The sequence below is a fragment of the Mus musculus genome, chromosome 7, assembly GCF_000001635.26.
Source record: "Mus musculus strain C57BL/6J chromosome 7, GRCm38.p6 C57BL/6J".
Taxonomy (NCBI): domain Eukaryota; kingdom Metazoa; phylum Chordata; class Mammalia; order Rodentia; family Muridae; genus Mus; species Mus musculus.
The window spans coordinates 24,846,391-24,983,390 of NC_000073.6; the positions used below are offsets into that span (position 1 = coordinate 24,846,391).

At 51.3% G+C, this 137,000-nt stretch overlaps 8 protein-coding genes, 3 long non-coding RNA genes, 1 other non-coding gene and 2 pseudogenes across 44 annotated transcripts in view; 7 read left to right on the forward strand and 7 right to left on the reverse strand.

The window, feature by feature from the left end:
* Positions 1–7,434: 7,434 nt before the first annotated feature.
* Positions 7,435–8,395, forward strand: Gm38965. Its single transcript, XR_881895.3, has 3 exons — positions 7,435–7,682; positions 7,854–7,925; positions 8,360–8,395. It is a non-coding gene; the product is annotated as a predicted gene, 38965 (long non-coding RNA).
* On the forward strand, positions 14,506–15,083 carry Gm18207 (predicted gene, 18207; annotated as a pseudogene).
* On the forward strand, positions 15,813–16,288 carry Gm9844 (predicted pseudogene 9844; annotated as a pseudogene).
* Lypd4 (Ly6/Plaur domain containing 4) lies at positions 18,227–23,534 on the reverse strand. Of its 2 annotated transcripts, none has more exons than XM_011250517.3 (5): positions 23,099–23,534; positions 20,838–21,024; positions 20,297–20,440; positions 18,784–19,110; positions 18,227–18,503 (listed from the first exon to the last, which is right to left on the reverse strand). In XM_011250517.3, the coding sequence occupies exons 2-5, from the start codon at positions 20,902–20,904 to the stop codon at positions 18,301–18,303; spliced, it is 741 nt and encodes a 246-aa protein (XP_011248819.1). In that variant the 5' UTR covers positions 20,905–21,024; positions 23,099–23,534; the 3' UTR covers positions 18,227–18,300. The 2 variants fall into 2 exon arrangements, with proteins under 2 accessions (XP_011248819.1, NP_877586.1); NM_182785.3 differs by having other exon boundaries at positions 18,230–18,503; positions 23,139–23,301.
* On the forward strand, positions 23,427–31,265 carry Dmrtc2 (doublesex and mab-3 related transcription factor like family C2). Of its 4 annotated transcripts, none has more exons than XM_006540359.4 (9): positions 23,427–23,573; positions 26,088–26,315; positions 26,390–26,544; positions 27,532–27,608; positions 27,808–27,988; positions 28,517–28,643; positions 29,358–29,418; positions 29,559–29,733; positions 30,763–31,265. In XM_006540359.4, the coding sequence occupies exons 2-9, from the start codon at positions 26,092–26,094 to the stop codon at positions 30,873–30,875; spliced, it is 1,113 nt and encodes a 370-aa protein (XP_006540422.1). In that variant the 5' UTR covers positions 23,427–23,573; positions 26,088–26,091; the 3' UTR covers positions 30,876–31,265. The 4 variants fall into 4 exon arrangements, with proteins under 4 accessions (XP_006540422.1, NP_082008.1, XP_006540421.1 ...); NM_027732.2 differs by lacking the exon at positions 23,427–23,573 and adding an exon at positions 23,667–23,782 and having other exon boundaries at positions 30,763–31,261; XM_006540358.3 differs by lacking the exon at positions 23,427–23,573 and adding an exon at positions 23,789–24,020.
* On the reverse strand, positions 28,374–30,297 carry Gm38966. The gene is made up of 3 exons (XR_003946614.1): positions 29,917–30,297; positions 29,278–29,446; positions 28,374–28,920 (listed from the first exon to the last, which is right to left on the reverse strand). It is a non-coding gene; the product is annotated as a predicted gene, 38966 (long non-coding RNA).
* A 6,936-nt stretch (positions 31,266–38,201) lies between the features above and the next one.
* Positions 38,202–43,421, forward strand: Rps19 (ribosomal protein S19). 9 transcript variants are annotated; one of them, NR_153408.1, is made up of 7 exons: positions 38,202–38,277; positions 38,746–38,816; positions 39,062–39,162; positions 39,717–39,797; positions 41,892–42,075; positions 42,517–42,571; positions 43,351–43,421. NR_153408.1 is itself a non-coding variant. In NM_001360119.1 (6 exons), exons 2-6 carry the CDS (start codon positions 38,746–38,748, stop codon positions 43,375–43,377), a joined length of 438 nt encoding a protein of 145 aa, NP_001347048.1. In that variant the 5' UTR covers positions 38,202–38,277; the 3' UTR covers positions 43,378–43,421. The 9 variants fall into 9 exon arrangements, 7 of the variants coding, with proteins under 7 accessions (NP_001347048.1, NP_001347057.1, NP_001347054.1 ...); NM_001360119.1 differs by lacking the exon at positions 39,717–39,797; NM_001360128.1 differs by lacking the exon at positions 39,717–39,797 and having other exon boundaries at positions 41,892–41,932.
* Positions 43,422–51,106: 7,685 nt separating this feature from the next.
* On the forward strand, positions 51,107–55,468 carry Cd79a (CD79A antigen (immunoglobulin-associated alpha)). The gene is made up of 5 exons (NM_007655.4): positions 51,107–51,198; positions 52,705–52,998; positions 53,197–53,315; positions 54,843–54,911; positions 55,041–55,468. Exons 1-5 carry the CDS (start codon positions 51,132–51,134, stop codon positions 55,152–55,154), a joined length of 663 nt encoding a protein of 220 aa, NP_031681.2. The 5' UTR covers positions 51,107–51,131; the 3' UTR covers positions 55,155–55,468.
* Positions 55,469–56,595: 1,127 nt separating this feature from the next.
* On the forward strand, positions 56,596–80,204 carry Arhgef1 (Rho guanine nucleotide exchange factor (GEF) 1). Of its 11 annotated transcripts, none has more exons than NM_001130150.1 (31): positions 56,596–56,738; positions 61,326–61,367; positions 61,464–61,544; positions 61,921–62,034; positions 65,667–65,765; positions 65,920–65,962; positions 66,165–66,411; positions 66,750–66,779; positions 67,009–67,108; positions 67,230–67,326; positions 69,628–69,663; positions 70,414–70,551; positions 71,505–71,610; positions 72,130–72,141; positions 72,794–72,961; positions 73,241–73,386; positions 75,481–75,627; positions 75,935–76,017; positions 76,151–76,276; positions 76,417–76,531; positions 76,620–76,720; positions 76,974–77,051; positions 77,269–77,344; positions 77,413–77,580; positions 78,406–78,493; positions 78,586–78,672; positions 78,862–78,929; positions 79,011–79,097; positions 79,394–79,557; positions 79,634–79,733; positions 79,850–80,202. In NM_001130150.1, exons 2-31 carry the CDS (start codon positions 61,344–61,346, stop codon positions 79,858–79,860), a joined length of 2,940 nt encoding a protein of 979 aa, NP_001123622.1. In that variant the 5' UTR covers positions 56,596–56,738; positions 61,326–61,343; the 3' UTR covers positions 79,861–80,202. The 11 variants fall into 11 exon arrangements, 10 of the variants coding, with proteins under 10 accessions (NP_001123622.1, NP_001123623.1, NP_001123625.1 ...); XM_017322003.1 differs by lacking the exon at positions 56,596–56,738 and adding an exon at positions 57,044–57,465 and having other exon boundaries at positions 70,411–70,551; positions 79,850–80,204; XM_030242173.1 differs by lacking the exon at positions 56,596–56,738 and adding an exon at positions 57,603–58,107 and having other exon boundaries at positions 79,850–80,204.
* A 361-nt stretch (positions 80,205–80,565) lies between these two features.
* On the reverse strand, positions 80,566–98,381 carry Erfl (ETS repressor factor like). 8 transcript variants are annotated; one of them, XM_030242447.1, is made up of 6 exons: positions 97,754–97,920; positions 85,178–85,257; positions 82,744–82,978; positions 82,313–82,508; positions 82,097–82,214; positions 80,566–81,497 (listed from the first exon to the last, which is right to left on the reverse strand). In XM_030242447.1, exons 2-6 carry the CDS (start codon positions 85,242–85,244, stop codon positions 81,055–81,057), a joined length of 1,059 nt encoding a protein of 352 aa, XP_030098307.1. In that variant the 5' UTR covers positions 85,245–85,257; positions 97,754–97,920; the 3' UTR covers positions 80,566–81,054. The 8 variants fall into 8 exon arrangements, with proteins under 8 accessions (XP_030098307.1, XP_030098305.1, XP_030098306.1 ...); XM_030242445.1 differs by lacking the exon at positions 97,754–97,920 and adding an exon at positions 96,598–97,720; XM_030242446.1 differs by lacking the exon at positions 97,754–97,920 and adding an exon at positions 90,867–91,244.
* Positions 98,382–107,133: 8,752 nt separating this feature from the next.
* Gm36809 (predicted gene, 36809) lies at positions 107,134–108,086 on the reverse strand. The gene is made up of 2 exons (NR_168692.1): positions 107,748–108,086; positions 107,134–107,205 (listed from the first exon to the last, which is right to left on the reverse strand). It is a non-coding gene; the product is annotated as a predicted gene, 36809 (long non-coding RNA).
* A 15,273-nt stretch (positions 108,087–123,359) lies between these two features.
* Rabac1 (Rab acceptor 1 (prenylated)) lies at positions 123,360–126,338 on the reverse strand. The gene is made up of 5 exons (NM_010261.2): positions 126,137–126,338; positions 125,712–125,924; positions 125,371–125,468; positions 123,697–123,798; positions 123,360–123,619 (listed from the first exon to the last, which is right to left on the reverse strand). The coding sequence occupies exons 1-5, from the start codon at positions 126,190–126,192 to the stop codon at positions 123,531–123,533; spliced, it is 558 nt and encodes a 185-aa protein (NP_034391.1). The 5' UTR covers positions 126,193–126,338; the 3' UTR covers positions 123,360–123,530.
* Positions 123,620–123,685, reverse strand: Mir7046 (microRNA 7046). The gene has a single exon (NR_106013.1). It is a non-coding gene; the product is annotated as a microRNA 7046 (primary transcript).
* Positions 126,339–131,776: 5,438 nt separating the features above from the next.
* Atp1a3 (ATPase, Na+/K+ transporting, alpha 3 polypeptide) overlaps positions 131,777–137,000 on the reverse strand; it is a 27,911-nt gene continuing 22,687 nt past the window's right edge. For 2 of the 4 annotated variants that reach the window (NM_001290469.1, NM_001374627.1), the window contains exons 17-23: positions 135,352–135,506; positions 135,129–135,252; positions 134,161–134,306; positions 133,620–133,750; positions 132,905–133,006; positions 132,524–132,615; positions 131,777–132,186 (exon numbers count right to left, since the gene is read on the reverse strand). In NM_001290469.1, the coding sequence (NP_001277398.1) occupies positions 132,158–132,186; positions 132,524–132,615; positions 132,905–133,006; positions 133,620–133,750; positions 134,161–134,306; positions 135,129–135,252; positions 135,352–135,506 (779 nt within the window). In that variant the 3' untranslated portion in view covers positions 131,777–132,157. Of the gene's footprint in view, positions 132,187–132,208; positions 132,616–132,904; positions 133,007–133,619; positions 133,751–134,160; positions 134,307–135,128; positions 135,253–135,351; positions 135,507–137,000 lie in introns of those variants that run through there. The other 2 variants (XM_011250519.3, XM_011250518.3) reach the window with 1 other exon arrangement.

Consider the following 137,000-nt stretch of genomic DNA (forward strand, 5'->3'; position numbering starts at 1 on the left):
CTATGGCATACCATATGTTGTCTGCATTTCAGAGGCAATTTCCTGTGTTTTTGTTGGAGTCTGCCAAAAGACCCTCACTCACAAAGACCAGAGAGACAGAGATCGCTGCAAACTGCAAGAGGGTTTTTTTTTTAATTGATCCAACGCCTTGCCCCCACCTCCACCCCCAGCACACAGGCAAGAGGAAAGACCCCGAACAAACAAAGAACACACTTTTTATAGCTTGTAAAGGACAGGTTTAGGCAACAGGTCTAGCTGGCTTATTCTAATTGGTGTAGCAAGTAACCCTTTCAGGCATTGGTTGATTTGCATAGGGTGACTACCTTTGGCCTAGTCCCTCACTCTGCCTGCCTTTATGGGTTTTCTCAGCATTGTTTAGTCGGTCAGCTTCCTTATCTGGCTCTGCACCTGGCCTGCTAGTATAGTTTGGAAAGTTCCTTCAGAGGGGGAAGGGGCTGGGTGGTCTTGAATTTATTTTGGATTCTACATTTTCACTTAAGATGTGATTGTTTTATTGGTAAAATGGTGGTGTCAAGTTTTTTTAAAGCAAAGAGGGGAAATTAGATATAGGGGCAGTGAGGCTCAGTGAGTGGGCCTTGTTGCCAAGCATAACTAAGCATGATAGCCTGAGCTTGATCTCTAATCCCTGCTTGGTGGAAGAAGAGAGCCATCTTCCTTCCATAAATTGTCCTCTGACTTTCACATTTGCACACGTGTGTGCAACTTTAATTTTTTTAAAGCCTATTTTTAATGACAGCTCTTAAACACTTTAACCTCCCTTCTAGCCCATCAGCCCACCAGAGGTAGTGGGAAAGAAAGGATATGGAGGACGTGGATCTGTTTAGAAGGTGGGTTTTCTAGCAAATTCCATCTGTGTTGTCAGGAAATCAGTAGCTCAGTTCACAGATTGACAGTGGCAACTTGATCCATTCATAAACATGTCACATATATACCAGCAGTCCAGTTCAATAGTGTCAGGATAGCAGTAGTGATGGTACAACCCAACGGGATCAGCCGGGCCTCAGCAGAATTGGCACCAGGCAGCAGGAGGGACCAGGAGGGACTCCAGGAGAAGTTCTGGGCTGTGTATCTCTCAGCGAAGTCAAGATCAGAGAAGATGAGAAACCAGCAAGCGTTGTACAGCTAGCTCTACCAGCAAGCCTGGCTCAGCCTACATCACTGTTCGTTGAGTTTTATTTATACCTTCCAAACATCAAATGTCCTGTATGGGTCTTGTCACAGCATGTATGTCTGTCTCAGCATGTGTGTCTGTCTCAGCTGATATCACTCTGCCAATCAGTCCAAGTCCAAGGAAGAGACAAGACAGATCATATACATCCTATCATAGCATATCAAGAAGTTTTTTGGTGTGTTTTTCTCTATGGAGTCCCGACAAATGTAGTTCAACATAAGGCGGACCAATACATGTCTTTAGCAAAGAATCCTTCATCGCGTGTCCTTTTACATGTTTATTTTACCTTTCAGCTGTGTCTTCACGTGTTTGTCCCAACAAAACACCATCTAACACAACTGACTTTTCAAAGGGCCCTTAAGTTTCCACTTCACCTGTGTGAATAGCTAAAATGGCCTGAGTTTCCTTTCTCTTGCTGTGATAAAGAGTCTGACCAAAAGCAGCTTGGGGAGGAAAAGGTTATTTGGCTTCCATATTCCAATCACAATCTTTAAAGGGAGGCCAAGGCAGGAACCAAAGCTGTGTCCACAAAGACTGCGGTGGTTTGGAGACATTGGGATGTTACAGGTTCACAGACTAATTAGCTTATTCTGAGCTAGTTTGCGGCCCTTGTCCCTGCCTTCTCCCATCAGGCTGACCCTGGCTACCCTCGAGTCTCCAGCTCTGCCTCTCTTCATTGTGCATGCATCCCTCTGCTTCTCTTTCTCTCCATCACTCACGTGCTCACCCTAGTGATACCAGGGTCTCTAGGTGTCTGGGGTCATCTCAGGAGTTCTATACCATGATGCCAGTCTGGGGTCATCTGGTGCATGCTCCCCACCCATATAGTTTAAAATCACCTTGATTTATGACTTCATTCTGATACTGTGAAACTGTTTCTGCTTTGACTCTGAACCTGGGATAATGTAGTTATATGTTCCTGGGCTGTGATTACCCATAATGTTTTACTCCAGAATAAAAGCCATCTTTTATTCTCTTTGAAGTGAGCATTGTGGCCTTTTTGTGAAGACACTGGAGGCCACATGTATAAAGCCCTGGCTTTGACACACAACACCTTGTAAAACTAACTGGGTATGGAGGTACATGCCTGTAACCCCAGCACTCAGGAGGGTAGATGCAAGAAGATGGGAGTTCAAAAACAGTCTCAGTTAGAGTCAGTTTAAGACCAGCCTGGTCTACTACACACCACTCTGCCTCAAAAGACAAATGTTGTCCCTATTTTTTTAGGTCTTCCTTGCTGTCTCTTAAACCATACTGCTGATTTCCTTAGACAGGTGAGCATTGCTCGTTACGAATCTGGGAGATGACACTCGATGAGGAAAGACATTTGGGGTGCTGGTCAGGTGACCTGATTTCCATCTTGCACCCCACAGGTTGAAAAAAAGAGAATCAACCACCAAGAGTTGTCTTCTGACCTCCCAGTATGCAAAACACACACACACAAATAATAACAAGTACAATAATAACAATTTTTAGCAGAGTGTGGTGGTGCACACCTTTAATCCCAACACTTGGGAGGCAGAGGCAAGCAGATTTCTCTGAGTTCCAAGACAGCCTGGTCTATACAGAGAAACCCTGTCTCAAAAAGTCAATAATAATAATTTTTTTAGAACTATTGAATTGGATATGACGGTACATGCTTACATTCCCAGTACTCAAAAGGCGGAAGCAGGGGGATTGCTACAAGTTTGATAAGAGGCCAGCCTGTTCTGCATGGTGAATTCCAGTTCTGCCAAGGCTACACAGAGTAACAACCCAAACTCCTAAAAAACAACCACTGAACAACACATTTAAAATATATATAGTATATATAAAAATAACATATAAGCCGGGCGGTGGTGGTACACGCCCTTAATCCCAGCACTTGGAAAGCAGAGGCAGGTGGATTTCTGAGCTCGAGGCCAGCCTGGTCTACAGTGTGAGTTCCAGGACAGCCAGGGCTACACAGAGAAACCCTGTCTTGAAAAATCAATCAATCAATCAATCAATCAATCAATCAATAAAACATCTAAACCAATCTCGAGCTACATAATCAAAGCTTGCGACCAGCATCTCACCTGAACACTTAATGTACTTATTACAGTGCTGTGGTAATAAAAACTGGCGTCACATACAGGCTGGAGGGATGGCTGAGTCCTGCTGTTTGCGGCTCACATAGAAGACCTGAGTTTGACTCCTGGCACCCACAAGGTGACTCACAATTATCCATAACCCCAGGTCACATAGGTCCAACAGGCACGCAGTGCTAGTTATACATGCATGCAAGTGAAACATTTATACACATAGTGTAAAATAAATACTTTCCATTCTTTAAAAAAATAATCCAGGTGGTGCACACCTTTAATTCCAGCACTTGAAAGGTAGAGGCAGGTGGATCTCTAAGTTTGGGGACAGCCTGGTCTACAGAGTGAGTTCCAAGATAGCCACACACAGAGAAAACTTGTCTCAAAAAGCAAACAAACAAACAAGATTCACATACAGACGAAAGAAATACAACTAAGTCAATAAGTGAATAAAACTCTGGTCATATGACCTTTGACACGTGTTTGTCACTTGTCAAATTCGTGAGGGAAAACAGGTTTTCCAGAAAACACAGTTTCTGGAAACTGCTCTCTTACAGAGCAATGAGCCTAGTAGAAGCATAAACACCCCACACCTACGCATACCATGCAAGCCAAAGGCATACTTGTGAGATCAGAAGAGAGACAGGAGGGACTGAAGAAGACATGCTGCAGAGGCACACAGCCCCCGCAGGCAATGCTCATCGCGTTTGCATGAGTCCTGGCTGCATCTGTGAGCAGGCACCTCACTGTGGAAAGTCTCTGCACGGTCACAGCTGCCTCTCCTATTGGCTTTTGGAAATGAGACTCCAGCTGTTTCTGTAAGATCACAAGTCACAAGACTCCAGCTCTAGGTGACTAGAGGCTAACTACTGACATGTGGACATTTCTGCCTTTTCTTTCTAGCCCATTTTTCTTTAAATCCTCTTAGAATAAAACATAGAGAAAAATCTTCTACGCAAATATTTGCCAAGCATTCTTAATAAATGACCCAAACACATGGACAACAAAAAGAAAATTAATGATTCATATTTTATAAAGATTTAAAATATTGCCAGGCAGTGGGGATGCACACCTTGAATCCCAGCTATAACAATGGATATTTTCATGACAGCAAAAAACTATCAGTGGGTTACAAGAAAATATTGAATATATAAAAGAAGTTTAATGTATACATAGTATACAAAGAACTAGGCAACTCCAGGTTAAAGAGATGGCTCAGTGGCTGTGAGCATTGGCCGCTCTTCCAGATGGCCCACGCCCCATTCCCAGCACCCACATCCTCACAACCACATGCAGTGTCACGTATCTGGGATTTCAGCTCTCCTCTGGCAAGATAAGAGACAAGAAAAATCCTCTAAAAGCACACGGGGCAGGCTAACCCCAAGTACACAGCACAGCAGCAAAAAAATGCAAGAGTGATTGCCTCAATGTGGGAGGGGAGAATGACTCAGCAGAGCTGTCCTCTGACCTCCACACCACGTGCAGGGGGGAGGGTGGGGGGAGGGGGAGGGAGAGAGGGAGAGAGAGAGAGAGAAAAGAAGGAACAAAGAAAGAAGCAAAGACAAAGAAACAAATGTTTTAAAGCTAATAAACCCGGAAGCACACTGCTTGGTGAGATAAGTCCGAAACAAAATGGAATTCATTACATCATTTGTTATTTATTATATATATATGTTATTGCACACAATAAAATATCCAGACTCTGTAAGTTCAAAGCTAGAAAGCAGATTCCAGGTTTGCAGGGTCATCAGTCTTACGGGTTACTGGATGCAAGAAGCTTGCTATGGTGACAGTAAATTCTGGAAATAATAATGATAGAGGTGCAACCTTCTAACGTAATTAATACTATTGATGAGTATGTTTAAGTGGGTCTAACTACATTTCACATGATGCGTATTTTAGAGCCGCTTTGAAGTCTTTAGAGGAGATATATTTCTGTAAAATACCCACACTGGGGCTGGAGAGATGGCTGAGTGTTTACGAACACTGACAGCTCTTCCAAAGATTCTGAGTTCAAATCCCAGCAACCACATGGTGGTTCACAACCATCAGTAATGAGATCTGACACCCTCTTCTGGTGTGTCTGAAGACAGCTACAGTGTACTTACATAGAATAATAAATCTTCAGGCCGGAGCGAGAGGGGCCAACCAGAGTAAGCAACTTTCATTCCCAGCAATCACATGATGGCTCACAACCATCAGTACAGCCACAGTATACCAGAGAGAGAGAGAGAGAGAGAGAGAGAGAGAGAGAGAGAGAGAGACATGATTGATAGATAGATGATAGATAGATAGATAGATAGATAGATAGATAGATAGATAGATAGATAGATCGATCTTTTAAAAACTCACCCACACTGCTCAGATAATCTGCAGACTGCCAGTGATAGTCCAAGTCTCTGACAGCTAACTGCAGATGCCAGCCCCAGGTTGGGGTCTTTTCCCTTAAGTCTCATGAAACATGTCCCCAGACTGTCCTTTGAAAGGTACAAGTCCTCTGGCCATTCATCTTCTGGGCACACTGCTCTCCCAACTCTAGACCACACTCAAGGACAACACTGTCCTTTCTCTACACTCCTGGCAGCCTTGGTACCCAGGACTCAGGATGACAAGCCCTTCTGTCAGATCTCACCTTTGCCGAGGTTGGGAAAACACTCAGAATTGGAAGCTGGGCAGTGTTCCTGCTACAATGCATGGCTCCTTCTGGACACATGTCTCCTCATTACCTCCAGCAGATGAAACACAAACACACACACACACACACACACACACACACACACACACACGAGTGCGCGTGCACACATGAGATAGAAAGAGGGAGAGAGAGTCAGAAGCAGAGAGACAGAGGCAGACAGAGACACAGAGATATAGAGAGACAGACAGACATATACAGACACAGAGAGAGAGAGAGAGAGTAAGACAGACAGACAGACAGACGCAGACACAGACAGAGGCAGAGACTACAGTAATTGAAAGCCCTGAAACATGAACGTGGTCTTGGTTGAGGGGTGAAGAGGAAGCCGCAGCCCAGTTTTCACTCCCAGCCCATCAGGCTGTGATGGTGCCTCTGAGTGCCTGCTCTACCTGCCCCTCCCTCTGCCCTGGTCCTTGTTCTGTCAGTGGACCATGTGCTCCCCACCACCTTCAAGCGTTGTCCGCAGAAAAAGAGTTACCAAGGAAGAGGATCAAGTTGCTCCAGAAAACCAGAGGGGACATGAGCAGACCTGAGCCACAGCTCATACATAGAACATATGGGGGGGGGGGGGGGGAATGTCCCTGAACTTTCTCTAAACAGAGGAGCCATGACCACCCAACGTCTCCCCATCAGACTCCTCCCTTCCCATGTGAGTCACCTCCTCCTACACTGGACACAGAGCTCCTTCTGAGACAAGTGCTGCTAAGAGTCTGTTCCGGATGATAGGCCAGGAGACCCAGAGGACACACCCTCAAACACTAGCCAATCAGCTGGTGCCATATGGCCCCCAGAGCCATCTCTGTCAACTTCTTGCTAGGAGGAAGTTCCAGCATCCCAGGGCATTTGATTACACTGAGAAGCCTAGGTTGTTGGGATTCAGACCCCAAACCGCTGAGGTGCATAGTGAAAATACCAAAGGGGACCTGGCCTCCAGATTCTCCCAGCATCCCTCAGTCCCTACCTGGCACACTTCACCCTCTACCCTGAACTTTCTAGCCCAGGGGCTGGGCTTCCCCTCCCTCCAGAAGCTCCTCCACATGTAATCTAGACATTTTGGTCTCCACCCCTGTATGTGTGTGTGTGTGTGTGTGTGTGTGTTTTCTCTCCCTTTGTGCTCTTTCTCTTCTCCCTCCCCATGGTGACTTACTTCTCTGGCCTCCTTTCTTGGACCAGTGAACCCATGTGAGAGCAGCTTCCCAATAAACCTGCCTTTATACACTCTAATCTGGCTTGAAGTGCCTCATTTTGCAGATGGAGAAAAAAAACTTATCATAGGTAACTGGGTGAATTTCTGTCTCCCAGAAAGAAGCATGCCTCTAGATCCTGGAACCCTCTGTGTGTTGCTGACTGGTTCGAGGCCACACTAGGGTGCCCCTGTCCTTTCAAGGGGACAGGGTTTTCCATCAGCCTTACTTCTCAGGTGTCGTCCTGCTGCCTAGAAATTCACAAAGGAGTAAGGGGACCGGACAGAAGAAAGGACAGAGAAGGGAGGGAAAAGGAAGTGAGTGTGCCAGACCCCGCCCCCAGCCCATATGACCCTGGGGGTTGCTCCTGCCTGGAAAGAGGCTCAGCTCAGAGACTGTAGAGCAGCGGTGCTGACAGGAGAGCAGAGGGCCTGTGCAGCAGCTGAAGCCCTTCTCCACAGAGGAGGAACAGAGCCAGCAGCAGAGACCTCGCAGCTCCTCTCAGCCCCTTCACTGGCCCATCCTCCTATGTGAGAGCCTGCTCGCAGGTGAGTGGTCACCCCTACGAGTGGGCCAAGGAGGAAAGCTCGATAGTGGCTAGACCCTCCCTATCGATCAGCAGCCCTAGGACCTGCCCACAGGCCAGTGTGGTAGAGGCAAGTTCTCAGGTGACGCTCCCTCCTCCCAGGAATGTCAAGACCTCACTTTTAAATTTCCAGAATCTCCTTGCCACTGCTCAAGTCCCTACGGAACAAGCGAGGCCCAGTGCTGCTGAAGGATCGGTCGCTCCTGTACGTTTTCATAATGTGTCATAGAATCTTCAAGGCTTTCTCTGGTACAAGTGGGAAGGACAATGGTCAGCCATCACACGGCCAGGGTCTGCATGCAATGGGAAAGAGGCAATATACCTGGAGGGATCCCTGGTACCCTGGAACATTACCCAAGGAGGACACGGGATGCTACACCCTACTAACTTTAAGCTGGAGTTCTTAGAAATGAAGATAGTGACTCTCCACGACCTCCAGATGCTGTGTGAGACTAACCCACTTCACTCACACACACACACACACACACACACACACACACACACACACACACACACACACGATGGTCAAGTGTGGACAGTGGCTATTGCCCCCATGCATTATGTGGCACTATTAGAGGGTGTGGCCTTGTTGGAGTGGGTGTGTCACTGTGGGTGTGGGCTTTAATATCCTCATTCTAGCTTCCTGGAAGTCAGTATTCTCCTAGCACTCTTCAGATGAAGATGTAGAACTCTCAGCTCTGCCTACATCATGCCTGCCTGGATGCTGCCATGCTTCCACCTTGATAATGGACTGAACCTCTGAACCTGTAAGGCAGCCCCAATTAAATGTTGTCCTTATAAGAGTTGCCTGGACCTGGGGATCCATCCCATAATCAGCCTCCAAACGCTGACACCATTGCATACACTAGCAAGATTTTGCTGAAAGGACCCTGAAATAGCTGTCTCTTGGGAGGCTATGCCGGGGCCTAGCAAACACAGAAGTGGATGCTCACAGTCAGCTATTGGATGGGCCCCCAAAGGAGGAGCTAGAGAAAGTACCCAAGGAGCTAAAGGGTCTGCAACCCTATAGGTAGAACAACATTATGAACTAACCAGTACCCCGGAGCTCATGTCTCTAGCTGCATATGTATCAGAAGGTGGCCTAGTCGGTCATCATTGGAAAGAGAGGCCCATTGGACATGCAAACTTTATATGCCTCAGTACAGTGGAACGCCAGGGCCAAGAAATGGGAGTGGGTGGCTAGGGGAGTGGGGGGGGAGGGCATGGGGGACTTTTGGGATAGCATTGGAAATGTAAAGGAAGAAAATACCTAATTTAAAAAAAAAAGAGTTGCCTGGGTTATGATGTCTGTTCACAGCAATGGAAACCCTAAGACACAGGCCTACCTGGCTGTTGCTAGGTAATTGTTGGGCAGTGTATAGAAGGAATGCCAACACCAGGCATGTACATTATATGCAGACATATGCAAGCAAAACACACACATAAAACAAAAATAAGTAAATAAAAAACAGAGAGAGAGGCAGACAGACAGACAAGCAATAAGACAGGACATCTTCAGAACTTGGTGAGAATGTGTTCAAAACCAAAAGCCAGCCAGGCGAAGGTGGTGCACTCCTTTAGCCCCAGCACTTGGGAGGCAGAGGCAGGTAGATCTCTAAGTTCAACACCAGCCAGGTCTACAGAACAAGTTCCAGGACAGCCAGGACTACTTGGAGAAGCCCTATCTCAAAAAAACAAAACAAAATAAAGCCAAAGGCCATGGTACCATGGTCTCATGCTTCTGATCTTGAGCAAAACATTCAACTTCTTGAACCTTGATTTCTTTATCCATACGTTATAACCCAAAACCTATGTATTAAAGTGGTCAGTCTATCGATCACACAGAACCTCACCCCCCATACACTCCGTTGTGTGCTATTGGGTGGAGCAGACCCGGGCAGGATTCCAGTGTATCGCTTGCCAATTTGCATCTTTATTTAAGCATCAGAGTCAAAGGCTGCACAGTGGCGTGGCACCACCTCTCTTTCTCTGCAACATCCCATGGTGTCTGGTACACAGAAGACTCAAATAATAATAATAATAATAATAATAATAATAATAATAATAATAATTTCCATTCATTAGTAATGATCCCCAGGCTGATTATACACAGAATCTGACCTCTAGGACTCTCATAAGCTACAAAAGTGGAAACAAGAGGCAAAGAGCCCAGAAGAAACGTGATGAAATATGTCACAGGCTATGCCTGGACAACTGGAGATTTTAGGATTTTTTAAAAATTATTTATTTATTTCATGTATGTGAGTACACTGTAGCTGTCTTCAGACACACCAGAAGAGGGCATCGGATCCCTTTACAGATGGTAATGAGCCACTGTATGGTTGCTGGGAATTGAACTCAGGACCTTTGGAAGAGCAGTCAGTGCTCTAAACTGCTGCGCCATCTCACCAGCCTGGATTTTAGGATTTTAAATCAGGAAAAGATGCCACTGCCAACAGCAGCAGAGAGCAGAGGACCTCAGTGATTGTTTCCCCAACTCTGGCTGGGCTCCTCCCGTGAAGGCCCCTTGTGGTGTCCCTAGAGCTGACCTGGCCCTTCTTCCTCTTTTTCTTCTTGCAGCAGAAGAAACCTCTCCAGTCCTCTTGTTGGGCTCCTTGTGACTGGGATCCTAGTCTGCCTGACTCTGGCAGCCACCGTGGTCTATTTCTTGTTCCTCACAAAGACTGGCTTCTCCCTGACACGATCCCACCCTGGGTAGCCAGATCAGGAGGAAAGAAAACCCATTGTCTAATCCTGGTCCTGCCCCCTTCCCCACGCCTGGCTTCCCAAGAATATATCCCACTCATCCCACCAGAGCCTCTCTCAGGAACTGCTGACTGGGACAGCTTCCTCAGAGATAATTAAGGCACACCAAGGGACCCCCTGCTGGCCTCTGTCCTGTGCTCCACACAGCTTGCCTGAGAACGAGTGCTCAGCCTTGGGGTCTGTCTGACCCAATGAGGGGTTGCAGTACCAGGGCCTAGCTGACATCACTAAAGAGGCCTAACTGGTGGGGCCAGCGCCTCCCAGAGCTGCAGCATTATCCTGCAGTGTGAGATGCAAGTGCCAGGTACCAGTCCTGACAGCAAGCCCAGGATTGCTAGTTATGTCTTTTTCCAAGACAGGAGGCCAGGCAGCAGGACACTCACAAATCCTGCCTGAGCAGAGGGTCTGCTTAAAGTACAGCCACCGAATTCAAGGAGAACTGAGATGCAGGAAGTTCCGCCCAGGATCTTCCCCCATGTGTCTGGCCCCTCCTTTCCTTTCAGGGTCTGGATCATTCCAACTGGTCAAATGTAAATGGCTGATCTTTTCCTAAATGAGTCCTCAGCCTTTCCCTTCGTCTTAGGTCAGTGTTCCTCTGGCCCTGTGCTTGCTGGTCCTCTGGTCCAGCAAAGAAGAGTATTCTGGAGGGATCCACTTCCCTCCCCTCTCCTGGGATCTCTTCCCATCATAAAAACTGATAGAGAGAAGAGGTCTCCATGCCTCTCTTGGATATAGAGTCCTTCCTTAGCACACCCACCCCATGTCTGCCTTGAAAGCTGGGACTTTCCTGACTGTATGGGTGACCTTCACCTTTCCCAGGGCCAGCATCCATCATGACCACAGACCAATGTCCCCTTTGTCCACTCCTAGTGAGTTCCACTTGACCCCACACCTGTCCCACACTGTCTACTATAGCAGCCTAGCCCCCTGGGAATACAGTATCTCCCTGGAGCTTCAAAGGGGTGTCTCATAAACAGCACATGGGACCCCAAGTGCCAGATCAGCCCAGACCTACCAGATGCAAGCCATGGTCACCTCTTCAACCTCACCTGCTCATTTGAGCCTGAAAATTGCTGGATGGTTTCTAGAAGACGGTCTATCTCTCCTGATGCTCTTGTTCCTGAAGGATAAGTTAGTCCTCTTCATGGCCTCCCTTAAATCTTGTCTCTGCCTCCAGGACTTGGGCTCTCAGACAGCCCTGCCTCCCTGGTAAGCCTTTCTCCTTCTCTTCACAAAGGCTTGAATCAGGGCAGTATCTCTCCCATTACAATAGACCCACCTCCCCAAAATGCCAAGAGATGTTTATCCTAGCCCTTCTAGAATTAGGCTGCTCTTTAATGGGCAGTGCACCACCCTCACCCTGTCCTGAGGTTCCCCATCCATCTGAGAGGACTGAGATGGCTACCAGAATCTAACAGTTAAGAATGGTGGAGGATCAGCCAGGGGTCTGTAGCAGTGAATTAGTTCAGCCATTTTGGCTCCCGACAGGTCAGATGCACACACTGCACCCAACCAAGACCTGTCTGGATTTGCAAATGAATCACACACACACACACACACACACACACACACACACACACACACACACACACAAGTGCGCACGTGCGCCAGCTAATTTTGATATGCCTTGACTAGCTCGATGATTGGGCACTTCTAAACCTCCCCAAAGCTAGTTAACACTCTCCTCCAGTATTCCTGAAATAACATCTTTTAAAATCTATATTTCATCTCTGTTACCCCAGACCCAGTCCACTTTCCCAGATTCTTAAATGCTGGGGGGCCTGTACGTTTCATCTTTCTGCTTCCCCATCATGGTGATTCTCTATCGATCCCCTCTCCCTTGCCTTTGAAATCTAAAAGTCCTGCCCGGTCTCCCTGCCCAGCCAGGGAGCTGGGCACATCCAGGGCATCGCCCTGATGTGTGTGACAGCTGGTGCTCCGGAAGCTGCTCTTTCAAGGGAAATGGGGAAAGTAGGCACAGGGAAGAAGGACAGTCTGGCCTGTCAGAGACCAGAATCTTCCAAGTTCAAGCTACTGCCTGTTCAGGTGATGTCTCAATCTTGCTGACCCTAGGTCCCTGACACTGGCTCCAGAGCAGATGTTCCTATATACAAGATGAATGAAGGAGAGGCAGGCCAGCTTGGTCTACAGAGTTAGTTCCAGGACAGCCAGGGCTGTACAGAAAAACCCTGTCTCAACAACAACAACAACAACAACAGAACAGCACTCTTTTGACTGGTGGTGGCATAATCAGAGGTGGAGGGGCTGGGTACAAGGCCCCTGAACACAAAGAGGACATGGCAAATGGCAATGAGCAGCCTGAGCCCAGAAGGTGCTAGGTGCTTCTCTGAGAAGGACACGGGACCCAAAAGCCTCTTTACTTTTCTACAGAAATCACTCAGACCTGATGCAGACATTTACGGCTGGATAAACCGCACAACAGATGTGGCCTCTTTGTGGCCTCTAGAAACAGCTGCCTATGAGACAAAGGAGAGTACACTTAGCATCCAGACAGTGGCAACAGGACAGAGATGAAGCCTGCGTGTGCTCAGTGTCTCTGCTCCCGAGACTCAGTGTTATCTCAGCCCCACAGCCATGGGAACCTTTCATCAATATGGTCCCCAGCACTTAACCATGCAACCACACCTATCATCCAGCCTGGAGCCTCCCCTCAGCCCAGCAGCCTGCTCTCTGAATCCCAGCTGAACCCCTTAGGAAATTGAACCAGACTTATGATTAGGTAAATAAATGCAGTGAATTGTTATTTGCTATTAAAAGAAAACAAAAGGCATGGCAGCACATGCCTGTGGTCTCAGTCCTCAGGAGGCTGTGACAAGAGAACTTCTGTGAGTTTGAGGCCAGCCCGAGATTCATAGCAAGTATTAGACCAGCCAGAGGTATATAGCAAGACCTTGTCTCATTGAAAAAAGAAAGAAACAAAGAAAAAAAGCAAACATGAGGAGATGGCCCAGTGGGTACCAGCACTTGACTAGCAAGCACGAGGACCTAAGCTCAAAACCCCAGCACCCACGTTAAACCCAAGCAGGGTCCTGTGCACCTGTGATGCCAGCATTGGAGAAGGAGATGGAGGGTCCCAAGACTTGGGACCAGCCAGCCTAGCCACACCTAGTGTCTTAGTTAGGCGTTTACTGCTGTGAACAGACACCGTGACCAAGGCAAGGCAACTCTTGTAAAGAGCATCGTTTAATTGGGGCTGAATCTTCAGAGCTTCAGTCCATTATCATCAAGGTGCGAGCATGGCAGGGGTCAGGCAGACATGGGGCTGGAGGAACTGAGAGTTCCATGCCTTGTTCCAAAGGCAGCTAGGAGAGGACTGGCTTCATAGCAGTCAGGACTAGGGTCTTAAAGCCCATGCCCACAGTGGTACACCTACTCCAACAAGACCACACCTAATAGTGCTACTCCCTGGGCCAAGCATACACAAACCATCACATCTAGGTTTAGAGATACCCTGTCTCAAGGGACTAAAGCAGAGAATTAAAGGACATCCCACATCATCCTTTGGTGTTTGCATGTATATAGATACACAGACCCACACAAATCCAAGTATACAACACACATGCACACAAACACGCCACACAGACTCTCAACAAAAGAAATAACCTATTGGTGCATGCTACAACATCATACATTATCCTATACAAAAGAACCCATTCACACAACAAAACCTAATGCTATGATTTAATTATATATGTTCAGTATCTCCACTATAGGGGGATATGCAGACAGGCAAATGGGATAATGGTGTCCCAGGGCTGTGGAGATTTGGGAACCTTGGAGAGTAACTACTAATAAATGCAGAGTTTCTTTTAGGGTTGATTAAAAGTGTTTTAACTGTGCACTCCTGTAGATATATTAATCACCAGTCAGACGTTTGAAATAGATTACTTCTATGAAGTATAACCAAGTAATATCGTTAAGTTTAAAAAGCATAAGAAAATGCTAATGGGCTCAAAGCCAGGGCAGGTAGAGGGACTGGTTGATTGGACCCGCTGACCATTGCCACCAAGTGTGCCAAGTGTCAAAAGTGTGGCACACCACCAAGAAGGGCAAGAACGGGCACAAGTTCTGTCTCTATTGTAAACACTCCCTGGAGACCACACTGAGGAAAATGAGGAGCCCTCTGCCACATGCCCTGCTATGCCATTCTGTTTGACATGACTATCAGAGGTGCCAGTATCCATCTCTATGAGATGCCTCTGACCTAGGGCTTTCAGATCATCCCAGTGCTCCAAAGGAAGGATGAGGAGGCCAGCAGTACACACACACACACACACACACACACACACACACACACACACACAGAGTCCCAACAAAACCTCCAGTCTCTCTGTGTTCACCAGAGAGCCCAACATGTGTCCTCGATGCACCCAAATGGTGTGCGCTTCACCATTTTTCTGAGGTGACCTGGACAAGGACCAGCCCCAGCCCCACCTGGGCCATGAGTGCTGCTCCAAGACTCTGACCCCAGTGGGAGCCAGCCCCACTGCCAGAGCCCAGTTATAGAATACTCTTTGGACTGGAGGGAGTGGGCAGTCATGTCTATGACAAGGACCCTGAAGGCACAAGGTTACCTACTTGGCTGTAAGGACTTCTACCCAATCCTGCCTCAGTGTGTTGCTACAAGCCCCGGACCTGAATGGTATAGGAAGCCTCCTGGGTGGTCTCCGGAGGAGCCCAGAATTCCAGCCTTGTTGTGCAATGTGTCACCTAAGCATGTCTTATGTTACCTACTGCTCCTCCCCATTTGTCTCTGTGTGTCTCCATGGTCCCATGTGCCCTGTGTCCCTGTGAACAATATTCTCTGTATCCCATGTCTTCATGTCCCTGATGGCTCTCTGAAGTGGCTGCCTTGCTCCATTCTTCTTATCTATGCCTGCCTGCCTGCCAGCATTATTTATTTACACTGTTTGCCAGTAATGGTCTTAAGCTCACAATGTTCGCAGGGTGATGGCACCCCTGCCACGAGCCCTCTATTGCCTCCCGCACTGCTTTATCCCTTGTGTGGCTCACAGCTGCCAAGGCTTTTGCTATCAATAAATGGTTTGGCCTAAGGTTTAAAAAACATAAAGAAGGAAAAAAGGAAGGAAGGGAAGGAGGAAGGGAGGAGAGGAAAAGAAGGAGGAAGGGGGAGGGAAGAAGGGGAAGAGAGGGAGAGAGAGAAAGAGAGGGAAAGAGAGAGACAGAGACAGAGAGAGACAGAGAGAGACAGAGACAGAAAAAAAATGTTCACAAATAGAACTGCCTTGAGAATTTTCCCCTATGTACACTCCTTTTTATATTTTACCATCAAGGGCATGATTAGGTCTCTTGCTGCAGCAACGAGAGTGGGAGCACCTGGAGCGCGAGCTCGGAAGGAGAATCCACGAGTTGTAAGAAAATGGCAGACAAGCCGGACATGGGGGAAATCGCCAGCTTTGATAAGGCCAAGCTGAAGAAAACCGAGACGCAGGAGAAGAACACTCTGCCGACCAAAGAGACCATTGAACAGGAAAAGAGGAGTGAAATCTCCTAAAAGCCTAGGAAGATTTCCCCACCCCACCCCACCCCGCCCCATCATCTCCAAGACCCCCTCATGATGTGGAGGAAGAGCCACCTGCAAGATGGACGCGAGCCACAAGCTGCACTGTGAAACCCGGGCACTCCGAGCCGATGCCACCGGCCCGCGGGTCTCTGAAGGGGACCCCTCCACTAATCGGACTGCCAAATTTCACCGGTTTGCCCTGGGATATTATAGAAAATTATTTGTATGATTGATGAAAATAAAAACACCTTGTGGCAAAAAAAAAAAAAAAAAAAAGGGCATGATTAAACTCCTGGGCATTTCATCATGTCAACTTCCATTCTTCCTTCTGAGTCCCTGTTTTCTTCCATCACCATTTGGAGAGTTCCTTTAACCACCCTCAAGGACAGCAAGTTCTTAGTTTTCCTTTGTAGGTCACACTCATCATCTTTGCCCCCAGAGCATCTGCAGAAGTCAGGTAAGGGAGGAGAAATGGCTTTGCTCAAGGTTTTGGAGGGAATGCTCCATGGTCTCTTGGCCCCGTGTGCTCATGATCATCGCGGTGGCAGGGCCATGAAGTAGCAGAACCTCTCTCAGCTCATGGAAGTCAGGAAACAGAAAGGAAGAAGAAACCATGGACAAAACACCCTCAAAGACCAGTGCTAATCCACACCTTCCAGCAAGGCCTCACTTCCTGAAGTCACCACAACCTGCCAAAATAATGTCACCAAGTAGGGGCCAAGTATTCAATGAGTGAACGTGTCAGGGACAGATCCTATCTAAACTATACCACCCTTCCTCAGAAAAGGAAGTGTGTGTGTGTGTGTGTGTGTGTGTGTGTGTGTGTGTGTGTGTGTGTGTGAGGTGTGTGTGTGTGTGTGTGTGTGTGAGGTGTGTGTGTGTGTGTGTGTGTGTGTGTGAGGTGTGTGTGTGTGTGTGTGAGGTGTGTGTGTGTGTGAGGTGTGTGTGTGTGTGTGTGTGTGTGTGTGAGGTGTGTGTGTGTGTGTGTGTGTGTGTGTGTGAGGTGTGTGTGTGAGGTGTGTGTGTGTGTGTGAGGTGTGTGTGTGTGTGTGTGTGTGTGTGTGAGGTGTGTGTGTGTGTGTGTGTGTGTGTGTGTGTGTGAGGTGTGTGTGTGAGGTGTGTGTGTGTGTGTGTGTGTGTGTGTGAGGTGTGTGTGTGAGGTGTGTGTGTGTGTGTGTGTGTGTGTGAGGTGTGTGTGTGTGTGTGTGTGTGTGTGTGTGTGTGTGTGTGTGAGGTGTGTGTGTGTGTGTGTGTGTGTGTGTGAGGTGTGTGTGTGTGTGTGTGTGTGTGTGAGGTGTGTGTGTGTGTGTGTGTGTGTGTGAGGTGTGTGTGTGTGTGAGGTGTGTGTGTGTGTGTGTGTGTGAGGTGTGTGTGTGTGTGTGTGTGTGTGTGTGAGGTGTGTGTGTGTGTGTGTGTGTGTGTGTGTGTGTGAGGTGTGTGTGTGTGTGTGTGTGTGTGTGTGTGTGAGGTGTGTGTGTGTGTGTGTGTGTGTGTGAGGTGTGTGTGTGTGTGTGTGAGGTGTGTGTGTGTGTGTGTGTGTGTGTGTGCATGTATGTGTTTCTGCCTTATTTTTTTAGTTCTGTGCATCAAATAACACAAACATACATAAAGTGTTGTGAGATTCCACTGGAAAGAAACATGTCCATCTAACTGCAGGAACTGAGAGGGGCCTAGGAAATTACACAGTGAGAGACCGATTGACTTGTCTGAGTCAGAACTGCCTTAAATCCCCAGCTCAAGGGGAAAGAAAGAGAGGGAAGGAGAAAAAGGAAAGCTGTGTGGGGTGGAGCTAGAGCCAGAGGAAGGAAGAAGACTCAGAGAGCTGAAGAAGAAAAGGAAGAGAGAGGAAAGATGGTAGCTAGCTGGTCAAAGTGGTGATTTTCCAAAGAAGGGGGCGGGGCCTAGATGAGAAGGACTGATCAGCAAGCAGCCTCCCTGCCTTCCCTCCCTTCCAAAGCATCTCTCTAGACCCGAGTTCCACAAGACCGAGCTCTGAGGACAGTGTGCCTTTCTCCTTCCACGCTGCCAGCCCTTACACTGCTTTCTTCCCCCCGACTCTTGTCCCCTCAGTACTGGCTTCTGAGCAGAAAACAGCAGCGACCTAGGAACCCAGCTTTCTTGGATTCTTTTGCTCCTCTGCTCCACTCCCTGTACATTCAGGGCCCCTCTGCACTCTCACAGACCACAGGACAGAGCAGGAGGAGAAATCCGAGGCTTTATTTGATTATGCAAGGGGAGGGTCTGATATTTTTCCAGTCCTGCTGGGTGGTCAATCTCTGAGGAGTATAAGAAGGCATAAGAGAACACTCCAAGAGATACCTTGACTGCAGTGCCCTGCACTGACAGCCTCGGACTTATCTAGGACATTGATGACCTCAGTCACTCGGATGCTCCCAATGTGCTGAAAATCTGCTAAAAGCTTGTGTGAGTCACGAGCACAGCCCATGATGAGGAAGGTGGTATTGAGATTCCCTACAAGGAAGGAAAAGAAGGATCAGGGATGGATAGCTTCAAGAATCAAGAGTCCTGCTCTCTTCCCAGAGGCCAGCCCTTCACCAACCAGGACACCTGCTCTCCCACCAGAGATTTGGATTCCAGGAACCATACCTGGTCTGACTTGGAACTTATGTGTCTAGCCTCCTGTACTCCAATCTTACCTCCTGATCTCACCAGTCTCCAGGGTGGAACAAAGGCCCTGGAGACTGTGCACTGCCCACAGACAGTCACTTGACAAACGTTCATCTGCTCTCACCTGCTTGAAATTTTAAGGTGGAACTGTAACATGAGGAAGCAGCAAAGGGGCAATTCTCTGTGGTGACAAAGCTTGGAAGACATTCCTGGTCGTGCTTGCCCACGCAGCTTGGACAGCTTTTGGCAGAAGGTAGTGTGGACATGGGTTGACTGGCCTTGAGTCTCACAAAAGGCTCCAGGTTGGTTAGGTTGTTGCAGAGATAGGACCTGCAGACGCGGCTGTAGGAGGCAATGGACACTCCGGGCGGAGACACGAGGTAGGAGATTTGTGGAGGGTAAGAAAAGGCGGAGCTGCAGCCTTTGAAACTCAGGACTCCCTTACTGGTCCCTGAGGAGCAGAAGAGCGAGAGGTTACTGCCGCTGACCCAGCCCCACTCAGGCTGCTCCCCTTCCTAGCCCCTATTTTCCCTGAACTCCCCAGGTCCCAAGGCCAGCTTCCATCTTCCCGTATCTGCAGACTGTGCTGTATGGGGTTGTGAAGCCAGGCCATTCTGCCTTCTGGTCTTTGCTGCTCTTGCTCCTGTGTCTGCTTTGTCCTTCCCTCTTCCACAGGTTGTCCCTGCCCCCCAGGGACCTGTCCACTTCCATCCTACATGACAATTATCTGAGACCTACCCCGTTCTTGCCAGTAATCCCTAGTCCTCACTCTCCCCCACTTACTGTCCTCCTAAGCAGTCACTCTTAAGTAACTGATGTCCCCTTTGACTTGGTGTGCCATTGAGACACATAAAGTGTTTCACAGTCACACATTTTTATTGTGTGCGTGTGGTAATGTTACTATCTAAAATGATCAGCACTATGCTTTTATGATCAATTTGTACACGTTTGTGTGTATAATCTCTCTGTGTGTAGTCCCAGTGTGTATATATAATCCCAGTGTGTGTGTAGATAATCCCAGTGTGTATGTGTGTGTGTGTGTACAATCCCAGTGTGTGTGTAGATAATCCCAGTGTGTATGTGTGTGTGTGTACAATCCCAGTGTGTGTGTAGATAATTCCAATATATGCATGTTTATAGTCCCAATGTGAGTATGTGTGTGTGTATAATCCCAGTGTGTGTATAATCCCAATGTGTGTGTGTGTGTGTGTGTGTGTGTGTGTGTGTGTGTGTGTGTGTGTGTATAAACCCAACATCTGTGTGTATAATCCCAATATAGGGGGCTGGAGAGATGGCTCAGTGGTTAAGAGCACCGACTGCTCTTCCAAAGGTCCTGAGTTCAAATCCCAGCAACCACATGGTGGCACACAACCACCCCTAATGAGATCTGACGCCCTCTTCTGGGGTGTCTGAAGACATCTACAGTGTACTTACATATAATAAATAAATAAATCTTTTTAAAAAATTAAAAAAAATAATTCCAATATATGTGTGTTATAATCCCACTGTATATTTGTGTGTGTGTGTGTGTGTGTGTGTGTGTGTGTGTGTGTGTGTGTGTGTGTGTGTAATCCTAGTCCTAGGTGTTGGGACTAAGAAGGCAGGCAGGAGAGCAGGAGAATGAACAGAAGGATCACCCGTCTCGATGAACACTACGGTCTCCTCGCAGCCCTCTCTCTGATTGCACACCATGCTCCTCAACAGAAGCCACTTCCAGTTATGCAAGGACACGGCTCTGAAGGCTGATGCTGTCGCCTCATAGCACAGAAGAGCTTCAGTACCTAAAGACACAATATTCTTCCAGTCATCTGTCTCCCACACCACCTTCTCTTTTTGTGTGTTGGTTCTTTAGGGTTTGACAGGGTGGGGGGGAGGTTGTTTTCTATTTTTATTTTTGTTTTTGTTTTTGTTTTTTCAAGACAGGGTTTCTCTGTGCTCCCCTGGATGTCCTGGAACTTATTCTATAGACCAGGCTGGCCTCGAACTCAGAGAACCACCTGCCTCTGCCTCCCAAGTGCTGGGACCAATGACCCATCATGGCTTTCCACGTCACCATCTTAACCTCAGCACACAGAAAGCCTGAGCCCTGAGGGGAGCAGATATTCAGCCTGCTTTCCACCAGAACATAGCACAGCCTCCCATGTGTGGCCTTATAGCACCCAGCCCTGCAGGACATACAAGGCAGTAAAGAGATGGCTTCTAAGAGGTACAGCAGCTGCAGAGATCTCCAGGCCTGCAGTATCATGGTTCCGTGTCAGGGTCCTGGATGTGACACGTCACTCTGGAGCCAGTTTCAGATGGAATCTCAAGTTTGGCTCTTGTCAATCCCTGAATCCTCTGTCCACTTCCCTGTGGGTCACTGTTTCTAAGGAAGAAAATTGACTGTGTCAGCTGCTGTAGTATGGGCTCCCTTGAGACCTTCAATGACACAGGTTTCCCATCTCTGTGGTCTCCCCTTCCTCTTCATACCCAGCATCATCTGCTTTCCAAAGGACACCTCTCATCACTCTCCTGCCTAGGTCCTCCCCCTGGCCATGGTGCTGATCCAAAGACCCACCATTACACAGGCTGTTCTCCAGCCAAACCCAATGAAATCAGAACAGCAAATTGAGAATTAGCACTTTAATGTGAACCAAGCATGGTAGATCACACTTGCACACCTGCAGCCCCAGCACACAGGAGGCTGACCTACATTTAAGGCCAGCCAGACCAAACGAACAAATTCACTGCATCAGGCCCTGTCTCAAATATAAAAAGCCCGGGAGAGAGTAGATACAGACATATTTTTAAATCCCCTCTTTTGAGTAAGGAAATTAAAGTATTTGGAACTGAAGAAAATAACAACCATAATACACATCACTCGCGGACAAAGATGCAGATAAAATCTGCAGGAAACTAAATATGGTCTAGTTACAGTATTACGCCATCGATTTCATGATAATATAACATGATGGTATATGCCTATAACCCCAACACTTGTAAGGGGGAGACTGGAGAACCAGAAGCTAAAGATCACCTTGAACTCCATAACACGTTCAAGGCTAGCCCAGCCTTCCCTGTGTCAAACATAAACAAAACAACAAAAACTACACAAAACATACAATCGTATTCAAAGCAAATTGCATAAGAAAATATGTATTACTTTAAACTGACAAAACGAAGGCTCTTCTATACATCACCAAGAAAAAGAGAGGGAAGTTCGGCTAAGCCCATGAAGAAACAAACTATCCTCTCAAAGAGTCAAGACTGGGCTTTTGAGGAGGTGCTCAAGTCTAACCATAGCCTGGGAAATGCAATTATCTTGCGAACTGTATCATTATACAACTCACAGGCTGACAGCAATCAGTGAGCTGGAAAGGGGCGACTGTTGGCAGACTTGAGGTAATAAAGACACTTCTGTACACTGTTGTTTGTGGAGTGATTGAGGGAAGAGTGGATGGGACCCCTGGGAAAAGAGGAATTGGGAGTTCCCAGCAGTGCCTGAAGCCTAGTGCAGGGAGAAGTTTTACAATAGTCAAATTCGGTTTATAAATACCCACTAGATAACTATAATAAAAATCTTCACCCTCCAATACATGAGGAGACATCGTTGTGTGATGTGACAGGTAAGAGGTTCACCCCTCTTAAAACTAAGGGAGTGCACAACCTGCAGGGAGGCACACACCACAGAACAGCACACCACAGAAGCAATTGATGTACACATGCAGCCGCCGGGCAGTGGTGGCAAAGGCCTTTAGTTCCAGCACTCCGGAGTCAGGGGCAGGTGAAACTTTTAGTTTGAGGCCAGCCTGATTAGTGGCCCAGCGATTAAGAGCACTGATTGCTCTTCCAGAAGTCCCAGGTTCAATTCCCAGCACCTACACAAAGAGCTCACAACTTTCTTTAACTCCAGTTCCAGGGATCCAACAGCTCACACCAAAGCACATGAAATAGTAACAATTTTTAAAAAGTATAGATGTACACATGCACGTGGGTTAACCACGAAAAGCACAGTGCTGTCATTAAATAAGACATGACCACATCCACAAAATTCTCGTGTATTCAAGACGCTATACATCTCTAGAGGTCACACACAAAATCAGAAGACACACAACTAACCACCTTAGGACGACTGCCTACGGGAATGGAGATGCACAGGATGGCGAAATAATTGAAACCGCGTGGGAGGGGCTACAACGTTGCCAGGCTCAGCGCTCTCCAAGCTAAACCAAACTTGTAATCTCCAAGTCCGAGTTCAATTAGCTGGGAAATCTCGGGCACTTTGTCAATCTCTTCTTCATTCACAAAAAAAAACAAAAAACGTAGGGCTATTCATCCCTCCGGGTCATTGTGAATAATAATAAGATTATTCAGACGAGTACCAGAAGGCCAACCGCTTAAGCGTTCACTTCTTTTGAGCTCCCTCCTCCCGATGTAAACTCAGCCTCTGTTCAACCCACCATTAAGCAATCCCAACACCCCAGGCTGGGCAGAAAGCACCTTTCCAGCTCCAGGACACATCCTCTGTATAGCAGTAGTCCAGCTGGAAGTCACTTCTGCCACCTTCTTTAGCCAGGAATGCCACAGACACCCGGGTGCTGTAACCCAGATGTGCGTGGCAAAAGGCAGGCTAAAAAGCCTGCCCTAAACACCAGGCATGGAGGGGGAGCCGAAGGAGGCCTAAGCGCGGAGCCCAGGTTATGCGCAGGCGCAAGCGCAGTGGGTCTGAGTCAACGCCTCAGGACCACGGTTCCTGCGGTGGGGGGGCAGGGTGGGGCAGGGCCAGCCTCGCTCTGGCTGAGGTCATTCGACGCCCCATTGGCTGCCTGCTTGCAAAGTGAAGAACAGTCTGGTGAGGTAAAGGAGGAAGGCAACGTGTGTGAGACTCAACTCGACGCGCTATTGGCTGGCGTGATTGTTGCCGCGGAGAAGCGGGTAGGCAAGAAAGGGGCGGGCCATCGGGGGACGATTGCAAACCCTATTGGCTGCGCGGCGCCGCCGAAGCGCTGTGCTTGGAGCTCATTGGTCCTTGTGTGAAGGAGCGAGCGGGAAAAGCCGCTCGAGCCGGCCGTTCCTCTTCGCCACTGTGTCGCCCTTTTCTCTGGGCCTTCTCCTGGCTGACTGTGATTCGGCTCGAGGCTGTGGTAACCACCCGCTGGCGGCATGAACATCATACCGCCCCTCCTTGCCCCGCCTCTCCTGAGCTGGGTCCCCACCATGGCCTCCCCTTGTTGCCCCCTCGCGCTGCTCAGCTCTACCCCCCACCCCCACCTCCTGAGCGCGGTCCTCGTGCCCAGCCCCCTCCCTGGGACCCTGGGGCGGGAGGGGCCGCAGGCCCAGCGTTTGGGGGTGATGGATGACTGCTGGAAGGGGGGCACCCAAGTAATGCTTGCTTGGGAAGGGGCAGTGCATGCTATTAACACGGGGTATAGGGGCGTAAGCGCCTCAGGCTGCAGTGGCTACATGGATTGTCAAGACGCCCATGCAGCTGGGTACAAGAAAGTGGCGTCCTGAGAACACCTTTGGCCTACATCAGGACTCCGCACTTAGCAGGGACTCAGTAGCCATTTGGGAAGGGGGATCTTTGTTTGTTTGTTTGTTTGTTTGTTTGTTTTGTATCTATGACAGGGTCTCATGTAGCCCAAAAACTACTGATCCTCCTGCCTCTACCCCACAAACCTGTACTCTTAAGAGTCTGCCACCACACTCAGTCAGGTTTTGTTGTTGTTGATTTGGGAGGGGGGATCGAGACAGGGTTTCTCTGTGTAGCCCTGGCCGTCCTGGAACTCACTCTGTAGACCAGGCTGGCCTCGAACTCAGAAATCCGCCTGCCTCTGCCTCCCAAGTGCTGGGATTAAAGGCGTGCGCCACCACTGCCCGGCTTTCTTTTCTTTTCTTTTCTTTTCTTTTCTTTTCTTTTCTTTTCTTTTCTTTTCTTTTCTTTCTTTCTTTTTTTTTTTTTTTGTAAAGATAGTCAATTGCCCAAACTGGCCTAGAACTCACAACAATATCCCTGCCTTACACTCCTGTCGGGATTACAGATCTCAGCTAGCATGCGTGGTTTAGTAAATATTTGTTAAACTAATGGAGTCTGAATAAAATATCTAGCAAGCAGGTGGTATAGGCCAATAATGTAATCTCAGTTTTCCAGGAGGCTGAGGGAGGAGGATAGCAAGTTCAAGGCCATCCGGGACCACTTAGCAAGACCTTGTCTCAAAAAAAAAAAAAAGTGGGGAGGCTAGGGAGACTAGGGAGGTAGCTCAGTGAGGAGCATTTGGCTAGCATGTGTTTATAAGGCTTTAGGTTCAATGTCCATTTTTTAAAAGGCAAATCCCCTCGTGAAAATGGGATAGAAAATCACTCTTTCTTTTTAAATATTTATTATAGTATAAATAACAGACACACCAGAAGAGGGCATCGGACTCTATTACAGATGGTTGTGAGCCACCATGTGGCTGCTGGGAATTGAACTCAGGACCTCTGGAAGAACAGCCAGTGCTCTTAACCACAGAGCCATCTCTCCAGCCCTATAGAAAATCTCTTGGGGATAATATTGTTACTATAGAGTACAAAAACAAAAGCCGGACTTTGGTGACAGACACCTTTAACCCAGAAGCAGAGCAGATGAATGTCTACCAGTTTGAGTCCAACCAGGTCTTCATAGAACATTCCAGGCCAGCCAGGGATACATACACACATAATAGTGAGATCTTGTCTCCAAAAGTAATTAATTTTTTAAAAAAATCAAGGGGGCTCAGTGGATAAAGCAGCACCTTGACCACATCTGTGAGTACCTGAGCTCAGACCCCCACATTAAAAGGTGGGTGCAGTGACGTCTGTCTGTGATCCCACTAGGGGTGAGGAGCTGAAACAGGTGGATCTCTGAAGCTCATCGGCCAGCCAGTCTAGCTAAACTGGAGAGCAGTGGAGGAGACACATCTAACGTCGGCCACTAGGCTCCTCCAGTAATGCTTACACGCTGTTAAAGCACACACCCCCCCCCAGAGTCACAGTGAGAGCAGAGAAAGAGTGGATTGAATCGGATAGCTCACGTGGGACTTAGAACTGAGGGGCCACATAACAATGTTTGTAAGGACCGGATAGTGCAAGGAGATGATGACAGCTGCTGAAGAGGATGCCTGAAAGCCCTGTTTGTAGACCAGAGTGTGAGCGTGCTTGAGGGCTCTGGGAGGGTGAGCGTATATATACCCGAGCATGGCAAAGCGTGCAGGTGAGCAAAAGTGAAGGATCTTAGTGTCGAATGAATACTTAAGAAAGAAAAGAGGGTCGATGAGAAAGGTTGTGGAGTGAAGAGAAGAGAAGCCAAGATGAAAGCTGGGTCCTGAGTGGGCCCAGATGGATGGCCACAGATGTGGCTTCACAAAAGCAGAAGGGCTGGGTAGGACAGAGCCAATGTAACTGTCCCGACCCACCACTCCTGCCCCTTAGATCCATGGACCCCAGTGAAACGGCTGCTCTCCACCACTGTTCTGCTGACTCTTCCCCAGCCGACGAGGCCAGAGTGCCCCAGAGTACAGAGCTTATTCCCAGGAGACCAGTCAGTCGCTCTCCAACCTGTGCCCGCTGTCGCAACCATGGGGTCACAGCCCATCTCAAGGGACACAAGCGCCTCTGCCTCTTTCAGGCTTGCGAGTGTCACAAATGTGTCCTCATCCTGTGAGTTTACGGTTCAGGGGGAGGGGGACTCTCCTCCAAAAGGCTGACTTGGACTAGCAACACCCCTCTCTTAGGGAACGTCGGAGGGTCATGGCTGCCCAAGTGGCCTTGCGCAGGCAGCAGGAGGCACAGCTGAAAAGGCACCTGGCTCAGGGACTGATGAAAGGGGCAACCCCTCTGAAAGCTCCCCTCCGTGTCAAGAAGGGAGCCATTCGGCCAGGGATCCCTTGTGAGTGTCTCTGGTTAGGAGTGGGACAGGGATCTGGATGCAGGAGGATAAGGGCAAGCAAGCATCACTGTCCTGAAACGAAATTAGTACCAACTTGGGCCCAGTGTTTCTGTTCTCTTTCTCTGAGCCTCACATTCTCCAACTATAAATGTGTTCAAGAGCTGGGCAGGGGTGATGAAAGCCTTTACTCTTACCACTCAGGAGGCAGAGGCAGGCAGATCTCTGAGTTTAAGGCCAGACTGGTCTAAAATCCCAGCTTCAGGACAGCCAGGGCTACACAGAGAAACACTGTCTTGAAAAACAAAACAAAATGTGCTCAAGGGGACTGGAGAGATGGGCCATCAGTCAAGAGTGCTGTCTCACAAGGTAGCTCACAACCACATCACTCTAAGCACTGCAGACATGTGGTGCACAGACATACATATATGGAGGCAAAACACTCATACACATGAATAAGCAAAAGCTCACCTTAAAATGTAGGCAAGGGACACAGTGACAGCTGAAGAGAGAAAATGAGAGGGGAGGGCAACAGTGAGTGGGTCCGGGTAGAGGTACTTGCTGTGCAAACCTAGTGACCTGAGCTTGATCCTCGGAGCCTACAGAAAGAAGGGCAGAACTGACTCCCCACAGTTGCCCTTGGCCTCCATGTGCACACCATGGCGCCCAAACACAGTAATACATGTTTTTAAAGAAAGAGAAGAGTAGGGTGTGGTGGGCATGTCCATAATCCCAGCTCTGCAGACAGAAGGTGAACTGGAAGCCAACCAAGCTAGACCCCTGTCTGGAGGAGGGCTACACAGGAGAAGCAAACATCAGAACAGGCCTGGCTGTGGTAGTATGTGGACGCAGAAGCAGGAGTCCAAAACCAGCCTGGGCCTCATGAACAAAAGAATAAAGAAGCCAGAGTGAGATGAGACCTTAGCTGAAATTGGAGTAGGAAAGGAGTCAGGAAATGGGCTCACTGGATCTCTCCCTGGTTCCTCACAGCTGGAAAAGAGAACATAGCACCCCAGCCTCAGAGTCCCCATGGAGCAGTCCCACTGGTACTGACACCCCCTGGGAAGGTAAGAGACCTGAGTCTGAGAGAGTGGCTCCTAGCCTGGCTCTAGCCCCAACTGTTTCCTCTGTGCTCCCTGGGTTCCAGCTGCAGCCCTGACTTGCAATGTGGGTGAACTAAAAAGGGACTTAAGAGCCGCCCACAGTTGCATGTCCCACCCTCATCCCAGAGCATGCTCACTTCAGCCTTGCCCTCTACCCTTGCAGGAGAACTATGGGCCACTGCTGCTCAGCCGCCCCCCGGAAGCCTTGCCTTTGCCCTGGACTCCAGTGCCTCCTGGGCCTTGGGGCCCTGGACACTGGCTGCCCCCAGGCCTCTCAATGCCACCTCCAGTGGTATGCCGCTTGCTGTGCCAAGAACCTGCTGTCCCTCTACATCCTTTTCCTGGTAAGAAGTTAACTGACCTGGCCACCAACCGGGGAGCATGCAGGAGCTGTACCTAGACCCCTACACATGTGTAGCAAATATGCAGCTTGGTTTTCATGTGGGTTCCCTAACAAGTGGAGTGGGGGTTGTCTCTGACTCTGCTGCCTGCTATTGAATCCCCTTCCCTCTACTTAGACTACCTGGTGGGCCTCAGTGAGAGAGGATGTGCATAGACCTGCTGGGACTAGACACCCGAGGATATGGAGGGTACCCAAGGGGACTCACCTTCTCTGAGAAGAAAAAGAGGGGACAATGGGGGAAAGAGTTTGTAAGGGTGGGACTGGAAGTAAGGAGGGAGGGTGCTGTGATCAGGATGTAAAATGAATTTTAAAAACACAAAGACGATAATTCACCTTTTATTCAACAGATATTTGAATGCTAAGTTGCCACTGTACCAGAAAGGGGAGAGAAAAGAGACATGGGTGGGTGAAGCGAGCACAGTCGTGTGACCCTGAGCCCTGTACATGCTGTGTTCTTTTGTCTCCTTAGGCTTTGACCCTGGCACCTCTCTCCGGCTGCCCACTCATGGGACCCTCCCGACCTGCCCAGGATCTCGCTCAGTACTGACGGCTCCACTTTCTGGGGAGCCCCAAGGACCCCCTAACCTGCCTCACACGTAAGTAGGAACACAAAAGGAAATGTGTTCATTTTGAGTTTATCTTTGTACTGCAGACCTTAACAGCTAATATAGAAGGAAAAGTTTCAGGCCACGTGTGCTGGTGCACACCTGTAATCCTGGAGCTTGGCAGGTAGAGCCAGCAGGTCAGGGCTTCCGATTCATCTCTAGGAAGGGTAGCAGGCAGGCAGGCAGGCAGGCAGGCAGGCAGGCAGGCAGGCGTCTTCTGTTTGATAACTGAGGCTTTGCTGAGACTGTGCACCTCTCAGAGCCTGTTCTAAATATCAGTAATTCCTAGATGAAACTCATCTCGGGTCATTATAATAATTAACAACACCTAACACTGGCCTGATCTTGAACAAGCAGTTCATGCTTCTGAAACAGGTACAATAGGGTAGGGTTGTCTGGTGACATGGAAAGCCACGGTGGTAAGGCACAGGTATAGACCAGAGGCCATTAGAGCAGCTGGTGGGACAGACAGCAGTTCCAGTCCCACTGGTCATCCTTTCTGCTTCTGAGACACTACCATCAGTGACTCCCTCCCTATAACCGTCACAGTAGCCTCAGAGGGGACACTCACAGAGATTCTCATTTTATAGAAAGTGAAATGGCCAAGATAGAGAACAAGACTTACCCAAGTCCACAAAGTTCTCCAGTTCCCAGATCAGAATGTCCACCACTGCCTGTGTGTGTCTCTCTCTCTCCTTTTTCCAGATGTTCAACTCTGATACTCCAGTCCTGTGGCACCCCAGACTCTCTTCTGCTACAGCCACAGGTCTGGGGGAGAAGTGGCATCCAGGAGCCTGGGAGGAAGTTGAATTTGTAGAAGGGAAACATGGGGATTAAAGGAAGGAAGTACTTACAGGTTGGAGGGGAGTGAGATTCCCAGTGTGCTCCTCTCCCTGTCCTTTGCAGGCCCCTGGAGCCTCCTGCCTGGCCTGGACATCTGGCCCCTCGGAGCGGCAGCTGCAGCGGGAGGCAGCTGAGGCCCTTGTAGGTCTGAAAGACTCATCCCAGGCTCCCCGCCTGACCCCATCTGTCCCCCCTAACCCTGCCTGGATCTCTCTGCTCCACCCCTGTGGCCCACCAGGTAACCTTCCTGAGAAGAGAGAATGAGATAAGTTTGGTTGGGAAATGGTAGCCATTAGAACAAGCAGGGACTAACCAAAAATGGGACAGATACTAGTTGAATTCCCTCAGGTCAGGGCCCCAGAGTTTCTCAGCCAGGCCTCTGAGACTGCAGTTGAACGTTGTTCTGAGAGTCACTACTTACCAGTTTTGTTCTGAATGACAAATGTCCAGTGCCTTGACTTCAGGAAAATGAGTCCCTGGGAAGGAGGAGACTTTCAGGGGCTGGCATATAATAAAACACTGCAGAGGCTGGACTCCAGACCCCAGCTTCCTGCTCAAGCCTGGAAGGGAGTGAAGTGACCAGGGTCTAGGCTAGGGGGACTGATAACTGTTTTCCAGGAGCTTCTATTCTGGCTGGGGAGCCTGGAAAGCCTCACAAGGCTCAGTGGCAAGACTAGAAGACATGTGAGGAAGGAGAGCTCAGTGGGGCAGAGATGAAGGCTGAGAAGGCCCTGTCCGATGCTGTCCTGGTCTAGAGCAGTAGTTCTCAACCTGTGGGGCCAAAACCCCTTTGGGGATCAAATGATCCTTTCACAGGGGTCACCTAAGACCATGGGGAAAACAGATTTGCATCACAATTCATAACAGTAGTAAAATTACAAGTTATGAAATAGTAACATTTTTATGGTGGGGGGGGGGCACCACAACATGAGGAACTGTATTAAAGGGTTGCAGCATTGGGAAGGTTGAGAACCACCGCCCTAGAGGATCTGCTGGACCCAGGAGAGGTGAGGCTGGAAGGCTTCTGATTATAGATGTGGCATGCGCGTCTGGAACAGCAGCTGTACAAAGGGGATCTGGGGAACGGTCTGAGCTAGACAGAGCATGGTAGCTTTGGTGGAGGGACTAGAGAAAGCAAGACTGGAGGCAGGCACACCAGCAGAGAGTAAGAACACAGCAGGGTGGGTTAGGTCAGTGGGATACTGGAGGAGTGAGGGGTCAGTGGACTGGATTTGACCTGGACCTGACCCTTCCTGTGTGCCTTCAGCTCCTCCTGGGGGAAGAGGATTCCAGCCTGTTGGCCCACCTCTCCGACCCAGTCCAGGTTCCTCTGTCTCTCTGCACATTGGGCGTCTGGGATCTATCTCCCTCCTCAGCTAGACAGCAGAGGTGGAGGCTACCTCACTGGGACAAAGAGACGACAAACTGCAGGCACTGCATATTTGGTATTTTATTTATGGTTTTGCATGGGATTTAATGTAATGCAAGCTTCAGCTTTTTTTTTTATATAAGCTTTCAGGTTCCTTTTTTAGTGTGGGTATTTTCTTGACTGAGGGTGGCTATTCTTGTAGCCCGTTTAAATACTAAGTCCCCCAATAAAGGCAGTTGGGCAGTTTAAGATGACCCATATCTAAATACATTTTTTCATGAGTTTATGCTCTCTATATGCCTATGTTCTTATGTCTGTCTCTGAATGTGAAAATACAAGAATATGTTCACTTTGTATGTAGGTTTCTGTAAGCAAGAAATAAACCTTTGCCATCTAAGCCATCGAGAGTTGATTATCATTGTGACCTAGTCTATCCTGACTGACAGAAAGGACTGTCTCTTGAGAACTTACACAAAGCTGGGCATGTTGGCTCACTCCTATCACATGCTCTGTACCTGGTATAACCTGTTTTCTGCTATCCAGAGAGCCACAAATTAAAATGCCTACACTGGTGTCAAGTAAACCATCTAAAGAAGTAAAGATGGCCAGATGGGGGCTGGGAAACAGATTGCATGCCTTACCTCCGAGCAGCCTTCTTTAACCTGCTCGATTACTCCAGGAAGAAACATAGGCTCAGTGTTGCCACATCCTCTAATTTTTTTTCAAGAGAAATTGGGAAACTGGGTTTCTGTTTAGAACATCTTATAATAATTTTCAAACATTGGTACAGCCTTCTTTAAATGTTTTATTGACCAAAAAACATAGCTTCAGGTCAACTTTGGCCAATAGTACACTAATTTGATTCTAATCTAACATAACATTTTCCAGATGGGAAATCTAGAGCCAGTCAGGACAAGAACAACGAAGTTAGTTTTTAACAGGAGTTTTTCCTAACTAAGAGGGTTCAATGTGTTTTTTTAAAAGTCTGTTAGAGGGTCTGGTGCTGTAGTGCAGTGGCACAGTGCTTGCCTGGAATGCTGGGGCCCTAAATTCAATACTCAGCATGTCACACAAAGTATAAACCAGAAAATACAGGCTCAATCAAGGATTAGAGAGAATATTTTCCATTTGTTGAGTACCAACAGCCGCAACAGCAGCTCTGTATGCAATCTATGCTAAAAGAGAGAAAGTGGTTAGCCCAAAAGTTCATGGAAATTTTCTAGAAACCAATCAGAAAGATTCTTTCTTGCTGTCAAGCCTTCTAAAAGCATGGAATAAAAGAGTTGAGGCTACAGGGAACACATCAGGCAGAAAGAAGCACTTCTCACAAACGTCTCTCCCTTTTCCTGCCAAGGTTGTTATATAATGGTTTCGGTTGGTGTTCTATTGCTGTGATAAACATCATGACCAAAGCAACTTAGAGAGGAGAGGGTCTATTTGACTGACACGTCCCACCCACAGTCAGTCACTGGAGGGAGTCAGGGCAGGAGCTCAAGGCAAAACCCTAGAAGTAATAGGAACTAGTGCAGAGGCGTTAGAGGGCCACTGCTTCCTGACTTGTTCATCGTGATTTTCCCAGCCTGCTTCCTTACACAATTTAGAACTACCTGCCCAAGGTTGCTATCAACACAGTAGGCTGGACTCTCCTACTTCAATCATTATCAAGAAATTACTCCACACACATGCCTGCAGGCCAGCCTCGTGAGAACATCTCCTGAATTGAGGGCTTCTGCCCAGCTTGTGTCAAGTTGAGAAACGAACCAGTACAGTCGATCCTTTGCCAGCTTCACACACACATTTACACACACATATATTCACACATTCACATACATACACACATATACCATAAATACACACATGACTATTTAACAATTTCATTTCTTGCTTATCCCCAAGATCTCATGTTAATATTAGTATCACAACATAAAACACAGTCCGTTTGTGTATGTGTGTGTGGATTTGGTGGGGGGGGGGTTCAGGGTTTCTCTGTGTAGTCCTGGCTGTCCTAGAACTCAATCTGTAGACCAGGCTGACTTTGAACTCAGAGATTCACCTGCCTCTGCCTCCTAAATGCTGGGATTAAAGATATGCAATACCCCATAGACTCACAGTGCAACTTTTTAAAAAGCTTTACTTTTTTTCTTATTTATTGCGAGGGCCTTTTGCTTGCATGTATGTCTGTGTACTGTGTGCATGCAGTGCCTACCAAGGCCAGAAAAGGGTATCAGCCCCTCTGGAATTGGAATTAGGACCTAATGGCTGCTAGGAATTGAACCCAAGTCCTCTGGAATTGCAGCCCATGTGCTTGACCACTGTACTATCTCTCCAGGATTAATTGGTTGGTTTTGAGATGGGGTCTAACTCTAACCCATTTAGAACCCATTTCAATTCATTTTGTAAGCCAAGTTAGCCTCAAACTCAGGACACTCTTCCTACCCCCAACTTACTGAGTGCTGAATTACAAAGAGCCACCAGGCCCAGCTAATAATGGAATGTTTGTTATGCTCCTGTGCTGTTGTTGTGCAAGTCCTCTTTAAGTCACTGCACAAAGGACTCCTGGTGAGTTAATACAATCCTGGGAAGACCAGAAGAGCCCATCCTCCCCTGTGGGTGGGGGGACTCAGAGCTCAGCAACAGACCTGATAACTGACGGTTTTCCTGTCATTACCTGTGCCTGTCCCTCTTTTCACTCAAGAGGATGAGCATCCAAAGACACCTTGTTCTCTTAACTCAAGGCCTTGAGAAGGCGAGCTATTCCTACAGCCCCGCAGATGGCAGAATAACGGACCTGCAGCTCTCATCCGCGGACACTGCAAGAGACAAAAAGACTAAAGCCAGCCTCATGCCTTCAGTCCCTCCCTGTGATAACTTAGATATACGATTGCCCTTTAATAGACCTGCCTAAGCTGGCTAGCAGTGCCCTGGTCTTCCGGTGACAGATGACTGAGCCCACACAGGCATAGGGCAGGGAAGCACTGCAAACTCAACTCAGCTAAGACTGCTGCTTGGGGCTAATGAAGGGTCCCCAGTGTGTGAAGGTCACACAGCCAAAAAGGATAACAGAAAAAGGTATAAGAAAGGGAAGTGAGTGGACAGCTGCGAGAAGGCTCTGAGAAGAAAGCCCTGCCACTAAGCCCACCCTGAGCTCCAGCCCCAGAACCTACTGAGGTAGAAGGCCAACTGCATGTTACCCTCTGACTTGCACACTGCTGCATGCATCCCGCCCACCCATCAGCTAGTTAAGAGAAAGGTTTATGTTAGTGTAAAGCAGCAGTTAGCTGCGGTGCATAGCTTTTAAATAAATGACAGGGGAGGAAGCAGAGAGGAGGACTTCTCACTTTTATGGGACCCTCCTCGTCTCCGAGCCAGACCTAGCAAGGCTTTCCACACCATTAACTAGCCAAGTCATTTTCAAATCATGTGGACCCCCAAAGGGTGCCTGAGGGAGTGTGGTAAAGGCGCAGAGGTCAGCTTTGAGAACAGGGAGGAATTTAACTTTGTATGGTGCCACAAGCTTCTAATCCTAACACTCCCCAGTTCTGGGAGGAAGCAGGTGAACCCCTATAACTTCAAGGTCTATACAGAGAGTTCTATACTGTATACAGTTCTGGTCTATACAGGGTTACAATAGAGACTCTACCCCAAACTGGGCACAGTGGCGCATGCACACACACACACACACACACACACACACACACACACACACACTGCTCTGGCTTCCACACTGACACCTCTCTGAGTGGATCCCTTCATCTGATGCTGGGGAGCCCTGAGGCCTCTTGAAGCCAGTGGACTGTGAACACTGCTTTCCCGACTGGCCACTTCCCTGTGGCTGCCACCAAAGAGCAGGAAAGGATGGCGCCTGATCTGAGTGTTGAGCTGCTAAGCTTCTGCCTTGATGCTCTACAGAAAAAACCAATAAGTTTCCAACCGTGAAGTGCCCTCCTTGCCCCTCCCCACAACAACCCAAGTTTTGTTTCAAGAGTACATATTACATTCTGTCCTTTGAAAAATCCACATTCTGGTCACTCCAGCCCTACAGGAACGTGGCCCACTTCTGACCACACTTGGAGTCCAGGCAGAAAAATGACCTCCTAACACCTATTCCATCCAGGCTACGCTCAACTCCTGTCCTGACTCTTGTAGGCTCACACTTACCCATCTCCTTGGATAGCTAGCCGTGCAACGCTATGTTCATGCTCTGTAGAGAGTGACGGTACCCTATGTAGACCCTCACGAGGTCCGGAGCTTTTCCCCAAAGCAAGATCTGTCCTTTTATCCAACTTGGTACCTGTGTTAAGCTCTTTAGGCCTTTATGTTCCTTAGAGGTACCAGTTTGATCACTCTAAGCCAGGCTAGTGTCAAGCTGTGTCCCCAACCCCCAGAATAATTGTTCAAAGAGGACAGGCCTATTGTGCAGTGTCTCTCTGGGGGACTCCGAGTAAATGATGAGCGACCTCATTCTCTACAGCGCCTTGGGAACGGTGTTCCTACTCAGTCTACTCAGGTCCAGCCACTGTAATATCAGCTTCCTGCCTCAAGCCATTCTTTTTAATTCTGCTTACTTTTAGTTTTACAAAAAAGTAGTGTTTCGGCCAGGCGTGGTGGCACACGCCTTTAATCCCAGCACTCAGGTGGCAGAGGCAGGTGGATTTCTGAGTTCAAGGCCAGCCTGGCCTACAGAGTGAGTTTCAGGACAGCCAGGGCTACACAGAGAAACCCTGTCTTAAGACAAAACAAGAAGAAGAGAAGGAAGAGGAGGAAAAGGAGGAGGAAGAAGAGGAGGAAACAAGGTCATAACATTTCCAGGAAAATGAACAGAACTAGAAACGATTATGTTAAATGAAATTGGCCAGACTGAAAAAGACAAAAAGTGTGTGTACAGAACCTAGATTTAAAATCATGCTTTTGTACTTACATGGGGGAGAGGGATCATGAAGTTAGAAAGTGGGGTCATAAAATGGGAGGAAGAGATCTTAAGGGAGGTGGGAAGTAGAGCAGTGGAATCTAGGAACAGAAATAGAAGGGACTCACTAGCTGGAGGAAGGGAACCAGCAGGAGCGTCAAGGGGACATGAGCGGGCACAGTGTAAAAAGACACACATGCGTGAAAATACCATGGTGGAACCCACTGCTGTGTGTGCTGACCTGGAAAGTAATGGGGAAAAAAAAGGTTTCTTCATATTAACTCCTCGAATAGCGTCTCTATCGACCTTACACCAAAGTCATGCATCTACCACAGGATTCATCCCCATTGACACAACATGTGTCATGTGTCACCATGACCAAATGCCAGATAGAAACAACCCAAGGATTTATTCATTTGTCTCAGTTTGGAAAGGGACTGGTTTATTGCCACATGGCCCCATGTCCTTGAGCAAATCACTGTCATGCTGGGTGTGTCCTGCTGAGGAGCTAGGACTACCACACAGATAAGAGACCCCAGGCAAGAGAAGAAGAGTTCCCAGTTCTAACCATTCCTCCAGCTAAGCCCATCTTCCACCTCCCACAGCCTCTCACCAGCAGCATCCTATTTGTGAATCCATTGATTCTGTCAGCGTCCTCACACTCACAGACATCCCCAGAAGTGCACTTTACTGGTCGCATACATGGTTTTTGTATTGGTGCTGTTCTGGTTTGGCTGCCTTAGAACTCATTATGTAAACCAATCTGACCTCGAATTTGCTGTAATCCTCCTGCCTGTGTCTCCTGAGTGTTAGGACCGTAGGTGTGCATCACTATGCCCAGGCCATTTAAGTGTTTAAGGTTTTTTTAAATTTACTTTTGTGTGTATGTGTCTGCATATGTACATACATGAGTGCACGTGCCCGAGGAAGCCAGAAGAGGACATGTCATCCTCTGGAGATGAAAGTACAAGCTACTGTGACCCTCCAGTGTAGGTGTTTGGAACTGAAGTCAGATTTTCTGAAATTGCTGAGCCATCTGTCTCTCCGGCCCCTCAAACTGGCTTAACTTTTCACTTATGTATTGATAATTCATTTCTTTTTAATATTTTTTTCTAATTTTAAGTCTTAGTATGTGTATAAAGAGGGTGCGATATGTGAACATACACCCTTCTCTGAGACGCACCTGTGGCAGTCAGAGGACAAAACTCTGTAGTTAGTTCTTATACCGTGATGGGTTCAAAGAATCGTATCAGGTCAATCAGGCTCGTATGGGAGAACTTCTACCTAGTGAGCGAACCATCACAATGCCCCTCGTTTCTTTTTTTTTTTTGGGGGGGGGGGGGTCGAGACAGGGTTTCTCTGTGTAGCCCTGACTGTCCTGGAACTCACTCTGTAGACCAGGCTGGCCTCGAACTCAGAAATCCGCCTGCCTCTGCCTCCTGAGTGCTGGGATTAAAGGCGTGCGCCACCACGCCCGGCCCCTCCTCTCTTTTCTATCTTAAATAATATTTGTCTGGATGCAACACAACCTCAAATATTTTATGCGCTGCGCTGCGGGGTGGGAGTGGGAGGTACTGAGAGCCTGGCGTAGTGACACACTCCCGTAGCATTAAGCTGGGGGATCATGAGTTCAAAGCCAGCCTTAGATAAAAAGTCCCAGGCCAGTCTTGGCTAAATAAATTAATGATAATCCTGTCTCAAAACAACAAACGATAGGCAGGTAGGTGGGTGGGTAGGTACAGATATAATAAAGTTGCACAGGTCAGCTTGGATGACTCAGAAGAGGCAAACGAGGAGACTAACGGTCTGAACAACCAGACTCCGGCACTAGATGGCGGAGCTGAACCTCCACCAAGGGCCCGCCTCTACCCCTTTGTCCCCGCCCTAATCTCCTCCCCGCTCCCAACGCCTTCTTTCCTCTCCGCGAGCGTCAATGGAGCTGAAGCAACTTCCGCCCAAAGAAGGGTGGGGCTTCCGTGTATCTCTTGGTCTCGCGAATGCTAATGCTAGCACAAAAGGTGGTGGTGGCCACATGTCATAGTGCCTTTTCCCTGGATTGCCTGTCACGGTTCCGCCCGTAACTATTCCCATTTCCGGCCAGGAAGCAGGGTCTTGCGCTGAATCCCGCCTTCCTTTCGTGCGCGCTCAACTTCGCCCGCACTTCCGCCCTCAAAAGTTTCCGCCTCCTTGTTCCCGCCAGACACACAAGGCTCAAATGAAGGCCGACTCCCCCAGCTCGCTCCGGTCACGCCCAAGGAAACGGAAAGAGGAACCAGATCCCTTATCCTCCTCCCGAGTCCCTTCTCTTGGCTTCTCCACCCCTTCCTCTTACAGACCCGCCCATTTTGGGTGGAGATGAAGCCATATTCGCCCTCAGAAAGGCGGAGCCCTCTGGTTTAGCCGCTCTCGCGAGCACTCCGAAATCTCGCGAGACTCGACGCCCGACTTGTGCGCCCGGGAAACCCCGTCGTTCCCTTTCCCCTGGCTGGCAGCGCGGAGGCCGCACGGTGAGTGAGGGCTCTGGGTCGCGGCTGTGCGCGGGGCCACGGGGCCGGGCTTTCTGGCCCCAAGAGCTCGTGCCGGGACCGCGGGAAGCCCGGCGCGGGGTCGCTCCGCCCTCTGGAGCCGCGGCCACGTGCGAGCGGCAGGCCCGGACATGCCTGATCGCCGCAATCCGGGAGCCCGGAGGGTTAGGTGGGCAGCGGAGGGGTGAGTGGGACGCCCGGAACGTGGGCTTGAGGGAGCGGGGTGTGGAGGGCTCTCCCACGCGGTCACCACGCCGCGGTGCTGCGATCCGCGTGGCGTGTGCACCCGGCAACTCTGTTGGACCTGCAGGAGCCGAGTTGCAGGGACATGAGGCTGGGTGGATGCTGAGGCTTTGGGGTGGACTGGCGACGAGCAGGGTTGGTGTTGACCTGGACCCACGTCAGGGGTTTGCACCAAGCCTGACCTCGGCATGCTTGTCCCTTCCTCAGATGCCCGGAGTTACTGTAAAAGACGTTAACCAGCAGGAGTTCGTCAGAGCTCTGGCAGCCTTCCTCAAAAAGTAAGTGTTTGTTGGAACTGAGGCCTGACCCCTGTGCGCTGTGACCCCAATGTGTCATTAATCCCTCTGGCCACTTGCTGGGGGTCTTTTCTGAATTGGGCCTACGGTGACCATGCTTCCTTTTTAACCTGTTCGTTCTTGCTTTTTTTTTCCCCCAACCTTGTTAACTTGCTAAAGGTTAGTAGATCTGAAGTCATCTTTGGAAATTTTTGAAGTGTGCTTTTTCTCAATTCTCTTGGTTCTAGGTCCGGGAAGCTGAAAGTCCCCGAATGGGTGGACACAGTCAAGCTGGCCAAACATAAAGAGCTTGCCCCATATGATGAGAACTGGTTCTACACACGAGCTGGTAAGAACTGAGGCTTTGGCTGGGAGTGGGAACCTGGGCGACCCCAGGCAGGGACCCTGTCTTCCCCTCCCATCTACACCAGGAGACAGACCTCATTATTGAATAGCTGTAGCTTTAAACTAGAAAGGAAATCTGAGGGCAAATGAGTGTCCATATTTTGCTTACTTGAGAGTCTTAACAGCTTTCTGTGTCCACGGTTATAGCATTTAGATTTGAACAACTGTCAACTCCTGTTTGGTTGAGTGGTCGGGAGTGCCACTCCTGTTATAAAGGAAACTTACAGATCTGGTGCCCAAAGAAAACTTTGGGGTGCCCCTCTGGTCTCTCTGGATCCTGCCTGGGTGCTTTGTGCATCCTGTTGTCTCTAGTCTTTAGGGGAGCAGGATTCTTTCTGCTGGGTAGTGCCAGGGTTGCAGTTCATGGCCAGGCCTTTGCTAGGGGGGGGCCCTGCCTGAGAATTCCCCTGGTCGTGGGAAGTAAGTTCCTCTTCGCTTAAGACCGTGAAGCAGTTTATAAGTTAATATTAAATGTCCACGGGATCCACTTTGTTTCAGGCTTTGGCATGGGCACAGGGACCACCATGACTCAACACAGCCTCTGAAAACCAAAAGGTCAATTCCACAGTGTGGGAAAAGGTCGGTGCTTCCACCTGCCAGCACGTTTTTAAGGAGGGTGATGTAGGGAAGGGTGGTGAGGCCTAGCTGAGGTGTGCACCTCACACCCCCTCTTGGAAGCAAGCGTGCAGTGGTGTTGACAGTGCTTCAGGTGGTAGGTTAGGGCGGCTGTGGAGTTGCGAGAGGAAGACTGTTGGGTTTCTCTGGGTAGAGTGGTGTACTTGCTGTGGACAGGGTTGGTTGTCTAGTTTCCACAGCTGCTGTGGGGGGAGGCTGCCATATCCAGGGCCCGCCAGACACTGAGCTGTGTCCCAAGCAGGATGGGGTTAGCAAGAAATGGAATCGAGCCAGGTGCCTTTTGCCTTTGATTCCAGCACTTCTGGAGCAGAAGCAGTTTGGGGCCAGACCTGCTGGTGTGAGCTTGTATTCCCAGAATTTGAGAGACCAAGGCAATGCTGAGGGGGCTGGGCTGAGCTACAGGAAGACCCCAGCATTCTGGGGTCTAATGGGTTCCTGTCTGGTTTGATCAAAAAGCTCAGGCTCTTACCAAATTGTAGCCGTTTGTCATAACACTGAAAAGGGGGGTACAGAGGTGGCATTACTTTCTTCGAAGATAGGCTAGTTCTGTTCAAAGTTAGTTTTCAGACTATGTTTGTAGTTTTGTCTGGATAATGAGCTGGCTTGTTCTGTCACTTGCTTTTGGGGCTGGAGTGCAGTGGGGAAACAGGCTCATGTTTTAGGTCCTGAGAAAAGGCTCCATGGGCCTCCTGTGTTAGGACCAGGGGGCTTGTTGGGAGAGTGACATTTGTAGGGGACCACTTCCGTTGGAGAACCAAAGGGAGGGTGAGTTAGGGCTGGGAGAATAGATTTTTCCACAGAAGTTTAACATGAAGGCATTGGGGAGGGAAACATACAAGGTTTTTCATCCCACACTTAAAGACGGGGTGGTCAGGGTGGGGTCCCCACCCTGCTCTTAGCACAAGTTTCTTCTGTTGTTGTTAGGCTGCAGTGCTTCATGAAACCTTGGTCTTCGCAAGTAAGTTCAAATCCAAGGTGCCAGCCCCTCCTGAGCAGCAATTCTGGGGCTTTATCTAAAGTTGTGCCTTTAAAATGTGCCAGAGCCAGGTCTTGTTGAAGAGGAGAATAAAAAGAAATAGGCTGTCTTGCTGCTTACAGCCTCTAAATAGTTCTTTATTCAGTCAAAAGGAGTGCACACAAGCTCTGGAATGGCAGGCCCATGCCTTGTAATTAGTTGGCAGGTGGTTTCCCACGAGATGATTTTTATGTGGTGCTGGAAAGGACGGCTAGAATCCCCATTGCAGAAGCTTTTAGCCTTGTTGTGATTCCCTCCGTTTGTCCGCTGTGCTTGCAGTTGGCTAGTTCTTTGGTGATGTGCTGAGATTCAAGCACCCACTGTGTCCAGGCAGCCTAGTGAGACCAAGGTTCCCCACCCTGAGGAAGAGCAGAGAGGTATAGAGCATTTGAGTGGGCCTTTAAGATTGGGGTTGTTGGTGATGTCACCTTGCAAAAAGGTTGGAAATGGCTGTTAATCCTGACACTGATACGGGCTGTGGGTTTTTTAAAAATTAAAGCAAAATGAACAGAGACAAGCTGTGGGGGCAATGTCTTGGGTGCCAGTCCAATGCTAAATGGAACCTGGGCAGTAGTAGATGAGCTGAGTCTGTCACAGGGCTGTTCATCCCTAAAATGAAGTTGCCTGGGGCCCCAGTACCATGCGGCTCTTGGCTACTGTGTAGCTTGCAGATGTGAAGAATGCATGGCACGGCTTCAGCTCAGTGCCTTGGGTTTTCCTGACGCTGGTTTGATAGGCCAGAAGAGTGCCCACAGGACAATAATCCTTGCTCGACCCATGGTTGAGGCAAGGCACATTACAAGTTTTGAGGTGCCCACCACAGAAAGTGCCTGCATCAGGCACATGGGTATGGCCACACTTGATGAGGCTTATCTAGAACATGGGGCCAGTCTTGGTGAGGGGCAAAGATCCAGGGGTGTCAAACACCAGTTTTGGTACATGGTCTCAGTTACACAGTTGTCTAATTTCACACAGTGAAGGACAAGCAGGTGACCTCAGGCTCCCTCTTGCCCCACCCACAGCTTCCACAGCACGGCACCTGTACCTCCGAGGTGGTGCTGGGGTTGGTTCCATGACCAAGATCTATGGAGGACGGCAGAGAAACGGTGTCAGACCCAGCCATTTCAGCAGAGGCTCTAAGAGTGTGGCCCGCCGGGTCCTCCAAGCCCTGGAGGGGCTGAAAATGGTGGAAAAGGACCAAGATGGGTATGCAGGGTTGTGGCTGGGCCAGGGGTAGTCTTTGCCTGCTGGTGGCATGTGGTGGGGTTGTTGGACCTCCCTATAAATGAAGGTATGGGGCCTTCAGAAAGCAAAAGGGAGGGCCTCACCCAGACCTCTCTGGCTGACTTGCTCTGACTCTGGGAAGGTAATTTAGCGACTGTCTGCTTTCATTAGCCTACTCGTTAACTTTTCCCAATTGATTTTTTCGGGGCTTTTGATCTAATGCTTGCACAAACGACACCCCGTCAACTCCCAAGGGTCTCCCTCTCCTGCCCCGGGCTCGTTAGGATGTGGCTGGCCACAAGTGGGACTTGGCAAACACAGTGCAGTTCCATCACTTGGTACTTTGTTTGTGCACCACCCCTGGGGGGGTGGGCTGTACTCATCCAGGGTTTGTTTTGTTTTGTTTTGTTTTTCTTTGTACAGGGGCCGCAAGCTGACGCCTCAGGGACAGAGAGACCTGGACAGGATCGCTGGACAGGTGAGAGGTGCACGTTATGCGTCTGTTGAAACAGAGCGGGGGGGGGGGGGGGCTGGAGGCCACACTGGGAAGGGGTTAAAAATAAGGTATACTAGCCAGGCGGTGGTGGCGCACGCCTTTAATCCCAGCACGCAGGAGGCAGAGGCAGGCGGATTTCTGGAGGTCAGCCTGGTCTGCAGAGTGAGTGCCAGGACTATACAGAGAAACCGTGTCTTGGGAAAAAATTAAAAAAAATAAGATATACTATAATTGCTGGAGACTGGGTGCCCAATGTGGTATGAGGCTTCTATAAACTTAGACCTGTAGTCCCGTACAGATACTTGGTGTTAGGGCTTCTAGCCACTCTTCCTCCTTAGTACCAGGCACCAGGTTTACACAGCTTGGGATGGGGTAGAGATGTGGCAGACAGGTTCAGGCCCAGACTTTGTAGAGTGACTTCCTTCCTACCACATTCCATGTAAAGTGATGCTCACCCTGAACAGCAGTGGTGTAAAGAGGAGCCCTGGGATCTGACAGGCACTCCGTGCCTAATTTTCTCTCTACAAGAGACTCTACCACCTAAGGGTCTTGGAAGGCTTTAGCCCTTAACTTGGAGTCTTAGTAAAAAGAGCCTGACCCCAAACATTGGCAAACCCATCCCCTCAGGACAAAGGGCAGAAGCTTGAGCCCTGTGTATAATTTACAGAGTCAGAAGTGTCTGCAACAGTGGGGCTGAGGGCATGGATGCAGTGAGCTATGACAAACCTTGACCCCGCCCTGATCTTTCTGTCTTCCCACAGGTGGCAGCTGCCAACAAGAAGCATTAGAACAAAGGATGCTGGGTTAATAAATTGCCTCATTCATAATCCTGGTCTGGATCTGGTTTTGGTTTTCAAAACGATTTCCATGGGTGTCCTTAGCTATCATCCTGCTGAGGCTGGCCTTAAACTTAGATCACCTCGCCTTTGCAGCCACCATCCAGCTCTGGTCTGGGTCTCTTGGCTTCATTTAGGAGTAGAGGAATTGTGATTGTCCTCAAGACACCAGTGGAGCTGTGGCATTAGTGTTAGGGCAAGGCTGTGCATCTGTGGTGGTAATTGAGAAAAAACTGTATAGTTGAAAGTGACCTCCCCAGTCAGTCAGTCCCTGTGCTAAAGATGGAGCCATTCCTCCATGCTGTGTGTAGCCCCAAGTGCGGTTGAGCAGATTTAACCAAGTAAGCTGTATCGAGTGTGCTGGGCCTCTGAGCAGAAGTCTAACCCAGCTCAGTTGGTCATGGACGCATCCCAGGTGCTAGATGTTCCCTGTCAGTTCCTTATTTCTCCAAGCTAACAGGTTGATGCCAGGTAAAACTGGCTCCCAGAAGAGCCCTTGTTAAGTCCTTGCTGGAAGTGGCTGTTGACTCTTATACATGAGATCTGTGCAGCCTCTCCCAGTGTGAAGTGCATGCCAAGCAGTTTGCAGATGTTTTCCATGCCCAGCAATCCTCTGAAGTGTTGAATTGAAGCATTTGAAGAGAAGTCACATAGTGATTTGCTGAATGCTCTAAGGCTTTGAGAATCACATGGCCACGCGGTCAACCTTGGGCACCTACAATTCCCTCTAGCATGAGTACATTCTGCTCAGCTGAGCCATGACTGGATAAACTACCTGGCCGAGTAGGCATAGCTGCAGCTTCACTCTTCGGCCACTAGGTGGCAGCTGCTAGCCACTGCTGAACAAGTTAAATTCCAGCTCCTAGTTCGTTGGGAACTGGGGGTGCTCAAGATAGCTGTCCTGTGTGAGCAGGCCCCTACCACAACATTGGGGCCTGTAGTACAGAAGGGGAACGAATCTTCAGGAACTGCCAACTGCATTTAGTGGTACACCAAGCTCATGGAAGGGGGTTCATACCTACATAGGCTCAGCTGAACTGAAGAATCATGTAATTGCTGCAATTAAGATTTTATGTATGGGAGTACGCTAGCTGTACAGATGGTTGGGAACCTTCGTGTGGTTGTTGAGGGTTGAATTTTTAGGACCTGCTCGATTTGGTCCAGCCCAAAGATAGGCACACTGGCTGACAAACTGGAAGAGGGCGTCAGATCTCATGGGTGATTGTGAGCCACCATGTAGCTGCTGGGATTTGAACTCAGAACCTTCAAAATGCTCTTACCCACTGAACCATCTTAACAGCCCAGTTGCAGTGTTAATTACTGTGTAGCCTAGAATGGCCTGGAACCCCTGCCTCCACCTTCAGAGTATTGGGTTTACAATCAACCACCAAGTGTAGCCACTTGCCCTATTTTATTTATTTTTGAGACAGGGTTTCTCTATAGCTCTTGCTGTCCTGGAACTCCCTTTGTAGACCAGACTGACCTCGAACTCAGAAATCTGCCTGCCTCCCAAGTGCTGGGATTAAAGGTGTACGCCATCATGGACTTGTTTATGAATTATGAAACATTCCAGGCATGCAAAACAGTATTCAAAACAGCCTTGCAAAAGCTCTCCACCCATGGCTGGGAAAATGGCTCCAGGGTTTAAGAATACTTGCTGCTCTTCCAGAGGACCTGAATTTAGTTCCTAGCATTCATGTCAGGTGACTCTGCTGTAACTCCAGATCTAGGGAATGAAATGCCTCTGGCCTCAGACACTTCACTCAGGTGCACATACCCATGTGCAGGCCCACACACCTATACACAATTAAAAGTAACAGTAAATCTTTAAAATGCCCAGCCTAAGGAGTAACAGGGGAGTCAGGGATGGCAGAATACACCCACAATACTGGGAAGCAAAGAAGAGAATCACAAGTTTGAGGACAGCCTGGTCTACATAGGGAGATCCAGGCCAGCCAGAGCTCTGTCAAAAGACAAACAGGAAAAAAGTGTTATACAAAGAAAATCAGTTGTAACTCAGTAGCAGATCTCTTGTCTGGCACAGGAGGAGCCCAGAGTTCCACAGAAGCAAACATAAAAAGGAATAAACACACACAAAACCACTGCAAAGTCAAAATTAGGGCCTGGGGAGATGGCTCAGCTGTTAAGAACACCTGCCACAATGGGCAGTGGTAGCACACACCTTTAATCCCAGCCCTCAGAGGCAGGCGGATCTCTGAATTTAAGACCAGCCTAGTCTACCAAGTGAGTTCCAGGACAGCCAGGACTACACAGAAACAATGTCTCAAAAAACCAAAACATAAAAACCCACCTGCTGTTCTTCCAGAGGTCCCTGGTACTATTCTCTTCATCTATATGGCCTCTGAGTCCAGGGGGATCTGACAGCATACACGCAGGCAAAACACCCATGCACATTAAATGAAAATGAAACTTTGTGTTTGTTTTGTTCTGTTTGAGACAGGGTTTCTCTGCGTAGCTGTGGGGCTGTCCTGGAATTCACTCTGTACACTAGGCTGCCCTCAAATTCTGCCTGCCTCTGCTGGATTTAAAGGCACACATTACCTTCCAGCATTTTTTTTTTTTTTTTTTGGCTTTTCTTTTTAAAGGTGGGTGAATCCAGCTGTGTCCTTCTCCAGCCCCACCCAGTCCTCTTCCTCAGGAGGTAAGCATGATGTGGTGTGCACATTCATCTCTACCTTTGTCCCCAAACAGCATACAGTGACATTTTTTTGCCTTTGAAAAACAAGTCAACTGCCAGGCATGGTGGCACACCCACCTTTAATCCCAGCACTCAGAAGGCAGAGGCAGGCAGATCTCTATGAGTTCAAGGCCAGCCTGGTGGTCTTCACAGTGAGTTCCAGGACAGTCAGGGCTACACTGAGAACCCATCTCGAAAAACACAAAACAGAAGAGAAAACTAAGTCAACTGCATCATCTACACCAGTTTTTTTCTCCTCCCCATTTCTCCACTGACTTCCTCCCTGCTCGGTGGCTTTCAGCTAGCCTCTCTACAAAGGCTGGCTTTCCTCTTACAAACGTACCTTGGAATTCCTTTGCCATTTTCCCTACCAAAAGTATCGTGTAGTTTTTGTTTTCTTCATGATTCAGCTGCCCCCCTAAAGCCTCTTTCGAATTTTTTTATTTTTATTTGGGGGAGATGCTTTGTGTATGTGTGTGTGTGCACTACATGTGTGCATGTGCCCATGTACCTTTGGGAGTCAGACTGTCTGAAACTGGAGTTACAGACAGTTGTAACCCACTACAGGTGAGTTCGGGGCGTAAACCCCTGTCTTCTACAAGAACAGTGCATGCTCTTAACATGCTCTTAACATCTCTCTAGCCCCTATTTGGGGGGTTGTTCTGTCTGTCTGTTTGTTTGTCTAACTGTCTGTGTCAGGGTCTTGTTGTATAGCTCTGGCTATCCTGGAATTCATGACAGTTCTCCTGCCTCTACCTCCCTTTTGCTGTTTTGATTTGATTTGGTTTGGGGGTATTTGTATTGTTTTGTTTTGTTTTGTTTTGTTTTTTGTTTTTGTCTGAGGCCAAGTCTGCAGAACAGGCTGACTTGGAACTTGCCTTTATCCTGTCTCAAACTCTGGAATTATAGGTATATGCCAATACACCTAATTTAATAAATGTATTTTTGTCCTGTCTTTACATATGTGAAAATCACCTAACTACTTACAGTATCTCAAAAGCTCATTTCCCATTCAGACCTCATTTCAGACTCTTGTTAGTTAACATTTTTAATTTATTTATGTTCTGTGTATGGTTGCTTTGTCTACATATGTCTGTGCACCATGCATAGGCCCGGTGCCCACAGAGGCAAGAAAAGGACCTGGAATTAGCTGGAAGCTGCCCTATGGGTGCTGGTGGTCAAACACAGGTCGTCTGGAGATTACAGGAGCAGGCCACCACACCCACCTGATGTTTTCTTTTTACTCACTCTTGTGTGCACACACATCTGTGTGCTTGCCCTTGCCAGTATAGAGAACATGTGGAGGCTGAAGGCTGACTGCAAATGTCTTCCCCACTCTCCTCACCCATCCCCTTTCTTGTTTTTGTTTTGTTTTTCCAGACAGGATTTTTCTGTGTTGCCTTGGCTGTTCGGGAACTCATTCTGAGGACCACCAGGCTGGTCTTAAACTCACAGAGATTCACCTGCCTCTCCCTCCTGAATGCTGATGCTGGGATAAAAGGTGTGCACTACTATCTGGCTTTAAAGAAATGTTTACGAATGCTTTTAGTTTGTTTTGTTTTGTTTTTTAGATTTATTTAGTATTTATATGTATGTTTGTGAACCACCATGTGAATGATAAAGACTTAAACCTAGTTCCTCATCAAGAAAAACAATACAGAGACAAAGTTTGGAGCTGAGATACAGAGACAAAGTTTGGAGCTGAGACAAAAGGATGGACCATCTAGAGACTGCCATACCTGGGGATCCATCCCATAATCAGCCTCCAAACGTTGACACCATTGCATACACCTTTTCAGCAAGATTTTGCTGAAAGGACCCTGATATAGCTGTCTCTTGTGAGACTATTCTTGGGCCTAGCAAACACAGAAGTGGATGCCCATAGTCATTTATAGGATGGATCACAGGGCCCCTAACGGAGGAGCTAGAGAAAGTACCCAAGGAGCTAAAGGGATCTGCAACCCTATAGGTGGAACAACAATATGAACTAACCAGTACCCCCCAGAGCTCATGACTCTAGCTGCATATGTATCAGAAGATGGCCTAGTCAGCCATCAGTGGAAAGAGAGGCCCATTGGTCTTGCAAATTTTATATGCCTAAGTACAGGGGAATGCCAGGGCCAAGAAGTGAGAGTGGGGGGAAGGGCATGGGGGACTTTTGGGATAGCATTGGAAATGTAAATGAAGAAAATACCTAATTTAAAAAAAAAAAAAAAAAAACAAGTGGCAGGGCGGTGGTGGCACATGCCTTTAATCCCAGCCCTTGGGGAGGCAAAGGCAGGCAGATTTCTGAGTTTGAGGCCAGCCTGGTCTACAGAGTAAGTTCCAGGACAGCCAGGAGTATACAGAGAAACCCTGTCTTGAAAAACTAAAAGAAAGAAAGAAAGAAAGAAAGAAAGAAAGAAAGAAAGAAAGACAAGTGGTCTTAACCACTGAGCCATCCAACCCCTCATCTTTTTGTTTGTTTGGTTGGTTGGTTGTTTTTTTGGCTTCTTGTGAAGTCATAACTTCCAGTTCTTTGGAAACATCAAATGATGTTTTGCTGGTGCACACAGGTGAAAGGATATTTGGATATAGTAAACACATGGAAGGACCTGTGATGATGTTATATAAATATGACCCCCAGACTGTGGAAGATGAGCACTGAGCCTTGGTTTGGTTTGCTCCACCTGGTTATTCTTCCCTAATGACATGCATGCATGGATTGATTCGCTTTACATAGTGCTGTTGAGCTCCACTTATGGAAAACACCGATATTGAGAAAAACTTGCCCAAGAACTACTCGTGAGGTTCCTGCCTCTGGAGTGCTAGGACTAAAATCACGTATCACCACTGCCCAGCTAATTCCTCACCTTTGAAAGAAAACAAAAAAACAGGCTCTCCTCACTGGACCCAGAGCTCAATATACTGGCCAGACTGGCTGGCCTGTGAGCCAACTTGCTGTTTCCACTGCCTTGCCGTAGGCCAGTGGGTGAACCCGGTGGTTTCTACAGGATTAAACTATGGCTGCCTGGTGTCTGCTTGCTGAGAAGGACTGGACTGCAGCTGCTGGTTCGTGTCTGGTGTCTGCAGCTGCTGAGCTGTATTTGGTGTTTGCTAAGGGACTGAACTGCTGACAAAGAAAATGGACCTCACCTCCAAAGAACAATTGCTGAGCAGGTCCACTTCCCCCACATCCTAATAACTTTTCTCTTCCACTACCACTATTGGTGGTGGGCTAGAAGAGAGATTGACCCGTATTAAAAGTAGGTTGCATTAGGAGGCAGAGGCAGGTGAATTTCTGAGTTCCAGGCTAGCCTGGTCTACAGAGTGAGTTCCAGGACAGCCAAGGCTACACAGTGAAACCCTGTCTCGAAAAACCAAAAAAAAAAAAAAAAAAAAAAAAAAAAAGTAGGTTGCAAAAAATTTATGCCTACATTTTTGAGACAGGGTTTTTCTTGTGTAGCCCTGGCTGTCTTGGAACTCACTCTATAAACCAAGCTAACCTCAAACTCAGAGATTTGCCTGTTTCTGCCTCTGGAGTTCTAGGACTAAAATCATGTATCACCACTGCCCAGCTAATTCCTCACCTTTGAAAGAAAACAAAAAACAGGCTCTCCTCACTGGACCCAGAGCTCAATATACTGGCCAGACTGGCTGGCCTGTGAGCTCACTGTTGTCCTCTCCCCTTGCTCCATAGTCTGACAGTTTCTTATGTAGCCCCGGCTAGCCTCTTGATTCATTACTCTGAGCCTCCCAAAATCTGGAATCAGAGTCATGAGCCATCACCGCACATCAGCCACATACACTGTACAGCACTGGGCAAGTGACCTCTCCCCCCTCACTGAGCCTCAGTTTCCTGTCAAGTGGAGGGTGGTCTCTGCCCTATTGAGAGGAGGACATAAAAGAACTTCAAGACGAGGGTGTCATTCAGCAGCAGAGCAGTCACCTAGAACGCGTGAGGCCCCAGATGTCGTCTCTTACACTGCAAGACAAAATTTGCTAGGCATGGCGGAGCGCATCTGTAACCACGGCACTCAGAAGAAGGCAGAGCCAAGAGCATCAGGACATCAAGAGCATCCTCAGAGGGGGGGGGGGGGGGGTTGGGGGGGGAATGATTGACTCAGTAGTCAGGAGCACAGGCTGCTCTTGCAGAGAACCAGGGTTTAATTCCCAGCACCGACATGGCGACTTATAACTCCATCTCCTAGGGGTCTGTAGCCCTCTTCCGTCCTCCACAAGTACCAGGCACACATACATGCGGTACATGTGCATACTATGTAAGCAAACACTCATATACATTAAATAAAGCTTCATCAGGCCGGGCGGTGGTGACGCACGCCTTTAATCCCAGCACTTGGGAGTCAGAGGCAGGCAGATTTCTGTGTTCGAGGCCAGCCTGGTCTACAGAATGAGTTCCAGGACAGCCAGGGCTACACAGAGAAACCCTGTCTCGAAAAACAAAAACAAAACAAACAAACAAAAGCTCCATCAGTTAAAAATAATCAAACAAAGGTGGCAATAAACAAAGGACTGTTGTCACCTGCATAGTGGATACAAGGCCAACCCGTGCTATATGAAACCCTGTTTCAAAAAAATAAAAGAAAGAGAGAGAAAAGGTGGTGGGTTAGAAAGAAAGAGGCAGATAGGAGTGATAAGTTTTGCCCGATGTTAGTGAGCGCAGAAGCCAAAGTTGAGAGTAGCCGCTGTGGACCTGCCTGCAGCAGGTACCCAGAACCATGGCTCGCCAGGATCCTTTCTCAGGGATCAGTGGTGATGAACCAGGCCTTGAACCACCCTCTCCCCGACCCCACGCACTAGAGAGAGACTCAAGGGAATTGTGGCCAGCCCAGGTGCAGGGCAGTTCCTCTCCACTCAGAGCCCACACATATGGCAAATAAAGGGCCAGGAGTAAGGGCCACTGGAGCCCATCTCCGGCACGGCTGAACAGGAAGTGAGGCGGAGTTTGGAGTGGAATCTGGTACCTCAAGGCTACGGCCACCCAAACTAACCGACTCACTGGGAGACGATGCCAGGGGGTCTAGAAGCCCTCAGAGCCCTGCCTCTCCTCCTCTTCTTGTCATACGCCTGTTTGGGTAATGTGGCCAAAGGGAAGGTGCGGGTGGGGCGGGGGTGTTGCGGCTGACAGGAGAGGTGCAGAGTGGAGTCAGAAATGGCCAGGCAGGGTGATGCATAACGTGGCATCTCTTAAAGTAACGCCAGAACTCTAGGAAACTGAGGAAGGAGGAACACTGCATTTGAGGCCAGCCTGGGCTACATAATGAGTTCTATCTAGGCCAACCTGGGCAAGTTACTGATTAAAACTGTCTCAAAAAGAAAAGGAGTGTGGGGAGGGAATCAGGGAAAGCCGTCTGTAGCTAGCCACAGGCTTGAGTAAGTCCACTGTTAGGACCAACACTACCTTGCCCCACGACACACGACCTTAGCTCCACAGGTCAGAATGAGAACTGAGGTAAGTGTTGACTGAACACCACACCAGTGGAGGTGTAGCAATGGGTGTCGGTGAGGGAACGGGTTTTATTTGTTTGTTTGTTTGTTTGTTTGTTTGTTTGTTTTTTCCTCTGCCTTACATCTGGAGGGCAGGCTTGCCATGTGACCACATAGACCCAGGTTTGCAGTGGAGGTCTTAGGAGCAGGGACTGGGGCCCTGCTCTCTGTGTCTTAAGCCTGTGTGACCAGGAACTGGCTGGGGCTCTTTCCCCTCCCTTTCTTTCTTCCTCACTTCCGACCTTCTTCTTTTCTGTCATGTCCACAAAAGGGAGCTACAAGCCAGTGTGGAGCTGGGGAGGCTGAGAACAGGGTGGGGGGTGGGGGGCGCGGTTCAAGATAAATACAAGAGCAGACACCATAGCCACCAGTCCACCCTCGGCTCTTAGCCTCCTCCGATGCCCCAGACAGAACTCAGTCCCAGTGCCTAGGTTAATACTGGTTTCTCTGTTTTGTTTTGTTTTTCGAGACAGGGCTTCTGTGTGCAACTGGAACTCACTCTGTTAGACCAGGCAGGCCTCAAACTCCCAGAGATCTGCCTGACTCTCTCTCCTGAGTGCTGGGATTAAAGGCATGTACCACTACTGCCTGGCAGGTCGCCACATTTAAATTACAGAGATGAGAAACAGCCTAGGCACAAAAAAACAAAAAAACAAACAAACAAACAAAAAAAACAAAAACAAAAAAAAAAACAAGCCAAGCGCAGTAAAGGAGAGATTCAGGAAGGTGGGAATTGGGCTCTACTATCTTTTCCAATAGCCTGGTTACTGCTGAGCTGAGCCCCACCGCTGCATCTAAGGTTCTGCCCCACCTTCACCCCCTCCCCGTGGGGGTTCCTAAGAGTTGTAAGGAATGGGGACCAATGGGATGGTTTTCATGAAAGAGTCCCTGGGCTGTTTGGGGAACATCAAAATACAAAGGGGAAAGGGAAGAAAGAGGCCATAGGGTGTGCCCCCCCCCAAGTCTCCCATCATCTTTTTCTAGGTACCATTACCATTGGTACGGCTCCACTCCTGATGTGAAGGGGTCTGGGCTAGAGCAATCATCTCCATCTCCAGGCTCTGACCCATCTGTCTCCTCTCCTCTCTCCACAGGTCCCGGATGCCAGGCCCTGCGGGTAGAAGGGGGTCCACCATCCCTGACGGTGAACTTGGGCGAGGAGGCCCGCCTCACCTGTGAAAACAATGGCAGGAACCCTAATATCACATGGTGGTTCAGCCTTCAGTCTAACATCACATGGCCCCCAGTGCCACTGGGTCCTGGCCAGGGTACCACAGGCCAGCTGTTCTTCCCCGAAGTAAACAAGAACCACAGGGGCTTGTACTGGTGCCAAGTGATAGAAAACAACATATTAAAACGCTCCTGTGGTACTTACCTCCGCGTGCGCAGTGAGTAGGGAGGGCGCTGGCCTCCTTGCGTTCCCTGCTCCCTCTTTCTTCCAAAACATTAGGAGCAGAGCTAGCTCCTCCCTCCTGGACCTGCCACCAGCCACAGAGATGGTGGCTTCAGGGCTCCCTGACCTCGCAAGGGTCAGGGCTGGGAGAAGAAGGGACACCAGAATGCTGAGCAGCACCCTGTCTTCACAGATCCAGTCCCTAGGCCCTTCCTGGACATGGGGGAAGGTACCAAGAACCGCATCATCACAGCAGAAGGGATCATCTTGCTGTTCTGTGCAGTGGTGCCAGGGACGCTGCTGCTATTCAGGGTGAGTCTCCCCCAAGTGACACCCCTCAAGTCATCTTGGCTTACCTGGGCCTGGACTGTGACTCCCAGTGTCCAGCTGGTCCTCTGAATTCCAAGGTTTGTCCTTCCAAGTTTGGGAGGCTGGGAATAACCACCAAAAGGATTCCCAGGGGGGTCAGCGTGTCCCCACGGCCCTCATAGAAACCCTCTCACTTCTGGCCCGCCAACGGGAGTCCCCTGCAAATGCAGCCAAGACAAGGGAAGAAGGTGTGTCCTCCCAGAGCCCCTGCGTCTCCTTAGGCCAGAAGACAACATTTTTCACCCACATTGGGGCTTCATTATGTAGCCCTGGCTGGCCTTGAACTCACAGAGATCTGCCTATTTCTGCCTCCCAAGTGCTGCTGGGATTAAAGGGCCACCATGCCTGCCCTTCTTCCTTTCTTTAACTTTTTCTTTTCCCCACCACCTAACCCCCCAAGACTGGGTCTCTCTGTGTAGCCCTGGCTGTCCTAGATATAAGGCTGGCCTCAGACTCACAGAGATCCACCTGCCTCTGCCTCCTGAGTGCTGGGATTACAGTTGTGCACCCCTATCGCCCTGCACTTTATTTATGTCTTAGTGTGTACGTGGGCATGTTGAGTGTGGAGGTCGAAGAACAACTTTCAGGAGTTGATTCTTTCCTCCCACTGTGGGATTCCGCACACCAAATTCATATCCTCAGGTTTGCATGGCAATACACTTACCAGCTTGAGCTATCATCTGGACTTTCTTTGCTTTCAGTTTTTATTTTACTTTATTTTATTTTATTTTTTTAAAGCTAGATATTAGTCTAGGCTAGCCTCAAACTTGCTATATCACCATGGCTGGCCTGATTCCTCTTTACCTTCCAAGCACTGAAATTACAGGCAGGTGGCACCACCAGTTTTATTTTTGTTTGTTTTAATTTTTGTTTTGTGTTTTGTTTTGTTTTTGTGGGGAGGGTTAGACAGCATTTTGCTATGTAATTCAGGCTGGGCTAGAACTCACTCTATAGATCATATTGGTCTGGAATTCCCAATCCTCCTGCCTCAGTTTGCCAAGCACTGGAATTACAGATGTCCAGCACCACTCACTCCCTGCTCGCCGTTCTGCTTGTCATTGAGGAGCAGTAGAGAGCTAGCATGGTGGTGCACAGCTTTGACCCTAGCAGCACTCAGGAGGCAGAGGCAGGCGGATCTCTCGGGAGCCAAGGCCAGCCTGGTCCACGTACTGAGTTCCCAGGTAGTTCTTGCTAGATAGAGATCCTCAGAGCATCAGTGGAGTGGCAGGGAGGTGCAGCAGTCCACTTGAGACAGGGAGATTGCTTAAAGTTTGAGGCCCATAAAAAGAAAGAGAGGAGAGGGGCAGAGACTAGAATCTGCCAAGATCCTGATGGTGGGATCTGCCTTGATGGTGGGGAGCACAGTATCCCTCACTCTTTCTGATAAAGCACTTGCTAGTAGGAGACAGTCTAAAAACCCTTCACCTCCCTCCTTGCTAAACGTCGCTTCTACTTCATCCCCTTCTGTAGAAACGGTGGCAAAATGAGAAGTTTGGGGTGGACATGCCAGATGACTATGAAGATGAAAATCTCTATGAGGTAAGCACTGTTTGCAGCAGGCGTCGGGTGCATGGGGTGTGGTGTCTGCCTTGAGTCTCACCCTGGAGTTGACTGGACGCTGGGGCTCCAGCTGTCAGGGTACTGATGTCTCCTCTCTGACCCCTGCAGGGCCTGAACCTTGATGACTGTTCTATGTATGAGGACATCTCCAGGGGACTCCAGGGCACCTACCAGGATGTGGGCAACCTCCACATTGGAGATGCCCAGCTGGAAAAGCCATGACTGACATGTCCCACCCTTCCCTGCCTGCCATATGTCTGACTCCAGCATCCCTGCCTCCCCACTCTTCCCCTGGAGTCCCCCCTTCCCAGTGCTTGCTCCAGCCACTCGAGTGGCCTACCCTTGCCTCCAGGCTGCCCCACCCTATTCTCCCACCTAATCTTGTCCTTCCCCAAGTCCAGCTCCCTCTCTAGTGGGTAATGAGCCCTTAATCGCTGCCTCTAGGGGAGCTGATTACAGCAGCCTCGTTAGTGTCACCCCCCCTCCTCCCAGATCTGTCATGGCCACTTAAGTGATAATAAATCCTTCCCAAAGCAGCCCTTGGCAGGAGTCATGGATCTCATGTAGACTGCTCCTCAACACTGCCAGGGAACCAGGAGCAGAAAACCCAAGTCCCCTCCCCCCTCAGACCCAGGATTCTAGGTTCAAGTTCTCACCTGACCACTTCTGAGATCTGGGACCAGACAGTTCTTGCTGTCTGTCTTCCCCAACCCCCTCCCCCCAAAATAACAGGAAGTCTCTTGGGGAAGTCCCCACCCCAATTGAAATGCTGGTTTATCTCCCTTATAGGGCCTCACCCTCCTCATGTCCCAAAGCAAGGGGGAACCAGCCCGGGTGTTACCAAATTTTTACCTATATTTAAACTCTGAGAACACAAGATATTATTTTCTGGAGTGGGGCCTAATTCCCTCATGGGTTCACTTGCATAAGGCAGATTTGGAGAGTTTCTGTCAAGAACCGGGGGGAGGGGGATGACAGAGAGAGCTAGAGTGGTGTGACAGTCATTGGGATGGGAAGAGCAGACTCAGGTTGTTAAAAGACAGGAGGCCAAGAGGAGACTCAGTGGGATCCCCAGAGACAAGGATGCAGAGATAAATAGCCAAAGGAAGAAGCAGACACAAACTGGCTGGCCTGATAATAACAGTTGAGGAAAGGACAAAGCCTGAAATCTCAGAGCATGAGAGAGACAGCCAACAGCAAGAAATGGGCCCAGCGTGATCAAGGCACAGAGGAGCTGCAGCAGGGAGAAGCAACAGAGGCCAGAAAGCAAGGAGTGCCTGGATGGGCCCCTGACCTTGTGGGCAGGAAGGCCTTCGAGCTTCGAAAAAGAGATCAGGGTGGTGGCGCGCACCTTTAGCTTTAATCTCTCTACTCCAGAAGCAGAGACACCTGAGTTCGAATCCAGCCCGCCTTACACAACAAGTTCGAGGCCAGCCAGGGCTACATAGGGAGCCCTTGTCGCAAACTAAGAGAAAGAGAGAGTAAGGGCCAGGGCAGGAGCTGGGCAACAGCAGGGAGGGCGGCGGAGGCGGACAAAGGCGAAGGGGAGCCGGGCGGGGCCGGGTGGGGACGCGCCCGCGGGGAAAGGAGGAGCCGCGCGGGCGGCGAGAAGGGGAAGGAAGCCGAGGTGCCGGGCGGGCACGGGGCGCGGGCAGGAAGCGGGGAGGGGCGGCGGGCGGGGGCTCCGGAAAAACGCCCCGACTTCCTGCCCGCCAGAGCCAGGAAGCCGGAGTCGGGACACCGGGCCCGGGATCCCCGAGCCCGACCTCGGGCGCCTCGCCGGTCACCTCCCCGCGCGGACACCAGGTACACTGTCCCTGGCCCCGCCCGGCCTCCTCCTCCAGCCGCCGCAGGGAGGAGCAGGGAGGGGACCGGGCGCGGAGGGCCTCCCAGGGTGCGCCCAGTGAACCTGCAGCCGCCTTTCTCTGGCCTCGGTTTTCTCATCTGTCAAAGAGAGCAAAGAGAAAACCCGGCGCGTTGGCGCCCGCCTGTCATCCCAGGAGTTGGGAAGCAGAGACAGGAGGATTGCCATGAGTTCGAGGTTAGCTTGGGCGACCTAGCATGAACCTGCCTCAAAAGAAAAAAAAAAAAAAAAACAAAACAAAACAGAGAGAGAGAGAGAGAGAGAGAGAGAGCACTTGTCGAGAGCACAAGTAGGTAGAGATCCAGGCTCCCAGCGAAGAACGATAACACTCATTTATCAGCAGGGAAACTGAGGCCCAGGGAGTCGGACTGCCTTGTCGTAGGGACAGAGCATCTGGGACTTGAACTCAAAGCTGTTTCCTGTAAAGAGCTGTCCCTGCGATCATGGATGCTTGATTAGAGCTCCCTAAAATAAACAAATATCTCTGCAGTACATTTTAAAGCCGAGACTTACAGAGCGTTAAACACGTCTCAGAAAGCTTTTTTCCTTACCCTCTCTGTGGTATTAATTATACTCTGGGAGATGGCTGTAGGGGAGAGAACCGGAAACATATCCTCATTGAACAGATGGGAAGACTGAGGCCTAAAGGGAAGTCATTGCATTTTGCAGGTTAGTCTATCAGAAGAAAATATATGCTCGAGCGCATGAGTGTTTTATGCTTTTGTTTGTGTGTGTGTGTGTGTGTGTGTGTGTGTGTGTGTGTCTATCTATGTGAGGGGGTTCTGTTTTTGTTTTGTTTTTTCTTTCCAATTACAGCGGGAGGAGTTGACAGTGGTGACAGAGGGTATACAAGCATTTGGAATTTAATAGGTCCGAGTTGGGGAGGTAGAGCTCATGTGAGGTCCCGATAGGTGCTTAGGACCTGAGCGACTTGAAGTTTCTCCGAGATTGAGCCCTAACCAGGCAATGGAACCATGCACCACTCCTGCTAAGGGGGCGGGGCCCAGGAGAGTGACAGGGGCAGTCGAAATACGGAAACAAGGGTCCTCCAAGGCAGACCAGAGCGGCCCTATCGGGCCAGCGTGGCGCCGTGTATTGCGATACCCGCCGGCAGGAGGAGTGGAGTTGCCGAGGCCGGAGAGCGGTAGGAGGCGGGCTAGAGCGGCCGGAGGGAGGAGTGGAGCTGGACGCAAAGGCGGCCTCTGGCTCGGCTAGAGCGACTCTGCGGCACGGGTGGGGGAACCTGGAGCTCGAGCGCGGAGGCTTCGGTTCCTGAGGCTGCAGTGGCTTGCTTCTCTTCCCATCCGACAGGTGAGATAGGCAGCCCTTGGTTGCCGTGAAACCTGACCCCACACGTCTTCCCTGCCACCCACACCACCACCGCTGCAGAATTAGTGAGCGCCTGTTGTAGATCAGCCACGTCCCACGTAAGATTTAGGGCTCGTGAAGACCCGCCACGTTACATAGGTCAATAAGAGCTCACATACCTTCCAGGTTTCAGGAAGCCTTTCACGGAGACCTGGCTTTTAACATAAGCATAGGCTTCTCATAGATCAAGGCAGGGCCCTACAGAACCCACCACACACCACTATCGAGGTCCCATAAACCATTAGTTTTCCCTTTAGAATCACCATCTCTCTGGATTCTTGAGGCCCACTATATGTCAAATAGAATGTGGGGTTGTATACATTCCAGGGCCCTCGTAGTTTTTTTCAAGGCTCCCAGAAGTTCTTGGAGACCTAAATAATCCAGTCCAAAGGCTTGTTGAATGTGAGCCCTTAGGACCCAGGCGCCTTTATGTGTTTACTTCTTCAGGACCCCCCCACACACACACACACACATACACACACACACACACACACACACACACACACACACACACTGCATAGACCTAAACCTGCCCTGACTTCCCCTGTCCACCCCACCTCCAGAGCCTCAAGTGCAAAATGCTCCCTCTGCCGGACAGTAGTGGACTTTGTCAGTTGCTTCATTTTGCCAGCTTTACCTATGTCTACTTTTCAAATCCTCTTTGAGCCCAGGTTTCTGGAGCTGCTGGGTCCATCCTGGGTGTCTGCAGAAGTCACGGCAGCCACATGACCTTTCCAGGCACCATCAGACCTGATGTATCTCAGAATAGATGCACATTTTAGTATTCCAAGGTCAAAGTGTGTGTGTGTGTGTGTGTGTGTGTGTGTGTGTAGCAGTGTTGTGTGCTGAATGTTTAAACTGTGGAACCAGACTGCCTGAACCTGAATCCTGGCTCTGACTCTCATAAGCCATGCCTCAATTTCCCCCTCCTGTAAATCAGCAATAAGAATAATAGTGACACCCTCCTCTCCTAAAACAAACCAAAATAATGCTGGCCTCATTGGGTCAGTAAGAGGATTAAATTCATTAACATCTGTAGACAGACCCTGAACCCTGCATAGAAACTAAGCCTGTGTGTGCTGTCTTTGCTGTGTCTGACACATACTGAGAACACGTGAGTGTCAGCCATTGTTCCTTATTACTGTGATGGGGAGTGTGGAGGCAATGCATGTGAACTGTGAACAAGAGAGTCAGGGTCTTCTGGTGACAATTTGTTAAAATTTCGTACCTCCCTTGGCTTCTCTTTTCTTGGGGGGGGGAGTTAATAAAGATTTAAGCGTGAGAGTTACGGGGGCCACTCTGAATGATGTGTACAGGCCAGTATGGTGGCACACGCCTTTGATCCCAGCATTGGGAAGGAGGAGACAAGTGACTCTCTTGATTCAAGGCTGGCCTGCTCTGCAGAGTTCCAGGATAGTCAGGGCTACACAGATAAACCCTGTCTCCTGTCTAAGAAAGAGAGAGAGAGAGAGAGAGAGAGAGAGAGAGAGAGAGAGAGAATAGAAGGAAGGAAGGACAAACAAGCATTCTGTCATTGAGCTACATCCCCAAGCCCTCCTTGGCTCCTTTGGGGTCTGTCAGGTGAGTATATTTCCTGCTAACTGAGATGAGCATGGGAGTTCCTGGTCTGTGATCATGGCTTCTAACCTAGAAGGTCTGGCTGGCTGGAAAGGGTGGTTTTTGAAGGCATCTTGTTTCTCAGGGGATGAGTGCTTGTAGTTGGGGAGGTATTGCAGTTGATGGGACTAGACAGAGTGCTTCTCTCCAATAATACTAGAACTCAAGAGACCAAGACAGGGGGATGCCCGCAAGCTTGAGGCCAGTCTACAGAGTGAGATCCTGTCTAGAAAAAAGAAAAGCAAAAACTGAGCTGATATACCCAGAACAGTTCTTACGCACTAGATGGGCTTGTTTCTCATAAGCTGACTTTGTTGGCAAGTGTATTTATTAAACGCTCACCAGTGTTCACATCTTGACATTAGCTGAGCTTTTATGGTGGACAGATCCAGCTTCTGAGGAAGAGTACAAATGATGCCTGCTTGGTGGAACCCCCGGCCATGACTTCTGGACACTACAGAAAGCATCTTTGGCAGAAATCAGAATCATAGCAACGGTTCATTGAGTGCTAGGGAGGAGGCTCCTGGAAGAGGGAGAAGGGCGGGTCTCGGGCAGCCAGAGTTATAAATAGCTTTGGGGTGTGGGGACCCGCCCCCTACTGGTCCACCCCACACTCTTTCCACCATTCCTTCCCTCCTGACACTGATCCACACAGCATTAGTCAGACTAATTAGGGTCTGGAAGATGCTGATGAAAAGGGAGAGTAGAGGGAAGATGGGATGGGGAGAGAGGATAGAGATGCAGTGTGGAGCTGGACCGAACCAACACCAGCTGTGGAAGGACAGCTGTCCTGGGGTGGGGGAGGAGAGATAGGGAGGCAGAGGAGGGGCCAGCAGAGGTGATAGGAAGGATGAGGTAGGTCTGGGAGGAGAGGTGGAGTCCCGGATTCATATTGAAGGGGAGCAGCATGCCCCTGAGGGCAGGCTGCTGAGCCCCACCTCCTCCATCATCTTTCAGGGACCAAAGCTGGGAACTGTAGGGAACCATGGGGCCCAAGAGCTCAGTGTGTCTGACAGAGAGGGACTCGGTTTTGTTTTCTCGTGTAGAGGGCGTTGGAGGTTGGGGGTTCACCATTGACATTTCCTGTCACAGGAAATGGGGCTGGTGGGTTCAGAGGCAACATCCTGGCCCAGGCCCGCCACAGATCACAGTGTATCACCTTCCCCTACTCTTCCTACCTTCTCCTAAGGGCTGTGCTTTTAATTTTGCTTGTGCCAAAGTCCCTCCCCCTTGAGGGCTAGCCAGCCTTCTGGGTCCCTGGTCCTTCCTTCTTTAGTGACCCAAATTAGTGGTTTTACCCACAGCCACCCAGCCCACCCATGGACCCATGCTCCTGGCCTCCAGCACACGCCCACCCCGCTTGGTCTCTCCGCCTCAGCTGGGCTGAGAAGAGCTCTTTGTCGCCACACAGAGGCTCCATTGAGCTTAGGAGGCTGGGGGGTGGGGGTGTTTACTCACCTTCCGCACCTGGGCCAGGAATCTGTGAGTAACTGCCCAGCCTCGGGCACTTCCTCCCCACCCCTAACTGCTCCTCCTCTCCGCAGCCCGGCGGAGTCCTGGAGATGGGAGAAGTCGCCGGAGGGGCGGTGAGTGCGGGGAGAAGATCTGAGCCAAGGTGAGGGAGGTCTGGTGCTCTGTGAGGTAGGGAGCCCTGTGAATTGAAACCATGTGTCCCCTTGCAGGCCCCAGGGCCTCCCCGGTCTGGCCTGGTGTCCATCATCATCGGGGCGGAGGATGAGGATTTTGAGAACGAGCTGGAGGCGGTAAGCAGGGTGGGGTGGGAGAGTGTCCACCAAGGACCCAGTTCTCCGTCCTGGGATGTGTCCTCCCTGCTCACATTATCATCTCTCACCCCATGTGTAACTGTCTACAGTAGTCCCACCCATCTCACTCTAACCCCAGTTTATCACCACCCCTCCCCCATTTGACTCACATCCCTTCTCAGGACCGGCTCAGGAACATCAAGTCTTATCCCTTCTTCCCAACTTCTTGTCCTTACTGTCTGGGTTGTAGCATAGGCCCATCCACCCCCATTTCCCTGTCGTGAAACCATTGAGAGGTGCAAGAAACTGGGTAGGGCAAGCCTTGGATGTCCCTTCTTTCCCCTTGGCACTCAGCTCCCTTGTCCCCACCCTCCAGAACTCAGAAGATCAAAACAGCCAGTTCCAGAGCCTAGAGCAAGTGAAGCGCCGCCCTGCCCACCTCATGGCCCTCCTGCAGCATGTGGCCCTGCAGTTCGAGCCAGGACCACTGGTGAGGATGGGGCGGTGGGGCAGAGCAGGAATGAGGCTGGGCAACTAAGAGGTCTGGAAAGTCCAGAACACAGCATGAGTTATCGAAATAGGGCCCCAGACAAGATGGGAAAAGCAGGCATATGATCTAGACAGGTTTGCAGATGCCCGGTGAGCCGCAGTAAGCAGGGATCCCAGGCCTGAGTGCTTACAGCAGAACCCAGCATCCTGACAGATGCCATGTCCTGCCCTTTTCAAGCATCTCCAGCTGGTAACGCTGACCTTGGCAGTGGGGAGGGTTGGGGGGTGGCAGCAAGACCATCTCAGCAGGTGTCACCAGTCCTGCATCAAGGAGTTGGTTCCCTTAGCCATCTAGACTTAGAGAACACCTCAGACCTTGATCCAAATACCCAGACAAACTCCATGTGGTTGCTAACCTAGAAACGTCCTGAGCCTGCCGTGATAATACACACCTGTGATCCTAAGCACATTAGACACTGAGGCAGGAGGATAGCCACACCTTCATAGTCAGCTAAGGCTGCTACATGGCAAGACTGGACCTCAAACAAAAGAAACTTCCAGGGCCAGGCAGGAGACACTGGGGAGACACAGATAAAGAACTGTGTGGTCCAGAAACCCCAGTCCCTGATTTAGCAAGAAGCCACCGTACTGGCTGGGAGTGGGGGGCTGTGTAGGTAGGTGCGTGGGAGCATGGACGGTTAGGCCTCTTCCTAAGAAGACTGGATACCACCCAGCACAAGCTACTTGGCAAGGGATGTCCGAGGGTCTTGCACTACATGAAAATGCACGCAGAATCCCCCCCAACCAAAACTAGGAGACTAACAGAAATCACAGGCAGGGACACCCGGGGTGAAGAAAGACGGACACAGGAGGGCTGGGGATGTAACTCAGGTGGTAGGAAGTATGCCTATCGAGTACAGAGGCCTGGGTTAGAGCCTGGCATTGCATAAAGCAAGCATAGTGATGCAGGCTGGTGATCCCAGCACTCGGCAGAAGAGGAGGATCCTCGGCTACTTAGCAACTTTAAGGCCAGCCTGGGCTACATGAGACCTTGTCTCAAGAAAAAGGCATGAAATGAAACGCTAGGACTAGTTGTCCTGACACCAGGCTTTAGAAACTAGTGGAAAATTGATGCAGTCTCTCCATCTACGTTCTTGGAAAAAGCAGCCATCCCTCCTGGGTACACAGAGGCTGTCCTTGCCTAGGCGTTGGAGCTCAGGAGTTTCCTATCCTAGCCCTACTTAACTCAAGGACTGGGAAGTGCTCTGTTTGACCCAATGGCTTCTGGCTGGGAGGAGTTGCTCTTATGCAGCTTCCTCACCCATCAGAGTATGGGGCAAGAATGGAAAGAGCAGACATAGATGTGTCAACCAGTAAATGTAAAATGTTCTGCTGCCAGTCAGTGGTGGCTTGTGCCGTTAGTCCCAGCACTCAGGAGGCAGAGGCAGGCGGATCTCTGACTTTGTAAGGCCAGCCTGGTCTACAGAGGAATTCCAGACAACTATAGCTACACAGAGAAGTCCTGTCTCAAGAAACCAAAGACAAAAAAAAAAAAAAAAAAAAAAAAAGGTCTGCCTGCACAGGAGTATCCCCAAGCACCACCAGAAATGACATGTCACTTGCCAGGCAGCAGCATTTCCAGTGTCACCCACCAAAGACTGGCACACAGGCAACTTCAGGAGATGGCCTGGCAAGAATGAGTGGACCCCACTTGTCCACCCGTCTACTGTCTGTCCCTCACCGCCCTGCACCCTAGGCAGATTGCCAGAGACAGCTGCCTACATTTGAGCCTGGCTTTACCATGTGACATTGAGCAGGGATGTTTATTCATTGTTGGTATTGGGGATTGAACTCAGGGCCTTAGCTATGTGAGGCAAGCACTCTGCCACTGCCTCCCAAGCCCTTGTTATTTTTATCGTGTGTGATGTGGTGTATGTGTGTTCATTTGGGTATGTGCATGTATGTGTACATATGCATTGTATGTAGAAGCCAGGGGCCAACATCAAGATTCCTTGATCTCTTTCCACCATATTTTCTCTCTCCTTTTAAAATTTTATTCCATGTATTTGTTTGTTTGAGACAGGGTCTCTCTGTTATGTAGCCTGGTCTCATAGTGAGCTGCCTGCTTCTGACTCCCAAGTGTTAGAATTAAAGTCACGCACCACTAACCCCCAGCTCTGTCTAAAACTATTCTTATTAAATACGAACATGTGTGTGGGTGCCTGTGTGTGGATACATCCATGGCATAGCACTAGTATGGAGATGGTAGGACAGCCTCTAAGAGGTCATAGGACAGCCTCTAGGAGTCTCTCCTCCCACCATGGAATTCCCAGGGATTGAACTCCAGTTGTCAGGCCTGGTAGTAGGCAGAGCTAAGCCATATCTCTGGTCCCACCTTACTTTTGAGACAGGGTCTCCTGACCAGGGAGCTCATCTGATTGAGATTGGCAAGGCTGCGGAGCATGAGCTCTGGGAACTGCCCCCAAGGTCTAAAGGCACAGGCTGTCAGGCTTGGTTTGTACATCAGAGCTGGAGATGCAACGATGCTCAGGATTCATAGCCTGTGCTTCCCTTCTGAGTTAGCCCTGTAACCCATACTCTGGTCTTTCTTTCTTTATTTCTTTTTTTTTTTAAGATTTATTTATTTATTATATGTAAGTACATTGTAGCTGTCTTCAGACACTCCAGAAGAGGGAGTCAGATCTTGTTACGGATGGTTGTGAGCCACCATGTGGTTGCTGGGATTTGAACTCCGGACCTTCGGAAGAGTAGTCAGGTGCTCTTACCCACTGAGCCATCTCACCAGCCCTACTCTCGTCTTTCTAGAGAGGGTCTTATACAGAGCCATGAACTTGAAATGGTCCTCCTGCTTCTGCTTCCGAGCAAGCGTTGGGAGGTGCCAGCAGTACTGGCTTTACCTTGTATTTTGAGATAAGGTTTCTCTAAGTTGCCCAGGGCTGCCCTTGAACCTTCGATCCTTTGACCATGAAGCTTAAGCTGTTTTCTCTCTTTCCTTTTGGTGGTATTTTGGTTTTTTTTTTTTTTTTTGTGACACAGATTTTGAACTCCTCCCTGGTCTTCCTGCCTGAAGTCCCCAGGGATGGATGTGCAGGCCGGTGCCAAGGCACTGAGCTTTGAACTCCCAATTCCACACCGTTGTTTTTAGAAACAGGCAGGATCTCGTATAGCCTAGCCTGGCCCCACACTCACAAGTGTTCAAGGATGACCTTGAACTCCTGATCCTCCTGCTTCTGCCTGGAAAGTGAGGGGACCATAGTCATGCACCACTATACCTGGGTTCAAGGTTCCCACCGGCAAAATGGTGATAATGGTGGTCTCAGTGATGGGGCAGGTTCCTAAATAACCTCTGGTGGGCCCCAGATCCTCAGAATAGCTAGTAGAGATAGGTAGTAGTAAGAATTGGAAAGGAATAAGAAAGTATTCATAGCAATGACCCTGGAGAGTCTCAGGAGACCACCTGGACAGCTGGGCTAGAAGTCAGAGTGGGCTTCACCGAAGAAGGCATGTCTGCACCCCACAGGCATACAGTGGTCACAAAGCTGCTTAGGCTATCCAAAGAGGGAGTGTGGTGGTTGGGGCCGGGAGAAAGAGTCCCGCTCTGTGTGTCCCCAGCTCTGCTGCCTGCATGCAGACATGCTGAGCTCTCTGGGCCCCAAAGAAGCCAAGAAGGCCTTCCTTGACTTCTATCACAGTTTCCTGGAGAAGACTGCGGTGAGATACCTCCCAGCTGCCCCTGTCCCTCTCCCAGTGTCTATCTGTGGTGGTGCCTGCCAATGTGGGGCCTCTTCAGTGTCTTCCCTCAGACCCTTCTCACCAAGGTCTCCTGAGATACATCTGCCACCTTACTCCTTTCTCCCCTGAGCAGGTTCTACGGGTGCCGGTCCCTCCCAGTGTCGCTTTTGAACTTGGTAAGAAGAGGAGGGGTCTGAGGATAAGAGAGGCTTTCTGACCCTGGAGACTCATGGGATGGAAGCCATGATTCAGTCATTCATTCTTGGTGGTGGCAGCACAGGGAAATATTAGAATCCATGGGTGGGGACCATGATCCAAGTAGGTTGGGAGCCAGGACCCCTGGAATGTGGCCCCTAGCCCTTGCATGCATGTCTGTAGATCGTACTCGACCTGATCTGATCTCTGAGGATGTCCAGAGGCGGTTCATACAAGAGGTGGTGCAGAGCCAGCAGGCAGCCGTGAGCCGTCAGCTAGAGGACTTCCGCTCCAAGCGGCTCATGGGCATGACGCCCTGGGAGCAGGAACTGAGCCTGCTGGAGCCCTGGATTGGGAAAGACCGAGGCAACTATGAGGCCCGGGAGCGGCATGTTGCGGAGCGGCTGCTGTCCCACCTGGAGGAGACCCAGTAAGTGGGCACTGAGATTCCAGTTCCAGTGTGGGTCTGCCTCGGTGTCAGTCTTAGTGTCTGTATTCTTGCCTCATCCAGAGTTCTACTTGGACCTACTTGGACCATGGTCCCACTGTCAGCCTAACTCTTAGAACTCTGGGGTTCCATTGAAGTTTCTGGGTCTTGTCCATGGTCATGTGTTTGGGTCTAGCGCTTGTGTCCTCTGGAATGGACCTTCCGAGGTCACTTTCCCTTCTGCTTACCCTGCTTACTGAAGAGATGGCAGCCCAGAAGTGATCCTCCGTGGACAGGGAAGCCAGGTTTTGTGATTTCATTGTAAATTTCTTTCTTTGCAGGCATACCATCTCTACAGATGAAGAGAAAAGGTGACAGCTGTGGGGAGTGTCGTGAAAAAAAAGGCATGGTCTGGACCAGAGGGAGGCCATGGCGTCTCTGGGGTGGCACCCTCGCTCCTGGCTTTGGGAGCCACCCCTCTCCTCTAACCACAGGAAATGCTTGAGGGGTTGTGGGGGACTGTGTCTTTGTCATTGTGGACATAGTGTGCTCCTGTGTGTCTGCCCCGGGGACCCTTACCTCACTGTCTTCTCCCCTTAGTGCTGCTGTGGTCACTGCCATCAGCCTGTATATGCGCCACCTTGGAGTCCGGACCAAGAGTGGGGACAAGAAGTCGGGAAGGAACTTCTTCCGGAAAAAGGTGCTGAGGTCAAGTCTGGCCCTGTCCTTTCTAAGAATCTTCCTGGGTGCCAGCCAGCAGTCACTTTCTGCTTTGTGTCATTTTGGAAGCCATAGTCTTCCTTTTCATCATCTCCCCACAGGTGATGGGGAATCGGAGGTCAGACGAACCCCCAAAGACAAAGAAAGGGCTGAGCAGTATCCTAGATCCTGCACGTTGGAACCGGGGAGAGCCATCCGGTAAGAGGGCTACTGGCCCCACCCTTGCCCACCCCGTTCATCCCAGGCCAAGCTCACTGTCCCACTTTTTTTTTTTTTTAATTTTATTTTATTTTTATTAGGTATTTTCCTCGTTTACATTTTCTTTTTTTTTTTTAAAGATTTATTTATTTATTATATGTAAGTACACTGTAGCTGTCTTCAGACACTCCAGAAGAGGGCGTCAGATCTTGTTACAGATGGTTGTGAGCCACCATGTGGTTGCTGGGATTTGAACTCCTGACCTTCGGAAGAGCAGTCGGGTGCTCTTACCCACTGAGCCATCTCACCAGCCCCCTCGTTTACATTTTCAATGCTATCCCAAAAGTCCGCCATACCCACCCCCCCAATCCACTACCCACCCACTCCCCCGTTTTGGCCCTGGGGTTCCCCTGTACTGGGGCATATACAGTTTGCAAGTCCAATGGGCCTCTCTTTGCAGTGATGGCCGACTAGGCCATCTTTTGATACGTATGCAGCTAGAGTCAAGAGCTCCGGGGTATTGGTTAGTTCATAATGTTGTTCCACCTATAGGGTTGCAGTTCCCTTTAGCTCCTTGGGTAATTTCTCTAGCTCCGTGTTTGCTAGGCCCCGGCATAGTCTCACAAGAGACAGCTATATCTGGGTCCTTTCAGCAAAATCTTGCTAGTGTATGCAATAGTGTCAGCGTTTGGGAGCTGATTATGGGATGGATCCCTGCATATGGCAATCACTAGATGGTCCATCCTTTTGTCACAGCTCCAAATTTTGTCTCTGTAACTCCTTCAATGGGTGTTTTGTTCCCATTTCTTTTTTTTTTTTTTTAAAGATTTATTTATTTATTATATGTAAGTACACTGTAGCTGTCTTCAGACACTCCAGAAGAGGGCGTCAGATCTTGTTACAGATGGTTGTGAGCCACCATGTGGTTGCTGGGATTTGAACTCCTGACCTTCGGAAGAGCAGTCGGGTGCTCTTACCCACTGAGCCATCTCACCAGCCCCCTCGTTTACATTTTCAATGCTATCCCAAAAGTCCGCCATACCCACCCCCCCAATCCACTACCCACCCACTCCCCCGTTTTGGCCCTGGGGTTCCCCTGTACTGGGGCATATACAGTTTGCAAGTCCAATGGGCCTCTCTTTGCAGTGATGGCCGACTAGGCCATCTTTTGATACGTATGCAGCTAGAGTCAAGAGCTCCGGGGTATTGGTTAGTTCATAATGTTGTTCCACCTATAGGGTTGCAGTTCCCTTTAGCTCCTTGGGTAATTTCTCTAGCTCCGTGTTTGCTAGGCCCCGGCATAGTCTCACAAGAGACAGCTATATCTGGGTCCTTTCAGCAAAATCTTGCTAGTGTATGCAATAGTGTCAGCGTTTGGGAGCTGATTATGGGATGGATCCCTGCATATGGCAATCACTAGATGGTCCATCCTTTTGTCACAGCTCCAAATTTTGTCTCTGTAACTCCTTCAATGGGTGTTTTGTTCCCATTTCTTTTTTTTTTTTTTAAAGATTTATTTATTTATTATATGTAAGTACACTGTAGCTGTCTTCAGACACTCCAGAAGAGGGCATCAGATTTCGTTATGGATGGTTGTGAGCCACCATGTGGTTGCTGGGATTTGAACTCGGGACCTTCAGAAGAGCAGTCAGCACTCTTAACCACTGAGCCATCTCGCCAGCCCCTTGTTCCCATTTCTAAGAAGGGGCAAAGTGTCCACACTTTGGTCTTCGTTCTTCTTGAATTTCATGTGTTTAGCAAATTGTATCTTATATCTTTGGTATCCTAAGTTTCTGGGCTAATATCCACTTATCAGTGAGTACATATTGTGCGAGTTCCTTTGTGTTTAGGTTACCTCACTCAGGATGATGCCCTCCAGGTTTATCCATTTGCCTAGGAATTTCATAAATTCATTTTTTTAATAGCTGAGTAGTATTCCATTGTGTAAATGTACCACATTTTTTGTATCCATTCCTCTGTTCAGGGGCATCTGGGTTCTTTCCAGCTTCTGGCTATTATAAATAAGGCTGCTATGAACATAGTGGAGCATGTGTCCTTATTACCGGTTGGGACATCTTCTGGATATATGCCCAGGAGAGGTATTGCGGGATCCTCCGGTAGTACTATGTCCAATTTTCTGAGGAACCGCCAGACTGATTTCCAGAGTGGTTGTACAAGCTTGCAATCCCACCAACAATGGAGGAGTGTTCCTCTTTCTCTACATCCTCGCCAGCATCTGCTGTCACCTGAATTTTTGATCTTAGCCATTCTGACTGGATCACTGTCCCACTTTTGTTTCAGCTCCAGATTGTCGACATCTAAAGGTCGAGGCTGATGGTAATGAACCTGTAGTTAAGGTGTCCATCCAGGGCTGAGGGAGGAGGGCTGGGGTCTGGAGCCCTGGGTCTGAGGGAGGAGGGCTGGGGTCTGGACCCTTGGGTCTGAGGGAGGAGGACTGGGGTCTGGAGCCCTGAGTCTGAGGGAGGAGGGCTGGGGCCTGGATCCCTGGGTCTGAGGGAGGAGGGCTGGGGTCTGGAGCTCTGAGTCTGAGGGAGGAGGCCTGGGGTCTGGAGCCCTGGGTCTGAGGGAGGAGGGCTGGGGTCTGGAGCTCTGAGTCTGAGGGAGGAGGCCTGGGGTCTGGAGCCCTGAGTCTGAGGGAGGAGGGCTGGGGTCTGGAGCTCTGAGTCTGAGGGAGGAGGGCTGGGGCCTGGAGCCCTGGGTCTGAGGGAGGAGGGCTGGGGTCTGGAGCCCTGAGTCTGAGGGAGGAGGGCTGGGGTCTGGAGCTCTGAGTCTGAGGGAGGAGGGCTGGGGCCTGGAGCCCTGGGTCTGAGGGAGGAGAGCTGGGGTCTGGATCCCTAGATCTGAGGGAGGAGGGCTGGCATGTGGACTCCTGGGTCTGAGGGAGGAGGGCTGGGTCTGAGGAAGAAGTAGAGAGTATGTAGAGAACTGAGCATGGGAGGAGGGGGTCTCTGGTGTGGAAGACAGCCAAGAGCACAGTGTCATAGTTCTCCTGGATGCAGTAGCAGATGGGACTAGATGCCTCTGTTTATTTCCCCTTTTCATTCTTCCTTGCCGTCTTTCCAGCAGAGAAGCCAGGCCCTGCAGACCGGAAGGGAGGCCTGGGTATGTCTTCTCGGGACAGGACTGTTGGGACTCCTGGACAGGACAACCCAGGAGTCTCCCTGCACCCTCTGTCTACAGACAGCGTCGACTCCCGGGAACCAGGTAAGCGATTCTGAGTCGGGACAGGAGAACCACGAGCCCCACAGCCCTACTTGGATGAAAGCCCCTGTCCCTTTGAGATCTCTCCTTTGTTCTCCGCTTCTTTTCCAGCTTCTGGTCAGGGGTAGTAATTGCCCGCTGCCTTAGTTTACCCTTTGGGCTCTGACCTCTGTGTTGGTGTCATGTCTCCTTATCCCTGGTCTAGGTTTCTTGTGTTGTTGTCATTTGGGGCTTTGGTTCTGGCACTGGGGGTTGGAACTCTCCTCTTCACACATGGCAGGGGAGCTCTCTGCCACCAAGCTACACCCCTAACCCCCACTGCTGGACTCTAGGCCAGAGCCGTACTGATGAGCTGTGTCCCTCCTGACCAGCTGTTTCCAACAGTCCCTGGGGTTCATTTCCTGGAATCTCAGTGAGGAATGTCCTCATGACACTCTTGTGTCATCTTGAATGGTGAACCCCAAAGCCCTATGAGTTTACTCTGTCTTCCCACAGCTCCAGGGCTTTCATCTTAGCCCTTAGGTCCCAGACGCTCTTGTAACCTGGGTTCAGATCTCTCCTGCAGCTTACTTGTGCTGTGTTATGGAAGCCACTTCCCTCTCTGGGTTCACTTACCTTTCAGTGGGTCTGTCCGTTTCCCTTAAGGCTTTGTGGACAGAGGACTGACGGCTTCCAGTCCCCTCCTGCCTGGGGTGGGAGGACGCTGTAGTTCTGTGACGACGCCCCCTCCTTCTGGTGCTAGCCCCGCTGCAGTGTTCTGAGGTCTGACCGAGTTTCTGTCCTCTCACACTGAATACTGCATGAGTAGGTGGTTAATGGCCAGGCACTGAGTGTCTTCTAGCCCTCCCTCAGTGCACAGGTCAGGGAGACTGAGACAACTACAGGGCAGAACTCCATCCACATCAGAGGCCTTCCAAGCAGCTCTCTTCTTCCCACCCACACCCCTCTATCCATAGGCGTGGATACCCCGCAGGAGCCAGGGGATACACCCCCACAGGGCCCTACCAGCCTGGAGCCCCTGGCGCCCCCAGAGAGCACAGAGGACAATGGCGAGACTGAGAGGTGTCTGCTGCGGTGCTGGGAGGGCCTGGGCAGGGCAGGGCAGGGCAGCATAGAGGGCCCAGGGAGGGTGCTTGGGATTGCTGCTGCAGTCTGCACCCGCCTGTCCCAGTCATCTCTGCTGCCGGACCTCCCTCTTCTGCCTGTCTCTGGGCTTCTTCCATCCTTGCCTTTCCCTCCTCCCCTCCTCCTCCCTCTTCTCTTTACCCTCTGTTTCCGGCCTTCTCTGGCCAGGTTCTCCTGGGCTCCACCTCGGTCCTATTCAGCTTCCTTCCTCTCGTTCCCACCATCTCCCTCTTCTCAGTAAGCTCTGCCTCCCTCATGGCCCTGCTCTTGGTGTCCCTTGCCCTCTCTGTGCTCCAAGCTGCAGTGTCCTGGGGGCCTTGTCCCCCTCACAGTTGGGGGGCAGGTTCTGCCCCCTGCCCGTCCTTGTGCTGCTGCTTCGGGGAACCCTTGGTGGGTGTGGGGAGCTGGGCTGGGCACACCTGGTCCACCTCTGACCCTGTTGCCCTCTCTCCCCAGAAGGTGGAAGAGGTGGGTGCCTGGGCCCTGGGTGGGGGGAGGGCCAGCCCTCCCCCATCTCTCCCAGCCCCTCCCCCTCCCCATGGCCACCTCCTCCCCTTCACCCCCTGTGAGGGGAGGGGTGGGTAGGTACGTCACCCTCCCGATTGAGCTAAGTATGGAAATCCTTTCTCCTTGTCCCTTTCCCTGACCCCAGCCTCAGGGAAGGGAGGGGGCTGGTCCTGTGGGCCACAGTGGGTTTTGATCTGCCCACCACAGTTCAGTACCCTTGGGGCCACTCCCAACCCCAGGTACCTCCCCAAGTTCACTACTTCTGACCTTCTCTTCTCTCTTCTGTTGCTTGTTTCATCCCTGACCCGGTCTTCCCTGTCCCTGTCCTGGTCTGTCCTGGTCTGTCCTGGTCTGTCCTGTCTGTCCTGGTCTGTCCTGTCCCTGTCCCTGTCCGGTCTATCCTATCCCTGTCCCTGCCTGATCTCCCCTGTTGGCTGTCCCTGGTCTGTCCTGTCTCTGTCCTGGTCTGTCCTGTCCCTGTCCTGTCTCTGTTCTGGTTTCCCCTGTCCCTGTCCTGGTCTGGTCTGTCCTGTCCCTGTCCCTGCCTGGTCTCCCCTGTTGGCTGTCTCGGTCCTGGCCTCTGCCTGACTCTGTCCTTGGCCTCGGGGTCCAGGCTATCAGGGCGTCTAGGGCGCTCAGAGAGCCTGCGGGTGAGTGACCGCCGCCGGCCTTCCCGGGGCAGCCTCGGGGCTAAGGGCCGGGGTGGGGGCCGTTCCCGGAGCGACGTGGACATGGACCCGGGCTCCGCCACGGCCGTGCTTGGCCCCACCCGACGAGCCACGTACGTCATTTCCCCCTCGCAAGCTAAGGAAGCCTAGAGAGTTGGGAGGTGGTGGGTTGATGCTAGACTCTCAAAGAAATAGACATCCGGTGTCTGAGGTTGCTCGGGCCAGCTGTGGACAGCATAGACCATTGGGGAGTTGGGAGGTGGGACACTGCAGTCTAGAGACCTGGGGAGAGGCGTCAAATGTCAAGGCCACAGAGGGCTTGTAACTAAGGAAGAGCAAGAGGCTCCCCTGGGGTGCTCCAGGATGGAGCTTAACAGTGCCTCTGTCCACAGCCCTGAGCCCGGAGATGATGGGGAGCCAGGACGGTCAGGCCTGGAACTGGAACCAGAAGAACCTCCTGGGTGGAGGGAACTCGTGCCCCCAGACACCCTGCTCAGTCTGCCCAAGAGCCAAGTGAAGCGGCAAGAGGTCATCAGCGGTGAGTGCTACTCTGGAGTCTGCACTGCAGCCAGGGATGCTGGCCAGTGCTGGCTGAGGCAGAGACCGAGAGCATGTGAGAGCAGCTGCTTTCCAACAGAAGCAGCTGGGTGCATAGGCTGTGGAACAGACCCAGTGTGAGTAAGCCAAGTGCCACTGTCAGCCGAGCGTGCGCCCGGAGACTGTGCTGTCAGTTACTACCATCAGGGCTGTGCCTCCAGAGGAGGTGTGGCAGTGTAGACAGTGCTGATGTCGGGAGCCAGATACAGCAAAGCCTGTCATCCCAGCCACGTGCCCTGGGGATCAGGTGGCCAGAGTTCAAGGCCAGGGTCCATGAGATGGCTTACTGGGTAAAAGGAGCCTGCTGCAAAGCCTGACAGCTACCAGGACCCACATGCTGGGAGAGAGCCACCTCTACAAGGTGTGTGTGTGTGTGTGTGTGTGTGTGTGTGTGTATGTGTGTGTATGTGTGTGTGTGAGAGTGTGTGTGATTTTTTTTTTTAAAAAAAGTTTTATTCATTTTATGAGCACACTGTAGTGTCTTCAAATACAACAGAAGAGGGCATTAGATCCCATTACAGATGGTTGTGAGCCACCATGTGGTTGCTGGGAATTGAACTCAGGACCTTTGGAAGAGCAGTCATTGCTCTTAACCACTGAGCCATCTCTCCAGCTCAGACTTATTTATCTATCTATCTATCTATTTCTTTATTTATTAAGAAGGAAACTTGCGCTGGGCAGTGGTGGCACACGCCTTTAATATTACTTCTTTTTTTTTTTTTTTTTTTTTTTTTTTTTTTTTTTTATATGTAAGTACACTGTAGCTGTCTTCCGACACTCCAGAAGAGAGAGTCAGATCTCATTACAGGTGGTTGTGAGCCACCATGTGGTTGCTGGGATTTGAACTCCAGACCTTCGGAAGAGCAGTCGGGTGCTCTTACCCACTGAGCCATCTCACCAGCCCAGGCACACGCCTTTAATCCCATCACTTAGGAGGCAGAGGCAGGAGGATTTCTGAATTCGAGCCAGCCTGGTCTACAGAGTGAGTTCCAGGACGACCAGGGCTACACAGAGAAACCCTGTTTCGAAGAAGAAGGAAAAAAAAAAAAAAGAAGGAAATTCGCTTTCTTCTCAGCCCCTTAGGATCAGAAGCAGGTGATGTCTGTGAGTTCTAGGCTGAATTGGACTATACACCAAGTCCCAGGACTCTGTCACAAGAGACTCTATCTCTAATCACCAAACCCAAAACAAACCAAAGAAGGAAAAAGGAGCTAGAGACAGTCTGAAACTGCTCTTGTCCTGCCTCTCTTGGGCTTCTTACTGTCAGCTGTTTGGTTTTTTTAGGGGTTTTGCTTTTTTTTGTTTTTTTTTTGTTTTGTTTGTTTGTTTGTTTGTCTGTTTTTGAGACAGGGTCTTTAAACTAGCCCTGACTCTCCTGGAACTCACTCAGTAGACTAAGCCTTCCTTGAACAGACGGACATAACTGCCACCCACATGCTGAGATTGAAGGCATGTCCCACCACACCCAGACATTTCCAACTTGTTTGCTTATTTGTTTGTTTTTAACTTATTCTGTTTCTTTTTATCCTACAAAGTCTCGTGACCTTGGTGGAGTAGTATCACTGGTTTTTCTGCCCGCCTGCCTGAAACAGAAAACGAGAAAGGGTGTGTGTGTGTGTGCGTGTGCACGTGCGTGCGTGCGCACTGTAGCACTGTAGCACTCCTAAGTGCCTACATAAGGCGGTAATGGCTCCACCCAGAATATGTTCTGACCTCACCAGTTTCTAGGGATTCTTCCTCAGCCTCTGCGCTCTCCCAGCATGCCTTTGAACCTGTCCCTAGAGCAGCAGTTCTCAACCTGTAGGGCTTGATCCTTTTGGAGGTCACTTGGTGATATCCTGCATATCAGATATTTATATTACACTTCACAACAGTGGCAAAATGACAGTTATGCTGCAGCAATGAACTAGTTCTATGGTTGGGGTTACCACAACATGAGGAACTGTATTAACGGGTCACAGGGTTGGGCAGGTTGAAACCCTCTGCTCTAGAGCATGTACCCTCCCTTGTGATGCTTCCTATTTGGGGCCCACAGAGCTGCTCGTGACTGAGGCAGCTCACGTGCGCATGCTACGGGTACTGCATGACCTCTTCTACCAGCCCATGGCGGATGGAGGCTTCTTCCCTCTGGACGAGCTGCAGAACATCTTCCCGAGCCTGGATGAGCTCATCGAGGTGCACTGTGAGTGCCAGCCACAGCTCCCTCCCTTCTCCAGCACATCCCAGTACCAACTCCCTCCTCCAGGCCTCCTGGACCCAGAGCCTGCCACAGGCAGCCTGGCCTACTCCTGGGGACCACACATTCCCGTCCCCCACAGCATACACCCCAGAGGTACAGACACTAAACAAGCACACAAAATGCGTGACAGCCCACCAGCCCCAAGGATCAAACACATAACTGCAGCCTGAGCCAGCAGCAACCTAAACCAGGCATTTCAGTCTCTTCTGCTCCAGTAAGCCACCTGCTTTCCTGTGCCCCCCACCCCCAGCCCTGTTCCTCGATCGCTTGATGAAGCGGAGACAAGAGAGTGGCTACCTCATTGAGGAGATCGGCGATGTGCTACTGGCCCGGGTGAGGTACCCTGACATGGTCCTACACACCCCAGAGACCCGGGCCCCAGGCCTGTGTACTTTAGGCTTCCTAAAGTATGAGAATGTTTGGACAACCCGACCTGAGACCTTCCCTTGCCTGAATCTTCCCGCAGTTCGATGGTGCTGAGGGCTCATGGTTCCAGAAGATCTCCTCCCGCTTCTGCAGCCGCCAGTCGTTCGCTCTAGAGCAGCTCAAAGCCAAGCAGCGCAAGGAGCCTCGGTTCTGTGCCTTTGTGCAGGTACAGTGGGTGGGACGCGAGAATACACTGTGGTGTCCTGGGGGTGAGGGTTGAGGGCTGGAACTGAACTCTGCCTCATAGGAGAGAAGGGCTGTGGGTGTGGCCCTGGGCTACCCCTGTGCTGCCTGCTTGCTCCTCAGGAAGCTGAGAGCCGCCCGAGATGCCGGCGCCTACAGTTAAAGGACATGATCCCCACTGAGATGCAGCGACTGACCAAGTACCCACTGCTGCTACAGAGCATCGGGCAGAACACAGGTACCCTCCCGGCCTTCCTCTGACCATGGCCGCTGAGTGAGGACATGCCAGGCTGACGATTCACACCGCTCCCTTTGCCCGCCCGCAGAGGAGTCTACAGAACGAGGGAAAGTGGAGCTTGCAGCTGAGTGCTGCCGGGAGATTCTGCACCATGTCAATCAAGCCGTCCGTGACATGGAGGACCTGCTGGTGAGCTGGGGCCTGGCTCCACCCAGGACGGGGCATGGTGGGGAACATCCATGCACCTGGCTTAGAGGTCAGTGTCCAGGAGTCAGTTGGCCTTTGGTGTCTTCCTCTCAGGACTCCTGGAGGTCAGATCTGGACCTCAGCCTGTCCCCTGCAGTTGGCCTTATATCATTGCTTATCCATCTACCTTGGAGTCGCTGAGGGCCAGCCCCTGTGCCTGGTTTAGCTCCCTGTAACCCTCCTGTCTCTGTCCTAGCGGCTCAAGGATTACCAGCGGCGCCTGGACTTGACTCACCTACGGCAGAGCAGTGACCCTATGCTGAGCGAGTTCAAGGTGAACCCCTAGTCTTCCCTCAGCTCACCTTGGCCCTGCTGCCCTGGGGGTTCTTATGTACACTGTGGCTGAGACTGCATCCCGGGAGTCTCCACCCCCATCTCCTTCCCAGAGGGTGTCCATGGTGACCTCTGACCTCACTCCCTGGTCCTTGGCTGTTCAGCTGCCCTCCCCTCCCTTCATCACCTTAGCTGATCATGGCTCCTTCCTGCCTCAGAACCTGGACATCACTAAGAAGAAGTTGGTCCATGAAGGCCCCCTCACGTGGCGAGTGACCAAAGACAAAGCTATAGGTGAGTGCACCCAAAGGTGGTGGGGCCATGGGTAGAGGCCAGGCCTGACATTGCTGCCTCACCCACAGAAGTGCACGTGCTCTTGCTGGACGACCTGCTGCTGCTGCTCCAGCGCCAGGACGAGAGGCTGCTGCTCAAGTCCCACAGCCGGACGCTGACACCTACCCCCGATGGCAAGACCATGCTGCGGCCGGTGCTCCGGCTCACCTCTGCCATGACCCGAGAGGTGGCCACTGGTGAGCTGGGGCAGGTCATCTGAGCGCACTTGTCCTATGGCATGGGGAGTGGAACTCTCTAAGAGCCACAGAGCTCACTCTGGGGAGGAACAAAGACTTGGAAGGGTCCTAATGAGGCAGAACTGGGCAGGACTAAGTAAGGATGGCAGAGATGAGGCATAGACTGTCATTGCAGAACTCAAGAGGCTAAGGGAAGAGAGAGGAGCTTGAGTGTGAGGTCAGCTTGGGCTATAAAGGACCACCCTGCCTCAAGAAACTAAAAATAGCCATGCTTGGTGACATATGCCTTTAATCCCAGCACTCAAGAGGCAGAGGCAGGCATGATCTCTGTGTTCGAGGCCAGCCTGGTCTACAGAGTGAGTTCCAGGACAGCCAGGGCTACACAGAAAAACCCTGTCAGGAGAAACAACAACAAAATAAGAAACTAAAAATAAATAAAAATAGAGGGAACTGCCTGCATTTGCAGAAGAGCATGGTCTGCCCCAAGGGTTTTCTGTTTTTTTGTTTGTTTGTTTTTTTCCCACAATGCTGTCCCCTGCCCCCTGTTTAGGAATTGTAGGTACTTGGAACATAAGGCAGAAGCCAGGGCAGAGAGTTTTGCAAGCATTGCTGAGAGGTTGTGCTAGGGCCACTGGTGCCGTATGGAGGGCTCTCCAGGTGAAGGCAGCCTGGGCTCTGGGGCCTGATGTGATCAGGGCTGTGGAGGAAGACCTCAGGACAGTGAGTGTGAACTGTATCACATGAGGAGAGAGGAGCAATGGCGCCCCAGAGGGGGCCACACTGGGAGCCCTAGCTCCAAGTCACATCTCTCCCCTCCCTATGCAGATCACAAAGCTTTCTACGTCATTTTTACCTGGGACCAGGAGGCCCAGATATATGAGCTGGTGGCACAGACATCTTCGGAACGCAAAAAGTGAGAGTCCCCAAGGATGGTGTGAAGGTGTGTCCCGCATAGGGTGGGGTTTAGGTGTGCTGACCACCTCTGGTCTTGTCCTGTCTCCCCAGCTGGTGTAACCTCATCACTGAGACTGCTGGATCCCTGAAGGTCCCTGCCCCTGCCTCCCGCCTCAAACCCCGGCCCAGCCCAAGCAGGTAAGGGTCAAGGAAAGAACTGGAGAAGGGGGCGTGGGGGTGCTTCCGTGCACATCTACAGAACTTAAGCCCCAGCGCATGCACAGATGTGCGTGCTGAGTCAAGTGCAGCCTGCCTCCAGCTACCTGTACCCCAATGTGCCCGTCTTTGGGCCAGGGATACGGGGTCACCTGTCACTTCCCTCCCCAGCATCCGAGAACCCCTGCTCAGCAGCTCTGAGAATGGCACTGGAGGCGCAGAGATGGCTCCAGCTGATGGTAAGTCTCAAGGTCACTGGCTAGGGGAGGTCACCTGAAGCCAGACAGGACCTGAGCATCCCTGTCTGTCTCCCTACCCAGCCAGGACAGAGCGGCTCCTCAATGACCTCCTGCCCTTCTGCAGACCAGGCCCAGAGGGCCAGCTTGCTGCCACAGCCCTTCAGAAAGGTATGCCAGCCCTGCACCCTCCAAGGCCAGTGTCTAGTGAAGTGGTGCCTCTGTTTTGAACTAGTGAAAGGCTCCGTCCGTCTTTCAGATGTCTGTATGTCCACGAATCAAGAAACCCACCCAAACGCCTTTCTTCTTTAGCTGCTCCCCCGCCATGGGCGCTAAGTTCAGCTTCTCCAGCCCCAGGCCTCCTGCCCCATCCTAACCCTTTTGACTGATAACCACCTCATCCCTCAGCTGTCATCTGGCCCTTGGCCTCCTGCCCCTTGTGACCCTGTTCCTCTTGCCTTGGCCAGTACTGTCCCTGAAGCAGATCCTGCTAAGCACTGAGGAAGACAGTGGAGCGGGGCCTCCCCGCGATGGGGATGGGGTGCCTGGTGGTAGGGCCCCCGGCCCAGTGCACACCCAGGAGATTGAGGAAAACTTGCTTAGCTTAGAGGTGGCCATCAGACAACTGGAGGTATGCCTGGGGGCTGGGGGCTGGGCTCGGGCAGGCTGTGGAAGGAAAGGCATTCTTCATCTGTGATCCCCTTCAGGAGTTGGAAGAGGAATTTTGTCGCCTAAGACCCCTCCTGTCCCAGCTTGGGGGGACTCTGTCCCCCAACCTGGCTGCACCTGAACGCTCTGCTCAGACAGGTGAGTGGGGAACTGGGGTCAGGGTGCTGTTCTGAGGGGCAGGAGGGGTACCCTTACCCACCAGCCCTCTCTTCTCAACTCCTTTCCCTCCCTCTCTCCGTGTCTGTTACCCTCAGGCCTTTCATGAAGAGAAGAGTGGGGGAGAGGATGCAGGGGGGCCCACCCCCACCCCCACAGCTGCCACAGCATCTCACACCCCAGAGGCCTGGAGCAGAGGGAGATTGGCTGAACTTGATAGCAGACCTGCTCGGGTCCCTGCCTCCCACTCTGGCCTCTGCCTTTCTCCCTCCTGCCTTCTGCTTGGGGAACTCAGGGCTTCACTCCCAGAGCACCCCCTTAATCCCCACTTTTCAGGCCGTCTCAGTATTGCCTATGGGGGGTCACCCTCCTTCCCCTACCCCAAGTGCCTTTGCTATGTTTTTATATCCTGGACTGGAGGTTTATTTTTAATATATATTATCTAAGGAAAGATCTGTGTGTGTGAGGGCGTTGGGCAGTGCGCCCCATGTCTGGGCCTGTCCTTGACTTCCTGGGTCTGACCCACGTCACCTCCATGACTCTTGCTTCCTTTCAAGCTCTCCACCCACCCACCCACCCATCCATCCATTCGCTTGTCTTACATTTTTATTTAGTATATTATGGGAGGGGCGCACTGTGTGCTACGTCAGAGGACAACTTGTGGGAGTTGGTTCTCCTTCCAACACCTGGGTCTCAGAGCTCAGACTCAGATGACAGACACCTGTCCCTTTTCCCTCACTGTACTAAGGACTCCACACACGTGCACGCTGCATGTGAGGTGTGCCCCGTGGTCATGCAGAGTGAGGCACCCACAACGCACACTCAGTTCTTTTATTTTTGTAGTAAACTCTGGAGGTGGCCGTGGGATCTGAACGGGAGCCGGTGGGGAGAGGGCCCCTCCTGGGTGGGGCTGGGGCGGGGGCGGGGTTATTGCTCTGATCTCCCTGTCCCCAAGGGGACCTGTGTGGGAGGATTTCAAGAGGGGGCTGGCACTGGATTGGGGACACTGCCACACGAACACGCAGGTCACAGCACATAGGAGGTCAGGGGAGGCTGGGCGCCGTATTGCACTTTGAGAGTGGGGCCAGGCGGTTATCCCCCTCAAATCAGAACCTGGGAGGAGACTAGAGGCCATCCTGTTGCTCTCCACTCTGGAGAAGGTGTGACCTCCACTTGGGGGTTAGAAATGGCCAGGAGGGTGCCAAGGGCTGGCCCTGGGCCTTGCGCTAGTGTTAAGGGCAGACCATGTAGAAGCTTCATGGATGACTGCCCTGGTCACCAGCAGGATCCACCCTACACCTGCTCAGCTGCCGTTCCCCCCTTTGCCTGACTTGGTCTTGGGGGACACTGGACCCTCATCGCCCTCACTGTCAGAGCTGCAGCCGCTGACATCCGTGACCTCCAGCTCAGAGTCACTGTCCTCCTTCCCAGCCAATGTGGCCTCTGGGCCTCCAGCCCCTGGCAGTGCCAGGCGAGGGGCCACTGCCAGCCCGGAGGGGCGCTCAGGGCCCAGGCCCTCCCCTGTCGCAGCAAGCAGGGGTGCAGCCATGGGCCCTCCCCCTGCTCCTGCAGCAGACAGGTGGCCCAGGGAACCCAAAGGGTTGGGGTAGAAGTGAGGTGGGTAGAGAGAGGGGGGCAACTTGGGGAAGGGGCCGGTGAGGTATGGGTTGAAGTTCCAGGGGTACTCAGGGAAGGCGCGGCCGTAAGGACCCAGCAGGCTGGGCGGCTTGGAGTAGCCTGTGGCACCTGAAGAGGCATAGGAACAGGTCAGGCTGGCCCACTAGCCATGGGGCCCTGTTTCATGGCGGATGTGCCTCCTGCATGGTCTCCCACCCTCCACCTCACCTCCCCCACTTCCCTCCCTATTCCTTTAACCTGCCTGCCCCCAAAACCCTCCTGCCAAGTAGCCAACTCCCTCCCATTAAGTTGTTCTGCAGCAGAGCATTCTCTGCCTTGATTGGCTTTTAGAAATGTTCCCATTATATAACCAAAATTGGCTTCCAACTCATAATCTACCTGCCTCGGCCTCTTGAGTGCTGGGTGCCACGTAGCTTAGCCTGACACTGAACTTGATTGATCTGTAGTCAGGATCAAGACTGAGCTTGGTCCTCCAACTTGTGTGTCCCTCGTGCAGGGGTCTCTGGTGTGTGCACCACACCCAACTGCTGCAGCACTGACTGTAACCTTGCTTCAAGCACTCTGACTGAGCTACATCTTTGCCGCATCCCCTCCCTGGCTTTTAAACACATGTACCCACACGTACTCTGTAGACACATCTCTATCTTATCTCCTGGAGTACACACTCCACGTGTGCTGATCCCCTCCCCCAGCCCCCAGCCCCTTACCAGAACCCAGGAATGGGAAGGGGCTGTCCAGACGTAGTTTATCCGTCTCTGGGGTGAATAGGGGTGTCCGAGCCCCTGGCTCTCCTAGGCGTGGGGCAGAGAACAGGTTCTGCAGGGTCTGGAGAGGGAGGTAGGGAGGCGGTACTGCTTAGCCCCCTCTGGAGAGGACACAAAACACCCCTCTTCCAGCACTAAGATTGCAGTATCCAGACTCACCTCAGGGGTCAGGGGTGGAGCATCTGGCCCAGGTGCCCCAGCAAAGGGCCCAGGGGTCAGCAAGAGAGGGGAGCCTGTGGCAGCAGCAGCCACATCCAGCAGTGGGTAATTAACAAGTACAACTTTGCTGAAGTTGAACTTGTAGGTGAACCTCTTCCCTTTGGTCTTGTGGAGAATGCGCTTGTTGTAGTAGTAACTGTGGGAGAGAAGATGGGGTACTGGGGAGGGGCAAGGGGGGGTGAGGCAGTAGCCGGGCTCAGGTTCCTCAGGTTCCTCATCGCCACCCCCTCCCAGTTTCCACTCACAAGTACTGGGGTCCACTGGAATTCAGTCCTAGGATACAGAGGGAATGCCCCACCTTTGGGGGGGCAGAAAGGACAGCGAAGGGAGGAGAGAGCAGGATGGGGGTCCGGCCCACAGCCCCTCCTCACCGCAGGGCCCGGCTCAGCTTGTCATAATTCATGTGGGGCTTGCACTTGCGAATGCCCCATAGACGGGCCACCTCATCGGGGTCCTTGATGACAAATTCCCCGTAGTCCCCTTGCCAGGCGATGACGCCCTGGTACTCCTCCTTCTGCAACAGCTCCAGGATAAAGTGCCACAGCTGGATCTGCCTGGAGCCAGGAGATGACTCGGGCTTGTAGGCCCAATCTGGGAAGGCAAACCCTAGGGACAGGAGACAGGGAGGCCTTAAGGTTAGGAAACAGTTGGGGGCTCTGGGCATTACTGGATTTTGCAACTTGAGATGCCCAGTCTCTTGAGAGCAAGGGAGGAGAGGGTGAAATTGAGAGGGACCCATTTCCTGCATCCACGGCTCTTGGGACGTGGCTGAAAAGGGCCCACTCTGAGCAGTGATCACCCTGTAGGGAGGCCTGAGATATTTCTAGTGACTTGTGATCTGCCCCTTGCCTAAGGCGCTCCTGGCACTCAGCCCGTATGCATCTGTGTATCTACCTCTGGTCTGCCCCTTCCCATGTGCTCCCATCTTCAAGCTGTCAGGTAGAAGGCTGTGTGTCTGATGCAGGCACAGCCGTGCAGGTGCCCATGGCAGACAGCACATCATGCAGACATCCACTTGCCATGTTAGTCCATGGGACACAACCACACCCAAGTGCCACACACTCCTGCTTAGGGCTGCTAAAGCAAACAGATGTAGGCTGCCTACACTATATGGATGCAACAACCCAGCATGGTACACCCTTGGCAACATGCACAAATACAGACACACAAGCCCAACACCCAGCTAACACCTGGTGTGACAAAGATAATGAGGCCATGACACTCAAGTCCCCAGATAGGCAGACGGGCACATGCACAGTAACAAGACAACCAAACAACCTCCCAGGTCTACACTCCAGCCTGTGTATGTCTGCAATTGCATGGTCCAATTGGCCTTACTTCACCCTGGGAGGAGTCTCCTGGTTCCCGCCATCTGTACACACTTAGAGACCAGGAGCGGAGATCCTACCTACCCCTGGTCTTTCCAAGCTAGAAGGCTCTGGATCCCAGTGTCCACACCAGCTCCTATGTCATCCCTTGTCTTGTACCTTCCCAGAGATTGCCATGATCCAGACGTGAACACATATTTAAATCTGGTCTCTAGCAAGCTGAGAGCAGTACAAGAGACAGGGAAGGCTAGGGAAGCCATCAAAGGCTGGGACATGGGAGGGACTATGCTGAGCTGGGAGACCTGGGTCCCTGTATCCAGTTGCTGTGTAGCCAGGGGATAGTTTCTGTCCTCTCTGGATTGAGGTTCTGGAAGCAGGAGGCAGGAAGTAGCAGAATCTCACTGGTGCAGGCTGCCCTCTGGTACATATGTGCAGGTGATGCCCCAACTGCCAAAGGACAGGCAGTGGTCGCCACTCCCTGTGGAAGGGGAGTTTTAATCTCTGAGCCATTTCATCTCAGATGCCATCGACAATCCGTCCAGATGGACCCTGGCCAATTCATACCCATAGCTCACTTCCCTGGGGAAGCCACCGCGTCACAAACATGTTTGCACAACCAAGAGACCAGAAGGGATCCGCTGGAGAGAGGACCAATACAGCAGGCAGGCATAGACAACCCCAGACACAGTCCAGAAACCAAGCCCAGATCCTGATATACAGGCCCAGGGCCATCTACCCACACCCTGCAAAATAGACCTCAGATATCCACTGAGAGTGCCACAGACGACCAGAGACAGGCAAATCCTCTTTACCCCACCAAAGCAGGAGTATGGCACACAAGCTGCCAGACGCCAAAAGTATACATGCATGACCCCGAGATGTAGAGTCCCTGAATCATTCCTGTGGCCTCTGTGGTCCAATCTGTGTATGAGCAGGCGTGCATTCACACAAAGATGGCCCCCTGCAGACACTTGCCCTCTGTGACCCCTTCAGGAACACTGAAGTGTCGCACATGCACGCATACACTCCACAGTGAAACTCAGAGCAGACAGACAGATGCTCTCAAAGACTCCCTCTTATTAGTGACCCATTCGTGCCAAGAAGATCCTCTCCCCCTGGCTTAAACACCACATGCCTCTCCTTTCTTCTCTTTAGGCTGTGCCCTCTCCTTGTGCCTAGCCTAGAGCTCGGGGGAGGTGCAGCCAAATGGACATGGTGCGGAAATCCTTCATCTCCGCCCCTTCCGTCCTCATCCTCCAAAAGACCCTGGACCTTTGTGTCCCAGCAAGCAGGTGGCAGGGATAGCAGACCATGAAGAAGTTTCTGGTCAACTTTCTCATGAAAGGGTTTGTAGCCAGGGAACTGATGGGGACCGAGACAGACAGGTTCACAGGTGCATGAGAGAGACAGGAAGAGGAAAGATAAGGAACAGGGTGCAGCCCCTGGGAAAGGCTGTGAGGATGGACAGGACAGTTACCAGGGGTCCAGAGAGCCGGCAGGGCAGGCGGGGCGAAGAGAAGGTCCGAGACACAGCTACAGTCCATGGTAGAGCGAGCCCTGCAGAAGCCGGGACAGAGACAGGACAGCAGAAGAGAACCGGGTCAGCCAGTGGGGTAGGAGCTGCGGGGCTCCTCCCCTCCCAGGACCTCAACCTGATGCCAGCCCACCTGATTGCTTCAGTCCTCAACCCCTCCCGGCTAACTCTCTCCCCTCCCGCAGTCCCGGTGTCTTTAATTAAAGCCGCTGTCCTTCCCTCCTGTCCTGCGCCCTCCTCTATGCGGTCCTCTTCACTTAAGTCCGGCAATTCGCCACGCGCCGTCCCTCAACACCCTCCACCCACCCCAATGCCCCCCACATGGGGTCTCTGGCTATCCTGCCTCCTGCCTGATCTCTGGGGAAGTAAGGGATTGGTCCCTGGGTCTTTGGGTCTTTCTGTCTCCCTCTGCGTGTGGCTCTCTCCAGCTACTTCAGATTTATCAGGCTCGAAAACACAAATTCGCCCCCACCTGGCTGACCCCCGGCAGCTCCCTCTGTGGCTCACACTGCAGCAGTGGCCAGCTCAAAGTGGACAGAGCTGGGTATCTGCTAGCTAGGCTGGGAGGAGCAGGCCCGGTCCTTGCCTTCCCTCCCCAAGTAGACACCCCCTAGCCCCAAGTCTGCCCTCTGAGCCCACAGACCACAGCTCCCCTACCCCATGGCTCTCTCAAACCTGCCGCTCACCAAAGGTTCTCTAATTTTTTCCCCTTAGACTGGCCTGCCCACCTCTCAGTCTCCTCTTCTGGGAGCTGCACCCCCCCACACACACACAGTCCTTCCCCTCCCTCTCAAGGTAGAGCCACCCAAGCCTGCTGCCCACAGGAACCCATGGACCCCTGCCTCAAACCTGCTGCTCAAAGAAGATTCTCCATTCCTTCTAAGATCAGCCAGCCTCCCCTCTCAGACACTCCCTCCCCACAGACAGTCTCCCCCCTCAAACACCTGTCCCCTCAGAGTGGCATTACCCCTCAAATACCCTTCCCCTCAGAGTGTCATCCCCACTTAGATACCCCTTCCCTGACTAGTCTCTGTCTTCTGACACCGCTTCCTGCTTCGTGGCACCCTCCCCCTTAGGACATTCATTCCCCATGGATCTGCCTCCTCCCCGCATGGACTCCTTCAAATCCCCACTCCCTCAGAGAACCTGCTTTGTAGAGACCTCACCCCTTTCTCTGCACCTTTGGCCTCTGTGAGCCCAGCCCCTCAGATACCCTCATCTATATTCTGCCCCGCTCACACTCACTGCAGCTACCCTTGGACAAGACATCCTTTGCGTCCTGCCTGCGCTCAGAGATCCAACACCACACACACCCTTTCCCTCAGATACCCCACCCATTAGGTCTTCTAAAGACACTCCACACACCTCTCTCATTCCATACAGCCATAAATCCCGCCTCACTCCTGGGTACTTCTGTCCTCTCTCTGTATCTAACTCCCCCAACACTTCCTTGGCCCCCTGGAATCGCCTCTGCCAAGGGCCACCCCTCCCATACTCCATCTCTCTGGAAGCCCTTCCTTATCTCTTTCCTCTTCATTTTGATCTCTCCCTGCACTCGGCCTCTCTTCTCTTCCCTCCTCTCCTCCACCTAGAACGGTCCCCCCATCTCTCCTCAACTCTCTCCTCCCGTGCTTCAGTCCCGTCTCCCATTTCTCTGTCTCTGCCCACCCGCTTTCCCACAGCTGTCTCCCAGTCCCTACCCCTATTTCCTTCTGCATCCCTCACTGATCCACCTCCCCACGTCTCTCTGTTTTCCCCTATCTCTGTCTCTTCATCTCTGTCCTCATCTGCCTACTCTCCCTCCTCCTCCTAGCCCCTTCCTCTCAGCCCCGCCCATCCCGTCTCTCTACCGAACGGTCTCCACCACCTCACCATCTCTTTCCCCACATTCACCCCCCCCTCTAACTCCCCCCTCCTGCTCTCTCTGCCTCTCTGGGTCCCCCTCCTCCCTCCCCCACCCCCACCCCCCATTGGCCCCTCTCATTTCCGTGTTGGTTTTGATTTCTCTTCCCAACGCTTTCAACTCCCCGCCGCCTCCTCCGGACACGTTATAACGAGGAGCCGTGGGATCGGCGCTCCGGGCCCTGCTCCCACGCTCCCCCCGTCGTCTCTCACACACATCTCTGCCTTCTCGCAGTCTCTGCTGCCACTTTTTCCCCATCTCTCTCGTGTCTGGTCTCTGTCCTGTGTATCAGCCCCCCCAGCCCCGAGGACCTGGTTCTGGCCCCTCCAGCCGGGTCGGTCTCCACCTAGACCAGCATTTCTCCTATGTCGGTTGCTAGCATCTCTAGGTCTCATCTCTCGGTCTCTGTGTCCCTGGGCCTTTAGTCTCCACATGGTTCCTCTCTCCATTTCTGGGTCTCCACATCTCTGCCTCCCTGTCTGAGTCTCTCTTTCTTGCAAAGTCCCCATCTCTGTCTTTAGGTCTCTCTTTCAGTCCCAGTGTCCCTCTCTTGGGACTCCTTTGATCTCGCCGTGCCCCTGGCACCCCCCTGGCCCCATTGATTGCTGATCGACCCATGGAGGAAGTAGGGCCTTCGGCCCGGGGCTATAGGGCCAGGCAGCAGCTTTGGCAGAGCCACTGGACAGATGGACAGACAGCCCCAGCCCCAGCCCCAGCCCCAGTGGCTGAGGAGGGGGAGCATCACAAGCCCCTCCCAGCCGGCCGGCACGATGCGGATGGGGACTCCGGGCAAGCTTTAATTTTTAATTTTATTTTGCTTCCTTCAGCCCCCCCTCACCCCCATCTCTAGCGCCCGAAGCCATGGCACCGAATGTGTGCGTGAGTGAGGCAGCCGCTTGGAGAGGGGTTGGGCAGGCAAAGGCTGCCTCCCTCTGTTCCTTACCAAGCACAATTACACAGACCCACACCTCCTGCAAGCACACAGGCCAACAAAGTCACTTGCACCACTGCATTCCCCACACACTGTCACACTCAAAACACACACAGAGACAGAACCATGCACAGTCCCACAGCCCACACATCAATGAAGTCACACATCAATGTTGTACATTCTCATGTACAACAGAACCAGACACAAGATCTGCCTAGACTGATGCATAGTAACACAGGCACCAGGTCACACACCAGTGCAATCACACAGAGAGACAATGTCGTACAGAAACAGAGACCCCCCCCCCCTCCCCATACACAGCAGCACAGACAAGTCAGCAGCAGGCACAGTCACACATACAGGTACTAGAGACCTTCCATCAAACACAAACTGGAGCACAGGCAGACACACAAAACACCACAAACACAGGCTGCCACAGCCAGATGGCACACATGTGAGGCCACACCCATCAAAGGCATAGAGCCACAGTCAGAGTCCCCAATATGATCAGCACAGTGGGGAAACCCCACAGCAGCCCCCATGCTCAGAGAGAGGCAACACTCTCACTTAGACATAGGGGCTCAGTTCAGCTGGGTGGGGGCGCCCATTTAGAGGCTACAGCAGCCCAGCAACGTCAATGTCCCTGCCACCATGGGTTTGTCTGTCATCTGTGAATCTCACTCTCTCTCTCTCCTCTCTCTCTCTCTCTCTCTCTCTCTCTCTCTCTCTCTCTCTCTCTCTCTGTGTGTGTGTGTGTGTGTGTGTGTGTGTGTGTGTGTTCAAAACGTGTGCTTGCTACATAGTCGTCTCTTCAGTCCCCTTCATTGTCTGTGTCTGTCTGTCTGTCACCGAGGGTCTTTTTATTGCTCATCTCTGTGTGCCTTAGTCTCCAGATGCTTTTGAGTATCTCTCATTCTGTCTCTGGACGCCCTCCCCCGTCCCCCTTGGCCTCTGGGCCTCTCTGCCTCTGTCTCCTCACCCCATCACCCCAGCCCCCTGGGCTGGGGTTTAACCAGTTGTTTTGATTTCTCTAAGCTGCGCTGGCCGCCTCGGGAGCCGCCTCAGGCCTCACACCGCCCCCAACCCCTTCATCCCTCACCCAGGCCCCCCCATCCCCACCTCCCCTTAACACAATCTGCACAAGTGGAATGAAAATTGATTTTTTTTTTAAATTTCATATCTTCTCCGGGGCTCTGTCTAAAGAGGAGAGAGACTCGGCCCAAGACCCCTCTCCCACCACTTCGCCCGCGTACAGCTTGTGCATGCGTTTGCGCGCGCACACACACACACATACACACACACACTGCTCACACATATACTACACACACACACACACACACACACTGCTCACACATATACTACACACACACACACTGCTCCCACATACACCACACACACACACACACACACACACACACACACACACTGCTCCCACATACACCACACACATACACACGCCCTAGCTCCTGCATTCACCCTTCCTCACACCACATGCCAATGTGCACACATCTGTGCACACAGCAGAGATGATGCTTGACCATGGGCACACAGACCAATCCACACTCTGGGCCCACGGGCATGCTGCCAGCTAGCATGAGCTCCTATGGCTGTCCTGACAAAAAAGAGGTCTCTCAGGGGCTGTCATACCAATACCTGCCACCTTACCGCAAATGTCACCCAATTCTCACCCTGGTCACATCAACCATACTCTCTGCCCTGGCTCCTAGGAGGGGAGACTGTGCCAAAACTTCATACTTCACATTTGTGTACCACACACACCATATACATACTACACACATGCCACACACACACACACACACAAGACATACTACACACACACATTAGGCAAACTATACACCCACACACACACTACACACCTGTACAGTAGATAAACCATAGATATTCTACATATCTGCTGTACACATACCACACACTCATATCACAAACATACCGTACCTCACGAACAAAACTGTACACTCCTATATGCCATACAAATACCATGTGACATACACTCCATATACCACACCACACACCCATACAACATATAAACACCACATACCACACCACATCACATATCTACTACATACCATATGTACAGGTACTCATGACACACCCATATATGCATCACATGCATATCACACACGCAGACCACATAGAAATCATACACCACACATAGATACCAAGTCATACACATACCACATTCCAAATACCACAACTACCACATGCCGTCCCTGCTTCCCCCAGACTGCATACAGATACCACGAAGTGCAAGAACTGAAACCCCTTGTCACATAGGGTCACTCCTGATACACAGATCCACACGGAGGCAGACATGCCATCATAGACACGGCCTCACACCCAGAATGGAGCACAGGTTCACACTGTGCACACACGCAGCAGCACCCCAGCATCCACCCAGGGATGCACAATCACAAGGTCACACGTGCACATGCACACGCTCAGCGCTGTTAGCATTCCTCAGGACTGGTCATGCACACCCTCTCTGCTGCAAACCAACATTCACTCCAGCCTGCTGCATCTCGCCTCCCAAATGACTGTCTGTGCATGCACACACAGCGAGAACACCATAGGCATCCAAAGCCAGAGTCAGACACAGGCTCAGAGATGTAGTAACCACCGTCAACAGTCTGCCACACAGCCAGGGTCTGGCACAGGTCTGGGGGCCTCTGTAGCTACTGTGCTTCCCGGGTGAGCCCCTCCTGCTCAGCACCCCCACTGACAGTGGCCCCTCAGCGCCCCTGCCTCTCCCACCCCACTTCTGGACTCAGGCTCCTTACCTCCTCACCCTCAGGGACAGCTGTCCTGCCTTGGTCACTCAGCCCTGCACAGATGCAGAAACACCAAACACAGCTCAACCCAGAGTTCTGGGCAGTCACACGCACAGCTGATGGACCCACATGTGTGTCCCACTGTCACATCCATAGATGTGTGTGGCTTTGGGCAGCCCCCACGACCTCTCTCTCGCTCTCTCTCTCTCGCGCACACACACACACACACACCTAATCTTCTGTGCCCAGGGACACACACAACAATTGACACAGGCCATATTTACATGTGCTACAACACACAGACACACAAGGGGACCTTTGAGAAGGCTTCACTGCAGGACAGGGACAAGGCCTGGGTGAGATCTGGCTGGTACCAGATTTGGGGTGGTTAAGAAAGGAAAGAGGAGTCCAGGGCCTGGAAGGGCAGGAATGGAGGCCCAGGCCCCACCTTGGACCCTGCCACCCCACCCCACCCCACCCCCTGTCTCTCTCTGTATCTCTTTCTGGTCTGGAGCCATGCTTGTCTCTTTGAGTCTCTGACTCTCTCCTGGAGTCCCAGTCTCAGCACGGATGTCCCTGGGGCTGCAGCCAGCCTGCAGAACGATGTCAGTGGGGGTAGTGGTGAGGGAGAGTCCCCAGGGAGTTGGGAGCTGCAGTGCCACGCACCCTGCCTACAAAACAGTGCTGGGGGAGGGGATGGAGGTGGAGGCGCAAGCAGCCCCAGTCCAGGCTTTCCTCTTGAGACACGGAGACCCTGAGCGATGCAAGAGGCCAATGCAAGAGGCTGGGGTGGGGGTGGGTGTGGGGGACAAACAGGGTCTCAGAGAGAGAGATTGGGAGAGGGGAAGGGCCAACAGGCTAATGGGACCAGAGGCAGGGTGAGAGACCAAGGCAGAGTAGACTTCCCACAGTCAGAAAGAGGAAGCTAGACCCAAGGAGACAGAGACAGGCAGATAGGAGAGAAAGAAGAGACAGAGACAGAGAGACAAGGAGAGACAGAATCAGGGAGATTCTGGAAGAGGGAATGACTGGAGAGGGGCTGAGAGGAAGTAAATTAGAGAGCTGAGAGCCAGGGCACCAGAGAACCTGGGTCAGCAAGGATGCAGGGGAGGGGGCAGAGATGCGGAAAATTGAGGGATTAGGGCAGAGGCAAGAGAGTGGATGGAGGAGACAAGAGCTGAGACAGCCAGAGGACTCCCCCCCTCCACACCATGGTGAACACCCCACCCCCACCCCGTGTCCCCCACACCCCCCTTGCCGTGTGGATTCATGACTCTCTTTAGTGCCTTCCTTACCTCAGTTTCAGTACTGGGGCTCTGGTGTTCCCTACACTAAAACCCAGGCCTCCTCATTTCCACCTGCTCCATCCCAGGCCCAGCTCAAACCTCACTACCGCATCAGTACCACTGTCCCTGTCCTGGTGCCTACCTGCATCTACAGAAGTTCTGACCTCTGCCCCAGTGGTCCAACCACCTCCCTAAAGCTGACCTGTTGATGCGCAAAGCCATCCACCACGGACAGGGCCCTAGATATGGAACAAGACAACTGTATGATGTTGTCAGAGTGTCAGAGAGAGTGGCTGGATAGAGAGTCTTCTAGAATGATCTGCAAGCCCTAGTGGTTCTGTGGGTTCCCTTGTAGGGTTTGGCAAAGTGGCCACACACACTTCGGGGAACCAGAGAGACAGAGGTGAGTGGAGGGGACATGTCAGGAGAGGACCCTGGATGGAATGTTGGGGCACAGCAGAAGAGCTAGAGGACAGAGACAATAGGATCCAGAGTTGGACATAAAACGGAGACTGGGACAAAATGGAAGACATGGGGGTGTGGGGGCTGTGGGGGAGACCTGAAAGTTAGGAACAGAGAAATGGAGTCGAGGACCCAGGAGGACAGGCAGTCAGGGGAGCAGGAGCAAACTCAGACATGAAGAAGGGCCAGGGCCAGAAGCACCCTGGGCTGGCAGAGGGGCCTGGGCTGGCCAGCACTGGGCACTGGGAGCTGAGCTGCTGTGGGGATCCCATAAGGGGCAGGGTCCAGCCAAACTGGGGGAGGCTCTGGGCTCCAGGGGTATCAGGCGCGGTGCTAATTCAGCGCCATCGATCAGACAGGATGAGAGCAATAAATTATTGTGACAAGATGCAATCCTGGCCCTAGCACTGCCGCCGAGGCGGATCGATCCCTGTCCCCAGCCCCACACCAGTCCCATGCCCAGGCCTTGCTGGCTGGGACTCCTCTGCCCACCTCATGATCTTCTCTCCCCACAGTACTCACACTCCCAACTGTGAACCAGGCCATGTGGTAGCCCTGGAGAAGAGACAGGGACAGAGAGGATGCAGAGAAAGAAATCTAACTCCCTACATGACTCTGTCCCTGTAGTTTCCCTCAGCACCAGCCTTACCTCCACCTTTAGAGTAAGAACTGCCAGGGTGCCCATTTCACAGATGTGAAAACTGAGGCGTGACCAGGGACGATTAACTTGGACATAGTCCGACAAGGATAAGTGATGAAGCCCAGACTTGGATGCAGGTCAGGATGCTTTTAAGGCCCCAGTATCTCTACTGTCAGAGGGGAGCACAAGGCACAAAGATGAAAAGATGAGGAGAGAGATAGTAGACGACAGAGAAATAGAAAGATTCAGATATATAAAGAGATACAGAGCTGAGGCAGATGCTATACACCTGTAGTTCAAGATACTGGAGGACTGAGGCAGAGGACAAATTGGAGGCTTGCCTGGGCTATAGAGTGAGCTCAAAGCCAGCTTGAACTGAGCAAGGCCCTGCCTCAAAACTGAAAAGGGCCAAGAGCCAGGCCTGCTGGTGTTCACCTGTGATCCCATCCACTGGGAGGTGGAGGCTGCTCACATCTAAGTTCAAGGTCACTCTGAGCTACATTAGACCGTGTCTCAAAGAGGGTGCAACGACGGAGATAGAGATCAATGGTAGAGGTTTTTTCTGTCATGCATGTGGACATGGGTTACAGTCCCAAAATCACAGGAGGAAGAAGGAGGGGTAAGGAGAGACACCAAAGGACACACAAGGACAGACTCAGAGGCTGGCAAAAGGGAGATGGTGACAGAGGCCAAAGCAGGCAAAGAGGGGACCAGAGGAGAGTGGGGTGGGTGTCTGGCAAGGTTGGCTGTGAGTTGGGAGGTGGAAGGGAAAGGACCTGAGGTAGAGCTTGGGTCCCAGAGGTCTACATCTGTAAGAGCTGAGTGTGATGGACGCCTGGGTACCCCAAGGGCAAGAGGGAAGGCTGGGAAGTTCTGGGTGATGGAGAAACAAGAGTTGCTAAGGAGATGAGATGGACAGGTTGCTTGATGGCAGGTGTGGGAGGCAAGCAAGACTGTCTGGCTGGGAAGGCCATCCCTGAAGTCACACGACCTTGGTTAGACTCAGCTCTTCCACAGTGTCCAGTTTCAGGGACCTCAGAAAAAAAAACAATTTCTCTTGAAGCTCAGTTTATGGTTCTGTAAAATGGGGACACAGGTCAAGTATCCACTCTATAATGGTCCCATGAGGTGGTTTTAGAATCCACTGCCATCAGCATCACCACCAAGGTGAAGGAGAGCAGGTTCCCGGGGTGTGTGTCTGTGTGTGTGTGTGTGTGTGTGTGTGTGTGATAGAGGCTGCTGAAAGTCAGCTATGACATCTAGCAGTAGCAGCAGCAGCAGCACCTGGACTCTTAGAATATCCCAGCCTTCAGCAGGGAGGTGGTGGCACAGGCCTTTAGTCCCAGCACTCGGGAGGCAGAAGCAGGCTGATCTCTGTGAGTTCAAGGCCAGTCTGGTCTACAGAGTAAGTTGTGTGTGTGTGTGTGTGTGTGTGTGTGTGTGTGTGTGTGTGTGTGTGTGTGTGTGCGCGCGCATATATGTATGCATATACATACATAATACACAATACATACATACATATAGACATACATATCCCTCCCCAGTGCCTGGAGTTGAACCTCGGGTTTATCCCTTCATATAAGGCAGTGTTCTCCCACCAAGCCACACCCTCAAACCCTGACAGTCTCACAGAATTGCTCAGGTAGGTTGAACTCTGACCTTCCTGCCTCTGAAGCTTCCTGTCACTAGGCCTGGATTAAGGTCTCTATGATGCAGGGAGCAGCTAATGCAGGTGTCTGGCCACAGGTCTCACACATATTTAGCAAACGCTACAGGCATTGCTTACAAGCAGCAAAACCGGCCTAAGGAGGTGAGCAGTCCCTAGGGAACTAACTAGTTGGATGGAGATGGGCTGTGAGGAAGGACTGGTGCTTCTGGGATGGAGCGATTGGAGATAAGATAGGATCTGAAGGACTGGTCCTTAAGGTGTGAGCAACAGGTTGAGAGGGCTTAACAGTGAAGACGAGGGGTGGGCTGGAGTATCAGCAGGCTCACTGGTGCTCAGTGATGTTTACCGAGGAGTGAGGATTGTTACACGCGTGGGAATAAGCAGAGAGAGGTAGAGCAGGTACCAGGAGAGAAGTGCCTGCCTCTGGGGTACCAGGTTTGCCCAGAAGCCTGGGTCCCCCTTGGAGGATGTTGAGAAAGAGAGGTGTAAGGCAGAGAGACGGAGGGCGGTGATGCCTGGGATAGAAAGACGAGGAACAGGTGTGACCTTGTGAAGTGAGAGACACGCGTGCTTAGTGTGTAGAAGACACACGGAGGGACATCTGGTACCTGAGGCACAGGTGTGAGGGAATGTGTATGAGTCAGGCAGTGTCCATGGCCAAAAGCCTGGACATGTCTTGTAGAGACAAGGTGGTAGAGATGAGAAATTGCCAGCACCAGCCATGCAGCCATGCAGCTCTCGGTGTCTCCATGGACAAGGCTCTGCTGGACAGGCAGAGTTATCAGGAAAGATATACATGCTAGCAAGGGATGCCTGTGATCTGGGGGGGGGTGTGGGCGGGGGGGGGGGCTGGAGAGCAGGTGGCAGAGGAGGGTGTCTCTGTCTCTGCGACCAGTGGGGAAGGCGGGTTTAGAAAAAAAGATGGCAGGAAGTGTGTTGGGTTTGGAGACAGGCAGGGTCTTACACAGCCCTGGCTGGTTTCAAACTCACTCTGTAGCCAAGGGTGACCTTGAACTTCTGATCTTCCTTTCCGCTGGATTCGTGGGTATATATGCTGGTTTAGGCAGTGCTGGGCATGAAACTCAGTGTTCTGCGCTACACAGGTGCTCTGTGAACTGAGCTACAGTCCCGTGAGTGTGAGGGAGGGCTATGCAGGCAGAGAGGGCGTGGGGGTCACATGAGTGTAGTTTTGGAAGGACGGGTGTAAGGGTGGATGAGGAGGGTGGGTGGGGTCATGCTGCTATGTGCAAAGAAAGAGGTGTGTGTGTGTGTGTGTGTGTGTGTGTGTGTGTAACAGGTATTGCTGGGGGTGAGGCATAGGTTACATATAAAGGCTTGTGAGAATCAAGTTCTCTGAGAGAACTGAGGGAAAGGTTTGGAGTGTCGCAGGGGACCGTGTGACTTGAGAAATGGAATTGGTGAAAGGTTCAGATAGAGGTTTAGATTTGGGGAAACAGGTGTAACCTGGGAGAGTAAGTAAGAGAGGGCACCGGTTAAGTTATGCTAATGAGCTTCTCTGGGGCAGCGATCTGGAGGACCCTGTGTGCACCTGCCCTGTGAGCCCCAGAAGCATGTGAGGGGAACAGACGACAGTCACAAGCAGGCCATGTTCCCTTAGGTCCAGATGGGGAGAACATGGAGGCACAGGTGAGTTGGATGTGGGGTGCGGGTGGAGGGTGTTACCTGAAGCACAGGTGTGCTGTCTTCCCAGGAGCCAGTTCGAGCTGTCAGGTTCCTCCCGTGGCTCTAGCTCAGGGCTTGGGGAAGCCTGGGCCTGCCGGGCAGCTCGGGCTCCTGAGGCTGTTTGGCGATGCGGAGCGCGTCTGGGCCTCCGCGGGCCGGCGGGGCGGGGGGAGCGGGCGGGGGGGCCGTTTAGCCGTGATAGATCCGCGCGCCGCTTGTCTCTTAATCTCCGGAGCGACCGATCGATTCGCTATTTCCCTTTGTTGCCAGAAAATTCGATCCTGGGCCTGGAATTAGGTCCCCGGCTTAATCTGAGCGGAAACCAGCGAGGGGGAGACAGAGACAGAGATACTGGGGGAGACAGAGACGGAGAGATAGTGAGAGACAGAGAGATGCTGCGTGGGAGAGATATAGGCACAGGGAATCTGGGAGGGGTAGTCTAAGGGTTAGTGCCACCGAGGTAAGAGTGGTGTTGTGAGAAACAGAGATAAAGAGTTAGAGAGACAGATCCTGGGAGTTAGTCGCTCCTGGTTCCTTGGAGAGCTGGAAGGAGATGCAGAGATGCTGACAGAGACAGAGACAGAGAGACAGTGAAGAGATACTTGGGCAGTGAAGATATGGCAGAGGTGGTCCAAGGATGAATTACACAGGGGGTCCAAGACATCCCCAGACCAAAGCTCGAGTCTAGGCACTTCTTGCTCCCAAATGGGCTGACCCCAGGTCTGGCTCCAATATTCTTCCCATAGATCCTGTGATCTCTCACGCCAAATATGCAGATACAGTTTTGTAGACTCTCAGACTTGAACTCCAGCCCCAATCCAGACCTCCTTTCTCTCTCTCCTTGATCCAAATCTCAGCGCTGATCCTCAGTCCCAAGCATCCACAACCCCAGTCCTGACCTCCATCCCCGACGAGTCAACTCCATCTCCAAAGAGCTGGGGCTTCAGCACCAAATATCCCCGACTCTAGTCTCTAAGCTCCAGTCTTGACCTTTAAAACCCATGGTACTCTGATCCTAAATGTCCAGCCTCCTCAGGCTCAAATACCCAGACCCAAGCTCAAGTCAGCCTTCAGCCCCAACCCCCAAATAGTCACACTCTAGTATGTCCTGTTCCCATTCCCAAGGCTCCCATATGCACACTCTTCTCTCCCATACCTTGCACCCTAGTCTCGAGGTCCTATCTCCAGGGCTCATCCCTCCCACCTCGCACCCCTGTCCACGAGATGCTCCGGCGGGATTCCCCCCAACTCCCCAGAGTTAAGGCACAGCCGTGCCCCGCTGACGACCACCAAGCTGCCCCGCCTCGGACACCCCCAAGTTGTCCCGGGGTCTCTGGGGACCACCTCCCGTGCCCCGGGCCCCCGCCCCGGACAGCAATCCCCGCCCCTCATCCCCGCCCCCGAGACGGCCCGCGGCGCTCACTCACTTTCCGCGCCTTGCGCATCCGCTCCGGTCCGGGGAGAAGTGTTTAAAGTTCGGATCCCGCAGCCATGGCCCCGCGGCGTCCTGGGGAAGGAGACCCCGGGGCGAGGGACACAGGATGTTCGGAGTCCCGCGAAGACGGAGACTGAGAGGATGGGGTCTGGAAGTCCCTGAGACAGCGTGACAGAGACAGGGAGACAGAGACGAGGGGCACGAGCAGAGACGGGGAGATGCAGAGAAGAGACACCCCAAAAGAGACGCGCTCAGAGGACGGACGCGGGAAGCTGCGAACCCAGCTCTGGGCCAAGACGCGGGGGACTGTGTCTCTGAGCCCCCTCCTCCCCTGCAGTTCCTCTTCCTCCTCCTCCTCCTCCTCCCTCGCTCCTCCACGGCGCGGCGCGCTCTCCCGCCCTCGCGGCCGCCCGGCCGGGCTCGGCGCGCAGATATATGGAGGCGGCGGCGGCGGCTGTGCGGGGGAGGGGGCGGGCGCGCGATCGATGGAATATAATTTTCCTCAAACTCGGAAAATAAAGTTCAGAGCTGATCAAATTTGAAAACAGATGTCGAATTGCGACTCTAAATAAGGTTCGATCCCGGGACTGAGAGAGTGGGGGTGGGGTAGGGGCAGAGAGACACCCCTAACACCTTTCCCCTTTCCTCCCCACCTCCTCCTCGTCCTACATGGGGAAGACTCGCAGACAGACGGACAGGCGGTAGAGAAGGAACCGCTGCTACACATAGGTAAAGCGGGTCCTGGCCTATGCAAGGAGGGACACACACACAGCCTGGACTGGGCAGCTGACACGCAGACATAGGAACACATAGAAACAGTGACATAGACCATGCAAACACACACACACACACACACACACACACACACACACACACACACACGACACAGATGCACCATACAACACAGAGCCGGGCACATCACCAGCGAGCATGACCTGTATTCTAGACACAAATTCGTCACACAAACCTCCCCCCCCCCCATCGCTTCCTTCCTGATCCACCCTCACAGGGAGTGCACAGACACAGGGTGTCACAGCGACACATACCCCACATCAGGGTGCAGACCCACACTGGACAATCACAGACCGACTGGAGTCCAGGTTGGACACCCTGAGGCGCTTTCCTTCACACAGGCGCCGATTTAGTCTCACAGTGCATACCTGCTGGGAAAGGCTCAGCCAGTTTGCTCTCACTGGAAGATACTATCAAGCATCTCCAGGACCCCCAGAGCAGTTCATCATCCACGGGACCTGCTGCTGCAGCTTGACCTTGCTCTCTAACTGATCACCTTCCCTTTGCCCTCTCAACGCCACCCTTTTGGGGCCTCTCTTCCCCAGTTTGTACTCTCCCCTCACTCCCCATGTCAGGCCTCTCCCCACTGCCAAGCCCCAAGAACTCATTGTGTTTTGTTTGGATTGTGGTTTCACGTAGCCCAGGCTGGACTCAGCATATTACTATGTAGCCGAGGCTGTCCTTGAGCTCTTGCTCTTCCTGCCCTGCCTCCACTTCCCAGATGCTGAAGTTGTCAGCATATTGCCACCACAGCCTGACCTCTAAACCTCATTATTTGGGGTAAGTGCGGCCTCTCCCAGGAGGAGCAACTATGTTTCAAGACTGGCATGCCCAAATGGATACTTTGTGTCCAGAACCCTTAAGTGGCAGTCACCACTCCAGCCCTTCAAGAGCAGACATTCATCATCCATTTTGCCTACATCACTGGGTCTTAGTTTCCTTATCTGAAAATGGGCTAACTCAGAGTGGTGGGTGGGTCAAATGCATTGCTTGCTATAAACATTGATTTTTCCCAAGTAATCTACTAAAACTTGTGCAAACCTAGGCTTGACTGACCTGGTTCCACCTTGTTCAAACCCAGGGAGGTTAGTGGGAAGTCCGATCCTCCAACCCCCACTGGGAGCACTGCTTCCCAAAGCTGTACTGAAGCCCTTGGGAAGTAAAGAGTGTGACCTAGGGTGTGTCATTAGTTGCATGGTGACATTCCCCAGAGGTAGAGAGCAGCCACCACCAGAGCAGGACTCTGAATATCCTGGAGGAAGTTATAGGAGTTCCCTCAGGAATGTGAGACACCCATTGGTGTCTACCCTGTAGGTAGATGTGACTCCTTAAGAGCACTGGCTGGGAGCCAGGCTGGGTGGCACGCGCCTTTGATCTCACACTCAGGAGGCAGAGCCAGGCGGATCTCTGAATTCCAGGTCTACTTAGCAAGGTCCGAGAAACCCTGTCAATCAATCAATCAATCAATCAATCAATTAATCAAACAAACAAACAAACAAACAAAACCAAAACCCACTATCTAGAAATGGGGTGTGTGTGTGTCACTTATCTTTTCTGCCCAGAGGGTAAGTATGGCAGGAGGATCTGGAGTTCAAGGTGAGCCTTGGCTGTCTCAGGAAAAGGGAGGGGTCATTACTGTTGCATTTATGGTCACAAAGTGTGCTATGGTAGGATACCTATGAAAGGGGAACACCTTCAGACTGTAAGTGACACCCAGATGACACACGGGACCACACTGTACCCTGCACCCTTCCTGCAGGTAGGCTATTTGGAATCTTAGCAACACCAAAGACTACTGTAGGCCGATGTCCAAAGGGCCTCATACTTTCTCTCTAAACCTTCTGCTCTAGGAAAGGTGAAGACAGCCCCTCAGGGGGCCACTCAGAAATCCCAGAGATTCTAACACCTTTAAGAAGCTTACAATGTCCAGTCGGGTATGGGGTATCGAATGCTCCCCCTCCCTCTAAGGGGAGATCAGACGCCCTTGGTTACCTGACCAACTCATATCCGATTGTTCAGACCTCTCCTGGTACCCCCCCTCCCACATGACCCCCACCAAGTGCCTCTCAGTCTCTATAACACTTTCTGTGCAGTAAGCCTTCTCAAGCTTTACATTCTGTCTCTGGAGCCCTGGGGGATGGAGAGGATACCCGTAAAGGTGGCCACTGGGGTGTGCAGCGCCTTGTAAGACACACAGTAGGTGCACAGTTAAAGCTGGAGCTTTCTCTGCGGGTGAGGCATTCCTATGCAGAGGTGTCACACCCCCTGGGTCTGTGTATTCACTGTTTAGCAGTGTCACCAACACCCACTTGCCTGTAGGAAGCATCTCACAGGAGGGGGATCATTAAGCTGTAGTTAAGTTCCCTAGGGGGGCTGCAGGAGCACAAAACTGTAGTTAATACCCTGTAGAGAAAGGATGCCCTTGGGGTGCGTAATGTCCTCTAAGAGAGTGTGGAGAGAGGCTGGGGTGGGAACGTCCTCTCTTGCCTTCAACACCTAGAGGACCGAGTTTTTGCCACAGACAGAGAGGGCATCTGAGAGCTATGATGACCATTAAACCTCAAAGCCCCTAAGGGGCGAGGTAGGAAGCTTTCTGGGAACTGACCTCCTTGAAGGTTGCCTCTGGGAGCAGCTAACAGTGATGAAACTTCTCACCTCTGAGAACCTATTGTCCCAACCCCTCCCCCACAGCAGCCTGAGGCCACTGGAGCAGAAGCAAGGCTTGTTGGGTACTGAATGAGTCTGGTCCTTCCACACTGGACAGTAGTCAGAATGGTGAACACTTCTGTGGGTCCCCTTTGCACCACAGACCTGCATGCTGTGTGCTATTAACCCAGTTCTCACAACCTATGAGGTACGTATATACTGTCATCTGCATTATCTCCATTTTACCAATGGGGAAACTGAGGCACAGACATCTCTTGCCCACTATTCCACAGCTGAATGGTGTTGGAAGTGGGTCTGGGGTACATGGACTCCAGGGTGTGGGTAGTCCACCTGGACACTATGGACAGTGCCAGCTGCATCAGCACCCCAGCTTTGAACTCCCATGTTACCATCCCTATCACCCCAAACCCTTTGGAGGATCTTGACAACAACATCCCTGAGTGGCTCTGGGTTCCTTGAAGCCAGGGCCTATGTCTGATTTTCAGTACCTTGGGGCCAAGCACAGTGTACCTCACTGGGTAGGGAAGGAGGCTGGAGGGAGCCCGGGACTCTCAAGAGGCAGAGGAATGGTTAGGAGGAATGGGGAAGCTGGAATTGAGGCAGGTTGACTGTGAATGTCGGACTCAGGGAGTGAGTCTGATGGGGGAGGGAATTGCAGGCTGTGGCACCCCCCCCAAAAAAAAAACCCACAACTGACACCCACCCTGACCTAAGAGCTCCAGAGGGACCATGGGAGGTGGAGGTAGGGGCAGAAGGAGACGCCAGGAAGCGCAAGGAGTGTGTGTGGGGGGGAAAGGGTCAGACAGACAGATGGGGGTGGGAAGACATTCCGAAGACAGAAAGAGGTATGGGGGGGGGGGAGCCTAGGGAAGGACAGACAGACAGATTAGGGCCAGGGTGGGGCCGGGAGAGTAGAAAGAAGGCAAGGGAGAGTGGCCTCGGGTGAGGGAGGACAGACAGAGGGCATCCTGGGACTCCATGGACAGATGGACCGAGGGACTCGGTGTTGGAACGGCACGGCCGTGGGGCCAGGGCCAGGCCGAGGGCGCGCGCGGCGGTGGCTAGCGCGGGAGGTGGAGGCTGAGCGAGAGCGCGGTGTTTGTGGAGCTGTCGGCTGCGGTGGAATTATGAAAAATAGCAGGCATCGGAGCCGGCCTTCAGCTTCGATTAGGGGAGATGGGACATGACAGGTGCGATCAATACGCAGCCGTTCTATAAAGTGTCAAGTAATGAATCAATTTCGACTAAATTTTCCATTTTTCAGAGGCCGTTCTCCGAGAGAAGAATATCCTCTTTTGTAAAGATATTATTATCGATTTCGGCGGCAATTTGACATCAGGGGTAGTTAATTCCACTCAGAATAAAATTGAAAACACTTGAGAGAGAAAAGAGAGAGGCGAAGAGTGAGACAGAGAGGGAGAGAGGGGGGAGGGAGGGAGGGGCTGGGAGGGAGATCGAGATGGATGGACAGAGCGACAGGGATGGGAGATAGAGGGACAGAGGCTAGGAGACAGGGATGCACAGGAGGGGGGAGAAACTTGGGAGCCAGGAGCTTAGTTAGGTGGAGACAGGGACTCAGAGATACAGGCAAGATAAAGCAAGCACAAAGACAGATGGACAGACGGACAGATGAATAGGCAGGCAGACAGACAGACAGACAGACAATAAGAAAGTACAGCACAGAGTCATCAAGAGGATTCCCAAGAGGATGTCCTAGGTGTTAGCAGCTTGTTCTTGTGACTCAGAGAAATGGGGACAAAGGCCAGATCAAAGAAAGCAGCAGGAAAAACAGACGGAAAGAAAGGACAGAGATATGTGGGGAGGGAGGGAGCCTGAGAATGAGGGAAATTTAGGGAGCTGGAGCAAGAAATAGAGCAGGGGTAGGAGAGGAGGGAACCAAGCTGTACAGGAATGGTTCCTGAAGGGCATGAAGGGGCAGGGGTAAAAGCTGAAGGGATAGCATGGGGGGGGCAGATGCAAAGCTGTGGGGTCTGCAATGGGCTGGGGGCGGCACTCATGCTAGGAATATACTGTTCTCCAAAGTTGCTCTGATGGGCAGAAGCTCAGTGTATGTGGTGGTGGGGAAGGGGGTGATGGAGTGGCCTTTGGATGCTGTGGTTGGGGGTGGGTGGTGTCACTGCATGTGTGTCCCTATGTCCTGGCATCTGTGCAAACATTCCAGTCTGGTTTCCTGGACTCCCATCTGTGTGTATTTCAAGCCCTGTGCCTGCGCACACTATGGGGCCCTGGCCTGGCTGTCCCCATGGGGTCTCAGTCACAGGCAGTAGTGACAACATTTCTGGTTAGAGCCTGTCAGTCCCCCAGCTGAAATTTCCATTTATCCCTGAGCTGGTCAAAGGCTGCCTGGATGGAGGAGATGGGGGAGGGGGACTCCAGGAAAACGCTGTGGGTCTGAGGGAGGAGGGCCGAGGTCTGGACCTCCTGGTTTGAGGGAGGAGGCTGGATCTGAACTTCAGAGTCTGGGGGAGGAGCCCTGAAGCCTGGACACCACTTGATCCACATGAAAGCCCCTCAGCCTCCGAGGTCCTCCCCAGCAGTAAAGCCTGGGCCTGCTGCCCCCTAGCGGACATGGAAATTGGGTCCCCGAAGGGACGGTTGCTGACCATGGTAGCTCAAGAGGGAAGCTAGAGAGAGCCATTAGCCCCAGTAAAGACAGAATAGAGAAGGAAAGGGGGGTGGGGTGGAGATAGATGGAGAGATAGGGACCGAGATGAACATGGACAGATGAACAGGATCAGGCAGAGGACTGACAGACTCGTTTCCAAAGAGGAAAGGACAAGTGTGGCTGGGGAGTCATGGAAGAGGGAGGAATAAAGATGAGGAAGTCTGGCCCGAGGTGGTCTCAGGAGCAGCAGACAGAGACTGAGAGTATCAAAAGTTGTCAGCCAGGGAATGGGATGCAAGACCTGTAGGGATACTGTGAGGCAGAGAGCCATGGGGCTGAGTGAGAGAGTTGGGGGTGAAGGAACACTGGGGACAGATCCAGAGAAGGAAGAGAGAAGCTAGCTACAGGAAATAGTCAGAGAGGAGTCAGACAGAGGGCAGACACTCACGGAGAGACACATAGACTGAAGCAGAATCAGGCACGCACGCCCAGAAGGACAGGAAAGAAGTGGACAAAGATGGGGGGGGATATGGCTATGATGCTAGACCCCCCCCCCAAAGCCAAGTGGAGAGCCGGAGATGGAGCAGAGGGTGGTGTGGGGAGGGGCAAAGGAGGCTAGACCTGGATTCTGAGACCCTGCAGTCTGGTGAGACCGTCCAAGTGGAGGGGCTCTGGTGGCAAATCCTAGGAGGAGAGCTGGGGACAGGGACTCCCTTGGCCTGGGGTCTCTGCCTGCCAACCCCCTCCCAGTCCCCCCCCCCCCACCCGGCGGGCTGCCCGGCGGAGGCGACAGATTGAGCGATGAGACGCATTACGCACTTAATCCGCCTGATTGAATGTTTTGCTTTCGCCCAAATTGAAACATTAAACAACACGGGACGAGAAGAGGCGGCCGCAAATCACTCATGAAAGATTCATCTTCTCCCCGGCAGCCGCCACCACCGCCTGCCTCTGCTGCCGCCCACCCCAGCTAGGAAGCTTCTCAGGGTGGGGGTGGGGGCCGGGGCAGCACCCCTGCCTACCCCGAGTTTCCCCTTCTTCCCAACCTTCATGGCCCAGGAAGTCCTTCTTATTGTCTGGCCTCCATCCCACAGGTGGTATCAGGGACAGAGGCCTAGCTTCTTGGCCAGTTGGACAGGGTGACCTTGGTGCTGTCCTTGCCTCTGTCCACGGGGATCCCTCTCCTCATTTATGGGGGTTCAGATAGAGGACTGACAGTCTTCCGCTGCCCACCTACACCAGCCCCAGTTCTTGGGGATACATAAGGCTGAGGTGCAGGAGCCTCCCTTGTACAGGGGACCTTTTTGGGTTTTAGACTCAGACTGGGGGTGCTGTCTAGGGTGGGAAGTGAAAAGATGATTGGGCAACGGGGGGTGCAGGGGTGTGTCTGTGTCCTCTGTCACTCTGTGTGTCTGTCTGTCTGCATGGACACTTTATGCTCTCTGATTCTGTCTCTCTCTGTCTGTGTAGCTTGCATGAATGCCTGTCTATGTCACCACCCCATCATGCCTGTGTGACCTTGTGTGTGTGTGTAAACCAGTGGCCTGTAGGTGTCTGCAGGCCTATATCGGAGTGTCACCACCACTGTGAGCAGGATTTTTGTGAGGCGGATGTTGTCAGTATGTGACTCAGGGAGTGACTTGCAGTGATGCCTGTGTCTATCAGTCTGCATTTGTCAGTGTGTCAGCGTTCTCTGGTCACCCAGTCTGTCTGTGTGTCTGTGTTTAACCATTTCTGTGTCTGGGCCTGTTTCTCTCTCTCTCTCTCTCTCTCTCTCTCTCTCTCTCTTCCTCCCTCCCTCCCTCCCTCCCTCTGATTCTGTCACTGGTCGACAGGGTACTCACTGGGACCAAAGAAGAGTGAACAGAAGGGAAGGCCAGGGGCAGGGGGAAGGGAGAAGAAATCGAGGGGAAGGACAGAGAGAAAGACAGTGAAGGCAGAGACTCTGAGCACTGGGAGCAAGGAGCAAGTGTGAAGCAGCTGGGGGGGCGGGGGGCGGCGTGGACGCCACGGCCGGAGCGGGTGATCAATATTCGATTTAGGTTTTAATTCCGGGGCTTTCGGAGCCTGTCAGCCCTGATGTATGAGCTCACACCGGGGCCGCCCAGCCAGCCACCCCACCGATGCCCATGGCCTGGTGGCCTGTCCTGGCCCCAGCTTCCTTGCCCCTCTAGCAATGGCAGACCAAGGAGGAGGTGGACAAATGAACTTGGGCCAGGTTGCTCTCTCTCCGGCCTTTCCCTGGACCTATATTTCTGCCTTCTCCAGGGAATGCTCAGGGAGACAGCTGGGGCCCCAAGATCCTTATTGTCTAGGGACACCAGGCTGCTAGGCATCACTGGCCACACACAGCATGCTCACACAGGGGGGTATGTACACACACATCCTGCATGTGCACCAGCGCACACACCACCCAACATACCGGGGCCCATGCATACCAGGACTCAAGACACCTGTGCACACACAAACCCTGACACACATGATCCAAACATACGTGTGTCCACACGCATACCTGGACTCAAATTCACATGCATACACAAACTCCAAAACATGCATACAACTCCAATACACACACACACGTCCAGGTACTCAGGGATACACACACACATCTCTACACACACGACTGACAGATAGTCTCTACCAAATGTGTCCACAGACAGGCTCTGGCACACAAGCATGTGTGTCCACATAGACCATCACTTCATACTCAAGACACATATAAGTTCCATGTTAATGAGGGTTTGATGGGGAGACATGGCCAGACATGCAGACTCAGGATGGACCGACACTATGACACTCAGAAAGTAAGACCAGTTGCAGAAACAATGAAGGCTGGATGGACACCAAGAACCTCTAGCGGACAGAATTCTGCAGGGGGGATGGGGAGCCCCCTTCTCCGCCAGGCCCCCCCCAAACCCTGTCTCTCTCTCAGGAAGATGGATCCACCGCCCTCCCTGATGACAATGCTGTCTGCGCAAACTTTAATTAACACTTTGAGTTAATTAGTTCGAGATCATTTAGGAGTAAAATGTTTTTATTAGGGAGGCTTCGAGCCTGTTGATGGATGGGGCGCGATTCGCTCTTCCGCCTGCGGGGACAGCCGGTAAACAGAAATCAATCAGGGGCCTCCCAACCCAGCCCCCCCCACCCCACCCCCAGTGCCAAGCTCCCAGCCTGGGGCCCAGGAGTCCAGTTCCCAGACTTCTGCTCCCCAAGACTCTAAGAGTCCCAACTTCTGAGCTTCTGTTCCCTCAGACAAAAGGGGCCAGGCCAGCCCTCTGCAGTTACCCATGGCCCTTCTTAGTTAGACTCAAGTGTCTAGGCCCCAGTCCTCCTCCCTCAGACTCAGGGCTCCAGACCCCAGCCCTCCTCCCTCAGACTCAGGGCTCCAGACCCCAGCCCTCCTCCCTCAGACTCAGGGCTCCAGACCCCAGCCCTCCTCCCTCAGACCCAGGGCTCCAGACCCCAGCCCTCCTCCCTCAGACTCAGGGCTCCAGACCCCAGCCCTCCTCCTCCTTCCCATTTAGGAGTCCAGGCCCTAGCCTTCCTCCCTCATTTATTCCCAGGAGTTCAGACCCCATCTGTCCTCCTCCCTTAGCCCTAGGATCCAGGCCCAGCCCTCCTTCAGACCTAGGGGTCCGGCTGACTGTTGGGGCTCCCTAGCCATCGGGTCTCCGGGTCTCAGGGACTCTCTGGCTCCCAGAACTCTGGCGGCCCGGTAGGGTCTCGGCCTAGCGTTGGTCGAGGTCGCCAGCTGCCCCTCCCGCCGCGGTGACGGCTTCATCAGGTGTCCGCGGCGGGAGGGCGGTGGGGGCCGGGTGCGGCGAGGCCGGGCCGGGGGGCGGGGGCTCCGGGGCCGATAAATCTTCATCAGGCGGCGGCGGGGGGGCCATTAGGCGCTAATGGGAAGATGGAGGGGCCTGTCGGCCGCGCGGGCCGGGCCTCATTTGTCCTGCTTCCCGCTCCATTGGCCGCCGCCCCCGCCCCGCCCCTCCCCCCCGCCGCCGCCGTCGCCGTGCGCTCCCCATTTCCGCTCGCAACCCTGGCAAGGGACTTGGGGGGCACTAAAGGGGTACCCGGGGGACTGGAGAAAGAGGAAGTTGGATTGCAAGAGCAGAGTTAGAAAAGGGGAGGCGGCCTAGGGCAGGGCGGGGAAAGGGTGATGGAACCCAGACAGCTCAGAACCTGGGCGACTCGGGATTAGAACGTAGGCGGAGAGGTTAGAACTCGATGGGGATAACTAGAGCACATGCAGAGGGGTTCGAACTCAGGCGGGGGGAACACTAGAGTGCAGGCGGAAGAGCTAGAACGTCGGCAAGAGGGGTTCGAACGCAGGCGAGGCCGAGTAGAAGGTTGGTGGGGTGGGCTGGGGAATTAGCAAGAAGCCGGGAGGACTAGAACGCAGGCAGTGAGAAAGAGAAGAACCTGGAGAGAAGAGCTATAACGCGGGAAGAGGGGTTACATCGCCGGCCAAGGGGACTGGACTGCGGACAAGGTGTCTAGAACGCGGGCGGGGGCGAGGGGGGGGGAAGAACATAGGAAGAAAGGTTACAACTTGGGGGAGAGGGTTAGAACACGTTAGAACTCCGTTAGAACACGGAGGGAGGCTGTGTACACACCAGAGGGGGACCTGCACCGCGCAGTCGGGGGGCCTAGGGCCAGGAGGGGGTGAGCTGAAGAGAGTTAGGGGAGAGCGTCGGATCGCTGGATGTGGCCTCCAGGACGGGGACCCGACAGGCGAGCGGGCGGCATCCCTGGAGGCCGAGGCGCGGCCCCCACCCGCAGCCGTCGCCGCCACCCGCTCCCGGACTCGCGCCCCCAGCGCGTCCACTCTGATTTCTCGGGCCATTTTTCTTCCTCTGCTGTCACTCCAGCGCTCGCCCTCCCGCCGCCGGCTGCCCCGCTGCGCTCCGCTTCCCGCGGGAACCCCTGCTTGCAGCCTGATCCCTCCGCAGCGCCCCACCTCACCTCATCCCTGGCATGCATTCTAGGCATGTGACTCCCCCCCAAGAAAGGCACCCCCAACTGGCCTGTCTCCCTGAACGTTTCCAGGGTGGGGTACAGCCTTGGGAGCAGCTCTCCGAGCTGACATAGGGGACCCAGAGCCCTAGTATCAGATTTCCATAAAGGACACATTAGGTGCCCACAAAACCAGGCCTGTGAACCCCCTCCTGAGAAGACGTCAGCGTCAGGCCCAGGTCTTCAAATGGGTTATCTCAGGTGACCTGAATAAACCTCCACTTCTTTGCTTTGTAGCCCAGCCTCAAACACCACAGAGAGGATTTGGGGCCCTGGTCCCTTTCATCCCCAAACAAAGGCTCTGGGCCTAGAGGTACCTAAGGATAAGGGAGAGGGTCTTAGCTCAGTCTTCCCAAAATCAATACCGGTAACTTTATGAGTTACTCCTAAACTAACAGTCACCCCCAAATTAGAATCGAGGGCCCTGTAATGGGCAAACAAATTAGGCCTTCCTCAGTAAACCTTTGACAGACATCAAGGCGTCAGAATATCTGGCCAAATGGGCCTCCGGACTCCACTCCTCATGTGACCCCCATTCTTAGCACATTCAAACTACAATATCGGATTGAAACTCCCCAAATCATGTAACAGAATCTCCAGTGTTGATTCTAAATTGTAATTTCAATGTAAGTTTCCCCAAAGAATGTAGTCATCTCACTAGATGGTATCCCCATACCCCCAAGATGACATCAGGGCCTGATCACTGATACCCTAAAACACATTTGGCTTTTGTTTGGTTTCTTCTGTTTTGAGACAAGCTTTATATGATGATGTTTAGTCCACAGGCTAGCCTTGACAGTGCAATCCTCCTGCCTCAGACTTCTGATGCTGGGATTATAGGTGTGGACCACCATTTGGACAATGTCTTGATACCTCTGTGCTCCCTCCCCCCTGGCTTCAGCTTCTCCTAATACACACCCCAGAGTTTTTATCTCAGTCACCCAGCTCATGGCAACGTGCTCCCACAAGCCTCCCAGCCTTCCAACCTCAGACACTCCAAAAGCGCAATAAAAAGACTAAACTTACACCAAACACGGTTAGCGCCCCATTCAACACCATTCTGCCCCTGAGCAAGCAAGTCAAGGGCCCCTCATTTTAGGTGCCTGGAGCTCTCTCTCAAGGTCAGCTACCCTTCATCCAACCCCAGGATGTTTGCAACATAACAAAGGACTGCGACTTAGGATGTTTGCCTCAGACTTCATCAGAGCAGTCTGAACACTGGTCCCCTCAGGATCCTGGAACCTGCTAAGGAGACCCATTAGAATAGTGGCTCTCAACTTTCCTAATGCTGCTGCTATTTTTTAATGCAGTTCCTCATGTTGTAATTATTTTCATTGCTACTTCATAACTGTAATTTTGCTACCGATATGAATCATAATGTACATGTTTGTGTTTTCCCCCATCCTCTTAAGCGACCCCTGAAAAAGGGTCATTTGAACCCAAAAGGGGTCCCAACCCATAGGTGGAGAACCACCATATTAGCGGGGGTCTCTGCTGAGACAAGATAGGCTTTTGGGATGGGTTCCTCTTATATCCTCCCTTGCGTGGACTTCACATAAGGGACAGGGGAAGACAAGGATGGAGAGAAGAGTTGAGGCTGTGTGAAGGTGGGGCCAGACTGCTGCAGCTACAGGGACAGCCAAGGCTGCCCTCCAACTTGCAGCAATCCTCCTACCTCAGCCTTCTAACTGCTGGGACTGCATTTGTGTGGTGGCACATCTGGCTAGGGAGAAACCATTTCTGTTGTCCTAACCAGGGCAGTGGCTGGTGTCCTCTAGACTCTAAGATCACTACAGTAGCGCCAAGAAGTGGATGTCCCCCAAGCCAAGCATCAGCACCCTTAGACAGACTGGTGAGCCCCTAAAACTAGGACTGTGGACTCCCACAGTCCTGTGCCCTAAACTGGCCTCAGTTCCTTAGACCGGGCTCTGGGTCTCAGTTCAGTTACCGACCATGTTGTCATCAGGGACTCATATTTCTCATCCAATGGGTTAGCTAGGTCCAGAGGTGTACATGGCCCCTGGGCACACATGTGATAAAGCCACTCTCACTACTAAATAAACACCATGAGCTGGTGAACCGGCTCAGAGGGGAAAGGGGCCTGCCACCAAACCTGCCCACCTGCCTGTGCTCTCTGGGGACAGAATCTCATATATATATATATGTGTGTGTGTTTGTGTGTGTGTGTGTGTGTGTGTGTGTGTGTGTATGTCTATATACATATATATATATGTCATAAAGTATTTTTAGAAAGATTTTATTAATGTATCATGTATATAGCACCCTGCCTGCCTGTATGCCTACAGGCCAGAAGAGGGCACCAGATCTCATTATAGATGGTTATAAGCCACCATGTGGTTGCTGGGAATTGAACTCAGGACCTCTGGAAGAGCAGCCAGTGCTCTTAACCTCTGAGCCATCTCTCCAGCCCGTAAGTATTTTTTAAAATTAAAAAACAGTAAAATAGCACTAGACTCTCCCACCCCCAGTTAGTGAACACTAATATCATCTGAGCTTCAAGGTCAGGTAGTCTCTGAACTAGGTATCAAAGCCTTCAAACTAACACCCCCCCCCCCAATCCAGATACATGGAATCTCCAAGACCTGACTCGTCACGTCACTCTCTCTAATTAAGCACCCATGTGATCAGCCTCAGAACTCTGGATAACCCACTCCAAACGCCACCTCCATTAAACGGATACCAGGAGCCACAGAAGCTAATCTGAAATCTTACCTATACTGGCTTTTCATGTTCTCTTATTTATTTATTTATTTATTTATTTATTTATTTATTGGTATTTTTTTATTTATTATTTACTTTATTTTATGCGTATGAGTGTTTTGCCTGCGTGTATATATGTGCACTGTGTACTTGCCTGGTTCCCTCAAAGGTTGGAAGAGGGTGTCTTATGTCCTAGAACTGGAGTTACAAATGGCTATGAGTCACCATGTGGCTGCTGAGAATGGAACCCAAGTCCTCTCCAAGAGCAACAAGGGCTCTTAATTACTGAGCCATCTCTCCAGCTCCACAACCAGGGCTTTTTGAAAAGTGTCATTTTTAGAGCTGGAGAGAGGGCTCAGTGTTTAAGAACACTTGCTGTTCTTCCAGAGGTCCTGAGTTCAGTTCCCAGCAACCATATGGTAGTTACAACCATCTATACTGAGATCTGGTGCCCTCTTCTGGCCTGCAGGCATACATGCAGATAGAACACTCATATGCATAAGCAGTCATTTTTATTCTAAAATTTTTTATTATTACTATTATTAATATTTAGACAGGGTCTCACTATATAGCCTTGACTGACCTAGAACTGACCTAGAACTGTAAACCAGGCTGGCCCTGAACTCACAGAAATCTGCCTGCCTCTACCTCCTGTGTGCTGGGATTAAAAGCTTGTGCTAATACATCCAGTCCCCCCCCCCCCCAAAGTTCTCTCTGTGTTATCCAGACTGACTAGAAACTCACAGCAATCCTCCTGCCACGGACTTTTTTTTTTTTTTTTTTTTTTTGAGACAGGGTTTCTCTTCTCTGTATAGCCCTGGCTGTTCTGAAACTCACTTTGTAGACCAGGCTGGCCTCGAACTCCGAAATCCACCTGCCTCTGCCTCCGGAGTGCTGGGATTAAAGGTGTGCACCACCATGCCTGGCGTTTGTTTGTTTGTCTGTTTGTTTGTTTGTTTGTTATGAGTGTGTGTTTGTTATGAGTGTGTGCTGCCATGGACTTCTTCTTTTTTTAAATAAATAAATATTTGTTTATTTGTTTATTTATTTTTATTATATGTAAGTACACTGTCGCTGTCTTCAGACACTCCAGAAGAGGGCATCAGCTTTTGTTTCAGATGGTTGTGAGCCACCATGTGGTTACTGGGATTTGAACTCAGGACCTACAGAAGAGCAGTCAGTGCTCTTAACCTCTGAGCCATCTCTCCAGGCCCTGCCATGGACTCCTAAGCATCATGATTGTAGGTGCACACGGCCAACACCCCTTGATCTGACATTGAGGTCTTCAACTGTCCTTACTAATGATTGCTTTGGTCTTCATTCTCCTCAGCAGCCCCAGAACTTGCCGGGAAGTACTTCAGTTACAACAAATTTAGTACTTCGTTTTGTTCGGCTCTGTTTTAATGGACTCTATGTTGCCCAGGCTGGCCCCAAACACCTAGGGTTGGGACTACAGGCATCTACTTCCTCAGAGCCCCATATTTAAGTTTTGTTTTGTTATGCGTGTGTGTTTGTGAGTGTACACAGGTAAAAGAAGACAGTCTTCCAGGTGTAGTGGTCTCTGCCTTTAATCTCAACACTCAAGAGGCTGAAGCAGGCTTGAGCTCAGCCTGGTCTACAGAGTGAGTTCCAGGACAGCCAGATCTACATAGTGAGACCCTGTCTGGAAAAAACAAACAACAGGGGTAGGGAGACGGAGACAGAGACAGAGAGATACTCTTAGCTGTAGCTCTGGTTGGCCTCAGAGAGATTAATCTAGCTCTGACATCCCTCCCCCACCCCCGCCCTAGTGCTGGGATTAAAGGTGTGTGCACACATCTAGCTGCATGTCGTTCTTCAAGAGTCATCCATCTTGGTTTTTGAGTCGGCCTTTCACTGGCCAGAGAACCCAAGAGATGCCCCTGTCTGCATCTTCTCAGCACTGGGATTATAACCATGCACCACCAAACACCACCATGCATCACCATACTCCTCCATACTCCTCCATACCCCTCCATACCCCTCCATACCCCTCCATACTCCTCCATACTCCTCCATACCCCTCCATACCCCTCCATACCCCTCCATACTCCTCCATACTCCACCATACTCCACCATACCCCTCCATACCCCTCCATACTCCTCCATACTCCTCCATACTCCTCCATACTCCTCCATACTCCTCCATACCCCTCCATACCCCTCCATACCCCTCCATACCCCTCCATGCCCCTCCATACCCCTCCATACTTCTCCATACCCCTCCATACTCCACCATACCCCTCCATACTTCACCATACCCCTCCATACTCCACCATACTTCTCCATACTCCTCCATACCCCTCCATACCCCTCCATACCCCTCCATACTCCTCCATACCCCTCCATACTCCTCCATACCCCTCCATACTCCTCCATACCCCTCCATACCCCTCCATACCCCTCCATGCCCTTTCATACTCCTCCATACTCCTGCATACTCCTCCATGCCCCTCCATACTCCTCCATACTCCTCCGTACTCCTCCATACCCCTCCATACTCCTCCATACTCCTCCATACTCCTCCATACTCCTCCATGCTCCTCCATACTCCTCTATACTCCACCATACTCCTCCATACTCCACCATACTCCACCATACCCCTCCATGCCCCTCTATACTCTTCCATACTCCACCATACTCCACCATACCCCTCCATACTTCACCATACCCCTCCATACTCCACCATACTTCTCCATACTCCTCCATACCCCTCCATACCCCTCCATGCCCCTCCATACTCCTCCGTGCACTACAATGACCCACCATGCACCATCATGCCCCACCATACTCTACCGTGCATGGTCATGCATCACCACATGTACTGCCCAGCATGCATGCATCACCATGCTCGTGGGCTTTTACATGATGTTGGGGTCAAAGGCAGTTTCACATGCTTACGAGGCGAGCACTTTACCAGTTGAGCTCCCCAGCTCAAGATCTGCGTTTGCCAAAGGCCTTTGCTGCTTGCTGTCTCTTCTCCAGGATTGTTCAAGTAACACTGCTCTCAGACTCAGCCATACTGATATACCTAGCATGGGACCTGGTATGCCCCTGAAAGACATTTCCTGCAACTTTTGCCACTCTAGCCTGAAAATGCATCAGCTTCCATGTCTCTATCTGCTGTCACCTGGAACAGGGAGACTGTCCCCAGCTATGCTAGTCCTAAAACAGGGGTGGGGACGTGACTTAGCTGATAAAGACCTTCATGCAAGTTCATAGCAGCCATCTAAAAAGACAGATGTGGCAATGCATGGATGTGTGCCTATAATCTCAGCACGAAGTCTGCGGTTCAGTGCATGGGTGCACGCCTATAATCCTGGTACCAGGGAGGCAGAGACAGGAGGATTTTGGGGTAGTCAGTCACTCTAGCCTAATTGGTAAGCTCCAGGCTAGTAAAACCTTTGTCTGAAAGGGGGTGGGCAACATTTTTTGAGGTTACCCTCTAGACCCTGTCCCACACACAAAAGAAAGAAAAAGGTGGGTGTGTGGAGGGAATACCAGTACGACTAGAAACCCAGACCCTTCGGTCTTTAGTTGACTGTTGTAATAGAAAAACAGATGCCTACTCCACTCATGCCAATCAGAACAGAAAATTCCGTGTGGCACCCCCAACTGGATGTTAGAACCCCATTCATTTCATTCCAAACTGAACAACTGATTCCTAGTTATAAAATAACACTGGGGGCACACATCTTTATTCCTAGCACTCTGGAGGCAGAGACAGGCCAATCTCTGAGATCGAGGCTAGCCTGATCTACAGAGAGAGTTCCAGGACAGCTAAAGCTACACAGAGAAACACTGAAAAAAAAAACAAAACAGATAGATAGATAGATAGATAGATAGATAGATAGAAAGAAAGAAAGAAAGAAAGAAAGAAAGAAAGAAAGAAAGAAAGATAGATAGACACATAGATAACCAAGTTCTAGTTTCCCCTACCCCATACTAAACAAATGAGCTCTAACTTGAGATACCCCACACCTGGTTGGATCCCTGTTTCAAGATCATACCAGTCAGAGAACGTCCATGGTCTCTGACATCTCCATCCTGATAATGGTGTTCCAGTTGTCTCTGCCTTCTAGAAACCAGGTGCAATTGTGCACACCTGTAATCCCAGAATATAAAGGTAGGAGGATCAGAAATTTAAGGCCAGCCTGGGCTTCATAGGGAGCTCCAGGCCAGCCTGGGCTACCTGAATTTCTATTTTGAAAAAATAAAAACAGGGACTACAGAGATGACTCAGTAGTTAAGAGCACTGGCTACTCTTCCAGAGGACCCCAGTTCAATGCCCCACACCTACATGGTGGCTCGTAATTGTCTGTAATTCCAGTTCCAAGGGGACTTGGGCCATCACATCTGCTACCTAAAGTACACACCCAAACCTCTGGTGTCTGCCACCCTTAAACTGTCCAACCCAAGGTCTTTCATCTCCAACTAAATCTTCAGTTCCAGGACCCCTAATAGTACTCACCCCAAATTAGACATTTGTCACATGCCATGAGACCAAGCAAGGGGTTCCAGAGGTCAAAGGATTGCTTATCTAGTTTGGGATGACATTATTGGTGGTCAAGACTTTACACACTACCATACTTAGAACTGAACTCTCATCACCCCCAAGATAGATAGGAATTCAAATCTCCTGACACCTCAAACAACTCTGATCCCTGTCACTTTTCAGCCAGAAAAGACTCCAGATCTGCCAGATGTGGTGGCACAGGCCTTTGGTCCTAGCACTGTGTGAGTTCGAGACCAGCCTGGTCTATATAGTGAGTGCCAAGCCAGCTAAAGCTACAAATTGAGACCTGACTCATAAAACAAACAAGGAAAAACAAACAAACAAACAAACAAACAAAAAAGGAGTCTCCTAATCTGTCCCTTGAGGCAGGAAAGCAGACATTCGAAAAGACAAAATGCTTTCCCAGTCCCATGATGCCATTGCTTTCTGGGAACAGTGAGAGCCCCTCCCCAGCTGTCTTATCACAATGTATGCAGTAGGATCCTTAGGTTCTATCACCACTAGTTAGGCCCTTAGGACCTCTGTCTAACCAAAGGCACATCCCTACCATGACCACCAAAACTAGGGCCTGAGAACTCTCAGGTCACCTCCCCCAACCCCAATCACCACTTAGATACCCAGGCCAAAGACTCTGTCTTTAAAGTGACCCTTGGTTTCTGTGTCTTCCTTCTCAGATCACATCTATGAGTGTCCACACGCACAGCCATCAGAGGACTTTCAGAAGTCCGTTCAGTTCCAGTTCTCTCCTTCCACTTAGTGGGGCCCTGGGTTAGAACTGAGCCTGTCTCTGTCTCAGAAAACCAAGACCTAAACCAACCAACCAACCAACCAACCAAAACCAACCAACCAAAGACAACCAATCAACCAACCAAACAAACAAACAAACAAACAAAACACCAAACAAAACCAACCAACCAAAGACAACCAACCAAACAACCTAACAAACAACCAAAACTAACCAAACAAACAAACAAACAAAACCAACCAACCAAAGACAACCAACCTACCAACCAAACAAAACCAACCAAACAACCAAACAAAACCAACCAATGGGGGGGGGGCACGGGGGACTTTTGGGATAGCATTGGAAATGTAAATGAAGAAAGTACCTAATTAAAATTTAAAAAAACCCAACCAACCAAGACAACCAAACAACCAACCAAACAACCAAACAAAACCAACCAACCAAAGACAACCAACCAAACAAACAAATCAAGTAGCAAAGTAGACCTACGCAATGTACAGCATGTGAACTTATTAGAGAACATTTTGTCTTTAAAAATACTTTTCTTTTATTCTCTCTCCCTCCTGCCTCCCTCTCCCCCTCCCACTTTTCTTTGTAGCTGAGGGGGCCCTTGAACCCCAGAGGGAGATCCTTCATCTCCCTGGGGTTACAGGTGTGGATGATCACACCCAGTGTACGCAGCTCTTAGAGTGGAGTCCAGGGACTTTGTGTGTGGGTGCCTGGCAAACACTCTGCCAGCTGAGTCCCATCCTCAGCCCCAGATGCCCAGTCAGTCAGTCCCAACCAGTCAACTGGACCCCAAAGCCTCGTCTTTGCTTTCTGTCTCCATAGTGCAACCTGGAGCCCTCCAGAACAAAGCTTTTTAACCTCAGGTACATACAGAAGGGGAAATGGGCCTCTTGTCTTGACCATCTCCAGTAGAGGCTGCTGTTCTTGGTGTCTGGGTGACTCAATCCCAGAATCAGAGATCTTTAGAGACAGATGTCGTCATGGGACAGGCCTGTGATCTTAGCATTGGGAAGGCTGACATAGGAAGAACAGAAGTTCCAGGCCATCCAGAGCTACACAGTGAGGCCCTGTTTGTTTGTTTGTTTGTTTTACTTTAAAATGTGTGTGTGTGTGTGTTTATGTATGTGGGTGGGGTGCATCTACAGCACACAAATGGATGTCAGAGAACAACTTGCTGGAGTTTGGGTTTCTGAGAATTGACTGTCAGGCTTGGCAACAAGTGGTGTTGCCCTCTGAGTCACCTCACTGATGTCCCCCCACCACAGACTTTTATTTAAAACAGAGAGAGAGAGACAGGGAGAGGAAGAGGGAAGGAGAAAGAGAGGGAGGGAGGGAGAGGGGGGAAGGATTGGAAGGTGGAAGGAGGGAGAGATGGGGGCAGAGGAGAGGAAGGGAGGAAGGAGAGGGGGGAGGGAGGGGACAGGAAAACAGAGAACGAACTAGTCACACTCAGATTAAACTCCAGGCCTGTCTCAATGTCTGCCTGCCACCAACAAACTCAGCCCAGCCCTTGATGGTGTGCTCAGCCTGTCATCTCCCATCAGGGCATCTAGAACATTCTGTCCAGACTCCTCCTTCTGGCTGTAAACTGGCCATCATGTCTGTCTACACAGATGGACCACAGTTTCAGCCTCCCCTAGATGACTAGCATTGAGGTCAAGAAATAAAAGGCCTTAGTCTACCAAAACAATGGGATCAAGATCCTGACCTTTGTACATCCCCAGATGGCTTAACTTAGCCTCAGCCCCCCCCCCCCCCCCCCCCAAGCTCTGGTCTCTGGTGATTCCTCGAGAAAAGGCAAGAGGAGGAGCAGGTCTGCCCTCTTGTGGCCAATCCTGGAAGAGCGGCTTCAGTAGCTGGGTTAGACTCCGATCTACCCAAGGTAAAGGCTTGAATCTGGTCCCTTCCAGTCAATTCTCACACAGAAATGTGGACTCGGTCCTCCTTGTCTCTCTTTTCACTCCACATCTCTATTATTCTCTCTGGCTAAGATTGGTTGGCCCGATCTTATGCCCTGCAGCCCATCTCCCACGGGATCCCACCAGACCCCCAGGCTTGGTTGATTTGATGCTGAAACCTGAGATCACAGAGCTGAGCGCGGCTGGCGTTCAACTCCTGAGCTGTATTTATTCCCCTAGGTGTTCTGTTTAGAGTCAAGGTCTCCCCTGTGGGCCAGATTAGCTTTGTTGTTTCTAGGTTTTTGTTTGTTTGTTTTGAGACAGGGTTTTTCTGTGTAGTCCTGGCTGTCCTTGAACTCATGGAGATCTGCCTGCTTCTGCCTCCCCAGTGCTGGGATTAAAGGTGTGCATCGTTATGCTTGGATTCAGGGAGGAGACTTCCTGTTCTTTTCAGCTCTCTCTCTCTCTCTCTCTCTCTCTCTCTCTCTCTCTCTCTCTCTCTCTCTCTCTCTCTCTCTTCTTGTGGCAGGGTCTTACTATGTAGCCCAGGCTGGCCTCAAGGTTTTGTTGTTGTTAAATACAATTTATTTTATGTGTGTGGGTGTTTTTCCTGGTGATGGAGGAAGCCCGAAGAGGGTGACTGATCCCCTGGGAATGGAATTACAGACAGTTCTGAGCTGCCATGTGGCTGCTGGAAGTTGAATCTGGGTCTCTGGAAGAGTGACCAGTGCACTAAGCCACCTCTTGAGGCCCTCAGGTTTTTAAAAAGTGAAATTTTGGGCTGGCAAGATGGCTCAGTGGGTAAGAACACTGACTGCTCTTCCAAAGATCCTGAGTTCAAATCCCAGCAGCCACATGGTGGCTCACAACCATCTGTAATGAGATCTGATGCCCTCTTCTGGTGTGTCTGAAGACAGCTACAGTGTACTTATATATAATATAAATAAATCTTTGGACCGGAGCGAGCAGAGCCGACTGGAGCCAGTGGGGTTGACAGGAGCGAGCAGAGGTCCTAAAATATTCAATTCCCAACAACCACATGAAGACTTACAACCACCTGTACAGCTTTAGTGTACTCACATACATACATAAATAAATAATAAATAAATCTTTAAAAAAATAAATAAAAAGTGAAAATTTGGAGCTGGGCATGGTGGTGCAAGCCTTTAGTTCTGGCACTCAGGAGGCAGAGGAAGGCAGATTTCTGTGAGTTTCTTTTCTTTTTCTTTTTTTTTTTTTTTTTTTTTGGTTTTTCGAGACAGGGTTTCTCTGTGTAGCCTTGGCTGTCATGGAACTCACTCTGTAGACCAGGCTGGCCTCGAACTCAGAAATCCACCTGCCTCTGCCTCCCGAGTTCTGGGATTAAAGGCATGCGCCACCACTACCCGCTTCTGTGAGTTTCAAAACAGCCAGGGCTGTGTATTTTTTTTTTTTTTTGAGATCCTGTCTCAAAATAAAAATAAAAATAAAAATAAAAATAAATAAATAAATAAATAAATAAATAAATAGTGAAAGTTGGGGCTGGGGAGATGGCTCAGTGAGTCAGGTGCTAGCAGCCGAAGCCTGAGGACCTGAGTTCAGATCCCCTGGGCCCATGTAAAGAGCTGGTTATGAGGACATGGTCTGTAATCCTTGTGCTGAGCAGGCAGACACAGGAAGATCCCTGGTCTTGCTAGTCTTGCCAAATAAGTGAGACCCAGTTTCCATGAGGGATCCTGTTTCACAAAGCAAAGTGGGGATTTGCCAGACGTGGTGGTCCAGCACTGGGGAGGCAGAGGCAGGGAGCTCTCCATGAGTTTGAGACCAGCCTGGTGTATAGAGCGAGTTCCATGACAGCAAAGGCTACACGCACATACATGTGCTTGTGCACTCACACACATGCACAGGCATGCACATAAATGCATCTGTGCACTCACACACATGCACAGGCACGCACATACACATGCCTGTGCACTCACACATATGCACAGGCATTCACATACATGTGCTTGTGCACTTACACACATGCACAGGCATACACATATATGTATATGTACCTATGCATTCGAACACATGCACACATACTACATACATGTGAAGTCAAATGAACAATTTTACTGAATATATCCAAAATAACATTTCTTCCAATATACATTATCCTGATCTGGGGTGGTAGCACCTGTCTGTAATTTAACACTTGGAAGGCTAAGGCACAAAGCTGAGGCCAGCCTGAGCTACACTGTGACAGCTTTGTGAGCGAGTTCCATGACAGCCAAAGCTACACGCACATACATGCATCTGTGCACTCACACACATTCACAGGCACACACAAACACGTGCTTTGCACTCACACACATGCACAGGCACACACATACATGCATCTGTGCACTCACACATATGCACAGGCACACATGCATGCACATGGACTGTCACAAAGCTGAGGCCAGCCTGAGCTACACTGTGAAGTCCAAGCCAGCCTGGGCTAGATGATAAGACTCTCCCCTCCCCCATCTCTCTCTCTCTCTCTCTCTCTCTCTCTCTCTCTCTCACACACACACACACACACACACAGCAGAGCAAACAAGATGATCACTATTAACAAGAGGGACTCTGACTATACCCCGGGTGGTAGAGTGCTCACCTAGCAAGCATAAAGCCCTGGGTTCAATTCCCCAGCACGACAGAAACCAGGCGTGGTGGGCAGCACAAGCCCACCCTCCACCCGAGAACTCGGGAGCAGAGGCAGGTGGAGCAGAAGTTCAAGGTCATGCGCAGTTACACGGAAAGTCAGTCTGGGCGTCCCACCTCTCTCTGTATATGTGATGTGTATGTGTACATATGTGCACAGATATGTGCAAATATATAGCCCTGGCTGTCCTGGAGCTCTCCATAGAGACAAGGCTGGCCTCTGCCTCTTGAGTGCTGGGATTGGAGGCATGTGATGTGCCACCTGGGGTATATATAAACATAAGTAATGAGTATCGTATACCTCCTTCACATGGACTCTCTGAAGTCTACTGTTTCGCATTCAATCTCAGTTATGTGTACGTGTGTGTGTGTGTGTGTGTGTGTGTGTGCATGTGTACATGTGGATACCCGTGGAGGCCAAAAGAGACTGCCAGATCCTCTGGGGCTGGAGTCACAGATGCCCAGAGTGGGTGCCTGGAGCCAAGCTCAGGCTCCTGGAAGTGCTCTTAGCCGCTGAGTCATCCCTCCAGTCCTTGGGTTTTCCATTCTGCACATACACCTCACACCGGCTTTGCTTCAGGCACACAGCTATCATGCTGGGCCGGAGGCTTGGATGACCGAGGCAGGATTCCACAGCACTGCTGGGTGCCCTGTGAGCTCATGATATAGACCTGAGAGGGCGATGTTGTGGAGGTGTGTGTGTGTGTGTGTGTGTGTCTGTGTGTGTGTGTGTGTGTGTGTGTGCATGGCAAGGCTTGGGTGACCCCACTCCCTGCTCTCCGGTTGCCTAGCTGTGTCCCTCAGGGCTCCCAGAAACATCACCAGGGTCTCTGTACAGCCAAATCTGCAAGCTCTACTAACAAGCCAATTTAGCCAGCCGCATGCTTGCTGAGCATGTATGCACTGGGCACCACGGAATGTCGGTAATCCCAGCACCGGGGAGGTGGAGGCAGGAAGATCAGGAGTCCAAGGCCAGCTTTGGCTATGTAGTGAGTTTGAGGACAACCTGGGCTACATGAAACCTATCTCAAAAAAAAATTTACTCTCTCATGCTCTTCAAGAGAAAAATCAAAGCTTCCTGCGACGTCCAGGCTCCCTCACCAAGCTTCTCCAAGTCACAGGCCAGCTGTGCTGCCTCCTCACTGCCTCTGCAACGGATGCCTTGTCTGCCCAGGACAGGCTCCTTAAAGGACCTGCAGCTGCTCCCCAACTGTTCGGGTTCATTCACATTGGGAGGGTTGCTCTGGCCATAGTCCTCTTCCTGCCTTCCCTCCCTCCATCTCTCTTTCTTTAACAGGGTTCTCACTATATAGCTATACCTGACCTATGCCTACAGACCTGGCTCTGTAGACCAGGCTGGCCTCAAACTCAGAGATCCACCCTACCTCTGCCTCCTGAGTGCTTCGATTAAAGGCATGTGTGTGTGCCATCACCACCCAGCTGACTTTTTTTTATTTTTAATTATGCTTAGGTGTGTGTGGGGGGGGGGTGGGTGGGTGTGTGCAGTACAAGTGCGTGCTGGGAACTGAACCCAGGTCCTATGGAAGAGCAGCCAGTGCCATCTGGGGCTGAGCCATCTCTCCAGCCTCAGACCTCGTGTTTTAGTAACCCCTCTCCTTACCTATAAAAGAGAAAATACCAGGAAAGTATTGGCCAAATAGCAATTGTAACAGCTTTATTTCCAAAGACAAAAGCCCCTCCCTGGGTTTGAGGCCTCAGGTGGAAGGCTCGGAGCTGAGCAGCAAGGCCAGGTAGGACGAGAACAGACAGAGATGGGACAGCCGGCCGGCAGGAGAGGCCGGCAGGTCCTGGAGGACACTTTACACAGGTTCCATCTGCAGCTCCTCGCCATCTGCAGGCTCCATCTGGTGGAAGGCAGCGTGGGAGCCTATGAGTACCAGCGTGGCTCCTGTAGGGGGATGGGTGGTTCAGGCTGTGCTCTTTCGCCTGGCTCCCAGCCTCACCCTACACAGACCCTGTACTCACCCAGGACCCAGAAGACAGCAGAGCCAGCACCGGCCAGCCAGAAGAAGGGGAAAGAGACGCCACCAGCCAGGGCATACTGATGTGCTGGGCTCACCTCCCGGCCTGGGAACAGATGGTGTAAGGTAGCCGTTCCCACCCGACCCTTTCCCACAAGTGTCCAGGGTCACTTTCCACCCATCTAGTGTCACAGACTCTGGAACCTTCCATGTAATAATACAGACTCCTCACATCAGTGTCTCCCATACCTGGCCCCTACCCTGCCTCCCCAAAGCCCCCTGTCCCCATAACAACCTTCCTCTGCCCCACCTCTGCTGTCTAGCTTCACCTCTCCCAGGAGCCCTCAGGTCACTTCAGACTAGGGCCTGATGTTCCACCCTGGTCACCGGGAGTCTCAGGCTGGTGGCTCCACAGTCAAATCTGACCTAAGGATTTTTGTCCCCTTTTTTCCTTTGTTAAGATTTATTTCTTTGAATTGTGTGTATATGCCCTGCACGCATACGTGCCCAAGATCAGGTGCCCATGAGGAGGTGGCCATGGGCACCCACCTGACTTGGGTGCTTGGAACCAAACCAAGAACAGTACTCAACTGAGTACTCAACTGCTGAACCATCTCTCTAGGCACTTATTTTGATTTTTTTTTTTTTTTGACAGGGTTTCTCTGTGTAGCCCTGGCTGTCCTGGAACTCACTTTGTAGACCAGGCTGGCCTCAAACTCAGAAATCCGCCTGCCTCTGCCTCCCGAGTGCTGGGATCAAAGGCATGCGCCACCACCGCCCGGCTAGGCTTATCCTGAACTTGTAGCAATCCTCCTGTTTTAGCTTCCCAAGTGCTGGGATTAGAGGCACAGGCCAGCTTCTGGTTTTAAGGATGTGTTCTTTGATGCACCTTGCGAGAATTTGGTTTGTGGGGGCTGGAGAAGGTGACTCAGGAGTTAAAAGCACGTATTCTTCCAGAGGGCCCGCATTACACATTTTTTAAGGCTAGGGCATAGCAACACACTCTTTAAACCCTAGTACATATATATTAATTTCCTCCACCCCCGCCCCACGCTCTCCTATGCCTGAAAAGTGTGTATGTCCTAGTGACCACTACCTGCAGAAGCCAAGTTCTGACCTGCTTCAGTCTATTTCTTTGCCACAGCCTATCTTTGTTTGGTCCTTAAGCTTGCTGGGCTATGAAAGACTTATTTTAAGTCTCCTCGGAAACTTTTGGATTCCCCTCATTGGGTCTTCCCTGACACCTTTCTTTCCAGTGGTCCTGGTGACAGTCTGGGGCCACCGGACTTACAGATCTCAGCCTTCCCCTCTGAGAATCATCAGGGCCAAGACTTGGGAAGGAACACGGATCTAGGCCTGCATGAGGTCGCCACCTGGTGTGCAGTGTGGGTATCTGCAGCTGATGCGTTCCGTGGGGGGGGGGGGGGGGGGTTGAGTGGAATTGGATTAAGTCATTTACAAGAGACAGAGGTGCCAGGGCTTTGGGGTCTCTCTGGGTTTGGGAAGCTGAGACTGGAGGGGAGCACCTGGTGGGTCTAAGCCCTTAAAGACCAAGTTAAGTGACTCTAGTGGACAGCTCGGTGGGGGCCGTCTTGGGTCCCAACTATTCGGAAGTTTGCATTCCGTGAGACCACGATCAGAAAGGCCCGAGGAGCCATTTGGGCAGGAGATTTCTTACCAAAGAGTACAAGCTTAGACTGCAACGTGCGCAGATAGAGAATGTAACAGGCGCCAAAGAAGACAGCCAGAGCCACCAGCAGCATGGGAGATGTCACCCTGGAAGAGTGTGGGAGACAGGAGTTAGGTATCCGAGGCTGCGTCAGCCAGGCCCCTCTAGCTTTGGACACAGACTGAGGTTACGTCCTTCTAGGCCAGCGAAGGCCACATCCTGGTCAGGTGAATGCAGGAGTACAGACTGACCGGGTCCTGTAGTGACAAAGTGGGCTAACTGGTCTGGGCGGGGCCTGGCAGCCGGGGGCGGGGTCTGACTATCGAGGGCGGGGCCGCAGAGGCACTCACACGCAGTACAGGATGAGGCCGAGAAACACGAACACGTAGTTGCTTTGATAATACTCCACGTTGCGTACCAGGCGCTGGCAAAGCTCTCCCACATTGCGGGGTCGCGAGAAACGTTGCTGGTCCACGAAGGTGCCCCAGGGCCGGATGGTCGCCCGGCGCCGCTCCAGCCACTCTCGGCCTGCGCCGGATGGAATCAGCTTGGGCAGCAGGGTCCTAATGGGCAGGGCAGAGCAGAGCAGCTGAAGGGAGGGAGAGGGTAGAATCTGGACCCCAGATTCTAGCACACCTGGTCCCAAGCATGACCTTGAACCCCTAGGAGGAAGGGTCCTGAGAGGGAGCCAACAGGACTGAGTCCCTCCCAGGACCTCTGAGGAGATGAGGGACTCCTGCATCTCGGATCTGGGGGTAACACCCTGCTTGCTCACGTGGCGCTCAGCCCTTCCCCTTCGGCATCCTTCTGCTGGTCCTTCTGGGCCGCCATGTCTGCACTGCAGTGGATAGAACCGCTGTAAATAGCCCGGAGCCCAGCAGCACCTAGGCGGCCCCACCCCAGCCGGGACTCTTTGGAAGTGGCGTCGTTGGGAGCTCTAGAGGGCGGTAGTTGTTCCTCCAAGCATTGTGGGTGTTGTAGTCATCGTGGCGTCAAGAGGCAGGTTTGCCTCGCAAGACATCTTGGGAGATGTATGCTAAGAGCTCGTCGGGAGCCTCTAGGCATTGTGGGAATTGTAGTTTCAGGAGGCTCAGCGTGGACTACAGCAGGTGGACTGTCAGGACAGAGGATTTTGTGGGAGTTCGAATGGCAGAAACGTACTTCCGTGGACCGTGCAGAGCTGTCGTTCTGGCTCGAGAGAGCTTAATAAAACATTGTTCGAAAACTCAGATATTCTGATTCTAACTGGGCAAGTCTGGGAAAGAGTTCATTTACTTTTTCTTTCCTAAAAGTATTTACTTTGAAAGTGAGACAGGAGAGATGGCTTACTTGTTTCTCTTTCAAAGGATCATAGCTTGGTTCCCAGCATCCACACCCAGTGCTTCACAACTGCCCGAAACTCCAGCTCTAGCCAATCAGACATACTCATGTGCACATACCCACACTCAGATACACATGATTTAAAAATAAATGTTTGCATTTTAAAAGAAAAGATTTACTTTTATATGTTTATGCGTGTGTGCCACCAGAAGAGGGTTTTAGAGCTCCTGGAACTGGAGTTACAGGCAATTATGAGCTGTCTAGAAATCATGGGTGCTGGGAACGGAACTCCTCCGGGTTGGGATTTCAGTATGGGCCACTCAGCAGGAAATTGTGTCTGGGTTTCCCACTTGGGGTCCAGCATTGCTTCAGATCAGTGGAGGACTGCAAATGTACAGTTAGCCTAAAGACTAAAGAGGGACACCACAAGGCCAGAGTACTGGAAAAGACAGAGAACCTTGGAAACCAGTTTGGCGGCAAAAGTCAGCTGGGTTTGACTGCTATGGGAACCAATTCAGTTTCTTTAAGAGGACTAAGCAAATTCTTTCTATTTCATGACCCTCAAGTCTCTGCTGCCCTGGTGGGAGTCGGGGCTTCGGGAGAAGGCAGTGGAGAAGGCAGTGGGATCCAGAGGCAACACTGTTGCAGAAAGTGGCAAACTAATTCAAAGAATGTAAGAAATTTGAATACTGGGATTTTTAGGATAGGTGTCTGGAAGCTGGGAAAGGAGTCCTTTGGGACAGTGGAAGCGAGGACCCTGAGGTAGAGATGTGATGAGGCAGGGGGTACTTTCAGGTTCCTGAGGGAGGAGGCTCACGTTAGATGGGTTTTGAGTCAGTAGGTAGTAGGAGACATCCGAGAAGGCTGTGGGAGATGGGACTTGGCTCTGAGCTCTTTCCTGTGCTTCCCAGAGCAAGTGGCACTGGGAAAAAGCCAGAAGATATTAACAGGAACTCGAGACCTTGATCATAATGCCGGCTGCATGACTTCAAGGGGCCTCCCCCACTTCTGTCCTGTGCTGAGTCCCTCTGTCAAAGCGGATGCTCCTTCCTGGTGCTAGGTGATTGAAGCAGAGTATGTGGGTGTCCCAGGAGAGGTCTTGGCCCATGCAACTCCTCCCTCCCAGGATCGTCTTGTCCTGAGATCACCAGAGGTCACAGTACAAAGAGCCCCAAGTGCTCCAACCCTGAATGGCTGATCCTCCCCTCTCTGCCTCCCACCTGGTGGGATTACAGGTGGTCACCGCTAGAAAATGGCCAGCTTTATTATTTTTTCTTTCTCTACCATGGCTCTGTAGGCAAGGATAGTATGATCTTGAACTTCTGATTTTTGTTCCTAGTCCAAGAATTCTGTAGGATCACAGATGTGGCCAGGGGTTGGTGGCACATGTCTTTAATCCCAGTACTCAGGAGGCAGAAGCAGTTGGATCTCTGTGAGTTCACGACCAGTGTGGTCTACAAAGTGAGCTTCAGGACAGCTAAGGCTACACAGTGAAACCTTGTCTTAAAAAGAAACAAACAAACAAACAATAACAACGAAAGGATCACAGGCATCTTGTCACCTTATTTATGCAGGGCTCAGAACAAACCCAGAGCTTTTGTAGGCAAGTAGTCTGCACCAGAGCCACACCCCCAAGCATTTGATTATTTTAAAAGCTTTATATTATTTATCATGGTTTTGAGAAAAGGGGGACTTGCAGGCATGCAGGCATGCACACATGCACACACAGAGGCACAGGGTGTGTGGTGTTAGGGTCTTACTATGTAGCCCCAAGCTGGCCTCCAAACTCCTATCCTTCAGCCACCACCTCTGGGAAACTGGGCTTAAAGGCATATGCACCACACAGCAGCAGTGTGGTGGTTTGAATGCATATGCTTGGCCCAGAGGGTGGCACTATTAGGAGGTGTGGCCTTGTTGGAGGAAGTGTATAGTGTGGGGGTGGGCAATGGGAGATAATCTCTCCCGGATGCAGTCAGATCAAGATGCAAACACAACCCTCAGCTCCTTCCCTAGCACCGTGTCTGCCTGCATGCTGCCATGTTCCCTGCCGTGATGATACTGGACTGAATCTCAAAACCTGTAAGCCAACTCCAATTAGATGTTGTCCTTATAAGAGTTGCCTCGGTCATGGTGTCACTTCACAGCAATGGAAACTCTAACTATAACAATCAGTTTGGCTCTGGTGTGTTGGCATGGGACACACTCACTCATAGACGCCCACAGCATCTTTGCCACAGACCTAGATCCCTGCGCTGGGAGGCTGACCGGCCCAGTGCCCTCCTTCAACCGGCATGCTGGGAGGCTCAACTCCAGGGAAGGGGTTTAACTGTCCAATGGTTAAATTAAAAGGATTGCTGCTGCCACCTAGTGGCAGTGAAGTGGAATAGATGGGGCTTTTCCTCCACCGTTGGATACAAAATGCCCAATGTATGCTTTGAAATTAGGTTCTGGGTTTCTATTAAAATTAAACAGCCAAAGAATGCCAGTGGTGGTATATGCCTGTAAACCTAACACTTGAGAAGGAGATATATGAAGATCACTGAAAATATGAGGCCTGCATGGTCTACATTGCAAGACCCTACTTAAAAAAATTAAATTAAAAAAAAAAATCAACCCTGAAAACCATGCCATGGAGATAGTGGTGCAGTCCTTTAATCCACGCACTCTGGAGGCAGAGGCAGGCAGATCTCTGAGTTCAAGGTCAGCCTGGTCTACAGAGTGAGTTCCAAGACAGCCAGGGCTACGCAGAGAAAACTTATCTTTAAAAACAAACAAAACAACACCGAGGGCCAGGTGGTGGTGGCACACTCCTTTAATCCCAGCTCAGGAGGCAGAGGCGGTCATATCTCTGTAAATTTAAGGACAGCTAGGGAGATGGCTCAGCAGTTAAGAATGCTGACTGCTGGGCTGGAGAGATGGCTCAGCGGTTAAGAGCGCCGACTGCTCTTCCAAAGGTCATGAGTTCAAATCCCAGCAACCACATGGTGGCTCATAACCATCTGTAATGAAATCTGATGCCCTCTTCTGGTGTGTCTGAAGACAGCTACAGTGTACTTACATATAATACATAAATAAATATTAAAAAAAAAAAAAAAAGAATGCTGACTGCTCTTCCAGAGGTCCTGAGTTCAAGTCCCAGCAACCACAAGGTGGCAATGGGATCCATCTGTAATGGGATCTGATGCCCTCTTCTGGTGTATCTGAAGACATCTACAATGTACTTAATAAATAAAACAAACAAATACATCTTTAAGAAAGAGGAAAAAAAAAAGTCTTTAAGGACAGCCAGTGTTATCCAGAGAAACCCTGTTTCAGAAAGTCAAAAAACAAACAAAAGAACAACAAACCCCCAACACCCCTCCAAAACAACCCAAAAGCAGGTTTGGTATCTTATGCTTAGGAAGCTGAGACAGGAGGATTGCCATGAACTTGAGGCCAGTAAGAATTATATATGAACACCCTGCCTCAAATAAACAAAAGAGAATAAATCATAAAAAGATGACTGGCTATTTCTTCCTATAAGCAGCAGCCCCAACACGGACACAATTCAAACGTGGATCATCAGAAGACCCAATTCAAAACAAAACAAAACAAAATGTGGTTAGAGTCGGAACAGAGATAATGCACATGGCATTGTGGAGATTCCCATCTAACACAGAGTCCTAAGCATGAAAGCATATGCTTTAAAGTTCATTTGTATGAAGTTCAAGAGCAGGTACACCTGCCTAGAATCCCCCAGTGAGGGGCGTGGCTCAGTGGTAGAGCCCCTGCCTAGAATCCCCCAGTGAGGGGCGTGGCTCAGTGGTAGAGCCCCTGCCTAGAATCCCCCAGTGAGGGGCGTGGCTCAGTGGTAGAGCCCCTGCCTAGAATCCCCCAGTGAGGGACTGGGGGCGTGGCTCAGTGGTAGAGCCCCTGCCTAGAATCCCCCAGTGAGGGGCTGGGGGTGTGGCTCAGTGGTAGAGCCCCTGCCTAGAATCCCCCAGTGAGGGGCTGGGGTGTGGCTCAGTGGTAGAGCCCCTGCCTAGAATCCCCCAGGGAGGGGCTGGGGGCGTGGCTCAGTGGTAGAGCCCCTGCCTAGAATCCCCCAGGGAGGGGCTGGGGCATGGTTCAGTGGTAGTGCTCCTACCTAGAATCCATTAAAAAAGAGGTAGGGGTGTGGTTCGGAGTATCTGTAGTCACCTTCTTCACTTCTCCAGTTTTGGTATTACTGATGTACACTGGAACACACACTTTAATTTTTTTTCTTTTAAATTTTAAATTAAAAAAATATATGTTTTGAGACATGGTCTCACTATGAGGTCTCATAGATGACCTAAAACCTGTTATGAATACTAGGCTGGCTGCAAACTCATAGATTCACCTGTCTGCTAGAATTAAAGGATGGACCTTTAACCATGCCTGGCTTAATTTTATTTCATGTGCATGTGTATTTTGTTTGCATGTATTTCTGTGCTCTGCTTGCATGCCTGCTGCCTGCAGCAGCCAGAGAAGGGCATCAGCTCCCCTGGAACTGGAGTCACAGATCATTGTAAGCCACCACGTGGGTGCTGGGAACTGAACCTGGGGCCTGGGCAAGAGCACTGAGCCATTTCTCCATCCCCAAAGTTTATTGTTCTTCTCGTGCACTTGATGGTGTGAAGGCATGAGGGTTGACCTCAGTGACAGAGATGAGCACAGTGAATCAGAGCTGGGATGGTCTCAGTGCAGAGTCCAGATTTGTCACCTTCCCCATAGCTCTGGCCATCAACGAGTTACTTCCCTCCCTGCCCCTCACACTGATGAGTGTTAGGACTATGCTTAGGAGTGCTTCAGTTCTCAACACCACCATCAGGCTGTGGACTCCCTCAGGGCCCCTTTCCACAAGACAAGAACATTCTACCATCCAGTCCTTGCCTCCTCTTTCCCTGTCCATAATCTAACAGGGTTGAGAAGTCTAACTCCTTAGAACCCAAAACCCATGACTCTGTACCTCCTAAGATTTTGTGGCATCACAACTAGCTAAACTGGGCTCATGTGAGTCACCCAACATCAGGCACTGGCAGAGGGCACCCCATCTACCCACAGCGCTGGCTGGCAAGCATAACACACACACATCTTTTCTCTCCCCACTGATATATTTGATAATTGTTCAGAATTAGAACCGGAGATGGCATACGCCAGGAGACGGGGCCCAGGGGAGTAAAAAAGAGCCCAGGGAGGAAATGAGAGGCAGAGTTGCAAGGGAGAGAGGGGGAGAGACACAGAAGAGAGAGGGAGAAGAGAGGCAGGGGCTGTGGGGGGAGAGAAGCCAGCCAGAGGAAGAAGTGAGGGAACGTGGGAGGTAATCGAGGTGTGGGAGAGGAGGCTGGGCCACAAGGAGAGAGGGGGGCCATGGGGAGAGAAGGCCCCTCCCCCCAGAGTACAAAATGGGGGGACCGGAGAGGGCTGTCCTGGGCTTGGGGTAGGGAAGACACGGGCGACGTGGTGGTGGCTGAGGTCAATAGTAGGTCTCTTTCTCCACCCAACCTGGAATGACAGAAGAGAGTCAAAGTGAGAGGAAGGCAGACACGAGAGCCATATGAGCAAGAGACAGGGACACAGAAAGAAACATTGACACAAACACAAGGTGTGGTGGCAGGCCTGTCATCCCAGCACTGAGAAACTCAGGGACATGAGCTCAAGGGCAGCCTGAGCTACATAAGGAGAACCTATTTTCAGACACACAGTCGCACTTGGAAAGAGAGTGAAAGGCAAGGCGGGGAGAGAGGGAAGAGAAAGAAGAACGGACACATCTGAGAGGCACAGGGAGTGCTCACCCTCTGCTTCCCCTCCCAGCCTTTACCCCTGGCCATGCGGCCCTCACCCCCGGGGTTCCTGCGCAGGATGAGTTTGCGAATCTCATCATAGACGAAGATGAGGAAACTGTAGGGGAAGGCACAGAACCACCAGCTGGGCCTGCAGAGGCAAAAGAGGAAGAGGGGACATGAGGAACAAATACTGACTGTCTGCAGGTAGACCAGATGGCCAGTTTCTCAGGGTCTTTGATGCCCTAGATCTTGAATAGGGCTGGGGTCTGCAGTGTCCCTCTGTGAGAACAGCTGGGAGACTTGGTGGCATCAGCCCAGGGGTGGCAACAGGGCACAGGGGACAGGACATCCAGAGAAACACCAGGGTGAGTGGGCTAAAGATTTAAGGCTGAGGAGGGTATGAGAGTGTGGAGTTTCTGGGTGGCCCGGGCACTCACTTGAGAGGGTACATGCGAAGGGCCACATCCATGCCTGGGCAGTAGGACAGGAAGGCAGCGAGGGCCGTCTCCTCAAACAAGCCGAAGATCAAGATCTTATTCCTGGAGGCAGAGGTGAGGCAAGGCTAGACCTGGACCCCACACCGTGCTCCCCCAACCCACAGAGGCAGAAGCAGATAGACACCCAGACAGGAATGGACACAGATGGACCAAGACACTGAGTCACTGGCCGATGATGATGCACAAACAGGGGAAAGGAACAGAGGCAGTGAGGTCCTGGAGAAGCAGATGGAGGTGGGGAGAGTTGAGAGGCATGGAGAATGCGGGGTAAGGATTGGTGACTAAGAAAGATAGCCAGGCTCGGTGGTTCTTGGGAGACTGAGGCAGGAAGATTGCCATGAGTTTGAGGTTAGCCTGGGCTAAATACCAAGAGGCTGACTGTCTCAAGCAGAATACATAAAAGGGTGAGAAAGAAAGAAAAGGAAGAGAAGGAGGAATGAGGGGGAGAAGAGGAGAAGGAAGCAATGGAAAAAAAGGGAAATCTGGGGACCCAGAGGACCCACTTTTATCCACATGGAGAGACAAGCTTAGAATCTAAAACATGGGACCCTCAAGAAGAAATCAGCTTAGAGGGAAAACAGAAAGCGAAGTGAGGGAGAGGAGAGGTTCAGGCAACCCCCAGATCTAGGAAGCGGTGCAAGCCGCAGGCCCTCACTTCATGCCCTGCTGGAAGACGGAGTTCCTCCTGGTCTTGCAGATGATCAGGTCAGCCCACTGGACCACCACGATACTCACAAAGAAGGCTGTGTGGCATGTGAACTCTACCACCTTCCTCTGCTCATAAGTCTGCAGAAAAAAAAAAAAACATTATGAGGGCAGGGTTGCATCCTGTGACCACACCCCAGGCTCCTTCTCTGCCATGCCCCCTCTGCTGGGTTCCCAGGACCTCAGATGTGCCCTCTTTCTTGTATTCATGGCCTCTTGGGATCACTGAAAGAGGTAGGTGTTTTGAGAAGAACAAATAATTAGATAGCCTTAATCATTGCCCTGGGGGTCTCTAAGGATAGACAGTAGCCAGGCTTTGAAGGGATGGACAGGCTTATGAGAGAAGCCCTGAGCTAGGCTTTATGGGGAGTTCTGGAGGTCACTTATTCAGGGAGAGTGGTTGGCTACGGCCCTCAGGACAGAGTGGTTAGCATGGGACTGCAGGTAGATGTTGGTCTGCTCCTGAGGCTCAATGCCCAGTGCCAACTCACCCACTGCTGCCCATAACTGTCTTCTAGGTCATTGACAGTGCGATCATCCCAGTTGAGCCGGATGCCCACCAGGTTTCCGGGCAAGAAGCCATTTTCTGCCAGGATGACAAAGTAGGAGAAGAAACCACCGAGGGCCTGGATCATCCCTGGGGGAAGGAAGCCGAGGGGAGGGTGAGGCAGGAGCTGGCAGCTTGCTTTGTGCTCTCCCAACACCAGCTGAGACCATCACAGTAGCCTGAGAACTGTTGCGTTATCTTGCCTGAGCCATGTCATCTCCAGCCCCTGGTGGTCTTGGGATGGCCATCTGGCCCCCTTGGGGAGGGGGCTATCCATATGGATGATCTTCAGGCCCACTGCTACCTGACTCAGGCTTCCCAAACACTGTAAAGATCTCGGAGGAGCCAGGCTTAATACCTCAAACCTGTGATCCCAGCTATTGGGGAGACTGGAACATGAGGATGGAAAGCTCAGGGCTTGGCTGGGTTACATAATGAATTCAAGGCCAGTCTGGCCAATTTAGTGAGACACCCCCGCCCCCATCTCAAAACAAAAGGTAAGAGATTTGGGAATGTACCATGGCAGAGGGCTTGCCTAGAATGGAATGAAACCCCGGGTTTAATCCACAGTTAGTAATCAATTTAGTATTGCAGCACACGCCTGTAATCCCAGCACTTGGGAAATGGAGGCAGGAGGATCAGAAGTTCAGGGCTATTCTGCTTACATAGTGAATCGGAAGCCAGTGATTGGTTGTTTGAGACACTTAACAACAACGAGGCTCCCAAGAGGAGTCTCGACTTTGGTTGCTTCGGCTTCATGAGCTTTGCTCTTTATGGCTCTGCCTATGTCCCCCACTCCCCAAAGTAGAGGAAAGGGACATAGGTCTCTTGTCCCGTGCTTTAAGCCCTCAGGCCAGGTACACGTCCACTCTGCTGGACTGGTCCTTGGTTCTGAGCCCCGGCAGTCCTCACCAATCTGCCCGTAGGCCATGCTGATGAGCCTTTCGTTGACCAGTTTGTCTGTGCGTGGGTTCCTGGGCTGCCTCTTCATGATGTCGCTCTCGGCAGCCTCGTAGGCCAGGGAGATTGCAGGGACCTGGATGGGAGAGAGGCAGGCTGTGTGAGTGGAGAGAAGAGAGAGGGCGCAAGCGTGTGGGGGTGGCCCTCTCCAGCCTTTAGTAGCAGCCAGGCTTACCATGTCGGTACCCAGGTCAATGCAGAGGATGGTGATGGTGCCAAGAGGCAGTGGGATGTTAGCCATGATGAAGAGCAGGAAGGGTGTGATCTCAGGGATGTTGCTAGTCAGAGTGTAGGCGATGGATTTCTTCAGGTTGTCAAAGATCAGGCGGCCTGTAGTGGGAGGAGCAGGAGGAGCAGGCTTAGAACTTGGGGTCTAATGGAGCCCTGTCTCCTTTCCTGGCTAGTACTTGCTTTGGATAGATAGATAGATAGATAGATAGATAGATAGATAGATAGATAGATAGATAGATAGATAGATAGATACTAGAGATTGAACCTACACTTCCTGCTTGCCAGACAAGGCTCTACCACTGAGCCACGTCCCCAGCCCTTCATTGGAGGATTCTAGGCAGGTATCCCACCACTGAGCCACACCCCCAGCCCCCTGAGGTATTCACGATAGGGGCTCTATCAGTGAGAGCCCCTACCCACATCCAGGCCTTTGCATGCTATCTAATTCACCCTTACCCACTAACATTTCCATCTCATCTACACCTGTGACCACAGCAGCACCCCGTGGGGAACCTGTTTGGTAGCTTCTATCAAGGTTAAACATCTTTAACCCTACTTCCAGGTTTATACCCAAGAGAAATGATTGCTTATGTTCACAAAGCTTTACCATAGCAGTATTCATAGTAGCCTCAAACCAGAGCCAACCTGAGAGTTCATGCCAGGTGAGCAGACGCTAAACTGCAGCATTACAGAAAGGGAAAGGGGGAGCCACGAACACATGAACCCACAGGAGAATCTGAGGTATTACACTGAGTGATAAAGGTCAGACCCGGGGCTCGGGCTGCAGCTCAGTTGGTAGTCCGAGCATGCGCCAGACCCTGGGTCCAACCCCTAGCACCACAAAACAAAACAAAACAAAACAAAACAAAACAAAACAACAAAAAAAAAAACAAAAAAAACCCATACAAACTAGGTATGGATACTGAACCTGGTGGCACAGACCTTTAATCCCAGGGCTACATAATAGACCTGTCTCAAATTAATATTAAAACAAAATAAAATCAAGAAAATATTATCCCACTTATACAGAAGACAACAAGCAAAACAGTGAGCCTGCTGTGCAGTGGTCAGGCCAGAAGGGTGTCTGTCTCTGTCTGTCTGTCTGTCTGTCTGTCTGTCTGTCGGTCTGTCTGTCTGTCTGTCTGTCTCTTATTTCTACAGTGTTGTGAATCAAACTCAGGACCCTGTATATGCCAGGAAAGCCCTCTATCAGTGTTATTTCTATTGATTAGAATCTGGAGAGGGTATGAGTGTCCCTATATGCAAAAATCTCTCAAGTTATCTTGTGATGCACACGATTGATCACAAACTTGCAATCAATATGGTGCAAATCAGGTCAAAACCTAAGAATTAGCATGGCAGCCCAATGTCCTTCCCCATGTGTCAAGCTGTAGGGAAATCATTAAAAAATAAAATCGCCCACTGTTATTTTTTTATAACCCACTTTTAAAAATGTGAGACAGGAGAATTAGGAGTTCAAGGTCATCCTCGGTTATATAGTGAGGTCGCAGTCAGCCTGACTACATGAAATGAAACACCATCTCAAACGAAAAAAGGCAATAGACTAAAATAGGCATTTCTCAGAAGAGAATA

Bases quoted from the DNA above. Each gene is read 5' to 3' on its own strand.
- Dmrtc2 (XM_017312307.1), top strand. From the start codon at position 25,999: ATGGCCACAGATGTGGCTTCACAAAAGCAGAAGGGCTGGGTAGGACAG. The intron at 28,644-29,357 runs GTAAGTAGGAAC...TCCTTTTTCCAG, and splicing joins CCCCCTAACCTGCCTCACAC to ATGTTCAACTCTGATACTCC. The intron at 29,419-29,558 runs GTCTGGGGGAGA...TGTCCTTTGCAG, and splicing joins CTCTTCTGCTACAGCCACAG to GCCCCTGGAGCCTCCTGCCT.
- Rabac1 (NM_010261.2), bottom strand. From the start codon at position 126,192: ATGGCGGCCCAGAAGGACCAGCAGAAGGATGCCGAAGGGGAAGGGCTG. The intron at 125,925-126,136 runs GTGAGCAAGCAG...CCTGCCCATTAG, and splicing joins GGGGAAGGGCTGAGCGCCAC to GACCCTGCTGCCCAAGCTGA. The intron at 123,620-123,696 runs GTGAGTACAGGG...ATCCCCCTACAG, and splicing joins TGCTGTCTTCTGGGTCCTGG to GAGCCACGCTGGTACTCATA.
- Erfl (XM_030242447.1), bottom strand. From the start codon at position 85,244: ATGGACTGTAGCTGTGTCTCGGACCTTCTCTTCGCCCCGCCTGCCCTG. The intron at 82,509-82,743 runs GTGAGGAGGGGC...TCTCTCCCACAG, and splicing joins AAGCTGAGCCGGGCCCTGCG to TTACTACTACAACAAGCGCA. The intron at 82,215-82,312 runs GTGAGTCTGGAT...CTCCCTCTCCAG, and splicing joins CTCCACCCCTGACCCCTGAG to ACCCTGCAGAACCTGTTCTC.
- Cd79a (NM_007655.4), top strand. From the start codon at position 51,132: ATGCCAGGGGGTCTAGAAGCCCTCAGAGCCCTGCCTCTCCTCCTCTTC. The intron at 52,999-53,196 runs GTGAGTAGGGAG...CTGTCTTCACAG, and splicing joins TACTTACCTCCGCGTGCGCA to ATCCAGTCCCTAGGCCCTTC. The intron at 54,912-55,040 runs GTAAGCACTGTT...TGACCCCTGCAG, and splicing joins AAGATGAAAATCTCTATGAG to GGCCTGAACCTTGATGACTG.
- Arhgef1 (XM_017322003.1), top strand. From the start codon at position 61,344: ATGGGAGAAGTCGCCGGAGGGGCG. The intron at 62,035-65,666 runs GTGAGGATGGGG...GTGTGTCCCCAG, and splicing joins AGTTCGAGCCAGGACCACTG to CTCTGCTGCCTGCATGCAGA. The intron at 77,345-77,412 runs GTGAGTGCACCC...CCTCACCCACAG, and splicing joins GACCAAAGACAAAGCTATAG to AAGTGCACGTGCTCTTGCTG.
- Rps19 (NM_001360115.1), top strand. From the start codon at position 38,638: ATGCTGAGGCTTTGGGGTGGACTGGCGACGAGCAGG. The intron at 42,076-42,516 runs GTATGCAGGGTT...TTCTTTGTACAG, and splicing joins GTGGAAAAGGACCAAGATGG to GGGCCGCAAGCTGACGCCTC. The intron at 42,572-43,350 runs GTGAGAGGTGCA...GTCTTCCCACAG, and splicing joins TGGACAGGATCGCTGGACAG to GTGGCAGCTGCCAACAAGAA.
- Lypd4 (XM_011250517.3), bottom strand. From the start codon at position 20,904: ATGATACTGCAGGCCTGGAGATCTCTGCAGCTGCTGTACCTCTTAGAA. The intron at 19,111-20,296 runs GTGATCCTTCTG...TCTGCTCCTCAG, and splicing joins CGTAGTGTTCATCGAGACGG to GGACCAGTAAGGGAGTCCTG. The intron at 18,504-18,783 runs GTGAGAGCAGAT...CCTTCCTTGTAG, and splicing joins CACCTTAAAATTTCAAGCAG to GGAATCTCAATACCACCTTC.